This window comes from Cinclus cinclus, chromosome 21 (assembly GCF_963662255.1).
Source record: "Cinclus cinclus chromosome 21, bCinCin1.1, whole genome shotgun sequence".
Lineage (NCBI taxonomy): Eukaryota > Metazoa > Chordata > Aves > Passeriformes > Cinclidae > Cinclus > Cinclus cinclus.
This window is the reverse complement of record NC_085066.1, coordinates 1,314,247-1,458,425: the sequence shown is the minus strand read 5'-3', so window position 1 is coordinate 1,458,425 and position 144,179 is coordinate 1,314,247.

Below are 144,179 nucleotides of genomic sequence, written 5' to 3'. Positions count from 1 at the left end.
ACCTTGAAAGAGATGATGTTACTAACAGTGACATGCCAAGGGCTAAGGACTTGTATCTGGATTGCAGGCTGAGCGGCCACGTACTGGTTCTGCTGAGCTAGGCTTAAACTAGCTGGGGATATGGTAATGGAGCTGGCATTTGGGAGAGCTCCTGGGGTCCCAGCTGTGCAGGGAAGCATTAGTCAAACAAGGGAGAGGTCTAGAAGACATTTTTGTATCCCTTCAACAAATAATTGGAAGCAAGTCTGCCGCAAGAAAATCTCTGATGACAATGATATTATTTAACGAGGATAAAATTAGCGAAGGCGAAACTGAGAACGCACTTTGGAAGATTAACACTAGAAAGGGAAATAAAAAATGCTTTAGAAAGTCTCAGTTTTGCTTATAGTCTTTAGGCAAGGGCTTTTGCTGGCCTACAGCTTCAGAGGTCATGTGCTCATATTTTTTCCCACAAAATTATCAGTCATTTTACATTCCCTTGTGCCAACTTGTTATTTTCTGCAATTGTCTCCAGCCCATCAAAAAATCTTATTGTTAGAGCTGCATGAGAAGATCAAATTATATTCAAAAGGTGAGGAACAGCAACAGTCTTTGGCGAGATGCAATGATTTTTAAGCCAAAAGTGAGATCATGCCTGCATGAGTTCACAATGGGGAGATTAGTTTTACAACACTAAAAAGGGATTTCAAGAAATTTTTAACTGCCACAAAACCTGCATTTAAGACTTACTTTACATCTTCATTGCATCACCTGGGCATTAACGGAAGCCTGGGCAAAATTCTGAGAAACCAATTGCACTTCCAGCTAATAACGACAGGAACCAGCCCAAGGACAAACATCTAAATCACGCAGCAGCAAATGACACAGGGGAATTCTTTGGTGCCTGAGGTGTGCGCACACACCCTGCACGGAGAGCTCTGGCACGTCCCCCTGGTCCCTGTCCTGCTTGTGCCACTCCAAGGATGCACACACGGGCGCGGAGTCCCCTGCTGCTCCCCACCCCTGTGCTCCACGCCCGCTCGGGCTCCTTCTCCCTCCCTGCTCCTGAGCTTGGGAGGTACAAAGGGACACTCAGCCCTTGGACTGGTTATGTCAAGGCAGACTGGACCGACACCATCACCAGTCCTTTATTACAAACTTCTCATGCCTTCTTTCAGTGGGCTTTTTTCCTCAACTCTGACTCCCTTCCTCATAGACAGCTCCACACAGCTCTGGCTCCTTCCCTCTGCAAGTTTCCTTCTCTCCTCTGTCCACGGCAGGCTAACCCAACCTGTCCCTGCCCAGCCACCTACCCCTGGCTGTCCCTCACACAGCATCTTCTTACCTCGTCTGTCCCTTGCAGTACCACATGTCCCTTCCTCCTCACAGCACAGCCAGCAGCCCCCATCCCAAACTGCAGCAGGCTCTGGATCCCAAACTCCAGCTCACCCTGGAGCAGCTGTCCCACTCTTCTGTAACCCCATCCTCGCTGGGCAGGCAAGGCTGTCTGCAGTGCTCAGCAATCAGTGCAGCTCTGATTCACTGAGGGAAACTGCCTTCTGCACCGTCCTTACAAACTGTTCTCCTGCAAGCCCTGGGGAGACTCTCCCTCACATACATGTCTAATTCCAACCTACAACTGCTGCCTTTCTCCCCAAGCCCTCACACACCTCATAAAGTTGTACAGAGAACACCCACACAGCTCCAAAACCTGCCTAAAGCATTATATTTGCTGTTTCAGTACCTTCCTCGCTCTTTTAGAGAGCATAATCCACATGAGCAGCTTGGAGCCAGGACTGTGGAAAGCTCTCTCCACCATGAATAACGTTTTCCCTCTCCATGGCAGTTTTGTGAAGGCCAGGCCATAGCGAGATCTCTGCGTTTGTGTCAGGTGTCCCCATCACATCTCAAATCCTTGCGTCCCATGCCATTTTACACCATATGAAAAACATGGATTTAAAAACTCATGAACCCATCAAGATGACTTCACGTTGATCAGAGCTTCAAAGAGTCAGTGTCTGACACTGTCCCTTCCTGGAATGACAGTGACCATTTCTGAGAGGTGATTTCAGATCTGTGAATTAAGATTATGCACGTGAGGCTGACTCATCAATCTTAGAAGCAGTATGAGAGTGGCTGTAGCCAAGGCAAGAGTTTTCTTTGCCAAAAAAACAAGGTAAAGAGGAAAAAAAGAAAACCCTTTCTATGGATGCAGTTCCTGAAGCTTTCTAAAGACTGAACGCCACAAGTCTCCTGAAGAATGTTTCCATTTTCTTCTTAGTGAAATTACGAAAACAAAGCTTGAGTCTAATTTGTACGTATGTTTACACCTGAAGTATTTCAAAGAACCAAAAATAAGATGTCCCTGTGGATACTGGTGGGGCTGCCACGGGCAAGCCAGGCTGTGGAGCAATGACCTTGGCTTTCCACCCATGCCCAGTGTCAGGATGACCTGCAAGGGTCCCCAGACCTGGAGGAATGAATTTGCTTGGATACACCAATCTTGACTTGCGTGGAGGTGGGGGAGTTCACAAAACAAAACCTTTCTTCAGAGAAAAACAATTCAAGGTAATGCATCATGATACTTAATTTTTAATTTTTTTTTTTTTTTTTTGGAGACAAACATTCAGATTTGTTTATTTTCTCAAAATATTTCATTTGGATTTATTATGCTTATTCACACTTAGATTTAATAACACATATTCTCTTAAGTAGATGATAACCTTCAAGTTATGGAAATAAAAACATGCCTGCAAAGAACAGCTGAATAGTCATTATGTGGAATTTTACTTTAGGTCTGTCCAAAAAATCCCTAAATATACCTTTTACAACTATATGTTTCTTTTTTTATTTAAATTGTCAAAACCTAAAAGAGATGAAAAATCTCCTTATCCACTTCAATGGAAATATTATGAAAATCAAGTTGCTTCTGTCCTGGCATTCTTTCTAATAACAATGTAAGCTGATTCATCTTTAAGGCTAAAGTATTATTCCCAAAAAGTTTCATCTAGTATGTTCAGGAAGAAAAAAAGTAACAACTGAGGCCTGAGATTCAATATTTTTTGCATAAAAAGCAAGCAGTAATAGTGATGAAACCATGTTGGCTGAAAGATATGAAAAGAAATGAGAATATTTTTTGCTATAAAATGTTAATTTCAGCAGCGATGAAGCATTTTGAGAAATTGATATCCATAATCAGCCACAAAATATAAGCATTAAAGCTCCAGCTGACCTGATTCAGGGAACTCAACGCACAGCACAGGGAATTATCTAGACTGCTGCCCATTTTTCTCTTTTGCACTGATATATGAGGTGGTTCAGCTGAGTAATAGGCAAGGAAGGATGTCTTCTTCTAAAAATGGAAATTTCAAAATAATTATTTCCACTTAATAATGCAGGCAGGCAGAGCACTGCACGGAGCAGAAAGCTGGTGAGTACTTTGAGAAGATCTTGGGCTGCTGCTCACTACTGTTTTGAGAGGACAACATCTCCCTGTACAGCAACGACCTGCAGGGCTTCAGCAAATGTAAGGTGGATGGCAATTGCAGTAATGTCCTGAACTGTCTTTATTTTGTAGCTGTATGGCATAGCAAAGGCAAAGCTTGTAGGGACAGATAATATCCCTTACAGTATTAGTTTGTGTACCTGTAAAATAACAGGTGACTTTTCAGACAACACAGGGAAAAAAAAAACCAAAAAAACATTATTACAGAAAGGTAAATTAGGAGTAATCACTGACTGCCCAAAAATAAATTTTCAGACATAACCTTAAAAATAAACGGTAGGAATTAAAGTTTTTCAAGTTATTCTTCAGAAATGGAAGAAATTTTGCGTTGTTATTTATGACTGATATGCCCCAGAGAATTCCATATGTCATCTTTTACCAACTACCTAGAATGTGAACATTATTGATATAAGCCTCTGCTCTTCTCAGCCACATCTGTTGCAGTTTGCATATGAAGTAATATTTTTTTTAAATTAGACTTTAATGGTGATATTCAACATTATTCCATCAGAAATGAAAACAAAGGGATAAAATATATTTTAAATAATGTATTATATTTCATTAGATTTAAAACTATGTATTACTTCAAGCAATATGTGTTCTGCTCATAATAAATATAAAAAATTTATTTCATCTCTGTCAGTTAGTTGGATATTCAGACCGTGCAAGGAGCAGGAAAGGGACAGGGTTTTCTTTCTATGGTTTTTTTTTTTTTTCCATTATAAAAGAAAATTGCCAGATTTATTGCCCAAAAGAAATACTACAGCAAGATAATAAATACAGACTTGTGTTTCTGCTAAATACTAAAACTTGCATTTTATTCCTTTGGGAATTTAACAGATGAAATGGAAATAATATTGTGGTGTGCTACCAAAAAATTCCAGTGAAAAATAGCATTTCCAATGAAACCAAGAAGAGATTTTCCAGTGCATTGAATGTGGCAAAGTAACCCAGTCAGCTACAGGGAGATGCTGACAGATTCCTCAGAGCCACTTTTCTTTCTGGACCCCAAGTCCAGTGAAACCATTTTCTTATTCAGTACCTGCCTGCATGTGCTCAGCTCTTGCTCACTCCCCAGTCAGATTTCATTCCCAAGAGTTCAAAATGTTTTAAGGTAGGCAGTCAAAAGGCAAAGATCTGTGCTGTGAAATTAAGGCACTCGGAACTGGCTGTGGGCCTGGCCTTTTGAATACATCATGTATGTATTAAGAGCTTTCACTGCAATTCAGAGTAAATAACAGTGTCAGAAAGAATGAGATGGAATCAGCCACAGTGGGCATAAACTCTAGAAATAGCTTCAGCTTATTCATTACTCTTTCATATCACATCCCAATCCAGATATACTTCCATTTAGCTTTGGTCAGAGCAGCATTTTTTCACATTCTTGATGGAATCTGGTTTATTACAGCACTTGACCTCTCTTCCTTCTCAGGAGATGCTTAATTCTTGATATAAGGATGGAAATGCTTACCCACTTGGGGCACACAAAGCTGACATCTATTACAAAATGTGATTTATAAAATGAGAACCCTGGTTAAATGGGAGTTTTTAGGGGCAGGGGGGTAGGCAGGTGAAGTTTGGATGTGGCAGAGCTATTAAAGCAGTGTTATCAACAGCATGCCCCACAAAAAAACCCAACAGATTGAAAGATTGTACACCGAGTGTGATCTTTCATGAGCGTATTCAGATCTGTGCTTCTGCTGCAAATTCACTACAAAATACATTCAAGCAGTGTGTTTTATATGCAATTCTGAATGCTTTTCTAAATTAGGGCATTTTTTTCCCAGTTTCCAAAGATGGTATTTAATTATGTGAAATGTTTCCCATTTATTTACTAAAAGCTCATAGCTGCAGTGGGATGGTGGGATTTGCTACTGCTCCCAATCCAATTGTTCATTCAGCTCACTGAGAGCCAGATTCTCTGCCTGCCACTTACACAGCAGTGGGATGGAGGGTGGAGATGTCAGCAGAGAAAGGAGGGCTGCCCAGTCAGACTCACTTTGTAGGAAACAAGAAACTTAAACACAGGAAGAAAGCATTTAATTCTGCTCCCCAAACGCTGAGGTCAATGAAGTGGGTGGTAGCTGAGGAGAGGCCAGATAAATCAAAAGCTTGGAGGAGGCTGGGCAAGGTGATCACCACAGATCTCTTCCATCCTGAATAATCCTGCTCAACACTCCTCTCTCTTTTCCTGGGAGGGCTCAGTTACAAACTGCTTTTTTTTTGTTGGGTTTTTTTTTTTTTTTTTCATGAAAACACACCAAGTGCTGCAATGCACAGCAATGTGGGAATAACACCTGCTCCTCTCTCCAGCAGACGTGGCTGTAGACATAATTTGCCCTGTGTGTTTACCTCACTCTTTCAGTTCCAGGGATGTCCAAGGGATGTCAAGTATGTGAGCAACCTCCAACACCCACTACTGGCACCTGGGGCTGCTTGTGTCCTGCCACTGCTTTAGATTTGTAGCCACTGTAGACACTCTATTAAAATATTCCTTTCACTTGTTAGAAAGTAATACTTGGATCTGGGCAAAAAAAGGATGAAACCAGAAAATGTGGCATTTGAAAGAAAAGACATAAGACAATATGAAGGCACCTTCGTATCCAATGACCTATCTTGTTGCCAAGCTCAAAATTACATGAGGAAGAAAAGGCTGTGATCTTGAGGGTTGTTATTTTCAACACAATACAAAAGACAGCCAAAAGTAATACTTAGAGCAGTTAGAATTATTCTCAGCTTTGGAAACCAGAGTCTGAATCCATAAGATGAACTGTCTGAACTTTAAAAAAAAAAATCAAACATATAAGACAAACATAATTTCTTGTCTTATAAATGAAAAAAAAGTCATTGGAAATGTCCTCATTATGCTCAAAGAAAACTTTCCCGAAAATCTCTTATCCTAAATAAACAGAGTGTTATTACCTTTATCATTGAGGAATTACTAAAAACAAAAATAAAATCAAATCATGTGCTTAAATCTGTAAGATGTGTATATTGCACGCTCCTGGTCTCTTTATTTTTCATGAACATTATATATGCTGTTAGTTACTTCATTTCTTCAGGTTAATTAACTGACTACGTCTCTCGGTGCTTTGGTCAGACTACACAAAATACTAAAGAACTGGAGCTTCACAAAGGGAACTGGATGAATCCCCAATTCAGCCTTGCCTACTGCAAAACAGATGAGTTTTGGCCATACACATTAAAAAGTGGTTATTTCAGAGAGATAGAAAAACTTCAGTGATAGAAGCCTGCTATGAATATTTTTTTTCCTCTTAACTGTTTATTAGAGTATTCTGTATGAATATGATATTATTTTATTAATCTATAAAAAAACCACCAGTTACTATTTATCATTTAGCTTCTCAGTAAGTGTACCACAAAGGAAGAAAATGCTATAAACACATTGCACCTAAACCCAAGCTCCTCTGCAGTTTGAGGGTGGTGTATAGCAGGGAAGGACTCAAAACACAACACCTGTTAGACGATTTGCAGTAATTCAGTGAAGACAATGAATTTCCCAAAGTTTTAGAAGAACTTGTCACAAGCAAGAACTGTTAATAAAGAAGCACAATTGTTCCTTGTCCCACCTCCCTCACCTGAATAATGTCAGAGATTTCAAACCCCAGTGTTGTGGGTTGTTAGAATTGCTTCCTCGTTCCAGTGTAGGCACCAAGAAGAGAAAATCACAATATTACCATTCCAGCTAATACTTCAATTCGGGTCACAGTCAGAAACTTCAAAAAGCATTTGTGTGTCTCTGCACCATAAAACTCCATTCTAAGGGCTCCCAGGTCATCCACATGCTTTTAAAAATCCCTCGGGTGAAATCTTAGTAGCTCTGTTATTGACTGCAACGTGAACAGGATTCTACACCTTGTTTTATGGTGTCAGTTTTATCTTTTCTGTTTTCATCCATAGCTTGACTGAAAAATGTCAATATCCCCCAAATTCTGACAGCTTCTTACTGACACTTCGATTGAATCTAAAGCTTTTTGAGTCTGAATACCTAAACTGCCAAATGAAGGGGGGAAAAAAAACCAAAAACACCCAAAACAACCTAGAAAAACCCAAACCAGAAAAAAGGGTTTTTATTCAACTGGAGAAAACAGTTGGCTTTGTTCAATATCTGAAGACCACTACAGATCAGAGGACTCTTCTTTCTTCTGCTTTATCTCATTTTACAACAATATGGTTTCAGATAAAAGATATAGATTGTTTCGCCAGATGTGAAGAGGAAGAAAAGACATCTTTGGAAACAATGAGCTCATTGCATTACTTCAATAGAAGTTAGAAAAGCATATTTTACCTACAACAAAGAGCTGGAACTGATGCATTCCAATATATGAAAGATTTCAGGGCACATTAAGTTCTCAGATTTAAAAGACTGATGATATAGTATTGGAGATAAAACTGAATCAGGACAAATCCAGCATTTCTTCTAAGTTCACTCACACCTGTTTCTACTTGTGGGCCTCTTCTGGTTTCTCATAAATCTCTCAGAGCCAGGCATTGAGTGTGATGCTTTTAGAACACTTCCATCTGGAACATTCAACTGACACAGCATGGTCATGAGGAAAAATAAATAAATGACTGGTCAAAAGGAATGATTTAACTTGAACAACAGACAACCTTCCTCCCCAGGCAAGCTCTCGGTCAGAGTCGTAGGGGAAGACCTCCACTTCTCTTCAGTGTTAGAACAGGAGTGTATTTCTTCTCATTACATTTCAGAGAAAAAAAAAAAAAAAGGGAAATAAGGTTTTTGACCTTGGACTTTCCAATTATTTTTTAAGATCTCAAGAAATCTCAGAGACTTGGGGGTAACACCTTTTATTCTTTCTTCAGCAGAGACAGATAAAAGCATGAACACATTTATGGATAACTGGAGAAGAGAATTTGATTGTAACTTGGTTGCAGGTCTCTAAGAAGGCAAATTGTTGAATCCCTGCCTGTTCAAAACAGCTCAGAGGGCAGATAATTACCAACAGTGTAATTGCTTAGATGAAGTGGTCTTCCTGTGAAATAAATCAGGGGGAGATAGTCTGGTCCCCAACCAACTCAGCAGTAAGAGTTGCTCTTCCAGAGGATGTGCTGTGAAGAAGCCTTTCCTGGAAGGGGCAGGGTTTGGCAGCACTAGCAGTGGAGTTTGCAATCTCCCACACCTCAGAGTGAGATGCAGTTAACAGTTCCACTCATGGTTATGACAGTCTGTCTTACAAGACAGGTAAAATGTGGTCGGGTGCTCAAACAGATCAAATGTCAACCATTTGTTTTATTTTCCAACAGCCAAGAAAGAAAATTCATCTTTCTCAAAGTGAAGGTATAAAACATACTAGACATAAAACTGATTTAGATCCATTGTCTCAGAACCTGCATCAGCTTCATGCCACTGTCCTTGTATTTTTAACCAGGAAAATCAGATCATTACTTCTTAATCCTTCCAAGGAATTTGTGGGTTAATAATAGGCTTCCTCCCACTTTTTTTTTTTTTTTTACCAATTTACGGAGATACAGAAATTAAACGATGCTTCTTCCAGTGACTGTAATAAGAGATAAAATATTTCAATGCCATGTTTTCTCATGCACAGTACCCTCCATCTCCGACAGCCTGAAGTTTCTTTGAAACCCTATTTCATGAAATAGCTCTGAAAGCACACCCAGCCCCACATAGCTGTCATGCTCAGACAACCTTCTCAGAATCAGCAGCAGAGCATGTGTGAGGCACAGCTGATTTCAGAAGAGAGGAGAAATTCATTGTTGGAATCAGGAAAAAAGTATTGAAATAATGAAGTATTAGGAAAAGAATTACCAAAGAACTCCTGATGTGGAGACACTTTTTAAAAAGTCTCTTTCTCTTGCTTGCACATGTGCATTACCCACATGGCTGTTACCTCTGAATATCTCTTTCAAATGAATGAAAACTGAAAAAAAAACCTTGCTTTTGTTATGTTGACATTCCATTGTTATGTTTATAGAAGGAGGCAAGAATTCAGCTGGTTCACTCATTTAGAGCCCCAAAGCAGAAATGCTTAAAATTTTGTTGCTGTGTAGCACAGAGGCATTTCATTAAAATGTGTGGATTTTTTTCTCCTTTTAATTTGAGGAAGTACATGACGAAGGCTGCTGGCTTGACACCCTTTCTATGGTTTGCTGTGTGTCTGACAGCCACAAGCATGTTTGAGCTCATGAAAGTCCTCTGTCACTACAACCCCCAATTCCTGCTGAGGATCTGAAAAGATGGTACAAGGCTGCAACACGTAAGAGCAATTTCAAAGCCTGGCTGTAAAGCCAAATCCCATTTCCAGGAGCAGTTTGGACTGAATTCCCAATAAGCAGGGACGGATACAGGTGCTGACAATAACCATAGCTGCAGCAAGCTGCTCATTAAAGATCCTGACTCAAACAAACAGACCCCCTGGGCCCCATGGAAATCACTGGCTTCTGCCTCCATTTGCTCATGAGCTCATCCTCAGCTTGCCCAGGCTCCTTGTCCCTCTGCAGAACAGCTCTTCTCTCCGTGGTGCTGCAAAGGCTCCCATCCCCTTCTGTTCCAAGCACTGCTGCTTGTCTTGGAAGCAGGTCTGGGGACTCGGAAGCTCACACTGAGAAGGGTGTCTGTAAATTTTTCGTATTCCCCCAGCTGGTCCCAGTGCTATTGCAGAACAGGCACTTTGGAGTGCAAGGACAGGGATTTCCATTTACCTCTCCTCTGCTGATCCTTTTGGCAAGGTTCAGTGCAGCAGCAAAATGATAAAAATTCTGCTTCAAAGACAATCAACCACTTCTCGAAGCAAAATGTGAAGCGAGGCACTTTCCCTGTTTATTACTCAGGATATGAAACAACCAGGAGCAGTAACAAGTTACTTTGATTTGTACGGCAGGAATGCTGCGAAATTTGGACTGAAATTTCCTGTCTGTGTGAGGAAATGGATTTGCAAGTATGTTGGAATTTGATCTGAGCCCAATGCGCTGAGCTTGATCCAGAGCACTCTGAGATCAGCAGAAATGGAAACAGTCCTGTGGCACTCGCTGATCTTTGGACCAAGTTTTTATGACCCATATTCTCTCTCCTCTGCTATTCCTCCCACTGCAAAGTCAAAATGACCCCTGTTCCAGGACATGCTTCAAACCCCATTAAAACTGCAGATTTAATTTGACTGAACAATTCTGAGAGCATAAAAGCATCCACCTTTGCCTGAGCCACCCTGCTAATGTAGGTACCACACTTAGTACCTTGCAAAGCACTTTGTGAAGCCACAACAGCACATGATAATCCCGGGGCCCTGAACACCATCAAGATAAAACTGGTGAATAATGCATGAGTATTTTGGGTATTCATTTGTATGCTTGATGGATGTCTCAATTTAGCTGTCAGATATGATAATTTAAGCTACAGTTCTAGCCAAAAGACTATGTCCATTCTTTTTTATGATTATTATTATTATGAAACCAGAGATATAAACACATATAGGAGTAAATACTGTAGTAGAGAAAATCTACAGATACAGAGAAGTAACACTCTAGAAAATAAACTTTCCATACAACTTGTATGACAAGCATTTGCAACCTATACTCAATCTGAAATTCCAAATAACTCCTCTGAAGTGACTTCATGCACTCTCTAGTTATTGTACTTCAAAAGTACAATTCATATTGTAGTAATGTGTTTAATTCGAGAAACGTGTTTATGATCTGTTACTGAATGGAAAGCAAATAAAATATAAAATCAAAATATATATATAAAAAAAAATGAAATGGCTTTTCTTCCATCAGTTTTCTCAGATGCATTTCAAAATGCTTTTCTGGGGGTCTTTTATATGCTTAATGGGCTTCATTTATGCAATTTACACCTTTAAAATCAAATTTACCTTACATATTCACATTTTAAAAAGAAATAATGAAATAAAATGAGAATCACAGGTAACTTGTTCTGTTTTAATCTTTTTACTCCTGCAGTGTCATAACATCCCTACCTTAATAAGGGTTTTCATGGCTGTGCAACCACACTTACAGAGATTGGTAGGCAAGCAGACACAAGAATTCTAATCTCCTAGATTAGAAATACAGTTCATATAATTAAGCCCTAAACCTACCAGCATGCAGATTTCTCTGCAGTCTTTAGGTACAGCTACAGCAATCCAAAGTTCTGTTCTTCCTAATTCATGTTGACACCATTTTTGTCTTTGATCTTAGGGTAGAGTAATTCTAGGTTGGTCTAATCAGAATTATTATTTATTAAATACATAGGATTTTCTCACTGATATTTTATATTTACTACCCCACATGCATGTTTTGCCCATGAGGTTTGTTTGTTTTGTTTTTATTTTTTTTTTTTTTCCTGCTGGAGCTTTTTGCAGGTAAATGTTACAAATACACAGAGTACTTTGCATTTCAGGAAAAGGAGAGAGAATAAACACCCCCCTGTTTTGTTCTTGCAAGCCACCTTAACAGATTTACTGAGAAGGACAAGGCAGTCCATCTTGAAGGCTATAATGCTATTTCACTTTGACATCTGTTCTAAGGTAATGGTATCTATCATTAACAATGTCATTAGTGACCACTCTCAGTCCATTGTTCTCAGTGTCTCAGCTGGCTATAAAGATCTCATTTTAGACACTTAGCTCTGTGCATATGCCCTTTCATGACACGGTTCTCTGGGAAAAAAATGCTTTATGACTAGTCATACTGTAATAATTCATTTCCATTTAAAAATACACCGTGTGGTATTACAAATGAGGGAGAAGGATAAAAAAATTGCAAGTTTTCTGACCATTCATTGATATAATACTCAGCATTTTCTAATTGAGCTGTACTGGCCAAGTGTTAGATGTACAAAACAGAAAATTAAAGGGAATAGCTGAAAAAGTGTAAGCTGTTTTAAGTGAAGCTCTGTGTCTGTCCTTCTGTGTTAACTGTTTTTAAACATGCACAAGGTTTATTCACTAGAAATGAAACTTGGGTTAGGCACACCACAGCCCCCCAAATATGCATCATCAGATCTATACCATCACCCAGATTTTGCAGATGTTACCCTATTATGAGTCTTACATTACTTAACAACCAACTTCTGCTGCATTATCTGTGTGACTATATCCAAATAAACCTTTATCATCGTTAGCAAAGCTTCCTGTCCTCATAGAGATTTAAAGTAGATTCATCAAAGACAACGCTGCTCAGTGTTTCACCTCCACCTGGAAACTTTGAAACGAACCTAACTGAATATTCTGGAATTAAACCTATGCGCCTTGGTTCTTAGTGCTGGGGGTTTGATCTCTCCCTGCCACTGCAGAGGCAAATCCTGCCCCTCTCTGCAAGTCCCTGAAGGCAAAGGTGCCTTGTCTGCCATGCAGGTCTCAAATCACTCTCTCAGCAGCCCAAACTCGAGGTGCCAGAGGAACTCCCACCTGTCTCCTGCACGCTGCTGTATTGCAAGCATAGCACCTCACCTTCCTATTGATTACATCACAATAATGCTGGGGAATGGTTTCAAAACTGTTTGAAAGAAGTTCTTTTCTCCTGCTGAAAAGCCGTCAGCCAAATTTGAAAGAGAGGATGAACAACGTAGATGATGTGAGATGCCCACAAACAAATGAGGCATCAGCTGGAACACCTTACACTAAGAGCTGCTGATGACATACAGCCAACATGAGCATTTTGTGTATTTATGTTTTGACAGAGAAAATACAGAAGGGTAGCAAAGGGTAATGAAAAAAATAAGCTGACTTGGCATGCAAGTCAGCTTCTTTTCCACAGATTACTGGAAATTTTAGAGCATACTTAGTCAAAACAGGAACAGGACCATATATCTTCAAACTAATAAAAAATGACAGCAAGTGTGATGGCATTTGTATGCCAGCATACAATAATGTCCTTGATATTCTGAGCTCAAGGGATTTCCATAAAACAGAAAAGCCATGAGGATGAACTCCAGGCTACATCAGTATGTGTTTTGCTTGTAGGTTCAATGGGAGTTGATTTTAGCCTGACAATATGAATTTAAAATGATGGAGCTAGAAAATTACTGACACAAACCCATACACTTATCCTGGTAGTTACTTGGCCTGCCCGACACTGGTAGCCCAGTGAAGCTGTAATTTTGCTATGCCTCTGTGCCTGTAAGTATGTCCATTCTGCTATGGGTCTAAACTGGGGCTTATTAAACCTTAATAGGACTTCTGCACTGGCTCCATTGCACTTTGGACAAGGCACATTAAACAGGAAATCTGAGTCAGCAACAGAATTTGAACAAAGACCAAAAAACTGGTTGCTGTTTGGAGATAAAAAATTCTGCTTTGTACTGCCTGTGTGCAGTCAAAACAGCTGGGCTGATCTTCTCAGCACCTCTTATCTTCAATTTCTGATACTTGATTGCTGAAACCAGCTTGTGTGTTTATACACAAAGAAACATTTTGTTGTTTTCTTTCATTAATGTTGTTGACAATATTTTAAACAAGTAATTGATGTAAAAGGGAGCATTTGAGAAACTATTCGTGAAAAAATAATATCAATCATCCAGTATTCTTTTTGCTAATTTTGTTACTCTTCCTTCCAAAATTTACTCCATTCTGAAGCATCAGTTTAATATCAGTTGTTCCTATGGCAGCAGAGCACAATCCTGCAGATGGGATGTAAAGGAAGCAAAGAGAGGAAATTCATTATCTGCTGTGGTTTGCAGGTGCTCAGCTTAGAAACAGCACTGAGTTAATTTTGATGGATAAATGGGCCAGACAGCACTGACCAGATGGCTATTCAGAGAATTTGGGTGCATCTTGCTCTATTTTTTCTTTACAGTAAGCACAGCAAGAACACAATGGGGCTTTAAATTCTACATCAGTGTATTATCAGAGCACAAATTACAACACAGAAACAGAAAAAAATGGGGTGAGGTAAATTAGGATAAAAGCCCATGTTGAAAAAAAATTCTTTGCCCTGATGTGGTTTACATGGCACGTCCTTGATATTTTGTTTTTCATTCAGGAAAAGTTGTGTTTCAGCTGAATAGTTTCAAAGTTTGGATAGACTAGATAATATTGTTGACATGTTCAGTTGCTTATTCAAACTTTTTGTTGGTTACCCAAGTTTTCCCTCTGAACCAGGGCTGATTGTACACTTCAAAATGGTGTTTGCAAACATTCTTCAGCATTCTGAGCAGCTGTTCCATTCATTCATGTTTTTGCTGCTTTTTATTTACTATTCATGAACATCTGGACTATTAAGATTCTGTTTGCAAAAATGGCTGAAGAATTGCTGTTCCCTATATTAATACCTGTATAGCTCTCATGAAGAGTCAAGTGCTCACAGTAAAACAAAGTTTATAAGGATTTGGTATAGTGATAGGATTTTTTAAATTTTTTTTTCTGAATGTTTTACTTGTCCAAATGGGAAGCAAAAATCAAAGCACAAGGTTTGAGTGGCAAATAGGAAATAATGAATATTTCATGGATACCATGTAGGTTGAAGTTTATTAGCACAAGGTTTTCATCAAATACCAAGAACAAATTAATCATTCTAAGAAGCAGCAGAAAAAAGAGTCAAGTCTTGGGACTGTTCATTCATGGGAAATATATTTCATATTTCTATAATGATAAACTTTTGAGGTCTGCCTACTGCTAGCTAAGTGTGAACTTTGGTGTCTTTGAAGCATTGATATCTTCCCTCTGGGATTTATTTGTGTCTGTTCAAGGGTTTCTATCCCGATGGGTGCCAGATGACAGACTCCTCCACATTTTGGTAGGTACTTTGAGAATAAGATGTTTTTTTCTGCTTCCTTTTCTTTTCTCCCCAACTCATCACTTTCCAGCCTCTAAGCAGCTGTCATATGTTCCTCCCAGCTTTGTAAGCAATAAATAAAGTCGTGGGCGATTTTACAAGATTTGCACACTCATAACTTTCAGGTTTTTCTACCTAATGTCTTCTATTTTCCTGGGGTTTTAAAATTATCTTTCCGTGCTTTTGCTTCAACTTTCCCCCACTGCAGTGTGAAAGTGCACAAAACCTAGAGATTCTGTATTGCTTTTTGAAACTGGGAACATTTAAACTGTTCTTAACATACGGTGGACGCTCCTGGTGTAATTAGCTGTGTCTTACCTATGGTTCATGAAAAAAGGTGAGTAATAAAACAGCTTGAGAGGAGCATGCCCATAAATCTAAGGATTTAATCTCAGCTTTCTCCAGCTGAAGCAAATATCTGTATCTGATCTATAGTCAATGTCCTTTTTCTGAAAATAGTAACATTTTTAAAATTAGTATTTAAAAAAAGAACACCTCCAAAAGCCTTATCCAGAATACACAACTGAGGAAGAAAGAGACAGAGAACGGAGTCACAACCGTCTTCCTTCCATGCAGACAATTTAATGCCTAGAACTGCAATGAAAGCCCTCCCCAGAGAGGCGATGCTGAGGCTGAGGTCGGGGTCCCTGAGCTGAGTTAGTCCCTCAGCACAGCCATCCCAGCAGACAGGAGCACCCTGCAAAGCACGAGTCCCTCCCCGGAGAGGCACATTTCTCTCCTGGCTACACCTGGGTCTACGCACGGCGCACGGAAATCCCGGGAAAATGAGGCTTGTGTGGCCTCTGTGAAGTTTTTGTGAAGTTCAACCTACTGGCCATGTAATCAGGTTGCTGTGAGAGTCATTCGCAGCGCAGTGAGAGGTTTGTGGGGCTGCCCAGAGCCACGGCAGCCAGGTACTTTCATGTACAGCCAGAACCTGCGCATCAACACAAACATTCAAGCTCTCCTTGCATTACTGTGCGCAGTTCTCTTGGCATCAGACATTCCCATTGCCCTTGGGAGGGTAATATTTTCAGAAGAGACCCTCAAGCATAGTTCTGATTGGGAATCGGAGTTAGAATAACATAAAATTTGGAATTACTAAGTTTATACCTCTATTAAATGTGCTGTTGATTCAACTCCTGTTTGTTCAGCAATATGCAGCCTAATTTGAAATAATTATTTTCTAACACTTTGAAAAACATAACTGAGATAGAAGCAGCAAGCATCCAAGTCTTGCACATAATAATAACAGTAATAACTAAAATACTAAAGAAAAGCTTTATATATTAACATTTTTATATCTTAATCTCCGTCTGGCAATCTGTAGCTTTTTGTATTCATCAAACATTCAGACTTGCATGATCTTTTGAAACATTTCCTCTGATGGAAAATTTTAACACATTTTATGCTAGGTCATACTTATATCTAGTTATTGCATTTTAGAACCTATAGAGCCATAATGCATATAATTACAGCCTCTGTAGACAATTTGTATTTAGAAATCCAGATAAGCTTAGGTTCAAATTGTCTACACTTATTACTTGGTTTTGCAACAAAATGTAGCTTAAAAGGAGGTAGTTTCTATTAAAAAAAAAAAAAGTGGGACTGGTGGTAGACAAAAGCTCCCAGTGGTGCTTCACCTTGACAATATTAACCAGAGATATCCTTATGTCATGGCAGCTATATATATATATATATATATATATATCTTTCTTTGTGATTGAAAAAATCACCCAAAATCAAGTCATGCAAAACCAACACATCATGACATCACTTGCAATATTGATGGACACACTCCAATTAATGACGTGTGAAGATGTGATGAAGGCTACAAAAAATACGCATTTTCAAATGCCACTGGCAAAACACTCACTTAAGATGACATTCTTCTGTGGCTTTCTCATATTTTACTTTTATCTCCTTGAACCTAAATACAGCAATTTCAAAATCATACTGAATTTTCCAAATGCTTCCAGAAAGATATTTGGTCTTGTTATCCAATTAATATTAATTTGTTACCATGCAGTGTTAAATGGACCAAAGAGATGGAAACAACCAGTGCTTTTATTTTCTGTTAATAAGCATTAGGTTTTTCTTCTAATTAATTTTTTAATGTTACTTTTAACTATCATGCTGTGAGGGAAAAATGTTGACTGGTATTCTGCTGTCTACTGAAAGCTAGGGAAATTGTTAATGAAACCTGCAGCTAAAACATGCAATGTTTGTATTTGTGATCTTGGTAAGTTTAGGAAGGAACTTGTCCTTGGAGAAATCAGAATACCTCTGGAACACTATTACAGGCAAGACCAGTAGTTCAGTATAGTATATTTAATAGAGATATATAGTGTGTGTGTATATATATATATATATATATAGTATATTCAATATTTAGTATATTATTGTTTGCACTGAGCTTGCTTACTGTAGTGCCACCTCCAGTGAAAGGTGAAGTGTTCAGCAGGCAGCGTGGTGGGAAACACAGGAATTTTGGAGAGGAGGAGGTGCCAGAGCAGCCCCCAGGAGCAGGCTCAGGGGATGAGTGAAGAGGCTGAGCTGCTGAGCCTGAAGCCAAATTCCTACTGCCCTCAAGAGGAGCAGAGACTTCCCTTAATTTTGGCCACCACAGGACCAAAATTTGGCATTCCTGGCTCTGCTCTGGTGTTTTTTGGGATGGTGCCAATTACAGCCACGACGGGCAGATCTCTGCAGGTACCCCCAGCTCCTATTCAGTTTAATTTCTAGTTTTTAATTTTTTTAATTTTTCAGTGCTAAAAAGTGCTGAACTTCTACCAAATTTGCTCACTTGCATCTTTGCTTCATTTGCAATAAGGAAACTTTTTATTTTCTGAGAGAAATTCTCAGGGTTTTCTGTACAAAAGTGGGTTTTTTAGTCTCTAATTTTTTGTGTTGTCTCATCTAACACAAAGAGCTAAGCATTGACAATAAAACAATAACCAGCCTTATTTTAAGACTGTTTTCAATGTAACTAATTTTTTCTCTTAAGGCCACTTACTTCCTTGATAATTAGTTTCTGACAATTCATTGTTGCTTGCTTTCACACAAAGAAAGCACAAATTTATAGATAGCAGAGATAGTAGGAAATGCTAAGTTTATCTAATCCATTTCTTGAATGCAATTTTCAAGATAATATTTTTATTAGAAATATACAGATAAGAGATACAAATGCCCATTTTCCATTAAGGCTTTTGCAGTATTTTTCCATGATCGAATCACTCACTGCCAAAATTTTTTTCCCAGCATAAATGTAAATTTTTCTTTTCTTGATTTCATTCTCTCATCCCCCACTTTTCAGACCAGTATATCCCTATTTTTTTATTTTTCTGATATTCAAATGTCACTTTTCAAACATTACAAAAAATTACCTTCAGTGAAAATAAAACATACTGAAAACCACACTAATTCTGCACATATTTTTAAGAGAAAAACCATCAGGATCTCCATCACTCTTTCCAGGTAACATTGCCTTGCAAAATCAGAAGTGGTTTTGTTGCTTGCTGCTACCTACGGGCTTATTAGAGCTGACAGCTCACATATGGGTGACCTGGTGATTCACTTCTCTTCTTCTATTAGGTGCAGAAAAGGAAAGGAAGCAGTGCTGAACAGAGTACATGTGAATAATGATGCTGGGAAAATGTGGTATTTTACTTGAATGTCAAGTGTTGTATCCTCCAGCGTGTTCATATTTTTTAAGGAATGAAGAGTGCATCCTTTAGAGGAATGATGAATGTACATCATGAATTGGACAAAGGAAGGAGAATGTAAAGTTTGCAATTAATTACTCAAATGTGAAATTAAAAGTTTATCTTTTCAATGGGACTTTGTTATATAAATTTCAGCATAAAGGCAACATTCCTTTCTACCCTGCAACAAATGCTTTTCCTTAATAAAACTTGACTTTGGCAAGGATCAGTTGACTAATTTGTTCTCCAGCATCCCTGGCTTGAAATCAGAAGAAGACTAATGATGCAGTCAGTAGATACTCCTCAGTTTGTACAGGTTTACCCAAGGCATTGGACATCTGTTTATGAGAGATCACGCTGAGAAAATGCCTCCATAGTGTCATCTTTCATCTTAACAAGTACTGGAAATAACAATTAACATCCTTGATTTATGGATTTTTTTTCCCTCCAATTTCTGTGTAGTCTGTCAGCTATTATTTTCTTTATTATCCAGAAAGGATACTGTTCACTGTTCGCTGTTAATTATCTTTGCTTTTGTGCTTTGAATTTGTATCTTATTCTGACTTGTATGATAGTGTTGTAGTAGACCTAACAATGAGCACTTCTCAATGAAAAACTAAAATGTTTTCATACACAGCCGCTAAAATGGACTTGGACAAAAACCTGCACAATTTTATGGTCTAAAGTGTTTTCTGAAATTGCCTTACAGTGTCCTTAGGTCAAAGATTTTGTAGCTTTTTTTTTTTTTGTATATTTGACATTTCTTTGACAAATGAAGTTGGCAGAGAACTGAGAAAACAAAACACTGGAAAGCCATATGGCAGTTGTGAACTTTATCTTTGTTGATGCAAAGGTAGCTCAATAGGAAATGAGAAACTTGCATTTTGCTTTCCTTTTAGCTCCTAAGGGTTTCTAAACCACTCATTGATTGTCTGTAAAATGTAACAATGACCATGTCAGTACTCGTCATTATTCTGATAATGATGAAGAGTTCTGGGTGTATTTATGAGGTATTTTGGGAAGGCACGTGTGTTTCAGCCCATCAATAGTTATTGTGTGCTTTCTTCTTGGGGGGGAAAAAAATCCTATGTGTAGTCTGAATGTCTAAATCTTTGCCTCCTGCTTTCATTAATACAGATATTCTATATTTCCCACAAGATATTTTCTATTTCCCACAAGAAAGCACAGTTTGGGCCCTTTTGGCAGGTATCTAACAGACTCAGCACAGGGTGCCAGTGTTCCATTCTTTTGAAATGCATGATTTCAAAACATTTAACTCAGTCCATCTCAGCTACTCCTTGGTTTTCTGTTGCCAGATATTAAAACAGATATTAATTGCAGTCTGATTAATAAATAATTAAATTTTATTACACAGTAAGATTATTTCACTGAATATAACAGTATCTAACAGTATATTTGAAAATATTTTACTGACAATCTTGAGGAGGAAGAACAAATGGACTTTGTATAAATAAATGCTGATTTATGGGTGAAAAGAAACAGAGACCACATGAGTACAGGAAATACAGAGTAAGTGAAGGCTTTAATTCTTTGGGTGAACATGAGAACATAAAACCAGCCTGCAGCCTGTACCTGCTTTTAGTCCCTACTTTTATACCTTTATGTGAATATTTCAGCAACTATGTCAACATCTTAGTTTTCCTTCCCTCCTGAAAAAACGTTAAGCAAACTCTTCTGAATATGTTAAACCCAAGAATGACGGATTACAAGTCATACAAAACATGGCACAGCTCAAGTGTCTCATTTTTCATCAGTTTATTTTTTATCCTCATTGCACAGTTTACCTGTTCTCCCTACAGAACTGCACTGCAGCACTAACCTTGGGTGTTAGAGATACAGACCATTAAATAAGTTTCATTTTAAAAAAAATAACATTTCTAAACAATAGCTTTCACCATGAATAATACTGTCTGTGCTTTTTTCTCAACAAAAGTATCTCTTTTTTTGTTTCTTTTAAGTCTAAGAGATTCGATTTCTAAATACAGGTATCAATGCCAAAATTACTGCATATGACTCACTTAATGTACACAGATTTTACCAATGATCTTAGATTCGTACTTATATTTGCAGAAGCAACAGATGACATACGCCAAAGTAAATAAAACAGAGGACACATTAAATGTATGGATGAAGAAAAATGCATTACTATTTCAGCACGAAGCATAAAACAAAAAAGAAAAAATACATTAATTCACTGATTTTTTTTTTTTTTTTTTTTTTTTGGTGACTGCATTCCTAGACAGCTATGGCATGCAATGACAGGTATGGCAGAGGATTGTTTAGAGAAAAGGGGTAGAGAAAAAGCTGTAGATAAAAGGGAACCTTATGTCTGAGAAACCAGATGGTACAGAAATCTCACCAGTATCACAACAAACTTGCAGATCTAAGTAGTAGATAACCTAAACCAGTAAACCATTTCCAAAATATTAGTTTAGTGTGCCTTTCAAGGATAAACACTGCCCACAAGTCAGTGAAAGATCTTGTGTCCTGCAAGCAGGGCTTTGAAGGTCACCCAAAGCTACTCAGACAAGGTACCTGTAACTCAGAACTGTGAAATGCCTGAAGGGAACGAATTATCCCATATTTTAAGTTCTTGTTAAATTTTGGGATTTTTTTCAGCAAGTCTTCTAATTTCTTAGGAAATAGAGCCATCTCTGATTGCAACTAATTTCTTCATAACTTCTCTTTTGTTTCACCATCTTTTAATTTCTTAGAAAACAAATCAAGCCGTGATTGCAAATCACGTTATCAGCTAACATAAATTCTTAAATTCTTATGACTACATGGACTGTGTCAGCCACACAAAAACCTCTACCCCAGAAAACAGCAATAATCTCCACGCACACAGGTGAAACAGAAGTCAGTGTGACAGCTCCCACAAGGAACAGCTCAAACTCCTGCTGTTACTGGGGTTTCTAAGACCACTTTTCAGTGGCTAAAAATCTCTCTGTGCTTGTTTTGAAAGAGAAGGCTGGTTTTAAAGGGATGAAAATCTGAGATGTTCATGTGTGGAGCCAAGTGCCATGTGTAACTGGCAGCAGATATTTTTCCTCCTGCTCTGCAGGCAGGTCTGAGTGTGTTTGATCTGACCCGTCTGCAGAAGAACCCCCACAGATCTTTGGGCTTGCAGACCTAAAAGACTTTTATGGTGCCAAAAAGAACACGGACAGAGATTGAATAACTAAATTTTCTGGTTTATCAATGTTAGCTATTTCTTGCAAATTGTGAAGATTTTCTCTTCTCATTGAATCGCACTGGGTTTTGGGTTTTTTTTTCTTTTTTTTTTTTTTAATTTTGTTGTCTTTTTAGATTCACTAACCTTTTCCTCACAATATATCTCATATTCAGAGATGGGAATTTTATAGTCAAGTCCCAGTTTTAATTTAAAAATGTTGTTATTTACAGAAGCTGTTGAAATTATTTTTTCAGTTCCCTGTTCAATTTATCCAATTCCTCAAATCCCCCAAATTTTGGCTGCAGAGAAATGCCACGACCCAAGGAATTCATCTTTCCTTTCTTCCCTCATATCTCCTCAGACACAAGGACTGCATTTTCAGACACGACCACCACGTGTGTAATAAGTTCTCACCTCCTTTCCTACAACCCCAGAGATGTTTTTAGTCTGTTCCACATTTCTTCCCTTTGGCCAGTCTCTGGCAGTCTCTAAAAGTACCTGCTGGTGTTCAGTCTTGGATCTTGCTTACCTGCACTTGCATTCAGGTGCTGCGTCTCAGTCAGTAGCTGTTCCTACAAGTTCATCTCCCACTGCAGCCCTGCTCAGACTGGCGCTGTGCTGTAGGTCAGGGGAGCTCCCTGGCACTTAGGCCGGGACTTGGCTGCAGTTGAGCTGAGCTCTGCTGAAGCTCAGAGCAAACACGGCACCAGAGATGGTGCCACATGGGGGACGTGCCGGGGGGAAGCCACCCAGGTGGCTGTGCTCACCTTGGCACCAGGCACTGCTGGCAGAGGGCGTTTGGGGTGGACCCACGACAGGACTGAGGTTCAGCTCTCGCTCGCTCAGCGCTGCCTTGGAGCTCGCTGGCCCCAGTGACCCGTGCAGGGGACAGGTCCTGATGGCAGCCTGCACCAGGACAGCTTCTGACCCTCCTCTGCCCAGCACACAGGCAGCCCCTTCCTCCTGGGCCCAGAAAGCAGCTCAGCTCACACACCTGGGCTCACAGGTGAGTGAGGAACGTGGGCTTGTAGCACACAGCCTTGCTCCACACTACAGCACGTCAGGACCAAGGATAAAGGGTATTATTGGTATTGCTATTGCTATTACTGTTATTATTGCTATTGCTATTACTATTGCTATTGCTATTACTATTGCTATTGCTATTACTGTTATTATTGCTATTGCTATTACTATTACTATTGCTATTACTATTGCTATTGCTATTACTGTTATTATTGCTATTACTATTGCTATTACCATTACTATTACTATTACCATTACTACTACTATTACTATTACCATTACTATTACTGTTATTATTGCTATTGTTATTACTATTGCTATTACTATTACTATTGCTATTGCAATTACTATTACTGTTGCTATTGCTATTGCAATTACTGCTACTATTACTGTTACTATTACTATTATTACAGTAATGACTCTGCAGTTTTGGCAGTGCAGGAAGATTATCTCAATACACCCCTTTCTTTAGTTTATTTCTATCAATTTTCTGATAATGCTGTAACTCTAAGACAGTTATAATATTAGGATACGAAAAATAAATTAGATTTTTTTTTCCAGATATTATGCATGACTGAGATCCAGTAATACTTATACATTAGCCAGATGTATAATGATTTAGTTGGGCATTTTTTATCTCATTCCTTTTAGGGTTGCTGATATACCCAGTCCTTACTACTTAAAAAAAATCTGTTCTCTAGTTTTGCCCTCTCTTTTCCATTATTTTTTTCAATCTAAGGCAGGCACCGTTTCCCTCTTCTTGAGGTTTTTCCTCTCAGTTATTTTTGTTGTTCTGACCACTCTTACAATGTTGTCACATTTCTGGAACCAATGGAAGTATAAGTTGCAAATAACTAGTTTGGAAAAAACAGTTTTTCTTTCTATGTTTGCTTGTTTGCGGAGTATCTGGCCAAAATTCTTGGAATGCATTCATTACTTTGAAATGTTTAGAAAATAGATCAGCTCAGTGTATTTCTGGTTACAAGCTGCCTGGATTTCTGAAGACTTTACCAAAAGAAGAGATCATTGCCAAGAGAGGATTTTATAGAACTTATGAGGAAAGCTGGGGATGGAGCTTGCTGAGTTTGGACATGGAGAGGCAGCGGTTTGAGCTCTCCAAGGTGTCCATAAGAACCTGCAAAGCAAATGCATTCCATGGTGTGTCAACATGGGCACATTTTTGAGACATTTTTTTCCTCTTCCTTTTTTTTTGTTTCTTTTTTTTTTCTTTAATTTTTAATGGATGGATTAGCCACCAAAAAATTGGAGGAAGACAATCTGCCTTTCTCATTTTCTTCCCACACGCACTTGCTCCTTTAGATTCCAAAAGGAAACGAGCAATAACAAGATGTTTATCTACTGGCTTTATATAATTAATACAGGGGAAATCCCCTGACAATGTAATTGCTATAATGAGAAGTATCAGAACAAGATTACATGTTGACACTGGTTCTTGAATTCACCAGTTTGTGATACTCACCAATATATAGAAAGTTTGACAGAAATGGTTGGCCTATTAACTCACCCTTGGAGGGAAATATCTTACACTTCCCATCCCACTTGTCAAGAGGCATTTGCAAGTCTTAAAATGCATTTAATGAAATCTCTAGTGCCTGCACATTCAATTTCCATCCTTTCTTTTTAATCTTTAGTGATTTTAGCAGCAATGTCCTGGGAACCATTTTGGTACAAAAACTCTAATAAGGAAAAAAGCAGGGTGACATTTAATTAACAAAATTAATTAGTGCTAAATAGTGAAAGAGCATTCTCTAGCCATTTATGAGACAACAGCTGAGAATGGAGGAATGCTGGGGATGACAGCTGGAAATTGCACTCAATTAAAAATTAAAGCACATTCTGAGACTATGAGGGGAAAAATAATTTCTACACAAATTTTTCATGATTAAAAACTTCTGAGATCCTGATATCATAAAGGAGATTATCAAATCTTTTTGAGGTTCCACCCTGATAATTTCCCACTGCAGATATGATAGCCTATATATGGAATTTAAGGTAACCTTGCTCCTATTTTGTGACCCTGTAGAAAGCATCTGCAGGACCTCCCCTCCACCACGGATTTTTTGGAATTGAGCTTGATATTCTCATCATGTAATTGAATATGAAGTCCAATGAGAGGAAGAGCCAAAAAGAATTAGTTTCATTCTCCATTCCCACTAATTAGATATTGTATAGTTGTTGACCACTTCAGTTTTATGAACCAACCAACAAGATGTTCTTAAGTGGTAAAAAGCAGAAAATATATTTTATGGTAGAGTTTTATTATTATTATTATTATTATCATTATTATTATTTTTAACTCACTTCTGTTTATTGCTCTAAACTCTCTGTGACATAAAACCAAGGAATAAATCCTGCTATTTAATCTTAGCTTGTTCTTTTCCTTTTTTTTTTTTTTTTTTTTTTTTTTTAGCTCTGATGTTTAGTACTAAGCAATCCAATGTATTGTAAATTAAGATAAAACTGCAGTAAACAATATATTGCCTGTAGGAAGTGGTGATAAATGATCCTAACATATATACTGGGTTCTTCAGAGGCAAAGGGCTCCATGTTGGTGGAGTCTCTGCTCATGCCAAATTGTTCGTTCATGTTTCTGGAACCCAGGCAAGGCAGCTTACCCAGCTGCCCTTGAGCACCCATGCAGCCTTATCTCTTTCAAGACAGACTCTCATTTTCTCCAAAAGATTTCCTCTTCCACAGGAAGGAATGTCCTGCCTGGCTGCATCTTCGTCCCCGTGAAACAGAGCTCTCGGAGCCCTGGTCCTTGGAAGGCAAAGCAGCACACACAGCCTGGGCAGTCTGCTCCTAGGGACTGACATACTCTTCATGTGTCCCACTAATGAGTCCGTGGCTCAAACCCCAATTTTAGTCAGTTTGCTTTGCCTGTTTCTGTTCAGGAAAGTCCATGTCAACACGGAGCTTCTTCTTAAAACACCTGGATCCAAAATTGCCACGCAACTTCTTGAGTATGCCTTTTATTTTTTTTCTAGAATCAAGATGGATAATTATTTTAAAACCCATAATCTAATTATTTTGAATCTTTTTAAGCTTTGTTCTACCAAAAGTCTTTTTAAAACATATTGGTTTGAGTTGAAGCCTGAAGGAATTATGAAGATATTCTCAAGAGAGAGGGCATACAGAAGAATGTCTACAAAAATCCAGTGTATTAGTAGTTGGTAAAAGTATTTACAGAAGGATTACTGAATTTAAAAACCAAGGGTGAAACCCAGAGAGATGGGGAGCTGGGGATTTTAGACCACCACCTGAAATACCCATGCAATATTCCCTAGTCCCACATGTTGATGATGTGCTTTCCACAAGACAAACACAGAACTGGGGATGGGGTATGCTTAGCTTAATGGAGAGTAACATTCTAGAAGGAAAATGCATGTAGTTTATAATCCAGGTGACATGGGAAAATCATTGTCCAGACTAAAGAAAGGTAATCTGAAGACTCTGAGCCCAACAGTTTAAATCACATCACACTTGCTCCCTTAAAATTTATTCCTTTTCTTTTATTCTTCTTTAATGCAGGATTTAGAAATTCAGGATTTATTTATCTTATGACTAAAATGCTGTACTTTACCTTGCACAAATTTATAAACCTGCAAAATTACATTGTTTTTGGAGCAGCTGAATAATTCTACTTTCTTCAGGACAGGCTCTACATGTACACTTAGATACTTAGGTAAAGAGGTTCCTGTGACTTTCTTTTGTCTTCAGTGGGAAGTATTCCAAACTGAAAATACATGTCCAGCTTAAATAATTTCCAAAGACAATAAAATTATATTCTGCAAGTACATATGTTTTATGTCTATATTCTTTTGCAACTCTAAATTGTTCAAATCCTCTAAGAGGACATAAAGTCAAAACCAAATAATTACTGAAATCAGTGGGGGTCTTTCCACTGCTCTCAGGATTGGACACAAAATTAAGAATTCAGGAGCAGTTATTTTGATTTGTCTGCAGATCAATAGCCTTTACTAATGTTAAGAGTACACTACCTGGATTCCTACACAGATACTCTCACCTCTCAAATGTCTGCTGTTCTGACACTGAGAAATTATGTAAAAGCATTTTTCCAGCACAAAGAAAATAGTGTGAGTAGCTGTTAGTTCAGTTTTCTACTGAACACTGAATCTCAGTGTTGTTATGCATTCTCTTGAGAGCATTTCTTCAAAAAACAGAAGGGAGCTTTTCTTAGTAAATGCCCATTTGTTACTAAGTACAAACTGGAAGATTCATTAATGAATATTTGAGAAATGTTAGTAATGTATCTTCCATACCTCTTTTATCTGGAAAGAAATGTTTCCTAATTAGGCACATGAACCACCATATATTCTCCAAAGAGCTACCAAAATAATTTGGGATTTACTGCAATTTCAAAGACATAACAGTACTGCTTCTAAGGAAAAAAAAAAATGAAACCCAAAAGAGCAAGACCTGTGTTAAGGATATTCTCTTGAATGCCTTGAGCCCTGTGCTAAAGGAGGGATTTGTTCAACATCCAGGGGTAGTTTATGAGTGCAATCCATTAGCCAATTTCTTATGGCAATCTGAAAACCCTCATGGAATGGAACAATCCCACTGGGAAGGCAGCAGTAGGATAGTAAGAGAATATTCATTCCTTGAATGGTAGACCTTGATTCTACATATTTAAGGCTGATGAGGAAGACTGCCATCAAACAGCATATGAACATGTTTAGTTCATCAACATTCCTAGGAATGATATCACACTGCAACAATGGGTACAAAGGTTAAGCACTTGTGTTTAAATTTAAAAGTGGAAATCAATTTACCATACAATAAACTATTCCCATGAAAATGACAGAAATAAATAAGTCCTGTCCCAGACTTAGATCAAATATCTAAATTCATACAAATCTTAATGGAAATGTAGTTTGAGAAATACTGAAATTTAAAGTCACCAAAATCATATATGTAACCATCAGTCTTTCCTTGTGAGATGGCAAACCCCTGTCAGGGCAACTTGATTAAAAATTAGATATAATTCAGCTTGGCTTCCCCACCAGAGATGTGGGATGAAGAAATGTGACATAAAATAAGGTCTTGTGCTTACTTTCTTTTTTTTCAAACATAAGAAACAGTAAATATTGTGGGATACCCTCTGTAAGATCCTGATATGCATTTAGTCTGACATTTCATGATAGTAATGAATTGGTATTCATTGCTGAAAAGAAAATTGCAATGGGACTTACACCTCAACGGGCCTTTTCTTCCTCTCCACGTTAACCAAACTGCTCTCAAGTCTGATTCCAGCAGACTGTTTTGGGGTTTTTTTTAATGAATCCTAAGTCAGCCATCTCTAATTCAGTTATTAAAGCTGGAAGTATTAACGTGATTCTCCTGAATTACCAATCAGTAAGAGACTGAATACCCATTTAGCAGCTGTGTCTCTTGGCACCCATCAAAGGGTTCAAAGTTGCTTTGAAGGTGTCACCTCTGCAGCCCACACCTTTATCTCACAGGTCTGCAGTGGGCAGAGTCTGCCACCACACCGTATTAGCCCTGCTTTCTTAACCACTTAATTACACTGGCTGAAGGCTACCTCTCGATTCTTTTGTAAAATCTAAATTTAGCAAAATTTGGGATGTCAATATACTTCACTTTTGTTCTGTTTATCTGCGTAACTCTGACTGCTCCCTTAGAGACTTATCTGAGAAGCTTTCCATCCTTCTCTGCCTTTGATCAAAGGCTGCCAGAATTTGCTTCATTTACATTTCAGACCCCCTGATTAAACCGTGTCCTTTGGGTTAGGAAGTACTGCTGGATGACAGAAGTAAGACAAACTGTTCTAACTTCCTCACTGCATTGTCTTACTTCAAGATTTTTATCACCCTGTTATTATGCCTCTCCTGTACCTGCATGCCTGTCTGGCAAGGCAGCTTTCTTGCTGCAGAATCTCTGATAATCTCTGGATTTTAGGACCGTAAATGACTCTCAGTCCTTTGGATATCATTGCTGTTAAGAATATTAGTGTGAAGATAACCTCCTGACTAGTGGGAGCATAATTCTTTTCCCAGTGCTCTTTGTGCACGGTGTCCTATGGACAGCACACACCACCGATGACAGGTTTAACTGAGGAGGGATCAGCTCTTTGCAATTGATGGCTGCAAAAACATTCAGTCCAAATAAAATCAGCAAAAAGAAGACTTCTTTGGTTGGTCCTACAGCACGTTCTTTGTTTCACGCTGCTAACAATGAGCAAGGTTCATGACATGACATTTCATCAACTAAATCTGTGTCCCTTGATAGCCTCTTAAAATCCTGGGCTTTCAAGAGAATTCCCTTTCCCTGAGAAGGATTCAGTTAAGCTCTTATTAAACTCATACAGTGTCACAGACCACTGACAGAATTAACCTCCAAAGCCTAATTTGGCTTTGTTCTTTCCCTTCCTCTGTCATCTGCAGCAAGTGTCTTCCACTAAGAGCCTTACAGTTTTGCTGGCTTTGACAACCAATATCTTGGTACAAGATAAGCACAAAGGTGAGGAAAAACCACATAAATGCAGTGTTTTCTACAGCACTGGGCACACCAACTGGGCAGTCAAATGCTTGGCTAGTGCATCATGGAATTGCTACACAAAAAAAAAAAAAAATCTAGACATGAGATTTTGCTGCCATTACTTCTGGTGCCACGCACTGTAAAATTTGATTTCTAAGACTGGCTTTTTCAGAGGTCACTTTGGCACTTGGTCCATTTGTTTGCCTTCTGCCCCTGCATGAAGCTTAAGGTTATTGTAGCCAGAAACTGCCCTGTTTCCTTTTTGCCTATTGTCATAATCTGCTTGAGGATAAATATTTACTAAAATTAACGTGACTCAGATCTCTCTGAACTACTATGTTCTACATTTATCTGGCTGGATTTTTTTCTTTTGTGTGTGTGTGTGTATTATGTGATTTTTTTCCCTTCTAGATTTTTGTGTCTTCCTGCTAGTAATCACTCTTGATAGTCATTCATGATGAAATTCTAAAATGGTTTCCTTTATGTATGGAAAGTGAATACTGAAACTGTCTTTTAAGTTCATGGAAAATAATCCTTTCAATCACATGTCAAGAGACAGAGTGACTGTCAGATTTCTGTTGAGTTTTCAAGACTTTTTAATGCTTTCAGCTGTTAAATAATGCTTGTAAAAGTCATTAGGGCTCTTCATAATGCACACTTCAAGTACAGATATAAGCAACTGAATATTACCTGAATTTGCTTTTCTTGGTATTTACAGAAAGGAGAAAATGTGAAAATGCTTTTGCTACTTTTTTTGTTTCATTTGTTGATTTTGTGGGAGGAGTTCTGTACTTTGGAGCCATGGAAAGGCTACCTTCTTTCATTCCTTCTTTAGTTATAATTTGTGTTTCTACATTAGATATGGGCAAAAGAAGCACATAAATAAATATGTAATTATAATAACTATGGACAAACCATTCTGGGGGAATAAGTTCATAATGATTTAAGAATTCATAAGGAGAACAATGACAAATATTATACCACGAGGTGCTGTCTCTAACAAGAATTGTGCAATTATACACCTAACTAGTTATGTCATTAGCATCATCTGATGCTTACAAGGACAGGGGGGTTGTTAACAATGAACGCAAACGAGAAATGCAAATAATTATATCATTCTTGTACTGTAGGCTCTAGACAGGTGAGTTTGGCAGACATTGATTGAGCAGTAAAGTAGAATGTACTACTAAAGTTGCACTAAAGATGTAACCTAGCCACACCATATTAACAGTACGCATGTATTTGTCTCAGAACCCTACGGCAGAAATCACTGAGCAGCTTCCAGAAATGAGGAAAGGTTCAGCCTCCCCTGTTCAAGAGCAAACAGGCTATTCCAAACTGAGCTGGAATGGTGAAAGGATGTGTGTATATATATCTAAGGAGATTTTTTTATATATATATATGTATACATACACACCCTCTGATGTACAAACATAAATTATAAAAATAAGATTCTATCCTTAAGCATACATTAGAATAAAAAAAATTGCTTTAAAAATGAGTGAATAAAATATAATGTAGTGAATATAGATAAAAAAAATCAGAAATAATTACATTTACCTCTATTATGGATTACTTTTCTTCATGAGTTTCATGAGAAAAGTGCTCTCCACTAAAGCCCTCTATTACAGAATTTTCTCAAATTTTCACTTTGTTTGCAATGCGCCCTCTTGGACTGGATGTTTGGCTTTTCTTTTCCACATTAAAGCATCTGGAACATCGCCTCAGCTCTTACCAAATCTTTGCTTACATTCTTGCTCCAAAACCACCAAATATTGTTGACTTACAACATCTTTTTTGGTTTTTGTTTTTTTTTTTTTGTCTGTGAGGAGAGGTTTGAGTTGAATGAGAGGAAATTTGGCAAATTGGTTTGTTCAGTCTTGAAAAGAAGAATGAAGACACGTATATAATCACCCCCATCAAGGGTGACTCAGACAAAGCCAGTAATAAATTGCCTCCTTTATTCACAGGGGAATAATGTGAAAGTGATGTGTATAAAATACAGCAATGGAAGTTTAACCTAGATGTTATGAGAGACTTATCAGTGAGAGAATAAAGAAGGAATTAAGAAAGTGGAGAAATCCAGATTTTTAAGGCTAATATTTTCAGGCTAATATCAGCCAAAAATCATTCAGCTATATCTGCTCTTCTTGTAATGGAAATATAAAAGATAGGGTGCTTTTCAGCCTTATTCTCTCTTTTACCGTCTTCCTGAAATCAAAGTATTTTTGTTTGAACATTTCTTAGGTTCAATGTGTTAGAAAAAGATGAAATAAAGCATTTTATTTTTTTTTTAGACAGATTTTAAAATAATCAGTCAGACAGCCACATAAAAGAACCCTAATCAAGTTTTCAGCAAACATTTTTGGTGTGGATGAACCCTCATTTTTCACACAAACAATTTTGCTCAGCTAGATGTGAAACCAAGTTAACTGCTCATTAATCCTTTCCCAGACACTTTCTGAAGCCTGGATGACAAGTTTCCTTGGTAACAGCAGCCAGCATTTTCCACGCCACCCAGCCATTAAACCAGACAAAAGCAGGGATCCTGCACCTCCTGCCTCCATCCCAGAGAACCAGGAGAGGCTGGAGGGAACCTCAGTCCTACGAGAGCCTGGACCCGTGGGCAGCAGCTCTGGCATCACCCCACACTGCCAGTGCCTTTTCTCCTCGCTCTGAGCTTGCAGGAAACTGTGCTGGAACCCTGGGCAAACAGCTGTAACTTCCCAAGTAAAAAGTTTGTCCCGACTGCTTTTCACTCCTGCAAACTCTAATCCAGGCAATGTTTATAAGAGAAAAATGCTTTACTGTTTTTATTTTTAAACTTGATGATCCCGTTGTTATTTTTGATTTTGATAGCAACCCAAATAGTTCGGTCTTTAGCAACTGCACTGTGCTAAATGCTGTTTAATAGAGATCCAAAAACAACCTAACTGTATTTCCTTCAACCCCAGATCTGGTTCTCTGTTTGCTTTGTCCACTCACAGTGAGAACTGACTTACTTCTTACCCAACTAAAGCATTGCAACAGGTATTCACGACCTGACAGCAGAGACCACAGCTAGAAGATGGAAATCTTTCCTGAAAGTGCAGGGATTGAACAGCCACCGTGCTCAACGTTCTGAGAATGAGAGTGCTGAACCAGCAAAGCCTACAGGTGACCCTCAGGTGATGGGTGAGGGCAGTGCCCTCAGCAGCTTTAGGTAAGAACATCGGGGTGATGGAGCACAGGCAGAGCAGAGGAAGGTGAACTCTGCTCGACTAGGAAAGGGCAGTCTTTATTATGGCCAAAGAGCTACATCAGCTGAGAGAACCAAGTGGCTCTGTAACTGCTTGTGCCAGAGTTCGTCAAAGCAATGCAAATGTTCTCCTCCTGAGGTAGCTGGACCAGCACTGGCAAGGAGCTCAGCTCAGGGTAAGGCTATGAAAACTGAAAAAACGAACAAGTGTATTTTGTATTATACATTTAACCCTCCTCATGGAAAGCATCCAAAAGAACACGGTCAGAGGGCACTGCACTCAAGATGAGAGAAGGTGATGTTGCCATGAAAGCATGGTGACTGGAAAATGAAAGAAACTCATTGAGTTTGTTCTTCCTGCCCTGCTTATGGAGCTGTGGAAGTGTTCAGTGTCAGATATCGACTCCCCTACCACACTGCCAAAAAGCTCCTGTTAAATGTTGTTTAGGACTGAAATCTTGCTGGGTTTTCTACAGAAATGTTAATTCTTAGGCAAATCTGATCCTCTAAGACTTTTTTTTTTTTTATGAAGCAGAACATCCTGGGATATGAAGAATGGTGTCTCCTTAGGCTGATTCTTTCTGCCCTACTGATTTCAACAGCAATATGCATGTCATTTCAACACCATGCTTGGCAATGAAGTTAAGAGAGATTCAAAGGAATCTTCCTGATCTCCAATTACATATATTTAAATATACACTTGACACAGTGTATTAACAGGCAAAAACCTGGAATTGTCAACATCTGAAAAGCCTGATCATCAGAAAAATGCATTCCAAATTTCTTTTATGCATTTTCTGTGGGCAAAATCAGACTTCAAAGAGCAAATAGGAACTGATGCTGGATTTTATCTCTTTTTTCCCCTCAGATTCTTTTCCCAGATATGGCTTCTTTCATATTCAAGTTTGCACAATGAATAGCAATTTTGACTCATTACTGTCTCAGTTGCTGGGGCCCATATTATTCTTCAACTTCAAAATTATGTTACCTTCTTTTCAATGCCATTCCTAACCATGGAGACAGAATATGTCAAACTGATTTATGCCTGGACACTTACCTCAAGAGTAAGTTATTTTCCCAAGCAAATATGCAAGTATAACATGCAATGTTTTAAAATGTGGAAGCAAAAATAATTTAATCAAAATTTTTTAGGGTGTAAAGGACATAAGTTTCATATCCACATATATACCCCAATTACATAATCTTCACCAGTATCTGCAAAGATGAAAGAATATAAAAGAAATGCAAAATTCAGGGTTTTTTTTTTTTCCTTTTGTTATATGCAGATCACACCTCAGTAAACAGCATCAAACTAATAATAGAGACAAACATTACTCAAATTACACCAGTAATCCTGTACAAAAATGGTTTTACTCACTGTGCTTAATTCAAAAGAGATCCATTGTGAAAAATTACTGATGAGAAATCAAAGCAAAAATCTTGGGAGAGAAGAACTAAGGAAGACTGGAGACACAACGTGTTCCCAAGAAAGGGGAATCAGGAGCGGAGGCAGCGAAAGAAAGAGACCTTTGCCTTTCCTGTCACATCTGGTGACATTCCTGCCACGTTCTAGGACTGAAGGCAGGGAAGGATCCTTGTGCTCATGAGAAAACAGGGAAGAAAACCATCCCTCGGTCTCCTTGGGCAGCAGGAGGGAGTGGCTGGCTCCTGGAAGATACCAAACCTTGCTCTCTCTACTTGCCCTGGAGTAAAACAAGCCCCCAGTCACACAGATCAGCCCTCCTGCCCCGGCTTTGCACCTTCACCAGTAGCTGTCCAGAAACTAATGAAATACAGAGCTGCCACAGGATATTCCACGGTAATTCTTGGACCGGTCTTGTCGAGCTTAGAGTTAAGACCTGAGAGGAAGCTTAGCACAAAGGTTAAGCCTGGAGCAACCAACCCTTTGGGGTAATGCCTACCAGCTTTGTAACTAAGGTAGCTTTCTGTTTTATTGCCAAGTGTGTTTAAGGTACAACTCATAAATAATTCCTATTGAAAGGGATTTTAAACTGCTGGTGAGTATGGGAGACACCCAGGGAGGGCGATGGCAGCTGTCAGATGTGACAGGACAAGGAAGGTCTGCACTTCCATTTGCAGGCGTGGAAAAGAGGTACTTCTGTTTAAACAATCAATTATGGTGGCCTTTTCTGATGCCTTCAAAATTAATGTACTGCGGCTGGCAGGAGACAGCTCCACGCACTCTGAAAATGGCAGAAGTGAAGTTTTCAGAAGAAGCAATGTCCTTGACACTGAATTACTCTGAAGTTGTCCAAACTGTGAAAAGGCCTAGGAGGAATGAACAGAAAGCTCAGCTAGCTGACAAAACTGTCTAAAATTCTTTTCTCTTCATGAAGAACTAGGAGGTGGAAACATGGCAACTGTCTAACCAAGTATTTTATTTTTGCTTCAACAGCAAAATGGTACTAACTTCGTTAGACCTTAAGCAAAGATTAACCTCCTGTAGTGACAGGGAAAGTCTATGCAAGAAGTGGAATTTATTGTCTGCCTCTGTTCATCACATTGTGAGGGTCCTGAGGAAGTCTATGAGTGCTAGAAAATCACTGCCTTTGTGGCAGCATATCACGGTATTTTACAGATGCACTGGCTAACGTCTGGAATTGTTTCTGACATTTCAACAGTTAGGTAACTTGTTCAACAGGCAGATAAGACGCAGACTGCTTTATCCTGTGGTTATTATTTTATGAAAGCACCTTATTGCATGAGCTTCCTTACTTGCTGATGGGAAGTGTGCAATGAGTGGAGGAAGATGATGGGCCAAGCAAACCTGAGCGTGACTGTGAGACTCACAGGATACAGAGGCAGCCACTGGCACCGAAAAGCAGCAATGCTGTGAACTGAAACAGGGATGAAAGTCTATGAAACACAACTCCTGAACCACCTGGAAAGGAAGGGACTGAGGGGGTTGGGAAGTACAAGGCAGCACTGTTCACAATGGAAGAAAATTACTGTTTTCCCAGTGCACCCTGTCAGAGCTTTCCAGAAGAGATGAAGTGCTGTGGCCAGCGTAGAATGAGAGCACCACTTAAAGAATCATAAAGAAAGCACGGGTTAAGGAACCATAAAAAGTAAATTGGAGAGAAACCATGCAAACAACGGATGGGACTTGGTGGCCTTGTAAGCAAGCCAGTTTCAGCCATGTATCCAACACAGACAAAAACAGTAAAGAAGAATAAAGTTCTTGGATAAACTGATGGAGTTAAGGGGTCTGTACACATTAATAATTATACTGGGGGAGATTTGTGATTTCATTCATGTAACATTTCCTCTATTTAGTACTTAGGTGAAACACGTAGGTGTGAAATCCCATCATTCTGCATTTATAGAAGTACTAGTTACAGCATTTACTGCATTTTAATGTCTCTTACGTTTCTCTTTGTGTCCTGGAAAGCTCCAGCAGGAAGACTGGTAACATATGCACAGTTTGCTAATGAATCTGAATGTGTTGTATTTTATACTCTCTACCCTTTCACATTAGCAATTGTGCTTTCTGCAGCTAGGTGATGTTTTCCTCTATGCTGCAATGTTAATCATACAGCACACCTTTTCATACAATTCCATACCATCAAAGTTTTCATTTTCATTTGTTTCCATCTGCTAATCCATTTTCCCTGAAACTCCCTAGAATCCCAAGGCTCCAAAATATCGCTCAGGTGAATTCTTCCTGCCCTCCAGCTGGCAGTGCCACTATTACTATTTACATTAAAGTACATTGAGTAGATAGAGGTTCTGCCCAGATATTTTCTGCTTTTGTAACTCACATCTGCTGTCTCGCTTGCTTACTTGTGACAATAAAATTGCAATGCACTTCTTCACTCAGTTTACACTGTTTAAGCCATCTTCTCTTCCCCCAATGAAGAAGCTCCTAAATAAAAACCTCTCCTTTAAATTAAAGTTTATTAACCCTCATCCATCTTTGGGCACGAATATGCAATAATATCTGAAGTAAATGTTTTTATTTGGACCAGTTAAAAGTTCAGAGCCATCTCTTTTGTCTCTACAGTCTCTCCCCTACAGCAATCTCTCTCTGTCCTACAGCTTGTACCAAGTGAAAGGGCACCTAGACACAGATTTGAACCAAGTGACTAGAGGCACAGTGGTTAATGACTGATATTCCTCCTTGTTACACATACACCGGATGACTATTACCCTTCCCTTCACTCTGTTATTAATGGCCTTATTAGGAATGCAAATCAATGTCTACTATGTAAAATGGAAAACACAAAAATCAATTCATGTCCTGTTGCGTATGGTTTAGATGCAGACTTTTTCTTCATAGTGTCAAGGGTTCAAACCAAACCTTGAATACCAAATTTACTTTAGATGTTTAGTTTACTTTTATGTTTCTCCTGTAATTTTTTATATTCACTTATAATGTATTTCTGTTTAAAAAACACGGACCAGAATTAAAAGTATAGCTCTGTAAAAGAGGCTCATAACTTATATTTGTAAATACAGAGCAAATAATCCACAAGGAAATCAAGGGCTAGGTTGGAGAAAAAGCAATATGATCCTTATTATTATTATTTCAGTCAAAATTATAAAGCCCAGTGCAAAATTCTAAAGCTACTTTGTTTTTCCTGTTGATACACCAGGATCAGTCACTGCTTTTATTTCTCACAAATGTTCCTGAGATCTTTGCAGTTATAAGTGTCAGAGCACAGGTCCCTTTCATTTTCTTTGACACATTTTTTTTTAATCACTGGGAATCACCTGAGATTACAACCCCTTAGTAAATGACCCATAATCAAAAGGGGTGAAAACATTATTTCAGATCCTCAACTGAACTAATGGTCAAGACAGAGAGGTCATATCTTCCTTTTATCATTCTTTTAGAGAATGATACTCTTCATATTTTATCAGCTTTCCCTTTCTTTAATATTTTTTTTCCAAAAAAAGTCCTTGGATTTTTATATAACCATGAATTCCTTGCTGAAAATCAACTGCTATATAAATTGCATATAAATCTATAAATATATGTAAATATATATATATATATATACATACACACTCGTGGTTTTTGCTTCCGTTTATTTTGCCCCTAAATACTATAGTGAACTCTTAAGGCTAAATAATGCCTTATCCTTGAGTAAAATGTGTTGGCAGCTGAAATGTGGAAGTGCAAGCAACACAACATTGATCTTTTTATTTCACTTTCTTACTGATAGTGTAAAGGAGAAAAAGAGAGAAGAGACACAAGGAGTAGAGAAAGAGAGAAAAAGGGAAGAAATTACGAAGTCTGTGTGAATTACCCTGCTATGCTGTGCAATCATTTATGGCAATAAAATCACAGAGGAAGTCCGAGCCACAGCTATGGAACATATCCTATGAACCTAAGGCATCCATTTTTTATCCATAGCAATATCGTTTAACAACAAATAAAATAAGGGGCTTAAAGTATGAATTTCTGGATATAAGCAGTCAATTCTCTTTTGCCCTAATTTTAATAAAATCATCGGTTTTATTATTCAAAAGAGCCAAATCACTGGTACGTCTTGGTGGATATTTTATGAAGATCTGAATAAAGGATCAATCACCAAATCCAGCAGGAAAGAAGTTTCCTAACTGCTCTTTACTGAATAGTTAAACAAAAGTAAGCCTGATATTTAAACATGGCAAGGACAGAACGATAGCAGTCTCCACATGAACGTGAGAGATTTTTTTCTCACATTTGAGCACTGACAGGAGCTGCTCCTTTGGATCATTTTTTGGAGATGGCAGCTGAATCACATTTTTCTCCTTTTCTCATTCTTCCCTTCATGTACCATTTTTCATTTCCCTTTTGCTTACTTTCCTGATAGCTGAGTGTGTATTGATACAATCACTACTCCACATATTAGTTTTTCTGTTGTGGAAAAAGCGTTGTACATTACTGTTTATTTTGTTTGAATAGCCTGTGCCTGGCCCTCTCACAGTCAACAACAACAACAACAACAAAAAAGATAAACAGAATTCCTTCCTAACTACTTGGAGATCAGGGGAAATTCCACTGGGAGCCATACTGTATTTAGGAACAAACAGCATTTGCAAAGGTTTTTTACTAGCCTAGCTTCACTCAGTTGCTGAAACTAAAGTCAAGTCATTCCTGGCTTGAGGAAAATGATATCACTTGCCTAAATTCTTGGTTCCCAAAAATTAGCATTCAGGTTCTCTCTATAAGCTGTTGAATGTAATGCAACACAACCCCTTTATTTCATGGGCTATAAAGCTTAGGAAATACAGACATCCACAAGCTATGAAGCAAAGGCTCATAAAAATGCCACGAAATGTGCAATTATCCACTAGGATGAGTCTTCAAACTATGCCTGGAGTGAACTGAACTGGGGGATTTAGTCGAAAAGCCAAAGTCTCCACAGATCACATTGACAGTAGACAAAAATGAAAAGATACATGAAAATCAGAGTCAGCAGAGCTCTCCGAATTCCATAAAGTAACCATACACACTCAAATAATTCCACTCAACTGCCTTTGCACAAAGTAGTTATCCTGAAGCTTTCTGCTAGCTGAGTGCCAATGACTCCATAAACAATGGATTTAATTAACGAAAATTACCCCTACCAAACACGTGAAAATGGATGTTTGTCACTTCTAGCACTCCCCAATTTCCTCCCTAGAGCCAACCAAAAGTATTGCTTGGAGGACGTGAATGCAGTACACAACCAACCGTAAGATGATTTTCTTGTGTGTCAGAGAGTATTGTCACAGTGGCTTCAAAGAGTAGAAGTTGCTCACTAAACTTTAAATTTTTCACAGCACTAAGACATGTGGTTTTAGTATTTTTTTATTGCTATTCAACTACAGATTTGACAAAACTGTGAAACTTGCTTTTAAGGATTTCAATCCCCACCAGAATTTCTGTCTCTTCTACTCTACTCACCCAAATGTTCTCCCTTTGTACTGTTAACTAAGTAGATCCCAAAGACATGATTGTCTAGAAATTTATCTTCTGTTATCTACTCTGGATAGACCTGTCAGAATTTATCTCCACACTTTACCTACTTCCAAATTTCTTTTGAAAATAACAACTAGACAAACTTGTCTGACATCACATCATTCTGTCAATATGTCCCTTTATATCTCACACCTTGGAAATCTTCTGTTCAACTGGAAGTAGTATATTAATATCTCACAGAATTTCTTACACCAAGTTTTCATGTCCTCTTCATATTTTCAAGGCTTTTCCTGAAGGCTCATCTAATTAGAGGCTTGTAAAGCACGACTGATGAAAGCTCTATCATGCAACTCTGCACCCAACTGGTAACAATGAACAGACTTTTCAGCCTTTAACAAGTGATAATGTTTCTGGAGCTGAGCAGTGGGTAGTGGGTGCCTTGTTTTCTTTTATTGTTGCAGTTAGTAACTCAGAGTACCTACCTAAAGCACAAAGCTCAGATTTACTTTTGAATGTAACATTGTGAAATGTCTTAGGAAACACCAGCTGGCTAAAAACAGAGGCAAACTTTATTCCCTCACTGACCTACACGAGTTATCCCATCAGAAAATCTAATACTACAGAAGGTATAGTCCAGAACGTACAAAGTGGAAGTTTTTCTATGCACATATTTGCTTGAGTAGTACTGGTGCCTCATAAATAAATATGGAATTCTGTATCCATCCACATCTTTGTGCAGTTCGGTGTCCAACACAAGATTCTCCAGTTTTATATTAATTAATCTGTTCTGATAAATACTCCCACCTGCATATTGTACCAGAGACCTCCAAAGGACAGAAAAGGCATTCTGAAGCAGCTGATTAGGGCAGCCCCGTGCCAGTCTCACTGCCCTACCTCCACATCCTTACCTCACCACCAGCAAGCACTGACAGCTGTTCAAGAAATGTGGGTTCTATAGCACAGGAGGTAACAGTGAGAGAGAGCAGGGCCAATCCAAATTCACAGGAAACACAAAAGTACAGTTCTAGCTAACCGAAACCACATAGCACAGGAACTCCCAGTGTCTGACTGTGACTTGGACTCGAGGAGAGTGACAAAAGCTGAGCAGCTCTTTTTGTGGGAACGCACAGGAGCACATCCATGCACAGGGACTGCCACTTCCAGCCTAAGTGCCTTCCCCTCAAAAGAAAGTGGATGCATCTCCTGGATTAAAGGCAATCACAGATGCAAAATAAGATAACCCAGCACATCATGTCACTCCAATTCCTGTCCAATGGAGCATAATCTGATTTACAGTATTTTAAACTACATCCTGATTGGATTACTAATGAGGGCTGGCAATTCTGAGGAGTTTACCAATTGCTGACAGTTTCTGTGAAGCAGCTGGGCAACTACTTTTAAATTGAGCAAGACTGTAAAATATATTTACAGCCTTTCTACAAAGATGGGCCAGATGGTCCCATAGAAATTGGAAAAATGAAGGAAGCATTAATGAATCATCCAATAAACCAGAAATCTTTTAGTGGGTGGTACAGTCCATTATAAAGAAAAATCACCCCAAACCCAACACTACCCAACTCTTCATAAAGTGCTGTTTTGCTTACTGTAACTTAAATGCATATACAGGCATATTGCATTTCTAAATAATTGCAGTGAAGCATAAATTTTTAACAAATGGAGTCGGCTTTTGTCCTGTTAATAGCATATTCCATTACCAGATGAGATTTAAAGTTGAATATTTTTTTAAAGCCAGGGAAGTCTGAAAGGGAAAGAGATTCCCAAACAGAGAAATGTTTTTCTAGAAAGAGTTCTGGGCTTAGAAGAAACCCTTTCTGATAACAACAAAAACACTTCTTAGTTGCCACCGAGATAAGAGCAAACCAAGATTCAAATTTCTTTTAAATTTAATGGCAGAGAGAGAAGTCTCTTGTGATTTCCTAGTCCTTGGAGCTCAATAATACCTGTTTGCTTTCTTAAAGGATCTTATTTTCCAGGACATTTTTCAAGAACTGATCCTTCTAGTGCAAAGTGAAATCTCTGTAATACTTCACTATTGCACAACTAATTGCAGCTTGTTATTCATTTCTCTATTCTTAATTGTTTTCCATCCTTTTGTTTTTCCTTTCTCTCCAGGGAAAAGAATGAGATGCCTCTTTTAATTTATTAAGCTATCAATAAACTAGCTTGACAAAAGCAGTATCCTATTGAATAAGAATTGTACAAGTTTGAAAACAAGCTAATGAAATGAGCAGTTACCCTTGATAACACACCATCACTGAAGCTCTTGATGCCTCCTTAAATTAAGTGCTAATGATCAGGGCCTATGGTGATGCTGGATTTGGTAAAAATCAAACACAAACAACTCCTATACCTGCAGATTACAGGATTAAAGGATATCTCTTGTGGGGTCGTAACTGGGGTTCACAGGCTATTTCAATAATCCCATTTTCATGCCCATTTGAGACTTGATCTCAAACTGCTGACAGCAAGCTGATCCACTGCTTTATGTCTAAGGGAAAAGATGGAGGGGTTCTGTTTGTTCAGCCTTTCTATCTGTGCACTTTGATCACGTGTCAAATGAGCTTTTTGAGCTGAACCCATTTTAAATTTTAGCATCCGTATAAGATTATTTATCTTTGTAGTATTTACTATTTTTATTTATTATTTTTTCTTCAATAGTGCTTAAGAATCTGATATTCATTTCTAAACCAAGGAATATTGATATAGAAGTGGAAAAAAAGTAGTAGCTGATTTTTTTAAGGAACTGAGTTGATGAGAAACTGTTTTCAGGTTCTGTTAGTGAAAAAGGCAACCTTCCTAACAATGGAAAGATTTTTTTCAGAATTGATAGAACTGAATGACAGATCCTTCAGAAGATGATTGCAAAACTTGGTCTTTATTGATAAGGTGAGCTTAATCTGTAATCAATATTCTGCATGCATTGATTCCATCTGTATTATGGAAAACTAATGCTCACACTCCATATTTTGAACATATTTCTGAATCAACTTACCCTTGGAATATTTTCAAGGGAAGTTTTATTATACTCCTTTTTTTCCCTCCAAGTTGTTTATATTTTTCTTTCTCTCGAGTTGCCAGCCATCATCTCAAGAGTCTAGATTTTTCTACTTGAAATATGCAGCGTATGAAATGTGAAAACAGGACATGTCATATTGCATCCTAATTAGAAATGGTGAGTCCTGGAGAAAAACAACCTAAGCACGAGCCTTTATTTGAATTTTGAAATTAATTTCGACTGATTTTACCCCTTGTGCTCCCTTCCCATTAATATTCCAGCAAAGGAATTTTGTGGCAGGTATAAGTGCTTAAACAGCTAAGTTTAAGTGAACACTGGGGTTTACACAAAGAAAATGTGAAACTGATGATGACAGCCTCTGAATTTTTTTCCTGGTGATGGGTGTGGAGCATCATGGCAGAGCCTTTGTGTCTGCAGGTGACACCCAAGTTATTATGAAGTGAGATCTCACACCGGGGGCAGAGCAGGCAGCTGCCTTGGACAGCAGTGTGGAGTTTCTAGCCCTGTATATTCTCTTTTGCAGAAGTTTTAGGGTGAAAAAACTGCTACTGCCATGAACTGAAGAATGAACACAGGTCACATTTAAGTCAAGAGAAGCTTTACATCTGACACTTCAGGAAAATTGGGCCGGATGAAATTCTGACTAAACTTAATTTCCTTTAGTAGGAATGGAACAAACCTATAATTAGTTGATTTATATTATATTATATTATAGAATTCAAACGAGTATAGCATGCTTCTGAGACCTGGTGACAAGCACAGTCATTCAGATTTCAATAAAAATATATTACCTGTAATTAGGCTACTTCATCATTGTTGGATGCATTAAAAATGTCCCTCGTTTTAAAGGAAATTATTATTCATTGAATTTCAAAGGAAATTGAGCAGCAAACAGTATCTAGTGTGATTTGTCTCATAATTAATACACTTACTCACCATGAAATACAGCTATATTGCCCATTATTTTTAAATAAAGCATAACACACTGAATTTTAAAGGCATTGGGCTATTACCCAGAAAAAAAATACTTCTAGCAGATCAGAGTGACATTTAGCTTTAGCACTATAAGCACCTACCCTGGGTAAATAAAGAAAACAATTTTTGAACAAAATTGAACATTTATTTGGCAGCAGAAAATCATAAATACATTTCATACCCAACAAGCCTCAAACTATTCTTACTGCACTTAGGTAAAGGGTATGGATGCATAAAGAAAATTCATCTGAATAATATGCTTTCAGCCATAGAGCAATCTTGCCTCTTGTCTCAACCCAGTGCTTGCCCTCCTTTCCCAGTGGATTTTTTATTTCGTAATACCAGTGCAAAATAATTCTGAGTTGATGCCTTATGCTGTTACTGCTCTGCTTTTAGTTTGCTTGCCCTCCCTTTCCCCCCTTTCTTTCCAGAAAGAATTTTTTTTTTAAACTGTAGTATTTTCCTGTAGTGTCTGTAGCATTTTAAATGTCTCAAAGTCTACCAGCTTACACTCTATCACAACAAATTCCTGTTGCCCTCCATTTTTTTCCATGTACTAGTGTAATTTTTTGTGAAGAACTCCTCCAATAACTTCAGCACTTGAAAATGTGCGTTTAAAATGCATTTGGGATAAAGCAGGAATTGCCATTCTGTATCCCACTGACCAGGCTGAGAAAGGGGAAAACACAGAACTAGGATTCAAGGCTGCATTAGCAGTTGAATGCTGTGAGCTGCACTTACCAGACACATTTGGGCTTTCCTTTCCTTTGAATCACAGAGCACCCATGGCTTCTCTCTCTTGCATTGTCTATCAAAAAACCATGAAATACAGTTTTTTAAAAAAATTACTAAGAAAATAATAAATTAAGCTTATACATTGTCCAGCCAGTACAATATATACTGCTATCAGCAGCTCAAACATTTACAAATGCAATAGTCTTGCACCCAGCACTGTAATGTGCTTGTCACTTGTGGGATAAAGCAGAACAAACAACTGGAAGGAATTCCTGCCACAACATATCTCAGGCATTTTCCCATACTCTGAAATGGCAAGAACACACATTTTTGCAGTTCTAAGTAATTAGAGAAGAAAGACTTGTGATTGATTTGCCCATTTTCAAACAGATAAAACAAAATAAGGTGCTTCCCATGCATTCTCTGGTCACTACAACTTTATTTGAATAACTGCCCTTACCTGCTTTGAGCACAGGTAGAAAGACACCGGTCTCCAAGCAACTAAGTCCCTTACTAATTATAAATAAAAAGCATTAAAATATTAAAATCCTCAGAACCACAGAAAATAACAATACATTATATTCAGGTGTTTGCATTTGCACGAGGCTGTCATTCTTATTTGTCCCAGGTCAATGGGACTGGAATTTCTTGGTGACCTATTGACTGATGTCAGGGCAGTGCTCAGCAGAGGAATAACCCTAAAGAAGAGTCCTGCCACCCACCAGGGGAAGTCATGGCCACTGACTGTCCTGCAGCAGTGCTGCAAAGAGGACGGACTCTTCAGAGGTACAGGTTCAGCTCTGTGGAGGAGAACCAGCTACAAAACCCCTGTGAGCCCGGATGAATTTCTGACTGCAAAGAGCAGCCTCAGGCTCCTTTAATCCAGCAGGGCTGAGTGCACCCTCCCTCTCGATTAGCAGCAGCCAGCCATTCCACTTTGCTCTGCCCACTGCCAACACAGGTATTTTTAATCTGCAGTTTATTGCTGTCTGTCAAAGGTGAAAAGTATTAAGCAATTAATTATTTGAAGTGATTTAAGAGACAGCTGGAAGCCGGGGAGACTTCAAAAAGTAGCGATTGTTATTAATTCATGTGGTATTCATTAGTGTGTCATTAATGATGCTGCTTCCAATGGTATTTGATATAGAATGCAACACTCTTGGAATTTCTCTACAATTTAACAACTGCTTAAGAATATTTCCAGAAATCTGAGAGTAGCACAGATGACTTCAAGCTAACATTTAACACTTTATGCAATGCCAGGGGTATTCTGACAGAGTGCTCTTCATCACTAACCAAAGACTTTGCCTATAAAAGTTAGATCAGGAAACACCCTTCTGTTTCGGCCCATGAAACTTGTGGATGCTGACATCCAACATGTCAACAAATGCCCTGGGCTAGCAAATGGTGATCCCAAGAGCATCCTTCAGCTGCAGATGTCTACAATAAAGGTAGACATCACCTTCCTGCACTACACACTGTCAGCATTAACTTTGCATCTCAGGCTTTTGTAAAGATATTTATGAATCCACTACACGCTGGAGCCTTTTAACAATTCTCTCTTCACAGTCCACAGCCATATATTTACTGTATAATCTGCATTCCCCTTCCCACCAATATATTCTGTTCAACGAAGCTGAAGTTCATATACTCACTAATAGAAACCACATTTTTTTTAATGTAAAGACCGTGAATATACAGTGAAATTCCTGGCAGAATCTTAAAGCATTAAGGAAATACAGCTCTATTTTAAAATGAAAGCACTCCAGAGATACCCCCAGCTCTGGGGTCTGATGCTGTGAAAGGCACACAGCCACAGGAGTATCACCTGAGGGCTCTCAGTCCCTGCAGCACCTGGCTGGTACTGGTGTGCTCCAGCACAGAGCTCTGCAGGCAGCACCACTGGGCTTGGAGAGAAGCTGCTCTCCACAAAGCCTGCATCAGCACAGGGCCTCCCAGACCCCCTGATTCCCCAGCTGACCTTCCAGGCTCTTCCATCATTCCACAGACATCTGTGGCCAGCCTTGCCTGTTTTAGTCCTCGATTCTTCAGGTGAGCTCCAAAGGACAGTGCTAGGCACTGATAAACAAACACCTCCTGTGGCTCAGGTCACAGAGCCCCCGAACACACATTTTGGGTGAAACAATGGATAGAGAGCTCCTGCATGACAAGGGACACACTATTACACTTTGTGGTGGAGTTCACAGCTTCAAATGCACAGGAGCTTTCTTTGTCTTGGAAAGCTGAATAAAAAACACCCGTTTAAGAGACAAGTTCTGCATTATGGAAGAGCGAGATTTGAAAAGAAGTCTATTAATTTCAAAATAATAAGTCTCTTAATTTTCAAAGAGCCTAAATAAGCTCCAAAATGTAACTTGGACCTATCCTTGTCAAAGAAATTGCAAAGATGCCTACATACATCTCCCACACATCCTCACCACGTTTCCCAATTGATCATGGAGAGCAGAAGCATCCAAGTTCAGGGACTCCATTCCTGATGTATTTCTAGCTAATCAAAACCCCAGAGTTCCTGGGAATCACACAAGCACATTTCCTTCCACTTTAATATATTTAAACCGTTTGAAAAGTTCCCATTCCGTATCTGCCCTGCTGTCATCTGCAGACTGAAGGGGATCTGGTTTAAATACCTGGTAACACACACCTTTGTGAACAGCACCACCTTTCTAGAACACATCTAGAACACTTCACCAGTCCAACTGTGTGAAAGACTTTCAGGAATTTTTTTTCTTTTTTGGGGGTGAGGGAGAAGTAGCTGATTGATGACTAGTGAAATGACAGGTTCCACAAAATATTTAACAAAATGCACTCCAGGTCCAAAGTGGAGGTTTTGAGTTGGGAGTATTTCTAGAAGGAGACCTACCAAGCCCATATATAAGTCTCACAATAAAATGGGATGAGCAAAAATAATTAATGGAAGTAAAATAAGCAGTCTCTCTTTTGTATCTATTGTGTCTTTCAGGATTTAAGTATCTTCCATTTAAAAACCTGCTGGATGAACTTAGAAATCTTAAGATCAAACATGTTTTTCTTCTTCGTGTTCCAAATAGTTTTGCAAAGAAAATAATTTTTACACTTTAAATGAAGCATTAAACAAGAACAAAATTATCAGTATTACCATTCCTATTCAAATTTATTTTCCCTGGCTTTCTCACAGATCACAGAAGTGTATCAATGCAGGCCCTGATCCTTCTCCAAAAGGTCTTGCTATTAAATTTCAACTAGGACAAAACTAGGCAGTGGGGGGAAGAAAGCAGTGAAATGGGAGCAGAAAGAAGATAGGCAGCAACTGTAGTAGAGATAAGAATAGATGGTCACAGGCTAACATGGTGCATAATTTAATGGCTTTCTTGAAATGTTGAATTCCTTTTGGGGGCAGATCAAGTACCTGCATAATAACTTTCTGTGATGTTGGAAGTGACAAGCACCTTAAAATATGTATGGAATATAGGAAGAAGGAAGAAAAAGTAAAAAAAAAAAAAAAAAAAAGTGAGTCTGCTTATTATGCCCCAGTAGCTTTTCTTTTATTTCAAGCAGACTGTATCTGACTGAATTCTTACTGTCTGAAGGCAAAAGGAATAGTCCCACCCTGACCACATTTCACTTTTAGTACCACTAGATCTGGGTAGCCTAAATCTTAAGGCTTCACAAACATTTCAGATTGTACATATTACCTGTGGTACAGTTCATAAAGCACAAAAATCCCTGGCAGTGTGCTAAAGTACGCCAGATTCTTTTCCATGACACAAATATGGTGCACTACTTAACCAAGATTAAAGAGCCTGTAGTTAAATGTTCACTCATCAGGCCTGCTGTTCCAAATGCTTGCCTTACTTACACAAAGGGGTTTTTTGGGGTTTTTTTTTGCCCCTTTGAAATGGTTAATATTCGATTGTTTCCTCCCACGAGTAAATCACTCAGCTGTAGTTATAAATGGTATGCTACAAAATCTAACTCTGAAGGCAAATGAGAAGCTACAAAATTCTGCCCAGCAGATTATAAGGCTTTAAAATATAAGGCATCAATCAAATCTGGATCAGTCCTCCAGACCTAGTTTAAATCATGTCTGCTGCCCTCATATTCCTTCTTAAACTACCCTGAAAACCAAAAGGGCACACAGTTTGGCAAGTGTTCAGAAATGGGGTGGTAAGCACTCTAGGAACAGCCAAAAGGAATTTTTTAGTCCCTAGAGTACAGCCCAAATTGTGAAGCGTGCCTTCAGTCTGATGGAAGATCTGAGAGTATGTCTATGTGTGGGTTTGTATTTGTTCCTTTGGATAAGAGAGAGTCACATGCTTCAGAATAGTGCAACACATGCTTAAGTAATGCAGAATAGAAACCTCATAGTTCCATACTTGTACTGTCTGTGGCACTGCGTTTGAAAATCATCTCTCACTCCTCCCTACTGCACTGTCATGATTTGGTCTTGAATCCTCATTACTCTTCTGTTTTCTTTGGGATCTTTTTGAGATCCTCATATAGCCCCAAAGCATATAATGTGATTTAAAGTTGTCTATAATAACTGCAGACCACCCTACTTCAAAACAAAAGGAAGCCCAACTTGTATCACAGGTTAATAGATTGGAAATTTGGAGAAAATAAAATGCTTGCAGTTTTATCTCATGGAATTATCTTTCCAGGGACATTTTTTTTTTGGCAGCTTAAACCCTCTGAAGTTTACTATTATTTACTGTTGTATCACAAATTAGTGTGATAGGATGCTCCACAGATACCTGCACAGAGAGTTAGTTGGGACTAAATAAAGTGTATTAAGTTCAGAAGTAAAGCACAGGTATCCCCTGCTCCAGCGTGAGGTCCTCCACAGCTGCAGGTGGGGGCATGGCTGTCCCACCACAGGTGCCCCAAGGCTGCAGGGTGTGCTGCACCTGTGCAAACAGCACCTAAAGCACTGCTGCTTTCCACAGCTCTGAAAAGCTTATTAGCACAAACCCTTAATGGGGAGACAAATGTTTACTTTGCCCTCAGAAGTGGATTCCTCCTCTGTGACCCAGCAAGCCCTTCTTTAATGTGCAAAGCCCATGAGGGATTATTTTGTGAACTCCATGCACCGAGTGTTCTTTTCTCTTCAACCCCACCACGACCCACCTCACTTTCCCCTTACAGTGGAATATAATTATTTTTTCAAATTCAAGATTAAGAATTGGATTTCACACCAGTACAGTAACAAATAAGCTCAGAGTATCAATGGAGTTTTGCTGGAGTGCAGAGGTAAAAGCAAAATCTGTCCTATTTTCTGAACCCATATAGTATTGTCATTTATCTTGTCATTGTGTAGAGTAATCAGGTTGTCAGTGGGTACATTATTGTAAAGCAGATGGGTAATAAAACTGTCCACAGTGTCCCTCAGGAATTTCATATTTGCTTTTGGAAAAGGAAATTCTTTAACCTGCCACTTCAAGCCTGGGAGAAAAGCTCTCTCTCAGCTTCAAGTATGCAGGATCATATTTACCACCTGGGACTTTTCAGTTCCAATGTTGTCACAGAATTATGGGTGGGAGGAATGCTGGTGGTGGAGTTTCATCTAAAAAAAATGGACCTTACAGTGTTGATGGATGAATTTTAAACTTTTAACTTTCCGTTCTGGTTTTATATTACCTGTTTTGAAGATAATACAAATCTTCCTGCACTTAGTCCTTTAGGATCCCATCCCTCATACTCACAGCCATGCATGCTGCAGCATTTCAGTCTTAGGAGAGAAGTACTAATGGAAAATTTTCCCACCTCCCCATTTATTGTATTTTTAACAAGAAAAAATAACCAACATCAAGTAACAAGCGAAGGGATGAGAGGAAAAGGCCTCAAGCTGTGCCAGGGGAGGTCCACGTTGGGTTTTAGGAAAAATTGCTTTGCTGAAGGGGTTGTCACTGAAACAGGCTTCCCAGGGCAGTGGTGCAGTCACTGTGCCTGGAGGCGTTGGAAAGGTGTGGATGTGGCACCTAGGGACAGGTTCAGTGGTGGACTTGGCAGTGCTGGGTGAACAGCTGGACTCAATCCCCTTAAGGGTCTTTTCCAACCAAAATCATTCTATACTTCTATGATCAAGTTTTACCAAGATCTGCATTATTTTTATTTTTTTTTCTGAGATTACATTTCTCCCAAAAACCAAACACCTGCAGTAAGAAATGGCACTTGACGGAATCGTTCGTACTCTTAAGGAGAGAGAAGAAATATCTTTTTACCTTTGAGTTTGGCAGAAGGGAAGTAAGGGCAAATGGCCCTGGGGAGCTGCTCCCATAGCCTGGGAGGAAGATGATACTGGCATGGAGCTTAGGTTGTTTGCAATAGCATTTATAAAATCTTCTGGCAAATGTTAGTGGAGTGCTGACTTTGCTGTGATGCCCTTGGCTGCTTGGTCTCACAAACAGCCTGAATGGTCTGGGGTTTACTACAAGACACATATTTATCCAACAAACAGGAGGAAGACGTGCGCGTTTCCTCTCATTTGAATTAACCAGGAATTTCCATGAAAACATTTAATGTTCGTCTTCTGTTTAGCAGTTCTTAGTGGCACTATAAATGTGTGTTATAAATAGGTCTGTATAACGTGCTAGAAATTCCCATCATCCTTGGAGCACCCTTTCAACACTTTCTGCAGATATGTATTTTCCGAATACTTCCAGTGCAGTCTAAAAAAAACACCCCACCTACTTCTTACCTGTGTAGTATCCAAAATTTAATGTATTATGGACAAATTCTTAGCCATAAGGACTGACTACTCCCACCCATAAAAATGGAATAATGATAATTTACAACACCTTACGATGAGACAATGAATTTTGGATCTATGCCTGAATTTTCGGTGTAGATAATAGGAGTAGTTTCAGAATACCTTTTGAGTGTCATCTGTATGTAGGAATCACAAAATATACAGGAAGCTTTGGAATGGGACGAACACTTTAGAATAATTTTATTTGAGATCTACTGATTGAGAAACTGGCTGTTATTTGCCTGGCTATTTATACAGAGCTTGAAGGGGAAGTGAATTTACTTTTGGATAGCTGAAACATCTCTGCAAACACTGCCCCTGAAAAATACTGGTTTGATTTTGTAAGAAAAGTAATTTCACCTTTTTCATTACCCAAACCTGCATAGATGAGTTAGGGATACTCAAAGTCCCACCCCAATCTGCCTGGACAAGGCAAATTAGAACAGATCAGTGTCACCTACTGGAACAGATGTTTGCAGCAACTGAGCCTGAAGATGCACACAGCCCAGCTCTACTCCAAGATTCTGTAAGGCACTCAAAGGTACTGCTGCTGCTTTGAGACCCCTTTGGTTCTTTTATAATCTCTCTAAGATGCTTCAGCAGTCATACCTTATCAAATCAAATAATTCCTTGCTTTCAAAGCATTCCTGGCTACCTCGGAGGAAAATTCTTTATGATTTTAACCCTATTCTTTGGTGCCTTATGCAGTGTGTATTTCCAGGGAGCACGCTCCAGACAGCTGACAGACTTGCCAGGTAGGATTCTGGAGAATTTGATAATTTGCATTGACTTGTACCAAGAACCCTGAAGTTCAAAGAGGAAATATAATTTCCACTACTAATACTGCATCTGTGCATCCTAACAGGATATTTTCTAGGACACAAACAGATTAACAAGTCAGGCAGATTTAGGCTAATGAAAACCAAATTGTTCTAGTAAGTGTCCTGTCTTTGCCTAAAGGTTTATCTCTTGGACAAAAGATTCAGACCTTCAGTGGTTCTCACAATTCTGTGCGATTACTTTTTTCTGTAATTTGTGATAAATTGGATTGCTTTAGTTTCTTTATTTTTATTTTGATTACATCAAAAGTTAATCCCTTACTAACTACTGTCTAGAATAATTGAATGTTTCTTAGATAAATCTCTATTTCTCTTAATTCCATCAGTATGAAAACTATTTGTTTCCATTTGACCCTTCGCAAGGCAGAAAACCTCATAAACCCAGATAACCAATCACTGACAAACAGCAAATATTAAATAAATACTTACTCAGTTGCCTTATCACAGTCATTCCTTAATAGTGATGATATTTCTTATTGCTTTAGTGGATCATATAATGGTTTAATGACACGGGATTTATCCCTTGTTCATTATCCCTTATTTATTTACTGTGAGTTTTGTACTACATCTGAATGGCACTGGCACTGCCTGAAGGGAGGGATGCAGCAGAGGGAGATGGCTTGCAAAAAGAGAGAGAAAAACCTGGAGTGCAAATAAGAGAGGATAAAAGGTGTGTTTTAGAGCTATGATGGGGGGAAAATGGAAAAAAACACACCTGGCTGTGGGCCTGATCACAGACTGAGGCCATCAGGTGTGGAGAAATACCTGTGAGCCAGGGGCACAGTTGCTCTTGGGACAAATGATTAGGTCAAATGTAGCTAGGAACACTGACCATGACCTGCTTTCTTGTCTGGTCCTTCCTGACAGAAATTTAAATGGGCCAAGAGGCACTCAGTGCTGCTGAGAAATGGATGAAAACAGAAATGACTATTTTTCCAATCAGTTCTTTGCTTGTTTTGTGTAGATTTCCTAGTGTATTATTAATAATAAACGTCTCTGAGATAGAAGTTATTTAAAACTTAAGAAAAGCCCAGCAACCTGCAAGGCTCTAAATTTACACAAGGGAAATTCTTTTTTGTCAGATTGAGTAAAAATGTCTGTAAAAGATATTTCAGATCGTTTGAAAGATGATGAGGAATAGGTACAGAAATACAGGAGTCACATAATTCTTCAGAGCAATTTTGCTGCTTTCCTTGGCACTGGCAAGAGGAGGGTCTTCCCTCCTGACTGAAGCATTTTAAATGGATTTTTACCAAGGGGAGAGTGGGAAGAGTTCCCTGGCGTGCACTCAGCAGACAGCATTGGCTCACATGGCTCTGAGCCTTTGAGTCCTGCAAGCAATTCTCATCCTTTTGAGTTTTCACAGCCTTAAATTCCCAGTTCTAGCCTGCTGCCTGGGGGCTCCACACTAGGAAATCTTGGAAGCAACTGTGATCTAGTTGCACTATCCCATTTTGTCTTTTGTGATCAGATGTGACCATCCTTCAGGAGACAATACATCAGGATTTCCCCTCTATTCAACCACAGTAAATCCTATTCCTGATGTCAGGTAGAGCCTGCATAACAATAGCACAGAATTATCCACTATGGTTTCTATTGCCTGACTTCAAGTAAAAAAAAAAAACAAAAACAAAACAAACAAACAAACAAACAAAAAAAATACAACTTTTCCCAGATATTTTTTATGCTAGGCTAGACTGAATTATTTACCTTTTTCCAGGAGTTCCTTTTTTTGTTCTTTTTATTAGTCTCACCTGAAATAATTAGAAAATAGCATAGGAGCATTGTACAAACAGTATTTAAAATTAGATGAATTGAAATTATGCCTTGTTCTAAAATAGTGTGTATTATTGTAACGTGCAATTATATTGGTTAAAAAAGACCTCAACTCCCCCCAGGTTACAGATTGATTTCATGGCTGTTTTGTGAGCTATTGCTCTGCTTCCTGGGGTATCTCTCGGCCTCGTTCAGCACGGAATCCATTATAAACTACACATTCAGAGAGATGAAAGGTATTATAGCAAGCTTAACTTTGCTGCTATTGAGTGAATAACGATTTATAATTATTCCTTTTATGATGTTGAAGTTAGCTGGGCATGTTCCTACCAACTCATTTCCTTTTGTTCCTGGAGGTGTTGCTTTTTAGCAGCAGTGGTTCCAGACATCTCTCAGATGATAGATTTAAACGAGAGCTGCAAGCACACCCTTGCTGGTCACAGCACTCATCAAGAGATGTTTACATGGGATTTACAGCCTGTAATCAGACTATTTATTTATTTATTTATTTATTTATTTATTTGCCTGAGTTAAGGTGGAATCAACACCAAGAGACAGTCACAAGTTACTCTGTTCCTGGATGGAGCACTCAAATGAGAATGAAGAAAGAAGAAAAGGAAAGAAGTGTAAAGGTGAGGAATTTTAAAAATAAACTAAAAAGGTATAGCCATAATAGTTACTCATGATATTTTCCTTTTTTTTTTTTCCCAACATTTCTGAATCACTTCACTGTTTAAAAGACAGATCCCCAGCTTTGCCTTTTATCTCCAGACCAGCACCTGGTCGATTGCAAGTGATGGGAAGTAAAGGGTAAATGAGCACAAACAAAAATGCAGATACAGGCAGAACTTTGGTGAGCTTTAGCAAAGGCTTCTCCCCGATCTCTGGTTTTCCTTGTTTCACCTCTTCTGTGCATCACAGTCAGATTTCTCTCTGAAGTATTTTAATCTCTTGTCAGTAGTAATTTCTGCAACTGTCAGACTTGCTCCTCCTCTCTTCCTTCTCTTCTTAGTGTTCCTCAAAAATGTGTCTCACTTGTCTGCTTTTCTGCTGGATGTACATCAGTTTTGGGCCCTGCAGAAGAAAGGCTTTGCCACAGGACATGTGGTCCTGGCCTTACTAAAACGTCATCTATTTTTTCTTTTTTTCTTGCTTCCATTAACAATGACTAGAGAAAAATTAACAAGCAGCCATGGATGGGCAAGATTATATTTTCAGGAAAATGCTGATATAGTTTCACAGAGATTTGAGACTGAAAACACTGACTTTGTACAGTTTTCAACTGCTATTAATACAAAGGCAAACTGCTTTCTTTGGGAAACAAGGTCATAACTTCGTCAAGCAAAAGCAGAGTTTAATGGCAAATTGATGATTATTAGTTCTTGCTCTGGAATCCTGGCTCCATCTAGTCTGAGTTCAGTTGCTTCTTCCTGAAAGCCTTTTTAAAGATGAGAAGACACCTAAGAATAGATCCCCTCATGAGAGAAAACACCCTAAAATTATGCTGAGTTTTCAAGTTACACACCACACTGTGGAAATAATGAGGGGAAAAAAAAACAAAACAAAACAATATAGCGATGAAAAGATCGGAAGACTATTCCAAAAATCTTTCATTCAAGAAATTAGTACTATTCTACAGAGGAGGAGAGTATTGCAGGTTCTGAAGAAATGAGGCAGAGAGGTGAGCACCTCTCCTCGCACAAGGCAAGGCTGCAGAGCAGCTCTGGAGTGCGAGAGGCTGCTGGAGCCAGGGGCGCATTTCCATGCTGGGAGGGCGAACCCCTGTGCGAGGCCAGGGTGAGCTCGGGGAGCGTGGGGAGGAGAAGCGCGGTGCCTCGGAGCGGCTCTGAGCGCTCCTCCGCGCGGCCCTGCCCAAGCACCAGCTGCTTCTTTCCACTGCGCTGCCTTATTTCCAACACAGGGCATCAGCAGCTTCACATTCCGACAAAGAAACCGCGCTGCGCTAAGCACAGTGAAAATTCACAGAGCTTGTGAAGGCGCAGGCTTTGAGGCGTGCTTGCCGTTGCTGGCTGCGTGTTTGCACAAGTTCTCTGGACCTGGTTAGAGCCGGCTGCGCTCAGGTCAGCAGCAGCACGTACTAATGTTGAACTGTATTAACTGATAAATAGGAGATTTTAACAGTGGGCTCCATTTGAAGAAGGGTCAGCAGCGTTAAGCTAAGGGCAAAATTATTCTCAGACCTTCACAGTACATCTACATTTCTGTAATCCAGCTTCCTAATGTACTAAGGGAAATTCAGAAGCGCTGTGCTGATATGAGACAAGTAATGAACAAATCTACCTTGGAAATACATCTGATTCATTTTTTCCTTCCCAGAGAAAACATCTTTCCTTTTTGAGAAAAACTGGATCTCAACCCATGTTTTTTGTTCTAAATCCATTCTTTTGTGCTGATAATATTGTATGCATTATTAATTCTAAGAGATACTCCAGGCAGTCTAGAATGACATGAAATAACAGCTGTGAAGCTATAACTGAATTATAGCTGTTCTAAGACAAATGTCCAACTATTTTTATTCATCCTACCAAGAATGCTGATTTAGAAGTAAGGCCCTTTTAAGGCCCTTGAAAGGCCTTTAAGAACAACTCTTTCAAGCCATTTTTTTTCTGTACTGAGAAACCTTCTGACTTCAAAGTGGAACATGGCACATCTTCTTTATTCATTGCCTAGTGGTTTCAAGAAAGAAATAATAATTGATATTATTACTTCAAATATTGTGTACACAGCCTGAGAACTTCTATCCAAATAATTCATAATATAAGACACTATGGAGATGATGGGGAAACAAAGAAATGCTCCTAAAATCAGAACCCCTAAGATCAATGGCATGATTCTGACTAAGCTGAAATAAATTGACTCCACTGACTTCCCCTCAAAGCCTTCTTCAAAAGACAAGTAAAAATAAAAAGACAAAGACGAGAGAAAAAAAGAAAAGTGACACAACTAGAAATCTGATGAGATTGTTCAATTCAATACTGGCTCTGATTACAATCAGTCTTTTGATTGCAGAACTCAAGTGCTTACTCTGAGGTGATATACAAGAATAGCAAGCAACACTCTGTGGTCCATATCCTATTCATCCACAATTATTTTAACATTAAATTACAGTGCTTGGATATAAAATACAGGGCAAAACAGCCCCAGTTCTCTCTCTCATTCTTCTTTGTCAGTGTTTAGCCTCTCTGAAACCAAATCTAGTGTGTCAGTGAACTACACAGAATAGATCCTTCCCTTGATTTTGCTCTCTGGAGACAGAGCAACATGTCCCTTACATTTTTTGAAAATACTTCTTCAGCAGGGTGAGCGTGGTGTGAGGAATCACTCGATGGAGCGAGGCTGACTCACATGTCCCAGGAGACCCCTGAGAAGGAAAGAAAGAGCCAAGTGTTTTCCATCTTCAGTGAGGCTCAGCTTAACACCTTCCCATCCACAGGCTGCAAGCTGCAGCCCTTCCTTGCCTCCCCTGCTCCGTTCAGGAATTTTCCCAGGCGCATGCAGCAGCCTGCTGGTTTGCATTGCTGTGCAATGCACTGCTGTGAGCTCTGCCCACCCTGCTGTCCCTGCTCTGAGCTGAGCTCCTGCACACGATGGAGTCTGCAGGAGGGATGAGCATCACATGGGGGAGTGACAAACATGCCTGGCTTTGCCAAAGCCACGCATCAGCTGTGGCTGTGAGACAAGAGTGCATGCAAAGTTTCATTTATTAGTGCTGCAGGAACAGAAACAGCGAGATCTTTTACTCTTGTATGGAGGGATTGCATGGGGGAAAGTACACCGTATGCAAGTACTTCCCTTTCCTTAGGGGCTGGGAGGTCATTAACAGCTATTTCCAAGCCTGTAATAAAGCTGTTTATGTTCCCCCTCTGGCTAGCACTGTTCTGGAGCTGCCCTCAACCCCTCACCATTAGACTTTACCCAGGCCTTTAATGAATGATGCTCTCACACCTAGGAAAGTGAGGGATCATGGCCAAGGCACAGGTTGACACAGTTTGTACCAAACTGAGTTAAACGAGACTTGTGAAAACGTATTTTACCTTTGCAACTGAGCACAATCTGCTGAAGCAAGAGATAGCCTTTTAACAGGTAGCACATGTAATTAATGTGCTAATCTGCTGTTGAAGTTACATCCACAGTCTGCAGAAATTATGACCTCTTGTTTGTATTAGAATACATATCTGCTGACAGTATAAAACATATGTCTAGTGATGGGGTATAAAAACCTCTTGATTTTCAAACTGTATAAACAGCACTCAGATCATTTACACTTTAACAGGCATCATTTTGTACTGGACTTAATAGCAGGTTGAAATGGCATTAGTAAACCACCTACTTCTCTAATTTGCTCACACAGAAAAACACACAGTGAAATTTTATAAATATACAATGCCTAAAATTAAATTACAACCCTTTGAAAATTTCTGATCCAAACCCATGTTCTACTACTAGCAATTCATTAATTCACAAAGCTATACACTTTCAAACCACTAATTCGTTTTATAGATCAAGCATAAATAAGGTTCCTTGAGCAGGCCTTTAAATAAATATCAGTCTGGAGACACACTTTAAAAGGTCAGAAAACAACTCTCCTAACAGCACCAATCCTGTTTGGAAAGGCAGGTTATTTCCCCTGTCCAATGACCAAGAAGTAGTTCCATGGTAATTTACAGTGCTTCAGGAAGATAGGTACAAAGGGGAGCCCAAAGGAAAAATGGCATCCCTGTGCCCTGCTGGTCATCAGCTCCATGGAGGGGGGACACTGGCTAAAGAGAAGAGAGCTGCATGTGTGGCAGCTGCTTAGTGCAGAAGGATGAACTCGGCCATTTGCTCTTTCCATGGCATTCATCACCTGCCCTTGTGGGAATAGCATCCCTGGGATTGCTGAGGGTAACGACATTAGGCAAGGTTTGCTAATTAAAAAGGTACTTTTGGACTGAACTCTGAAAATACGTCCACATCCATGAATGGTTTTCTTACATTCTGAACAGTACCCTCAAATTCAGACCTTTTAGGTATCTTTGCAGAATTCAGAGGAATGTAACTGCTGAAGTAAATATTGAATGCACAACTTATTTCCTTTATAGTTTATTGAAAAGTATGGACGCCGTGAGTTTATTGAGGTGAAAGAAGTTTTTTGATAAAGCTGAACCTATCATGAAGCTTTTCTAGGTGCTGCTCTTGTATTATGGGCTTAGCTAATAACTACTAAAGTTCTCCAGACTGGGAGAAGAAGAGGAAAATCCAGGCTGAGACTTCTATGCACACACTCATAATTAGTGCTCACACCAACCAAAATCAGAGAAGTGGAGTGGGAAACAGTACAAAAAAATTCAGGCAGATTAATCGGTGGAATAACAGGAAAATTAGAGAGCAGGGAAATGTATGCATATATTTATTTGCATAGAAGAATGAAGAAATAGAATATTAATTTAAACTAATTTTAAATAACAAAGAGTGTTAAGTTACCTTTTAATATTTTTTGTGGAGATTATCCCTAAGATTATTCAAAAGCATGGGAGTTTTCAGATTTGCATATAGATTTAGACTTAGGCAGCCCAGACACAGAAAAGTCTTTGTAGAGGAAGTAAAAATGTATCTTCTCTGGAAGATGGAAAATGCTGAGTTTTGAGTACTGCTTTATTTTAATGCAGTCTCTGCTCCCTGCCAGCACCTCCTTGCCATGTCCTCATGCCCCCAAAATCCAGACAGCAAATAAAACACTGGGCCATGAGGATAACCCAGTCAAAGCTGTATCCCCAGAGCTGGACTCGTGCTGCCTGGGGCTGTCAGTGCCATGGAACAGTGATGATTTTGGTGGAACAGGGGTCCTGGGCCTCCACTTTTCCTGACAGACATCAGTTTCCCAAGCTCAGCAAACTCCGCGTCAAGGCGAGTTCCAACACAGAATTTTTAAAATTGCCTCTTAATTACTGTAGTTATGCTAAGAATAGGGAAGAGCAGCAAAACATCATTGCTAATGAAAAGTCATTGAAGTAGCAAGACAGATAGCTGCTTTTAATTCAATGACTTGAGATGCCAGAAGATTTTCCCATCTAGGCATCCGGGAATTAAAACCTTACCGAGCATAATTAAAGTGTTTGTCTGCCCTAACCTATAAAAGGTTTATCCACAATGCCAGTTACCATCTAATGAGAAAGGATATCTGCCAAAGAGAACAGTAGTCTATTTTTCTCCTGTATCTCTGCAAAGATGATCATCACAAGTAGTTGGAACAAATGCAAATAATCAGCCTCCTATTATTATAATTGTTTGTATAAAAGGCTTGCAGTTAAAGACTCGTGATATAAATCAGCAGTCTATTTATGCTGTTAGTTATCAGGTGTGCAATTGCACACATTTATTCCCTTGAGTAATTGACCTTAGCCTTAAGTGGATGCCCTCTCCATCATGTTTACTCTGCTGTTCTTTCCCATCCTCTAAACAAAATAACAGCTCTATAAATCAGAGACATTAAAATAGCTCCAGAAAGACGCCAGGCTGTTTTTCAGCCTTCCTGCTCTCCAGACTGCCCAGTTACAGACTACAGGGCTTAAACAGCCTCAAGGGCTATTTATTTTACTCCCTTTGGTCTTTGCTGTGCCACCTTTTTTAATTGTTGCGGGTGGGGGATTTTTAGGATTACCTGGCCAAGTCCCAAATGCAGTTTCTGCAACAGGAGATGTAATGGACCTGCTGTGATGACCTAAACAAGAGAACTCTGTGATATACAGGCAAGTCAGCTTTAATACAGCTAAAGTGTCAGCAGAGGCTTGCAGTCATTTTGCCAACCATTTAAATGTGAAGGACAGGGTTTGGGTAAGTAAGAAAGAATTCAGGCTGCTTCTTTAATACTAATTTCATGAGAAATTGAAACTAGAATCCCGTTATAATAGCTATATTTTCCTCATTTATGTAATATTTAAATAATATTTATATAAAAGTTTATTTATGATGCCAGCTCGGGAATCCTATTTTCTGGTATTCTCTACAAAGACAACTTATTTTACAAACTCCTGCTTCCTACTGGTGGTAAATCACTACCTTCTTGGTTTCTATTGCATCTGTTGAATTACTCTCTTGAGAAAAGCCACATAAGTAAGAATAAAGCAGAAGAATGAAGCATATTCAGCAGATGTGAGATGAGTCTATTCAGGTTGAAAGGATTCACTTCAAAGCCTTAAAAAATAAAATATCCCCCATAAGCTAGCGAAGCCTGACCTTAGAAAGCTGATCTTAGCTTAGGAAACATTAAAAAAGGAAAGGAAAAAAAAAAAAAAAAGAAGAAAAAAAGAAAATACCAGAACTTTTTAAGACCCCATTTCCCATCTTATGCCTAAGCTGCCAAATGAAACAGATTTATATATTTTCCAGTCTGACAAAAGCTTCCTAAATCAGAGGTTTCTTTCCTACTCAGAACTGTTCTTCCTGAGGAGCTAAACTACAAGAGCCACTGAATTTCTGCAATTTTCTTTCTTGGGCAAGGCTCTTTCTGTCTTTATGGCAATTAGGTACATCCCAAGCAGTCCCTTGATCCATCTTCTGCCGGGGCTCACGATCCCATCTATCACCACCAGCCACCCGCACTTGGAAAACAACAACCCTTGTTTCAGCAGGCCAGTCCCTGCTCTCCTCCAGTGCAAGCAGGAAAAGGGCAGTGTCAGCAGGGCTGCCAGAGACCTGTGGATAATAAAGGTATGTCCTTCCCACAGAGCCCACGCGCTCTGCATCTGCCTGAGCCGCACAGCCCTGGGCTTCTCTCGCGGTTATTTCACTGCTTTCAGGGCACTGTGATTGCAAGAACATCTGTCAAACACAGTCACGACACAGGACCTGTGATTGCAAGAACATCTGTCAAACACAGTCACGACACAGGACCTGTGATTGCAAGAACATCTGTCAAACACAGTCACGGCACAGGACCTGTGATTGCAAGAACATCTGTCAAACACAGTCACGACACAGGACTGTGTTTTGTAGCTAATGTCTCCAGGAACGAGCAAACAGACATGGCTGAAACTGAGGCAGACACCTAAATGTTCCAGTTGTTGCACGTTGAGACTCAAACATGTTAAAAACCCACCCAAAATCAAAGACAACACTCAGGAGCTACAAGCCAAAGCTGTAAACCCTGCAGGGCTGGCTGCGGAGGGAGCCACTGCTCACCCTCAGTGCTCAGGATTAACAGTGGCTGCACACACATCATCCTGCTCCCCAGTTCTGGCAGAACCTCCTCAGTCCTGAACGGTCACTGGAGCTCAGGTCCATCTTGGGCTTCACCCCATCCAATTGTAAGGTGCTTTCCTGTAAGGCTAGACCCTCCCAGGGGTCAGATCTCAGGGAATATTCCCGTGTAAAGTTCCCATATGAAATTCTCCCAAGCTGATTTTACAGAAAATACAAGCTTGTTTGGTTTTGTGTCACGAGGAGACATCTGGAAATTGCTGCTCTCGTTTTGTTCTTGCAGTGCATCTCATGGGCTGCCTGTGGGATGTACATGTAATGATTTTATGGCATCAAACCAGATAGACTGTCTCTCAGTTACCTTGCAACTCCCTCTGAATGTCTATTTTTATGTTATCTTATATATTTTACATTTGTTACTAGTTACAGCATACGTGTGATACTCCTGTTTTATTATTCCTTAGTTAAAGATCAGATAACAACTTCACCAACAGCTATAGTGACTACACCTACTCTCTGATTACTGTCTGATTTACTGGGTACTCCAGGGCTGCCATGTCCATCTTCCCATCATTTATTGAGGCGTAACTTCAGCTTTTAGAGAATTTTCCTAGGCTGAAGAACATTTCATTTACTCCTTCAAACTGTTCCTCTAAACCTGACCTCCTCAAGTCACTCCTTCTACTTTGCATCACTTCCCAATTTAATGCATTCCAATGCCTTGATTATTATAAAAGTTTTGTCCTTCAGAAAGTCAGATGGGTTTGGTAATGTTGTTTTACAAAGTGATGCCAAATCCCAAGGGTTCAAGCTTAACTTCTTCAAGGGACAAGGTAATGATGTTGAAAATGATTCCATTGTGCCATCTAAGTATTACCCTTATTAATCAATCCTCAAAGCATGTTAGGAATGCTAAAATCTGCTAATACTTATTCTTTAATTAACATTACTGAATTCATGCATTGCTTTCAAACTAAAATAAATCCAAACCTTCTCTAATATTGTGGGGGTTTTTTTCTGTTTTTAAAAAAGTCAGCTGAAAGTAACATTTGCAAATGCACATACTGCTTCATCAAAGATATTATTAATGTCTTTAAAAAGTAAGAGTGATACATGACCTCTGTGTATGCCCTGCTTGATGTAAACATTTCCACTGACATCTGTGGGCACTAGGTAAATCTCTGGCCATTCTGTAAATGTACATTAAGCAAAAAATTAGCACAACAAAAGAGGAGAGGCTGATGCTACCTAAACAATGCCAAAGTGCAGCTCACAGCACAGGCTGTGTGTCCTTCCCAAGCAAACAACCACCATATTTTTATCCCATCAGAAGTGAAGGCCTTTCCTATGTCATTGTCAAAAATTGATAGATCATTTCAACTGGAGGGGAAAATAAATACAGAAGAAATGTCCTCAGATAGAAATTAGGAATATAAAATTTCAGTACTAATGATTAATATTTCGCAAAATAATTAGCGAGTGAATCATCATCTTATCATCAGGTGTGTCAGGCAGGTTTAATAGTAACCTGTCAAAACAGCAGTAGAAAATAAGAGAAAAATGAGATCATAGTGAAGTTGTTCAGGGAGGGATACATTACAAAGTCATTATAGCCAGCCTAGAGCAGGTGCTTGCAACTCCAAGATTTCAATATTCAGGTAAAAGAAGACCACACGTGGAAAGAGTCATTCCCTGTGGCATTTGTTGTCCACAAAAGGACAAATATTTTAATCACACTCACAAGTAACAGCAGATTTATGCTGGTTAAAGCACACTTTAAGAGACCTTGAAATTTCTTTCCACGCTTTCAGCATCATACCAGATCTGACAGATGTACCCTGGAACTGAATTTTTGAAGGTGTTCCTCTCCATTTCTCCTCACTATCAAGGCTGAAAAAAGTCTCTCAGAGCCTTGCAACTTCAAGAAAACAACATTCCCATTACAACTGTGGAAAGTACCCCAGGACTCCTGTTTTTTTCTGAGAATCACAGACTGAAATGCATCATGCAAAATCCTTCAGCCCCACAAATGCAACAGTGCCCCTAAGTCTAAGTCAATCACAAGTCATTTTCTGTGGAATGCAGCTAGAGGTGAATTCAATATTGCAATGAAAGTGGAAGGTATTTCTATTAAAAGGTCAGTCTGGAGCAAACACTTTTCCTTCTGTACATGTGACCAGCTGTAATTAAGACTACATTATTATGTAGCTACCTAACTGCACCCACGTATGAGAGATCTCTCCATCCCAGAGACAATGACTGCATCCAGAGCTATATGCAGCTGCAGTGCCACACTCAAATCCAGCCCTGCTGAAAATGCAGCAGGCAGTCTCCCTTCCCTGCAGTGAAAATATTCCTCACCAAAAAGATTTTGTCAAAAATAAATTATTGTTGTGTACGAATTACTAAAGTCTTTGAGCAGCATCCTGGCGAGGCCACGGGACACGGTGCTGCATTGCAAGTAATTCCTACATAAATACATCATCTATTATAAACAATTAGAAACCTGTCATTAGTCACACCAGAGGTGTTCTCGCTTCCTGGATATTGGTTAATAACTTCAAAGTAGAGCACCTTCTGCAGCTCCAGGGAGATTATTCCATGTTAGATTGATGCACCTTAAAATAGACCATTTCCTGTAAAGATGGGTGCATGAAAAAGAACTTTGTGGGCTTTTATACTTCTAGAGGGCAGGAAAAACTTACATAAGTCTTCCACATGCTAATAAATAATAAAAAATGCAGCACATATTTGGACATATGAATATTTTTACCCAAAACATACAAGACTCAATGAGTTTCTGACTTTTTCTACCATTTCCACATTGCTTTAGGCTGATTTTCAAACTATACATATCCATGCACAAGGATGCTTGGTTTCATTTTCAGGTCGTCTACCTGTTGGACAGGTGAATTTTGCAGGGAACAGGCAAAGTTTGTTACATCTCTGCCACCACTCAGGGCTTAACAATATGAATGCAACAGCACTTCTGATTCTTCAGGACTAAGACTAATGTTCCTTTTTTTTTTTTTTTTTTTTTTCCTGGAATCTAAAATATACCTTTCTGCACAAAGAAAATCAGCCCACAGTGAAACGTGGTAAGCAATTGCTGATCTGGAAAACAGCCACTCCAAATGACTCTGCTGCTACCCACTGGCTGAGTCACTGAGGTGGGCGACTCAATGGAATTTTGAAAACATGGATTATGTTGTGGGCTCACCATGAACATTTATTTTCCTGCTTTTATGGAATTAGGACACATTTCAGGGACAAAATGTCTCATCAGGTGTAGGAGAGGGAAGAGAAACTGGGAGAAATCCACAAGTCTTGTAAGAAGGATTTGTGAAACAGTTGGAATCTGAGAAAGAAAGTATCCCTTTAGATAATAACATAATAATAATGTTTATGGCAAACCATTAGAGATGAAGCAATATTTCCTGAAACAACTGAATAAGAAGAAACAGCAAAAAGTGATTGTAAAAAGTATAAGGAAAAGAGAAACAGTAGCCACTTATTTACCTAATTCTGGTGTAATTTTTAAAAGGAATGTGAAGTGGAGAGAAGGAACATCTCTGTCTTTTATCCGAGTGCTCCTATGCATGTGCTCATGCACTTTTTACAGAGATATTCAGTACATTTCCAATTAAAAAAAAAAAAAGAATAAATCTGATTGAAAATATCTGCAGGAAAGAAGAAAAGAATGGGCTGGATTCCTGATTTAATTGAATACAAAAATGCATTTTTGTAGTTTTTCAGAAATTCTGAAGTTTTCCACCAACGGGATTTGGTTTCAAACCACTACAACAGAGCAAAGATCAACTACAGAAATAGTTAAGCAATGGTAATGTAAAATATTTTTTCTGATTTCCTTTCCAAGTCCCTGCTATCTTTGATCAGAATGTTGCCTTCAAGCAGCCTGTATTTGTTGACTATGTATCTGGTAGGTGATGATTTGCTCAAGCTTCTGAAGAATAAAATAAACAAACGCTGCTTCAAAATTCTTAGATAAACATATAATGATGGAACTGATTCCCTAAAGAATTCACTTTTGTCCTTGACATTATAATCCAGATTACCTCAGACCAGCCATGTTCAGGGCAAAGCAATTCTACGACCCTTTTGTGGGATGATGCAATAATTACTGATATGATTACTGCTATTTCTTCCTTCTGAGATTTAATTTGCACCTCTGTTTTTCTCAACAGTAGATACTACAAATTCAGGAAACACACACAAGATTTTTCTCAACAAATAATAGGATATATCACTTTCTTCTGTGGAAAAAAAAAAAAAAAGGAAAGAAAGAAAGACTGAAAATAAAAACGCTGTCAGCTACATGCTGGATAGTATCCAAGGAAACTATATCAAGCTCTTTGTGTGAGTAAGGAAAAAGTCATGTATTAAGGGTCTTTATTTCATCATTCTCCACTATTACCCATCCAGCAGCAGACCCACACACAAGCAGCTGGCTCACAATTAGGAGACAATTCAGCTGTGTTTGGAATGGGGCTGAGAATCAAACACAGCAGTCACGAGCAGAGGTCACAACTGTGTAAAAATTACCAAGATCTAGCTTATTTCTCAGGTTGTATGTCTCAAAGCTGACTTATCAAGCATTTCAGAGAGTAAAAATACAGAATTGGTCTTGTACATTCTTGGGAATTTAAGGCAAGAGATTACACAGATGATGGCTGTGTCTAAGCTGGGGTCTCTGAATTCACAGACATTGGATGATATCAAGGTGAAAGAGTTATTTATTTAATTTCGAGGTGTCGGTTTAGGTTTTCTCAACGTATTTTCACGCAACTACATAACACCTGAAAAAAATGTGAAGTTCCAAAGCCTGTCAGTTTTATATTAGTGCTGTATTTTGTCACATTGTCATTCTGCGAGTAAATTGTAATTGTCAAGATGACATTGTTGAACCTCTGTGTGACACAGTAACCTTGGGTTTTGCATATGCTGCTGTCGGTTCAGGAGCAAAGCAGCTGAGCTGATCTGCCTTTTATAAACTTCCTTAGCTCCTACAATTTGCTGTTAGCAGCCAGTCCTGTAGGAAGTAATAATCCAGCGACTGAACCCATTTTTCTATGAACCTTCCCGTGACAGACCTCATAATTTATATCCATAAGGTGTCCTTCAAAATGGATCGAGAGTGATGGCTGAACAAGAGCCACGCTTTAACAGCCATCGTATTCAAGGCTCTCTCTTTAGGCAAATCCAGCTCTGATCTCAATTAGGCAAACCTAAATCCCCTCAGCAGAAGCAGTGCACGGATCCAGGAGCTGGGACTGGATCACCACTGCCCAGGCTGGGTTAGACTCACGTGGAGGCTGGAGCAGCTCATGCACGGCGTGTCCTTGGGGACAGCCAGACTGCACAGCCTGCCACGTGCAAGGATTCCTTGTTTCCCTCAACTTCTGACTTCCACAGGATTTTAAACCTACCAACTTAATTTTGGTGAATGGGGAAATCTAGTCATTTCTCCCAGTGAAGCACCATTTAGGACAAAAATGCTCTTACTGTACCAATGGTTGCTCAGAGCTGATTGCTTTGGAGGAGTTTATTTTACATCATTGATTTGGAGCTAAGGCCATATCCTAGTAGTTAAAAACCAGTAAACATTAGCTCAATTTTTCATTTCTTTCCTGGGTTCCCAGCAATTTTTTGCTACACTTACAAGATGGCATATCCCCCAACACAGTTATTTCCAGGGCCTGAATCACTCAAATACTAAAAATAATCATCAATTTAGTCTGAAAATTCAGTATAGAGAGTGACTTGGGGTGAATTGTTTGTAAAAACATCTTTCCATTAAGTACACAGGACAACTATGGAGTTTTCTGTCTCATTTTAGACCCTTTCTCAAGTTAAGGATTGAGAATAATTTCAATTATTTTCAATTTGCCAATGGGACAATGAACCATGAAGACAAAGCAATTTGCTTGGGCTCATTTCTGACCCATTACCTGAAGTACCAGAAATTTAACTTTCAATTCTTGTTGAACTAGGCTGCAGCCTGTAAGACTTGATCATGACAGGAGACTGTTTCTTATTCTTGAGAGTATTTTCTTTTCTGTTTTGACAACATTTTTATATTCAATCTCTCACAACAACATTGGGAAGAAGGCTTTCTTTCCAAATCACAGGTGCCTGAGGATTAGCAACTCATCTCTCAGAATGTTATTCACAGTGTTTGGAATATCTTCAGACTGAGTACTGAACAACACTCCTTTTGGAGCTACTCTGAACATTCACCTGAGAGCCCAGAAGCTGTAAAACCACCTGAAGGCAATATCACCAAAAATACCCAAGATTATTTTTGCACTTACTTCACTGATGCCCTGTAAATTAAAAAAAAAAAAAAAAATCGATGCAGAAGGGCACACTTGCAGAGGTGCATGCCTTTCAGTCTTCTCTTCCTTGTCTTGATCCTCCTTTCTACCTTAAAAACCTTAGGTGTATGTGAGAACAGACAGGAATAAAACTGGGAGCCCTGGTAGAATTGCCAGGCCTTGCAGCATAAAGGATGATGCTCAGTTCTTAATTTCTCTGAGCAAATGCTTTGCTGCTCACACAAATCTTGAGCTCCTGAAGTTTCTGAGTGACTCAAGTCCCCCTTTCCTCCATAGGGTTTCATTAAGTGGGTAAAAATATGACTGAGAAAATGTAAGTGCCACTAAGCAGGATTCACTGGAGCTGTTCTTTATATGTGGACTCTGGTATTTGGGTACAGTGGCATTTCAGGTAAGCTATTAAAAGAGCCTACAAATGTAATTCTATGTGCACACCACAGTGGGCTCTGAAAAACATCAACAATGCAAAATGTCCTTTCCTCCTCTTTGCTGTGTCAGCTGACAGGTCTCCCAGGGAAGAGGAGGACTGATGGCTCCACTGGTTTCAGAAAGAGCTGTCCTACCTGAGCGCAGCTTCACTGAGATGCACTCACTTCCATGGTCATCTGCAGGGAAGTAAATTGAATGTTAATGCCACTGATTATAGTCCATGCTTCACTTAAAAAATGGGGCCAGGTCTCAGTTGGGAGAATTTAATTAAAGCAGCCTTCCAGCAAGATAATTATACACCTTTTTTTTTTTTTTTCCACTGGGTCTTTCTAGTCCTTAAACTTCAGTTAATAATAGCACAATAAACAAAGATTTCTACATTTTTTGTGAACTAGCAACATGGTGAACCTGAAGAGTATCTGGATGGCTTTTCTGACTACTGAAGCTCTCAAATCCTGAAATCAAGTTTACTGATAGATTCATTCCTCATATGGAAAATGAGGTCTGCTCCTAGCTGAACTATTATATGACCCCCAGTACAATAACTCCTTGCTCTTCTTAAGCTTTCACCCACAGCCCTGATTGATTATTTATTTATCTCTTTGACAAAGGATGTTAGGAGAATTACTGTAATTTGCCAAGAAAAAAACAACTGCATGAAAATCAAGGAAGAAGGAAGACTAGTCTTTAATAGGGATAAATGTATTTTGGGTCTTCCTTTTTCATTCAATATTCTAGGCTTCACATTACTTATCCATGAATTTTGGGTATGTAAACTGAAATGCTTTGACTTAATGGGGGGTCAAAGTTGGTGGGATATCTTTACATGTAAAATATTAGGGTTGCTTACTCTTTTACTTGGTAGAGGATTTCATTAGCCAGCTATTAAAAATCAGGTGTGTCGTCACTTCACTTAGACATTAAAATTTCACTACAGATTTTTTTTTTTCAATTAGGAAAAACAAACAGAAAATTATATCTGTATGTATAGTAATGGAGTAACAATTAGCATTTTTTTCTTTGTGCATCAGATACCTTATGGAATTGATTCCTAATTCATGAAGATGGTTTTGGAAAGGCATAACTAGTCCAGATGCCACAGAGAGACATATATCTAATCTAATTTCACAGACGTGAATTCCAAAATATGTCTTTAGAGAATAAATTTCATAATGCCCTTGAGCACAAGATGGTTATTGTCAGAATTATCTCCTATTCCAGAGGAAGAGCAATAATGACAGAGCAGTTTAAGACTTGCCTTTATCAGACATGAAGATATACAAATTAGGATTGGCTGGACCTCTAACAAATAAATTATTGCTTGGGGCAATCAACCTTCAATCATCCACACGATCATGAGCATTTCATTTAAACAAAAAAAATAAATAAATTAAAAAATAAAAAAATCGAAGCTCCTCAGGGAAAAGATTGCTTTTCTCTGTGGCTGGGCTGCAATCTGTAATGATACCACAGATAAAACTCACATTTTTCTTCAGTACAGTCATGACTTACATTTGAGGATAACTAAGGGCCACCACACAGTTGAGAGGAAAAAGTAAAAAATAAGACAAGTTAACACAGCTAACACAGAACTACTTGCAAAAGCACAGAAATTATAGCAGGGTCTGTTGTGCACATGCAGCTGGGGCTTGTAAAAACAATTTTGTTCTTGTAGATGAAACATGAGTATAGATATTCTTTCAACATGTTTACATAATTACCATCATTGTTTTTTTACTGGGGTCATTTTTCTTGTTCTTTGACAGATGTGAGACCTCAGTACTTTATAAACTCAAACGTATTTACTTTGCTGTGTCAGTGGTACTGTGGATCATTTTATCTGAGTAATGAGCTGTGCTCTCCATCTCCTGTGTGTCCACATTGCCTCGGAGTCAGCCATGCCGAGTCAGACAATTTCCCAGCATTTCCTTGGCTACCTGGGCCTCTTCCAGAGGGACACAGCAACCTTATCTTGTGATCCTGACAACTCCTCAGCACAACTCCTCTACCCCGTTCACAGCTCCCTCCTTCCAGTCAAAGCTGTTCCCTGTTGGACCAGCCTCTCCCAGCCCAGCCAGGAGTTCAATAACAGAGGGCTCCTTCTGCAGGTTCTGCAAGCTGAGTGACCACTGAATAATTTACGTGGGGACAAGCTCCTGAAGGAAATCTTGCTCAGGCCCTCACTTAAGGCAAGCCAGCATGTCAAGGGCAGCAAACGAGAACCCCTGCAGGACACAGCAGAGTTTGAACATACACAGAAAAGTCATGTACCTCCTGCAATGCTACAAGTCCAGGTAAATGTAAGAGTCCATGCACTGCTCTTTAGCACGAGAAATGTGCCAGGAGGTGAAGTGAGAGTACTTAGGAGCCACACATTTGTCTGCCCTTGCAATAAATATTCTCTCTTGACAGACATTACGAGTTTAGTTCGTTGCTATCTGCAGCCTCCATGGCTCCTGCTCATCAAGGGCCAGAGATACCCAAACCCTACTGCTTTTCCTTTTCTCTAAACACTGAGTTAAGGACAAAAAGATGGGAAAAAATACAGTCAAAGGTGTATAATGTATGGCACGTGTTGGCAAACCTGAAGGCAAAGGTTTATTTGCGTCTCCTAAGCTCTCTCTTACCACAGCCCTTTGGAAAAGCCTCCCAGAAGTGCTTCTGCACGACACCTTGCTGTTCCCATCCAAACCCCAGCCCCGTGGATCGTGGCTGGACGTCTCCCACGAGCACCACCTCCCCTTCCCCTTGGACACGTCTGCAGAGATGGCCCTCAGCCCTTGGAGCTCCCTTTCCAAAAACGACTCCCCTGGCGTTCACGTGTGCCATTAGAGCAGAAGCAGATCCCCATGCTACGAAAGTCTCAAGGCTTTGCTTAAAACCTTAATTCTTGCCTTATCCCTCCTTGCTGTTTAAGAAGAGACAGAACAGAAAATAGGATCCTTCAAATGGAAAATCATATGTTACTTTTGATTTCCTGAATTTACCAAAGGCTGTTTTTTTTAACTCCATCCTCCAACATTAAAACTCCTTTAAATTTCTTTCTTATTATTTCAATTATGTTAAGGTATTTCTTGGAGAAGTATAGGTTTTATTGCATTATTACCATAAAAGGAATAAAAAAAATAATCTATTACCTGTTCTGGACAATCACACTTGGTATAAAATTGGCTTTATTAGGTACATTATGAGGTAAATTGTTTCCTTTTCCTTATTTCCCCTTTTATGAATTACTTTTCCATCTACAGGTTCAAGAGGTTTAAGAATGATAAATTCCATGTATCTACCAATCCAATAATCTGCAATGCAATCTATTTCGATTAAAAAGATATGTCTGAAATCTAAACAATCTGCTCCAATCCAGACGAGCTAACATTACTCAGATCCTTTATTCAGATTCCTGTTATTCCAACAATTAGAAGAAAATCTCTATGAGAACAGAATGAGGTAGCCAGGCAGTTATGAGAGAGCATTTGCTTTCACTGCCAACTCCACTGCTTTATGCTAAAATTACCATTTTCTTTAAGATTGCGTTTGCTTGTGTGAAAAAAACATTTCTTTCTTGCTATAATTTTAAGAAACAGAACTATTATTTTGGGAAAACATAGCTATATCCATTAGACCTCAGCATTCCCTTTGAATGTCTGGCAATTTACTGGTAACCAGATCTATCTGTACATAGAGATTTGTATCCTACATGACCATAGTTATTTGCTAAATGATAAACATTGAAAATGTAATAAAAAATATGAATGGGCAACAATGTTAAGTAATGCAAAAGAAATAAATGCATAAATTTACTATAATTATACTTCTTTCTTTTTTATATGTATTTCTAAGCATATTTTTTCCAACTGGAATCAAAACAGTTATGCTCCAATTGAACAAACTTTTACATAGAAAAGGGGGGAAAAATAAAAACTCAGAAATCAAATATGCCACATGCAGTACCCTCCAATTAAATAAATATGAATAAATTATGAAATCCACATAACAATTCTTACTTGATTTTAGGATTGCTTTACTAAACGCAATAGTGAAAGTCAGAGATTAATTATAGTGTCGTCTATCATATCTGGAGTTTTCATAATTCTCAATATTCTTTCCTTCCTTTTTCCTCTTGCAGACTTTTGCTTACAATCATGCTGCACCCCAGATTCCCACTGAGCTCGCAAGGATTTTCATGGAGCACCTGCAGGATGTACCTGCAGGATGCACCTGCAGGATGCTGGAGGTATGCTTGCCATCTCCCACCCTGCTGCTGATGGCTGTAATTCCATGAAAGCCTGGATCAATACAGCTCTGCAAATGTCTCTGTACTGCTCTGAACTCTTGGTTTCCTAAACTGGACCCAGCAGGCAAATCCTCACCTGCTACCCTGCGGGAACAGCCCTACCTTCACTCTGTATAATGGAAAAGTCATGCAAATCAGTGAAACCAGTTTCGCTGTGTTTCACTGGGTAATTGTGTGATTTCCACATAAAACCACTCCAGTTTCTCTAGGAATCAACCTCTCTGGTGCTGCAATGTTTTTAACCCTTTCCAGTGCACTGGAGGGACAGGAAAGTTGGCCTGCACTCTTATTAAGGCCATACTACCACGGATGTCTATATTTAGCACTCATCAAAAACAAAGAGCTCATTAAAAGGTTTTTAATTAAGTTAGAGATCTATTAGAATTTCCAAGTAAATCCTTGATTAGATATTGTCTTCCTTTGTCTTTATTACTCTCAAGATGACCAATATTCTGTCTAAAGCACTTTATCCCAGGAGGAATGTTCCCACACCTCTTGTTTGTATCGGCACATGACACATATTGGAAAGGTACTGTTGAGGATAAAATTAAATGGTAGGGTTGTAAAAAGGTTTTTATCTCTTGCTAATGAATTCATTCTCTCTCTATTTCTCTATTTTTTTTTTTTCAAATGACAGCAGATTAAGACTAGTGTGTTTAAATAACATTAAAGCATCCACAACTTGTATAGGTTTTGAATAGAGAAGACATCAGCAGGTACAAAAAAGTGAACATTTCAGAGGATGATTTGCAGGCTGCTCTTTTTCAAGTCATCTGTCACAGGCTTATTTCAAGGCTGTGCTGTCAATCAAAACTTACAAGACTTGTTTGAATTAGTTATGGGGCTACAGGTAGGTATTGGAGGGTGTGCTATTCTGTCACAGGTAAACAAGAGTCTTTTGTTGGCTTGAGAGAACTGAGATTAAATTCTAATTAATGCCCCATTAACAGTTATTTCCAATATCCTTAATCCCTCGTGAAAATTTACTGAAAACTTGCATGCATGCTTACTTGCATCATCTGCACATAAACATTTATCTCCTTATTGCTTCTCTTTTCCACTCATTCTCACCAAATTTTTTTTCATTTTTGATGGAATGTAAGTACAGGAAATAACATTTTTTTATTTAAATCTCTGTAAGTAGATAAATTTATACTGAATATTTCATCTTGCTTTGTTGCAACCATCGCATGTACTTGTAGAAACAAAAGTGAGCTACTTGGAAAAAAACCCTGTTGTTTGGAATAATGAACAACTGAAACATCTTCAAAGTCTGTGTGAAACTCTGAGTCAAACAAAACTTTTCCCATTTGCTAACAGTCCCAATAAGAGCTCCAGTACGCCTGAAGATAATTATTAGACTACAGGCAGAGGGTAGATGTTGGGAGTACACGTACCTAAGATGTTGCTGCTAAAAAGACAAAAAGATTTTTACTGAATTCTTATCAAAAAAAAAGGACTGCTTGATACAACATTGTCAAAACATGGAAGCTCTGATTTTTCCCAGCTCCACCCTGAGGGAGGAAGAAAATTATTATCTCTTACAAGAATAATGAGAAAAGAAGATCAGTATCTCTGTTCTGAGAGTCCTCAAGGAAGATTTTTCCTTCACACAGGACATCTTCATAAACGAGCAGTGCTCACAGAGATGCAGCCAAAGACAGCACGACACCTCTTCCCCCACTCCCAGCAGTCAATAAACCTACTGGAGTTAGAAACTCCATTTCCAAGTGCCTTCCCCTCTCCTCGGTCCCTTCCCGTGCGGCTTTTCCCATGGATGGATCTGCAAGGGCTGCCCTTGCCTGAGAAAGGCCTGATGGTTTGGGCTACAGGCAAAGTGTGTGAGATGAAAATGCTTTCAGCATGTCAGAGTGGGAATGTGAGAGAACGTTTGGGGCCTCCTGATGAAACCATTGACTGGGGTTTAGCTTTTGAGCACTGAGCTACCAGGGTAAATCAAACTTTCGACTTTGAAAACACGTAAAGAAAATTCTCCTTGATATTTTTCTTTCCCACACAGCCTTGATACACAACATTTCCCCCAGAATATAAATTACTGATTTTAAGCACTTGCAGAGAACTAGTTTCTTCTTACAGGAAATAAACAGAAATGCAAGTTGAGTGGCTTCTTATTTTTTTAAACAGCATTGCCCTTGCTGGAAACCACAAAAATGCAATTGGTTTGCCACCTCCTGGAACAGCTGAACATCTGGAGGCTATCCAGTCACTTGGAAGCTCTGGAAATTACATGTCCAAACTGGACAGTCACTCACAAAGGCACAGGGGCACCACTTTAATGTGCAACACTATGGCTTGTGGCAGTTCTTGTGGTACCAGCAGACACACAGCCAGGGAAAGAGAAGCTGTAGAGAAAGATTTTACTTCCTAGTGCCATGCAAACACCTGGCATGCCAGGAGAGCCTCACGTTGCAATTTTTATTTGGCCAGCCATCATAAATAATGTGTAGGCATATATACCTTCCTCCCAGAGAGTCCAAGCAAGTGTCCAAATGGCATCTAATATTCTGTGCTGGCAAAATAAAAACTCTATACATCCATAGCACAAAGTTACTTATTCCCTCAGATGCAAATTCAAAGAAAGAAAATATCTGTTTCTTAAAAAAAAAAAAAATACAAGTGGAACTTCTCCAAAGATTCATAACTTAAAGGCAGTGTTATAGCAAGAGGGATGGCATTCAAATTTACAGCAGATGTTTCACCACTAATTAATGACATTAAAAATTACCCTAGAACAGCACAACATGATACTTATGTAACCTTTCCTCTAATAAAAAAAGAAAAACTAAAAATAATTTCCAAGTATTTGTAACATATGTGAAACTTAGATGGCTTAGGTTCTCTGATCAAAACAACCCCCAAACTCCCATTTATATAATGTTTATATAATTTATAAATTTTTATCAATCATATTTATTAAAAGTTTATATAGTTTATATAATTGCCTCCCCTCCAAAAGACTTCTGGTACCTTATTATGAAAACAACAGCTTGATAAAAAGACTTTCAAACCTTGTTTCCCTCAAAGGAAATGGACAGACACTTGGAGAAATGACGAGGAGTGATTCTCCTACCCTACACTGCAGGACCAGCTAAGCAGATCATGGCACACTGAAACATGAGTACTTGTCCAGGAACACTTCCCAGAGAGGCTGCTATAGCATTCCCAGCCAGCAAATAGCTAAGTGAAACTAATCCTTGCTCTTTAGGATACATACAACACTCAAAACATAGATAACTTTTATTTTTATAGGTATTTTTTCACCCTCTATAAGCCTCAAAATCACAAATCAGCCTTGCAAACTAAAGGAAAAGACTGTGATCTTGTTAAGAGCTAGAACAGAATGCCAGAACAATTAAACTGAAATTCTGAAAGCAAGTTTCTAAAGTTTTTGCTTGGCACTCCCTCCAGCCTAATGTTCAGTGACTGACACTACTACAGCACCTTAACATAGTCTCTGGCACCAGCAGCTCAACTTGCTAATTTTGAGAAACGTGTTGCTTTAAAAATTGCTGGGATTACAATGAAACGTGCAGTAAAATTACAAACTGCAAGGAAGTGAGTGGCTGGCTATCATAATTCATTACTGTATTTTCCCAGAGCACCTCTGAAAACACGTTTGTTGTCAAACATGTAAAGGGATGTGCTGCTGACAAGCGCCAGTCAAAAAATTTACATCATCGATCTTGGATTTCACTGGATCAATACAGTTTGTCTTTGTTGTGTGCCTCAAGCAATTCTATGTCAAGCTATGTTTTTGGAGCTCTTAAAATTGGCAGGGAATATGCCTTGTGAAGAAAAAGGGAAAGGGACAAATGGCAAAAATATACACACACGAATACATTTACACACATAAGAGTGATTCATACTGCCTACATTTGTCAGGATCAAATACATTTTTGAAAACATGTCTGATTGAAAGCAGAGCATCGATCCACAATTGTAAACTATACTCTGTGCTGCAGCGAAGTTGATCCCAGTTTACAACCCAAGGATAGGAAAATGTTACCTACTCCATTTAATATTTGCAGTTCTGGGCTTTGGATATTGAAACATTGCTCCATAAGCAGAGGGAAATGTGTACTGCAACCCACAGATATTTATAAAGTAGTTAACTCAAATCAGGAGATCCATGTGCCCATTATCTAAAATCCTAATCAAATCCAAACTACTAATGTTCAAAGGCTCAGACAGATTGACTGCCTTCCCTACAAAACAATATTTTTCACATGTCTGCCCTTAACCTCACAGTCTTCCCAACAAGCATCTGGGGAAGTCCTCACGTGGCAGGGTTCAGTACTTGTTCTCACAGCCTTGCTAACCTTGCAGAAAATACTGTGCACCATGCCGCAGCAAAGACAACTTCCAATTCTAATAAAGCAAAGGTTCAAACATTTGCAAATTTTATACAAATGAGCTGCAACCAGATTTACATCTTTGGCTGGGAGGGATTTAATTTGACAGAAGGTGACTCGGTATCAGGGCACCAGGACATATTGCACTGCACCCACTGCTGAACTTTTCTTATTCTCTTCTATTTACCTGGCTCCACCTGCAGGGAAGGAGACGGCAGGAGCCTGACCTGGACATGCAGGATGAGCAGGAAGGCACAGCCATGGCCTCTGCACCTTTTTTAGCTGCAGCAAGAGGTAACTCCCATGACAGCTGTGACTTCACCCGTGCCCTCTTCTCAAAGGCTCTTGGGTGCTACACTCTGCCAGAGATATGGCTCTCTCTTACACCCACCTATATTAAACCCTATTTTTCTGAGAAACTGCTAAACTGCAGCAGCACGGAACCCTAATACAGCTGGGTTTTGTCTTGTAGTTTCCTTCCACTTTGCAGATTCAAATCTTGCAAATGCAAGTAGATTGTGAATCTCACACGTTAACAACACGTCTTGGAAGCTAATTAAAACCACCTATGTTTTAAGAATACCTTTTTAATGTGTCAAATGCTCTGTCACTTCATGCAAAGATGTGCAAAGATGTTTTCCTAGTGGCAAATCTGACTCACTGTCTTGCTAAGTAAGCATCACTGTGAGTACATGTGATGGGCATGTGCTGCATAAACATGTCTCACAGAGATTCCAGCCCCCTTTAAATATGCTGAGAACGACAGCTCATCCATTATTTTCCCCACCTCCCTCCACATTAAATTGTAGTTCCCTCACAAAGCGAGAGAAAATTTATAAACTTCCAATTTAGGACAAAGACCAAGCTGCCATGTAACGTTTGAACTGAGTTCCAATTTAGGAATAAAAAGCCCTGAGGGGTGACATTCTCCTTCATGTACAGTTTTCTGTTGCACAAGACACTCACGATCTTATATTTATGCTTATAATTCATTCAAAACCAAACCAAAACTAAAATAGTGACCCATTTTTGGTCACTAGGCCGGCAATGCTTACAAGCAGAGCATAAAACTGTCTTTTTTGCTGCTTGCTTTCAACCTAATTTCATTCCAAAAATATTACATATCTCATATTGTTTAGCAGATTTATCCTTCCATTACCATGCTAAACCTGTTTTGTCTCTTGGCACTTTTATCCCAACTCATCTTTGATGCTTTCAATTAGTGATTTTTGATTTATAAAGATCTGTGTGAGGGTAGAATCCTGCCTCTGAAGAAAAAATGAGCAAGACATGAATTTTACTGCATATACCAATGATCAGCAAGAAGTCAGGTGCATATATCTGCCAAAACAAATGATTTCCTAAAGAAGATAGGCAAAAGTATGTATTTTTCTTCCTATTTCCTGTCTACCACACCTTACAAAAAAGTGATGACAGTCACTTTCTCTGATGCAACTGACATTTTGACATACATTTCTTTAGTCCTTATTTTATCTGAGACCATTACTTCTTGCTCTAGAAAACAATCTCTGATTTCAGGAAGGCCATTTTGATTACAAAGCACTCCTTAATAAAGAAAAAAAAAAAACAAACTTTAATGAAAATGTTGAAGCTGTTAAACAGCAACATCTGCACACAAGTTTGGAGAGTTATTTTCCTTTTCCACTTGAACCACCCTGATTATTTGACTGGCTGGTGATATTAATGCAGTGGTGACTCAGGACAATGAGAACATGACAAAGGTTGGAGTACAAGCTTGGCCTCCAGGGTCCTGCCATGAAGTCAAAAGATAATGACGGCCATGAAAAGTTACTACTATCCCTTTCTTATTTAATTAGACCAGAGATCTCAATCATCTTACTTGGGCTCAAAGATAAACCCGTAATTTTCTCCCCTATTGTCAGATTTGCAGGGCAGAGTTTTCTGGAGGCAGAAATCCTGCACTGGCTGCACGGTGCTTGTGAGGTCGACAGAGAAGGTCTCTGCTCCTGCAGGCAGACAGCACCAAGTGTAAGTAACACCTCCAGGAGACTTGGAGTTAATTCACTGCACTGATGGGAATCCCAAATGCAGGACGTGGAAAGGGCTCACAAGAATTTACAATTACAGAACACGGTCCACCTGTTGGGATAGTTTTAGGATTGCTGAGGTTTGGAGGTGTGTACTGGTTGAGCTGCTTAGCCCAGCTACAAGGAAAACTCGAAGGAAGGAGGAGCAGCAGCTGCATAAAATGTTTTTCTACTGAACAGAGCACTCAGATAAAACCATGTCTGAAAATGGGGGTCAGGCTGGACAGAGCTGCTTGCAGGGATCAGACAAATGTGCAACCCACTGCACGTGCCCCAGGCCCTGGAAGACTCCCCGTGCTGGTCTGTAGGTTTAGCATCTTACTTTGTTGTTGTTGTTGCTTTGTTTGTTATTGAACTGTATTTCTTTCCCTGCCATGCACACCCTGCCCCAGTACAGATGCCCTGATCAGCAGGATTAGCTCATAACCTCATTATCCAGTGGCTGCAAGTCCTGAAAGGCAAGACTCCACTGTCAAGACAGGTAGGACAGAGCGACCCAAAAATGACTGGGACATGTCCCTGACATTCCAGGGACAGGAATTCACCTGAGGAAAGATGGGGATGAAGAGGCAAAGGTGCCCTAAGAGAGGATGGCAGCCAGCCACCAAACAGGGATATCACCTCTGAAAAAACTTTAATGATTTAGAACACGTTCGTCGGAACAGATGTTAGGACTGAGATAGCTCTGAACGATACAATTGAATGAATAAGTGATAAAATGTTTCTCGTTTGTGGCAGTGATCTGAAATAATAACAAAGAGATAGCTATTTTAGTCTGAGTTTTGCTTATGTCATTAAAATTTAAACATGATTAAAATGAGCCAGTCTGGTTTTATAACCTGTCAGAATGACAAAGGGACTTTGACACATTTGTCTTCTGGCATATTACGGGGATTTACATTTTGCACCATACAATTATATCTGTATTAAAATGACTGAGCACACTGAACATGAAAAGAGTGATTCATAATAATGGTATTAAAAGCAATAAAGAGTTAAGGACACTGGGAAGGAAATTAAGCAGGAAGGTGAAAGAGGTTTTACATAAAGCAGAGTAGAAAGGAAAGACATATCTCCTCTCGCTTGCCTCTTTATTATTAGTCTAAATAAAACAGAATGTAAATGGAAAGAGTTTCTGCCTAAAGAATCAATACAGAAATAAAAAAGCCACCTATAAATAGTTTTCCAATCCCCTAACCTCATTTTGCACTAAACACAGTGCATCCTGGGGCAGACATACATTGAAGTTTGACTTCCACGTATGCCTATAATTTCTCCTGTGGGTTTGGCTTTCTGATAGGACTTTGATCTTGAAGTCAATAGAGAAAATAGGGGTGTATAAGAAATTATTTTCATCTTCTGTGAATGTTTTTGTCTTATTAGGGAACTTGGACTCCAAACAAGGTGAAAAAAAAAAAAGAAAACTTGGAAGAATTTAATACACTGAATATAAATAGAAATTAGAAGTTCAATCAAAACAACTACTCATTTCAGTCATTATGTTGTTGTTTTTTTGTTTTGCTACAGATAACCATTAGGCAAAATACTATTTTTAACATCAGAATATCACATCTTTAAAATCAATCTTTTTTTTTAAATGTCAAAGACTTGTTTTTTGTTATCTTTCTTTTTTTCCGACATTGGAAAATTATGGATTGAGTTTAATAATCTTCCAAAACAGAACATTTTTGTTTGTTTCCATAACAATAATAATTTCCTGCAAAAATGTGTTTGTTGTGTGGAGGTTTTTTGTTTTTCTTTCGTTAATACAAAATATTTACTTTTTAATGAAGAATAGCTTGGTTTGTGAAACAACAGAGTAGAGAAAAAGCTGTACCAGGAGCTGAGGCTCTCCCTACATAATGCTGTTATTCAGTCAAATACTATGAAAAACAGGGCTTTGGCTCCATTTTGGCAAACCAGTAGAGCTGTAACAACCAATAGCTGTTGTGAATCTCTCCACCTCATCTCCAACCTCAGCAAACAATTAATGCTATCAGATTTTGCCTATTAAAACCTGTAGTGCTATTAAATCTTTAGTTTTGTCATGTCTCTGTAAGATAACAACATAAGTGTTTGTATTTTTGTGTTGGCATTGAGCTTACTCCTAAAACAACTGTACAATAAGAAGTAAAACCAAAGCCAAGAGAGCTAGAAGTTAAATAAAACTATAATTATTTCTAATAATATTTGCATGGCATTTAAAATGTAAAGTTGGTGGTTTATGGTTCTTCTTTTTTAAACTCAGTGCTTGCAGATAACTAACTGGATGCAATCTGAAGATGAGTCCATTGGTCAGGAAATCACACAGCCAGCACACTCTCAGAGACACACGTTTCATAAAACACAATTAAGTGAAGGCAGCTATAAATAAGAAAATAAAGCTATAGTCTGCAGTTAAAATCCTTGCTGCTTGCAGTACATCATTCTGTTCCTAAGTGTCTGTTGCTGGGCTAGAGTTTCTAAAATTAACATTGCAATAGCCTACATAGGCCCCAAAACACACACAAGGAAACATTGCTGAACTGGTTATTATAAGTGCTAACATATGTTTGTTATTTTCCCAACGTCTTTCTGTCCCTTGAAAATATTTATCAGGATAAAATTTTGAATTGGCTCTTTGAACAGCCAATGTGCAAATGCAAAGACAGAAGGGTGTGTAGTTCTTAGTGAAAACTGAAGTACTGATGAATTTTAACAGTTTCAGAGTATTTATAGGCATCGTTTTTACACTTGCTAGGGTCAGCATCACTTAAAAATTAAAGGAGATTGAGGCACAGCATCTAATAAGAATATTGGGAAAGCTTAACTGGTTTACAACTCTATGAATTTAGAAGCGAAAAAATGAAATCCCATTTTTTACTTAATACAGAAATTTAAAAGGAATTTTTGATATAATATATACATATATATAAAGCCCCAGTGTTACTCATAAACACAAATCTACACATAAAGCTTCAGTATTATGTCTATATAAATGTAGAGATAAAGCTCCAGTGTTTGGCTGCTCACTAAATGCTACCTTTCTGTATTGCAAGTCTACATCCACGAAAACGTGTGAGGAGGGCAAGGGCTGATCCCTGGCTGATTAGGAAAGGACAAGCAGCTTCCATTAGAAACGAGAACAGAAATAAGGAATAGCAGAGAACAGGACCAAGAAGCAGGGCAGCTGGAACTGCTGGAACTGCTGGAACTGCTGGAACTGCTGGAACTGCTGGAACTGCTAGAATTGCTGGAATTGCTGGAACTGCTGGAACTGCTGGAACTGCTGGAACTGCTGGAATTGCTGGAACTGCTGGAACTGCTGGAATTGCTAGAATTGCTGGAATTGCTGGAACTGCTGGAACTGCTGGAACTGCTGGAACTGCTGGAAGCACAGACATGGAGCCCAGCTCTGAGCTGCACAGCAGCTCTGGGAAAGCCACGCTCAGCTGCTGCAGGGAGAAGATCCAAGTGGGGCTGAACTTTCACAGAGCAGGTGCTGGGACTGCTCTTCCCTGCAAGTCCCTGTGCACTCCTCCCAAACCACAGCTGAGCCAACAGACATGGAGATACTCAGCTGAGGTATTCCTACTACTTCCTTCAGCACTTTTTTGTACTGGCTTGTAAATAAGAGATTGTGCCACGATAGAGTGTTTGGGAATGTACACATCTGCTTCACAAACATAGCAAAAAGGTCACTTGAGCCAGGTTTCAGTCATTCTATTCTGCATAGATACACAGAATACTTTTCACCTGAGCATATTTGGACTCATCTACATACTGAAGAACATTTAAAAAATTAAAACAGCCAACACGCTCCGTTTAAACAAAACAAAACAAAACAAAAACTTGTGAGTAGGAATTGCTGAATTTGCAATGACAAACAGATTGCAATGAAGGGAGTCTGTGGCCCTGGGAAAATACAGTATGTGTAGGAATCAATAATTATTAGTGTACCTTAAAGAAACTTATCAACTTACCACAGAAATGCAATTCCATAGGACAAAGTAATCACCCACATTTCTTGTTTCTGGTAGAAATGGTAAAAATATATTTCTATCAAAAGTACTCAGTTAAGAGTATGTGATCCTTCCATCACTTTTTCTTCCATATGTTTATTATTATGTTGAAGCGCTGTACCTTAAACAGATTTTTAATTTATTTTTTTTTTTTTAATGGAGACGTTTGGGCTGACTATTGCTCCAATGTTACAAGAGAGATGTAACTTCAACTGCATAATAAACTCTTCTGGTTTGCATTTTGTAGAATCCAGCCATGGGGTGGGGACTCTGATGCAAAGACCAGACCAGACACACAGTTTGGCTCACTCACCACCCTCTGCACACCAGAAGATTTAAAAGAGTAAAAGCAGATGTAGGAGCACCTTAAGGAAACAGGAAAATGCAGTAGCTGTGTCTAAAGCAATTCTATACACTTTACCCTACATACAAAACAAGAGCAGCTGGCAATCCACAGTCTGGAATCAAAGGTATTTGCTTGTAGCTTGCTCAGGATTTATTGGGCAGTTCTCAGTGCCTGCATACTGGCATGTATGGAGGACATCTTATTTTAGCCAATAGCTAAGCCTCTGCTCTTTCAGAGATAACATCTGAATTACTGTGACCTCCCCAAAGCATTAGACCAATTTTTTTTCTAGTTTGAAGCATCAGATTGAATGCTAGATTGCAGTTGCACAACTCATGACACCCCAGTAACTACAAAAACACCCCTGTATTAGTTCTGTATAATGTCTTCTATCACAATCTCCTGCCTCTTCCTGGGCTACGACTGATCTTATTCTGCCTTTTAACAAGCTACTCTCTTCACATGACTTTGAGAATATTTAAGAAGCCTCTTCAAGCAGGAGATGTTATAGCCTCCAGGAAAAGAGTGTAGCTCTTTTAGCCCTGTCTCTGGGTGCACTCCAGAGCTCGGAGGCAGATATGCTCCCATCCCTGACACTTCAGGGCTGTGCTCAGCTCCATTCAGCCAGCAGATGTAAAATGTCCCCACGCCATTTCCAAACCCCTCACGCCCCCCGAGCCATACCTCAAACCCTGTTCACTGCTGAAAGAAATCAAACACTGACACCTCGTAATTTGCTCATTACTTTATGGACATATTTATGAGGAAGATGCAGCTAAGAAGCCACAGAGAACGTTAGCACTTGAGCACTTCTGAATTAATTTGGGTCTTCCCGTTTTTCCAGAACCCTTACAAATTCATGTAAAAAAGCATAAGCTGTTACCCAGCTATTAGGAAATGGTGCAGTTTCTGGGAGATGAATTTTCTGGAAGCCAGAAAAGGCATTATTATCATTAGGAAAATGGGCACTTATCCTCCCCACAGGAGTTCTAACTGTGGCTATGGTCCAGTTTATAAGAGTCATGCTGTGCATGATAAAAACGTGTAAATGAAAGGATGGAAAACAGCTCTCGGGTTTTATTGCTACAACACCAAGGATCATAAAGAGACTTCTCAAACTGGAAGGTACTGTTTTGTCTACAGAACTGCCTTATAACGCAATTACAAAAACATCCCTATTTTGCACAAGATTTTTTGTGTAACCTATTTAATATGGAGAAGCACAAGGCTGCAGATCACTTTTGACCTTGCTGAATACATAATAATTGAATAACTCTACGGTAACTTTGCTATTTCATAGTTTACAAATATTCACAAGTCTAGGAAGACTAAGCTTTTTGCTCTCTTTTATTTATTTTCATACATAATACAGAAACACCCAGAGGCTCTCTATAGAAATTGCATATATACATAATAAAGCCCTGATCCTGAAAAACTCACAGTCCAAAATGAACAGTCTAGATAAACACCATGAGAAGACAGAAAATGCCATGCTGCAGATGGGAGAAGTGATGGGTGGAAGCACAGAGGAAGCTGCACTGCTCGATAACTGAGTAATTTCCTTTGTGGTCCATCTGTGCCATCCCAGTTCTGGGGAAGCCATAACTGCAAAGAGCATCCCGGGACACCAGGGCATGCCAGAATATGGGACTGCTGGCATTTGAGATCAGCACTGCTGGCAGGGAGCTCCCTGTGGACAGAGAAACTGAAAGGCAGCACTTCCCCAGGCCAGACAGTGGCTAATGCCATGGCTGCTCCTGGGAGTCTGATGGACTTTCTGGGGAGAAACTAAAACCTACAACCACCTGGAGGAAGTGGTTATTCTCAGCTGCTGCTCTGCTCCTGTTTTCATGAAGGAGGTGATTGATTATGCTCCCCTCAGACAATGATGCCTGGGAGCCAAAACTCACCCCTCTTCTGCAAGTACAGGTTTTCTGCACAAGCAACTAACTGAACTCAGGGATCCTAGCCTGCAGCTGGGAAAAAGAGGGGACTGATTTCCATCAGCCCAGTGAAGGGACTTCGTTGTTGAGAAAACATTTTGACCAGTGAAAGAGGGCACAAGAGCAAATACAAATCTGTAATTCAAGGTTTAGTCTGATGTCTGGGAGGATCTTGGTTTCTTATTTCATGTCATTCTGTGAGTGTTTCTTGTGAAAAGCAAAGGCATAAACTGTGGCTCTGTGCTTTCAGCTTTGTCCCAGCTGTACAACACAGTGCTCAAACTGTGAGGCCATTCTATCATGGCTTTGAAAATCATCAGATCAAATCTCTCAGGACCTGGCAGGTTTATACAGAGTGTTTGCCAAGGTATCCAGACAGGGGAAGATATAGGCTCAGGCAGATATATGCAGTGCAAAATGTATTAAATTCCTAAACCTGAGAAGGTGTATCAACATCCACTACCTGTAAAAGCCCTGACACTTCCCTGTCAGGCAATGCCTTCAGTGCCTTCTCCCAAGTGACATGTCCAAGGTCTCCCAAGACATAACCTTCTGCCTAAGTCCTGCCTTTTCACTTCTTTCACTAATTCTCATTCCTTAAAAGGCTGGAATTCAGCTTACTGATTTAAAACAAACACCAGAAAGCCTCCATCAGGTGTGTAAACAGATGTGTTAATTTTCAAACAGCCCCAGTATCCACAGGGGCTCTGTGGGATCTGCTCAAACCCCTTTCTGGCTGGCTGTGCTTAGGAAGTGGTGGTGTGGCTGGAGCAGGATTTGGGGGTCGTGAAGCTCTGTGCACCCACACTGCTCCTTTCCCTAGAGGGAGATCTCAGGGATGCCCGAGGGGGCAGCAGAAAGTGCAGGAGGGACTGGCTGGAAGCCACTGGGGCCAGGGCTTGGGGTCCCCTGCCCCAGGAGCGTCCCTGGCCAGCAGCAGTGGGGACACGAAGGAGGCTCACAGGAGACACGAGGCCATGGCTCCAGAGAGGATCGGGGTGGCAGGCACAGGACAGGCTGCACACTGCCAGGGGACAGAGGACAGCACCACTCTGAACTCTGCCCTGGGAACAGAGATAAACCAAGCACCAAGTCTACTGTCTTGAGAATGTGGCAGAAAAAAATCATTTCTGATCTCTGCCACCCACATGACATGCTTAAAATAAAAATATAAAAAAAAAAAATTTAAAAAAGGCAGCTTTGATCAGATTACAGCTCTTCAAAACAATGAATTAAACTTGTCCAAGTAGGGACTCTGGATTCCACAGTCCCTGATTTTTCTAAATGGCATATGCTGTTCAAAGGAAAACCAAATGAGCAAGTGCAAAATGCCTGGTTTTATACGGTACATCGTAGATATTTTCTAGCACATGCTACTGTTGTGACACTGTGCCTTGTTGTGCCAGACATCACCCAGGTCACAGCATGGAAGGAGTGAATTTTGAGAAGAGCCTGTTCTCAGAGTCCTTCGGGGCCAACGAAACCCAAACTTTCCAAGCAGCAGGGAACACTCCTAATCTTTGGGCTAAACAAGGCTGCAAAGCAGATTTTTCCCCTCATTTTGTCACTACAGGCAGTGCTAAGTAGCATGTGACCCTGGGGCTGAGAGAGCAGGGCTTGGAGAAGCTCATATCACTTCAGAGTGACTATTTCCTTCAGAAATGAAAACAGGTTCTCCAGATGCTATTCTTACACATGAACAGCTCTTACCTTAACCTTAAAATTTCCTTCTCTGAAAAACAGCTGCAAACTTATACAGAAATCATCTTAATCATAGGGAAAGAAAATAATTTTTTACAAACCTTCAAGTGTATTGTGCTTACGCTCGATGGAAAATTGGGCTTTCTGTCATTTCTTCCCCTTTTTGACAACTGGAAGCTTATTTGTCTATCTTTAAAGACTGTTGTATGCTCTGATAAATATTTCACTATCAGACATCAAATGAAACCTAATTTTCTCCTCTATTAAATGTACTTAGTAGAAATGCAGATTCAATATTTTTGTGTGTGTGTGTAAAATTTTAATTGCTCTAATATTTATGCAAGGTCAAACTCAAGTGGCATATGTTGAAAAACGTTATGGATTAATATGACAGCCTGTAACAACAGAGATGGAACTGGTTTAACTTTTTTTTTTAATGCCACTGCTTCATCTAGAGCAGCTAATTATTCTTCAAGTATGTCAATTTAGCCTAATTCCCCACTACCACAGATCAGCACCAATGAGGAGTTGCCAGAGAACTGCTGGAGGGTTCGTGCCAATTTTCTTCTAGAACAGCCTCACACGGAGAGCAGCACCCAGCAGAGCTCGAGTGATGAGCTAGATGCAAGGAGATATCATATCCCTGCTCCTGGCATTGCTACAATAAATCAAATCGCTAGAATGGTTTACATTCTTATAGCCACACTCCTAAAAATAGTGCCAAACAGGGAAGAAACAGAGTTAAGGTAAGAAATTACTAAAGGCATCTGCAGGAACCACATCTTCAAATGTGCAGAAGAGGCATAAATTTCATACATTGTTAATTTTGGTAATATTTGATAATTGCCTTACAGCCTGCTTATATTACTGGCCATTTACAAATTACTTTATCATTTTTCTTACATGCAAAAGAGGGTCGTTGAAGGTTTTCCTAAACAAGAGAATAACAACCCCTTTAGGTTTTCAAGAAATGAAAACTGACACTCATAATCCTTCCTTGATATTTTTGGAAAATGCTTTTTGTTAGGCACCTTCTGATAGAAACCCCCGTCATACACTTGAGTAATCATATCTTATAAGAATGAGATAAACAGCTTTTTTGAAAGAGTTAGTTATTTGTGAACCAGTCTCCTAAACAATTCAGTCAAATAGATTTCTAAGAGGCAAATCAAATGAAGAGAAAGAAATTACTATGAAAATCTGAGATTTTGTTTATTCTTCCTAAAAGGACAGAAAAAAACCACACACGCACACAAAAAAAAACCCAACAACAAAAAAAACCCAAAATAACCAAACAAAAACCCTCAGCCCATGGACTCATTTATAAGTAGAAAGAGCTGCATTTTTAATGTCTGTACAGTTTGTGTGATGCATCTGTTTGTCAGGTTGCCTGCTTGCCACAAAGATATCTAGGTGTGCTCACATTGTCTCATTTCTTCCCCATAAATGATTACACCTTCCTCTGCCTCTCACTTTCTAGAGCTTTCCACATAGTCACATGAAGAATTTGAAACAAAGAACGGAGGTTTAGCTTGCTTTCCTTCACCCTTCTGTACAAGGCAAGAATAAAAGCAGGATATTTAAGCTATGAGGATTTGAAATGGGGAAGAAATCATTGCTTACATCCTAAGGTGCTAGCTGAGAAGATGAAGTTGACAGCAAACACCATATGAAATGTAAATGTGCCCACTGCAATAGTAGGGGGGGGGGGGGAAAGAAATTACAACAGTTTATTTCTGTTATAACATACAAGCTGTTAGCAAATTCAGACAATTCTTCCTGTTCAGCATCTCCAAGTCCAACCGTTTCCTCACCACCCCTAGTGCTAAACCCTGTCATCTCACACACCAAATGTGGTACCCTGCTGGTCCCTTGGCTTCTCACAGCTACACCTTCCTCTCCTTCTGCTTTGCTGACATATGAAATGTCTTGCTGTCAGAATAACTTTCCTCACTTGTTGTTGATTTTACTCCCTTTTCCAAACCCCTTCACTTCATACCCCAGTGCCTTCCACGTCAAAGGTTTTAATTTTAGCAACTTCATTGTTTCACAGGTTAGGCTGCACACACCTGAAATAGCAGCACTGCCACTGGCACCAGGAAAACCAGCAGCAGCTACTCATAATAAACAAGATCTGCACAGACTGTGGAGGCAGAGACACAGATTGCAGGAACAGAGAATTCTGAGGAGGCACCACAAAAACAACTGTATGCTAAAGGCTGCAAAAACATACACACGTGCAGAACAGCTCCCTGAAATAAAGAGATGTTCTATTTGCCAAAATAGGGACTCCTCTTGTGCTATTACTTTGCATGTGATCCATGAAGCAAATATTTAAAGAAGATAGTTTGAAATTACTCATTTGAGGGGAAGAGATGTTTTCTCTAAAATCAGACTGTGCTTGATTACAACATACTTATGAAGAACACAACAGATACTGTCTCAATTTTTGCAAATTCAGCTTGCTGAGAAACATGTACATTTTCACTGGACAAAGATAAAAATAATGACTTCAAATACAAGACAGTATCTCTCATCTTCTTTAATGAATGTCCTACACCCTTTGGTAAATATTGGTGACATTGGTAAAAGAAAACTGAGTAGCTTAAATCTTATTTCTAAAAGGTTAAAAGGTGGATCTATCAGAAATTTTCATACTCAGAATATATCTGTGCTAGAAAGTAGAAAGTGATGCTAGAATTTTTAGTGAATTTGTGCTGAAAAAGGTAACTCCTCCAAGAAATGCTATAAGCTTATTGGTATTTACTATTGTTACTGATGATCCTTTTAAACACACTTGTGGATTAGTCCAAAAACATGAAGGAATTATGCAAGTAGTTTTAGCCACTAGAAATGAGGCATATGGGACTCAGGGCATTGTGGGGAATAGGAAAAAGCAACACAAATCATGAGTTTTGCTGGCATCGAGGAGAGGAGAGGAGAGGAGAGGAGAGGAGAGGAGAGGAGAGGAGAGGAGAGGAGAGGAGAGGAGAGGAGAGGAGAGGAGAGGAGAGGAGAGGAGAGGAGAGGAGAGGAGAGGAGAGGAGAGGAGAGGAGAGGAGAGGAGAGGAGAGGAGAGGAGAGGAGAGGAGAGGAGAGGAGAGGGGAGAGGAGAGATCTTATACACACAGAGTGGGCTGTTGGTCTGGCCTAAACTGGATGTCAAGTATTTCCTCCAAAACACATCACATCTACTTTGAGTCACAAAAAGGAGGAATTTAGGGTAACATCACTCTAAGACCTTTCAACGTGTCTTTGAAATACTACTGCTGATTTCTAACAGTGAATGAAAAATACTTTTGCAGTGTATAAAGAACACTGGGACTGAAAATACATAGGCTCATAGCAGAAAGGCCTCATCAGCTTCCTTCCTTTTAGACTTCCAGGATTTGGTCACTTTTTTTTTTTTTTTTGGACATTTTGGAGACAGCACTGGCAACCTCCTTTCTGTTTTGTACAGCTGAGCACAGCTCTCATGACTGGAGCTCCCTCTTCCAGCTCACTCCCAAGCAGTGTGGGGGAAGGCCACACGTGATTCCCAAGCAGCTGAACACAGCCCCAGCACTCTGCACACTGCATCCTTGCAGTGGAGGGGATGCTCTCCTCCGTGGGGACTGGAGCACTCGAATTTTTCATTTATTGAGCATGAAGGAAAAAAGGAAGAAGCCAGAACATCTGATAAAGTGTGAGGCTGCAGTTTCAGACTTGGAACTCGCTCTGCTCTCCCTCACCACCACCATCTGCTCCTCCAGCCTCCCCACCTGCCTCCCCCACCACTGCTGAACACTTTCTTGGCTTTCTGCAAAGGCTCAGCATCCCTACTCTGCACTGCTCCCACCTCTCTGCTAGGCACAGTTTTCCGAGGCTCCTCCAATGTCTCTTGGTCATCGCTGTCGAACTGGACTTCTCCAAAGCACCACCACCCATCCAAACTCCTTCCACTGTTCCTGGGAATGTTGCAATTCCAGCTGTCCTGCCACAACCACTCAGCTCTTCCTTAAGCTAGAACCACGTTCCCATGTTCTGCAGAACCTCAGCATGCCTGCCATCATTACTCAGCCTGCACAATTTCCTAGACTGCTGTTGACTTACTTCATATATTTAGAGACATCCTGGTCCTTTGGTCTGTTTCTAATCCTCCCTTTAATTTTCAGCCTTGAGAAGGGTCACTCTCTGACCCTTAGCACCTGCTAAGAACAGGTTTGCCTACACAACATAGACAAGATTTCCTTTTTATTTGAGTTTTTCAATTTAAATTAGATCACAACTTTTCTTTCCAAAAACATTTCCTCCCCATTTTATAACCACGTTTGAATATTATTTTTAAACCAACAGGGATGCTGCAAATACCTTATGTATGCTTATCACTTGAAAAACGAATAGTCATAGAACAATTTTGGTTGGAAAAGACGTTTATGATGATCAAGTCCAACAGTGGAATAATCACTAACATCACCCTACTGGTAGTGTCTTCTGTGAGCTGCCAAACTATGAATGCTGCAGCATCGCAAATGTGAATGGGTCTCAATAATATCACAAGGATATATATTAAATTAAAATTTATGCCATATTTTAACTCTCCTCATATTAGTGCATTGTTCACAAGACTTTCACTGGGTAAGACACACACAGAGAAAGCTGCCACTATCAACCATTTATCTTGAAGCCTTTTAGTTTCCTCCCCAAAATGCCTTATTTTCCTAAGACTAAGCTGCTGATTTACATTTCTGTGAATAGCTTATTTCAAGGTCTCTTTAAGTGCTATTTGTATTACTGGGATGCACCAGCTTTGATTTTACTATTAAACTGCAGACAGAATATCTCAGCTATGGGGAAGAAGAAATACCTCAGTTATCTGAGAATATCTCGCTTACCTAAGAAGAAAGGGCACTTAGAGAATACAGCAAGTGAGAAATAGCAAGGGCTGGCTTCTCTTAGCATAATTCATGTTGGCCACTCTGTGCTGTGGGACAGAAATGGCCCAGGACCACAGGGCAGTTCCTCTGCAATTTCTCCTGGGTGTAAGTACAGTTGGGAAGGCAGCCCACGGTGCCTTCTGCTTTAATGCCAGAACCAAAACCTCTACAGCTCAGAGACAATGAGATGCTGTGATACTCATTGCAAGTTTTCCTTTGGGGTTTAAACTGTCCTGGAAACCCAGAACACAGACACTTAAAACTGTAAACAAGGATTGCAGCTAAGGGAGTCAGAGAGGTGATGAGATACTCAATAGCAGGGACATGATTTCACTATGAGCTCTGTAATTGATCTGAGGATTAATATTAATTTATAAAATTACTAAGTACAGACTATTTAAAGGCTACATCCTTTCACTTCCAAATTTCTTCTCACCACCATTAACTTTTGATCCCTAAGCCTAAAACTGATCTACTGGAGCAATTTCTCCCCAAGTTCCTAAAAGCTGAAATTTATCTCTGTGAGATGGGGCAGCAAGAGGCTCAGTCAGCTCTTGGATTTCAATAAGGGGTTGTCTCCACCACAGTAAACAGTGTGCTGCACTCAACAAGGTCTCAATCCTGCCTTAAAAGCGTTGGTTTGCAAACACCAAAATGGAGCCACGACAGTAAAACAGTGAAACAAGTGGGGCCCTTGGCATTTTGCAGCTTGTACCCTGCTGCAGCAGCAGAATCCTGAGTGACCAAGCAGCTGGTCAGTGCCCTGCAGGGACAGAGTGCTGCTCAGTGGCTCCCTGGAGCACTGTCCTGACGGATGGACTCACCTAGATCCTCTCCCTATACTGAGGTGACTTCTACCCAAGGAACACACCTGAACCACACTGATGGAAATGATGTTTTTGACATGTTTGGCTCTAACATGTTCAGGACAATACTTTCTTCCTGCAAAATGATAACTGAAGTAAAGCTTTGTAGCTATGTGTTGGCAGTAATAATTAGTGTTTTGACTGATGGATTTAGGAAAAGAAAAAAAAAGTATAAGAAACAATAAAACTATGAAAGAGACCTGATTTCTTATTCATGAATTTTAGATTATTTTTGCATGGAATACTTAAAGCTTCCTAGAAACCAGAGGAAGTGGTTTAAGAACTCTGAATATCAAAAAACTGTTTATTCCCTTGCAAGTCAGACTGCCGGAGAACGTATTTACCCACGTCATTCCCATAGTTATCCTTTGCATCAAAGAGATGATTATTTATGCAACAAGACATAACTGGGGAAACAGTTTTTCTGAGATAATCACACCCCTGGGACATTGCATGGGCTCAGGGTTCATTGCAGTTGAGAGGAAAAGCCTGTTTTGTTCTGGAGTTTTTAATTCCAGACTGCAGTTTCAGCCGAGCAGCCTCTTTCAGGTGGATTCATGCGTCCCTTTAGGAAGCCTGCCTCACCTGTCAGTCACAGCACCTCACCCAACCTAAATAAAATTCTTAACCTCTTCTTTTCCACACTGCCAAAAGGTACTAGCTTCTGAAAAGGAGTTTGTTGTTTTAATTTTAATGACGGGAGATGAGCAGAAGATACCCAAAAGGTATGCTGGTACTAGTACAGAGGAGATTCACCTACAGGAAGTGCAAAACCAATGCTGAATTGACAATATGACAACTTTGAATGTGTCACTCGATTGTTGAATAAAATGAACACTGATAAGTACCAGTACTGAAAGCCAACCACCTGAATTACAAAAAGAATTATGCATATTTTCTTTGGAACAAAGCACTTTATAACTCGAAGGTACCCCTCCAACACCCAGTGTGGAACAGCCACTCCCAGCACACAGCCTCCTCCAAGCTGCACGCTGAAGATGTCACTTAATTCTCAATGAAAGTGAAATGCAAAGAGAAGCTCACCAGGAAGACTTTTTTATGCCCTACTGTGTGGTCTTTGCAGTAAGATGACAGAGGCCTGTTTAAGTAACTCTCTTGAAAAAGAACTCCTCTGACTGATGGTTTTGATAAGCTGGATCTCAAACAGAAGCACTTGCAGCCTCCTGCAATATGAAGCATGCATCATAATCAACAAAGAAAACAAATGTTAAGAACCTAATGCAATACCTCAGACAGCAAGAAAATGTAACTTTCTCCCCTATTTGTTGAAATAGAAAGTGAAATAAATCTTATTAGCTGTCTACACGGATGCTTGTTCTACCCAGAGGTAACAGATGAGAATTCTCTATGGAACTGACATCTAATGACTATGCACACACTTATCTTTCTCCCACTGGGATAATTGTTTCTACTCCAGATTCTCCATACTTTCTCCTCTTTGTATTTTACAGACACAGCTTCCATTAGCTCCATAAGCCAAATCTCATTTTGAGCATACAGAATTATTAGGAATATCACTTTTCTCCTCTTCCTGAAGAAACCATTTGAAACCATCATCTCTCTGGTCTGCTTCTGCACGGTGCTTGGCCACTGGCCTAGGGCAGCATTTTGCTTTCATAAATATTCTCATGCTTTAGATATACAGAGCTTCTTTCAGTTTTTTCTTTTTAAGTTTAGCTACTCTTTCAAAAACTTTGTGCTTTTCATTTCCCTCTTCTCTTATCTGTTTCCAGCTCTTCCAATTTAGCTCCGGAAGAGGATTTCTTTTTCATTTTTTTTCCACCTGTGCCACAAGCAATTATCATGTCTCAAATATGAGATTTGAAGGCATCTTGTAACACCCACTATGATGAATTTTCTTTGAAAGTAAGTTATTACAGAGGAGATATAATTTCTGAATGTTACATCTCTGGGTTAGTCAATTTTAAGCCTCTATCTTCTTTTGCTACCATAATTAACATACTACTTCAAAGACACAAAAGGACAAATGATCCATGGAGGATCTGGGCATGAGAATTCCAGTAAGATATTTTATCTCTTGGAGTCCAAGTGTATTAAATCTAGTACTAAAGAAACTGTCTGTTCTTAAAATAATTGCCAAAGATAGAACAACAGAATGAATATCCTTAACAGCAACATGCTGTGCCCTCCATGCCTCTAGTACCAGATTCATTTATTGTATCAATTAATGTATTTGTTGCCTTTGAAATATGTTCAGGTCTATGAGATAAGCTATGCAACTTTGCTCTACTACACTATCAAAATAACTCCTCACATTACTAAAATACTTAATAATACCCTTTAACCACCAGTTCTTTAAAAATTGTTTTCCTGCAGCTTATCAAGGCAATAGGAATAGAAGTAACACCTGGTAGAAATAAGGAAAAATTCTGGTCTTCTAGAACAAAAAAAAGTCAGTTTTTCCACATTCTCTTTATGAATATTCAAACAAATGACTGGTCTATAGTCTTTCCTGGAGTCAAAACAAGAATACTCAGATTCTACATCCCAGCCCCTCAAATGGCAGGTAGCTGGACTTCACAACCAACCCAAATGCTTTCAAACTGTCTTACACAGCTGCAATTTTTCACAATACAAGGAAATATAAAGGCAATACAGAGGAATTGCTCCAAATAAATTATTCATCAACTTATTTCCAGTGGAGTTACAGACTTCAGGATAGCTGGCCCTTCTCACTGGAAAAAAAAAAAAAAACAAAAAACACATATGTCCAAATGAAAGACAATCTTACTGCTATTAGCATTAGACTTCAAGGTCTTATTGAACAGGAAGAGCCTATTTTATTTTGTGGGTTTATAAAGCAGAACACAGAGGGGGCCAGGGTGGTGATCTTGCCTCTGTCCCTCTTTCCCGTGAGTCGTGCATACATTGTGTGCCTTTTCACTGAGCATTAAAACCAAGTTGTTTATAATTAAGATACTAATGGCAGTTTATAAGAAGACATGAAAACGTGGAAAAACTCCATCAATAATTGATTTGGAGAATGCTTCCAGACAGAAATAAAATCAGGAGAATAAACATTGAGTGCATCTCTCTAGGCCTTTGAATGAGCGATATAAAAACACGTCTGGTTTAACAGCCTGTACTGCTTGCTGTCATCTGATTTTAAACATATTCTCCCTGTTGCCCTGCTGAGTAATCAATAAATTCATTTTCTTCATCAGTGGTTGGTTTTCTCTTTTTTCCCAGCTGTCATAACACAAGAACTCCTCTAAGCAGGACTACTTCGTCATTAGATTTCACCCAACTGAGCCACATAATGCTTCTTCACAGAAAAGCAACAAAGGAAATTCTCTTTATATGTAGATCATTTCAAACAGATAAAGTTGACAGAGATCAGGTATTTCTTGTGCTTCAATTTTTTTTTTTCTTACATCTTAAAAAGTAATAATATGTATTAAGTTAATCTATTACTTTAAGGGTTCTAAACTTTAGTCGATCTGATGGGTATAACAGCAGCAGAATTAAGTATTACAATTATTTTAATTCCTGCCTCCAAAGCAAAGCATAACAAAAGATTTTGGTGATCGATAACACTTTTAAAGGAAGTATCTTAAATCTGCAGAAGCCAAGCCACAGAAACGGGGGGTGTACTTCAAAGTTAATGGGAGGAAAAAAGCTCCTGTTGTAAAGTAGGAGAAAGTGCACCACTGACTTATGTCTCTCAACACTGTGGTCACCAAGGTAGCTGGGTCCTTAAAAACATGCAAACTATCTCCAAATCCACACATAAAAATTATATATATTCACATTTCTACCTTCCAGAAGGAAAAAAATCTTTGAATCTAACTCCTAATTCTTGGGGCAGAATTAATTGCAGCAAACCAAAATCTCTTTATCTGGCTCAGCAAACCTACTTCTAGCATTATGAAATTCTTAACATGAATTAGGGTTGTTGGGCTTTTCTATTTTTTTTTAATGATGTAATAAAAAGAAACCCATTACAGCTCATTTTCAAGGGAAAGTCAGAGACTAGAGCGAATGCATACTCTCCTGGGATTTGTGGTTTTAATTAGGCTTGTAAGTTCAGAAATGAAATTCTCAGTTACTTCTGTTTTGAGGAGTGTTTATCATATAGAAGCTGAGATGTCAGACACAGACATGCTTGAAAGGGATGTCATACAGAAGCCCTGCTGTTCCTGTAGGTTACAGGCTGCCACAGCCACACCATGGCCAAGCCCTGAAAACTTTCACTTCTTGTCTCTGCAGGAAAACTATTTCTGAAACAGATGAGAAATTATTTCTATGTGTTTATTAGAAAATACCACCTGCTCATATTTAACATTGCTTCCTGCTTTCATATTAAGAGGAATAAACAAAACTTTAAATTAATCTTTCCTGTACAACTCTTAGCTAGTAAATTGAAGTTACTGGTTCTGTTGATGTGTGCAGGAATAAACAGACTTTATAACAGTTCAACAGCATGTTTAAGTAATTAGCTGCAATTAATCCATTCAATAATACTCTAAACATACAAGCTCTAAGTAGTAGGAATATGTTGGATTAAACTGGGCTGTTTTCAGAGAACATGTATTTAACAGAAGAGAACATACTGATTTGATATGCTTCCCAAGTTACGGCAGATAACAAGAACAATTTGTTTAATTGCTAAATGAAGAATAAAGCCTGCAGTGTGTGGGACAAGTGCCTGATCATCTGGGAGTCATTGCTGTGTCTCATTTGGCTGGAGACTCACAGGGCCCTCCCTGCTTGCTTTACACACAGCAAGGGAGTGCCACATCCAAGGAAAGGCACTGAAGGAAGAGCTTCTTTGATATCGAAAATATCTCCAGTTTTCTTAAGGATGATATAAAAGCAAATCAAAAAAAGTAAAAAACCTCCTCCAGTAGGGTGGTTTATCTTGAAACAGACTGGGCATTCAAACAAGAACTACATAATTAAGGGCGTGCAGGGTTTTTTTTTCTTAGTTGAAAGCAGCAAGGTAAGGATCTGCATCTGATCTAACACCACAGGTCAATAAAAAGTTAAATATTTAAGATATTTTGAGCATTAGAAACAACATAACTGTCTTTGGAACTATCAGCAAAATGTCATCCTCCAATATCCCACTGATGGCTGGAGGAAATAAATATAATTGCTAAGATTTAAATGAAAGATTCCTGAAAATGGAGATAAAGATGTTCTCATGCTCAGTGGAAAAATAGTGTGGTAGATTTGGGTGGAATGAGCTATCTAGTATATTTTTTTAAAAAAATGTACAGTTAAAGGTGTGCAGAAGCTGAATATATGATATAGTCCATAACTTTAATTATCCTACCTTAATCAGTGGATATAGCTGTCAAATTACTGTTGAAAAAGAAAAAAAAGAATAAGGTGTGGCTCATCCATATCCTCAGGAACTGCTGGGCATTCTGTGGGCATATTTTCTAACTTTCAGTGTGGTTTTATTCTTGTTAGTCACAGCACAGTGAAAGTTTCTGGCAAGGCACACGGAGCAGGATCCAGTCATTTTCTTTCTGCTAAAGACTGCTTTGCTCAAGTAGCCAGGAAGAAGCAGGGTATAAAAAAAGTAATCTGTAGATTGTGAAAATGATTGATGACAAGTGTGCTGAGCACAGAAACACCTTTATTCAGCAGGGTGCCACACTCAGAAATCCCCTTGCTGTTGAATAACAGCTCATGGCTGCTACAAGAAAGCCTCTCCCTGCTGGGAAATTTGGAAGCAAGGCGGAAAAGTTCTGTGTCTCTCTACAGAGAAAATTTATATGTGAAATGACAGCTATGACTACACCTTTGAGATAGCTTTCAGGGAAGGAAATAGAGTGCACCTGGGTGTCAGTGCATGAAATAGCACGAGAAATGGAAAGTTATTAATACAAGGTCCTAAATACTTTAATGGGAAGAAAAAAATTACCATCCGTGGAGGCTTGTTTCACTTTATTAGAAGCTTTATTGCTCCAAGGACGGAGGGAAACTGGCATTACTGTGTGTTTCAGAGGTGGCTCTCACTGTTCAGCAAGCCCATACCCAAACAGAAAGGAAACTGCCCGCTGCTTAGTTAGGTACTTGCAATTTTAATCTTCTTCTAAATCGACAGATAAGTCCAGGGTAGGAAGTACAGGAGCAGCTCCTTGCCTACAGCACGGCCTTTTGATCATGTTTCACTCTAAAAAGACATTTCCTGCATGAGGTTCTAACTGACATGACAATAATTTTGGCTAAACTACACGTGAAACGTTAATTCAATAAGGAACTCTCATTTTAGCCCATCTCAGAACTTCCACAGAGAGAAAAAGAACACAGTGCTGGAGAAAAAAAGACCTTTATAAATGTGTGTGGATAATAAAATCCATGGCTAGCTTAAAGGAAAAGATGTAAGTAAAGGAAGACTGAGATGCTAAACTGGATCATATGGAACACTTCAAAAGGTACATTCTGAGGAATGTGTTCTGCCACATAAGTTTGAGAATGCACTAAATTCATCAAACAGCTATAAAAATCTTCACTGAATTATAAAAATCTACCAGATGGAAAAAGGCTAAACAAGAAAGGTCTGAGCTACTCAAGAGCATAAAGACTTCAAAGGAAGGAATGGCAGAATTTAAGTTACAATTTTAAAATAAAACACCTTCTGAAGACAAGACGGACTTTCACTCAGAATCTGACAAAAAAAAAAAAAAAATAAAGGAAGGCATTACCATGCTCATAACTTCAGAGACAGAACTAAAATAAGCCACCATCTATGCAGACATGAAGGAAGGAAATTATTCTCCCTGCCAGATGGCCAGTGAAAGGTCTGTGTCTCTTTACATCCTGGAGACCAGATAAAATGTGTGCAGGCCTTGGAGCACCCATCGTGGGCAGCATCACACAGCACAGACCTGCAGTGACTCAGAACCCTGCCCCACAGCCCTGAACACAAGTGGGCTTCGGGCCAGTCTCAATTCTCCTGGCAAGCAGCAGAGGGGTGGGAAGGGCCACGGGCGGGCAGGGCTCTGAACGCGCCCGACGCTGGGTTTATAGTCATGTCATTAGAGTTATAACCATGTCATTAGAGTTATACTCATGTCATTAGAGTTATACTCATGTCATTAGAGTTATAATCATGTCATTAGAGTTAGAGTCATGTCATTAGAGTCATGTCATTAGAGTTATAGTCATGTCATTAGAGTCATGTCATTTTCCACGGGGGGATTCTCACCCCCATCGCTTTCACTGCTGTTTTTGGGGCAGTGAAAGCTCCTGCTGGAGCAGTGCCGGGGCTCTGCGAGGCATTTGATCCAGCTGCAGCTGGCTGAGCACATCCCCAGAGAGCAGCACATCCAAAGCTGAGCCCCGGCACCGCCGGCTTCGCCGCACTTTGGTTGGGACTGCCAGTGACATCCACTGGAAAGCAGTGGGGGACGGATGGGGCTCAAGAGGAAACTCAAGCGTTTCCCTCTGTGCATCTCTCAGGATCCCTCGTCTACAGCAGCAGAGAGATGGCTTTTTCCCAAATGCACGCCAGATAAAATAGAAAGGTCACTCTTTGATGCGACTTCGCAACAGCAATAGGAAAGAGGATAATGCTGAGGACACGCACCTTCCTTCTAGTTATTTCCAACAGCAGACCTGTACTTAGCAGAAACAGCCCATTTTCCTTAACCATAGGAACACCTCCATTTGTCTTTTAGTTATACACTTTGCAAAGGAAACAAAAAAGCCCTGCAAGAATCTTGTGGATTTCAAACCACGCAACGTAGAGAAAGTACAAAGTAACATAAAGGTGTGCATCCAGGGCTTGAAAATTTTTGTCTGAAAGGAAAATCCTATACATCACTCTGCATGAGAAATATGGATTAATCAGACTGCTTACATTCAAACTACAGCCTATTTTGAATTCAGTATATTGGGTTTTTCAAATATTACAGGCAACACCAAAGCAGTTATTTACCTCTATTTGTCACGTGTGATGTTTTATATTGTAAACACTTTGAGATTGGAGCTTGTGGGTGGAAAATAGCTTTTAAGTCACTGCTCAGAAGATAATGGCAATCCCTTTCACCATTTCATTATCAACCTCTTACCCCCTGTGGCTGTGGAATGCAGCTGCTCTTACAGCCCCATACACGAGTGTGAAATCCTTCCAAGAGGGACCATCCAGCCTGTGCCTCACCCTGTGCTTTGCTTGCCTGTCTGCAGCCCTGAGCACCCTGCAGGGTCATTCTTCTGCTCCACTTTCTGGGGAAAGCTTTGCAGGACGGGTGAGCCTTGCACACCAACCTGATCGTGGCAGGGCTTTTGCATTTTTTATTTTTCTTTTTTCTTGGGAGGGGGGGATCCTGAATTTGAACATTAATGGTATCACCAAGTGGCTCTACCAGAGGTATTTTTTGTAACACAATTTCCTCCATGTCTGATAGCTCCATCAAGAACTGAAAAGCAATTTTTAATTTATATTTTATCTTACATTAAGCACCAGTTCTTTCACAAGTTACATACTCCAAGTCAACTAACATCTCACAGATCTCCTAAATGTCAACGAGAACATAATTTGGCTTCTTCATTTTAATATAATATATCTAACTACAGAAAGCTCAGCTTTCAGGCCACAAGCCTCAACATCACACCATGAATTAAATTTATGCACAGGCCAGTATGCATCAGTCAGAGAGAAATCACTGCATTGCATTGTGCTAGTGAAAAGGCAATGCCTAGGCAGAAATATATTTCAACTTTATGTATTTAGCAAAAAGTGAAACTCCAAACTCAATTATTTTCTTACAGATTTACTACAGAGTCCATTCTTTGAAGCATCAAGAGCAGAATCTTGCAGAAATGACAGTACATTAGGTCAAGGTAAATAAATTGTTTGAATGGAAGTGAAAAGAACCGAGACAAGCTTCAAGGCAAACAAGTTTGCATTAGAAACAATTTCTACTGGCTTAGAGATGGATTTGAACTATTAAAACCAATACAAAATTTAAAAGAGACAAAAACGAAAACAGTGAGTTTTCTCTGATTATTTTAAAACCGGAATCATAAATCATGTGCTACAGTCCTCAGCCACAGAAACCAACTGCAGAATTCTCAAGAAATTGAGAACAATCCTTAAGTTTGGATAATTCACTTAAAGTCAATTAAAAAGAATGAAAAGGGTATGTACTAAGAAACTCATAGGAAAAGTAATTTATGCAGTACTATTGAGTATTTCCATCTCTCTTCTTACATACAATGGGAGTTTATTGATGGCTTTTTATAGTGTCAGATTCCAGTACTTATAAATTTACTTTCTTCTTCTATTTTAAGCCTGTTAAGATCTTGAGTCCTTCATTCAGTTTTTCCACAAGATTTTGGTGTCTTTCAAATGCAAATATTCAAATTAATCACAAGTCAGCATCCTTTATTTTGTCAATTGATACCCACTACTCAGTGTGGTGCTGAAGAGAATGAAACAGCTGCAGGGATGAGAATCAAGACACTATCAACCCCTCAACTGTTGTCAAGTTAGGATTGTGCAGGCATTTTTTGTTACAGATCTTTCTCATCTGGTTTGGGGATATTACTTTTTTTTCCCCATTTAGATATTTAAGGAGTTACATTATACATTAACAATGGCTAATTACTGTCAGCCATCTTGTGTGGCACACTAGGGGAAATATCAGAAATCTTTTCTCAGTGCTCCAATAGCTTTTAATGTGCAATCAATAAGTCAGGATGTTTGACAGTGCACAAACCTGGCAACACCTTGTTGGTACCAACATAAACATTGTGGCACCTGAAGCTCTCCTTGCCCTGCATCTTACTTAGCACCAGTAGGTTCAGGGTACACGTTACCCATAATGCTGTGATATTTCCATTTAAGAAGACTAGTTTGGTACAACTACAAATTTGCAAATAAATAGCTGAGTGGAATTAGAGGGAAAAAAAAATGTTAGACTCAGTTTCAGCACACAGAAGCAAGAAAAAACCCGAAACACAACAACATCTCTGCAGCCTCATTCCCAGTGTTGTGAAGGACTGTGATCTCTGCAGGCTCACTGAATGAAGTCAAGCTTTGTCTGCTTGCCCCAAGCCCTCACCCAGCTGCCTTCCTGAGAAATCCCACCTGATCCCTCTGATCCCTTCCCAGGGAGGAGAGATGGCTTGGTGTCAGGAAGACCAGTTCACCTGCTTCCTTTTTTTATGTTTTCACAGGCATCAGCCAGGGCTCCCAAATGTACAATAGACTTCACTTGCACTTATTTCACTTTTCCCCGCTCCCTGCAAACACACTGTTCTCAGAGCTCTACACAAATGGCAGTAAAAGACATCTCTGTCTGCAGCCTGAGCAGCCAGACTGCTAAGCCAACGTAATCAGAGGCTGACGTGGTCTCCCACTCTGATGAGAATTCAAGATCCTGAAGGTGGATGGAGAAGCCCCAGCTTGTTCCCTGAGCTTCCCAAGACCCGCACGGATTGCCAAATGCAGGCGAGCACTGGGGGGGAACAACTGAGCACAGGCACACGAAGCAGCCAGTGTGTCAGATGAGACACTTTCCTTGCTGCAGAACGAAGCAGGGAGCGTGCTGCAGGCAGGGACCCTGCGAGACACGAATCCTTCTGTGTGCAGCAGCTGCTAGCACCGCTCCTGAGCAGAAGCCGTCCGTGCATGGCCCCGCAGGGAGGGGAGCAGTGCCCCACGGCAGGGAGCTGCACAGGAACACCAAGGAGTGCCCTTGCAATTCCAGCCTAGGGGCTGCTCACGTGAAAACATCACCAGCACTGCTACTCTCCATGGAGCTGGCTCATGGAAGACATCTGCTTGATATTCAGCTCCACGACCACTCACAGAGTAATAAGTAAAATCAAATTCCACTCTGATTCATTTGGCACTCGTTCCTGTCTGCGTTTGAATAGCTCAAGTGGTCTCTACACTGTTCTGTTATCTCCATCACTGCCATTTCAGACTGCTTTAACATGCTCTGAACTCCTGGTGCCATGGAGCTGTCTGCCTTAAGCCAAACTGCTGAAAGCCCTGAGCAGCTGGCAACCACTAGAAAGGCTTCAGAATGCCCAAGATATTATAAAATCACTATGGCCTCTCTTTGGAAATCTAGGCTTGCTTGGAACTGTCTCCAATTTAAATACCTCACCTGAATGATGCAGTGTTAGGAGGGATTACAATTTTAATTAATAGAAAGAACACCTACAGATCACAATGCCTGGATTTAGAGAGCACCAAGGTGTGCTCTGAATAAGAATGCATTAGAAAGTTTTACTGGATATAAACTGGTTTTGATTTTATTTTTTTTACTGTATTATCACAGATTTATGTCACACTGAATACTCTGGTTTCTGAGAACATTTCAATAAGTCTACAGTGAAAGATATAAATAGGTGAGTATGGTGAATTCCACATCAACGTATAACCAAATAGATAGGGACTAGCAGAAGTTCAATAAAGTAATTTTAAACCTTCCACACAAGTTCAATGGTTTTATTTTATAGCCATTTAGTATATGATGTTTAACTCTCAGCCTTGAATAAAACGGATGAAAGATGATTTAAGAAATTACACGGGCAAAATGCAGTTAAATATGTGAGGAAAATTATAATTGGTTAAAGACGAGTGCAGTTCCCACAAAAGTTGACTGCAGTGAATTGCTGGTGAGGCTGGAGCTGTGAGTGAGGCAAAGGCTGCCCCTGACCAAATGGGAGCTGCTCACAGTCATGTCATTGACCTGGAAATGTCATTGTGTCTAAGAGAGCTCCAGCCTGGCACCTCAGGACTGAGCAGCACAAAGCCCAGTGCCACAGCCATGTCCTAAAGGCCCAGAGGGTGACCCCTCCTGAAAATCCATATACATCAGCAAGCTGCAGGGAAAACAAGAGCCAGACAAGAGCTCTGTCATCCCTGGCCCTGCTACATGCCCAGAGACTCAAGCAGCTATGGGCTTGAGACACCTTCATGAACAGCAGTCAATATGGATTTAATGCTGAACTTCTGAGTTCAACTAAATATAGTCCAAACGTTTACAGTAAATACAGTCTTTATTTCTAAAGAAGGGCTTCAGAGCTGGTGTCTCTCTGGTCTACTGTTCATGCCCTCTTCTAACTGCTACGTGCTAAATCCTGGTATTAAGATCCTTAAACTACCTCAGGATGAAGACTCCTAATCCCAGACTTTATGTACCATGGATGCAGTTTCTTTATTTGTGGGATTGTTGGAGATGTGGGTTTCTGCAGAAAAGATGTCACCCAGTGGAGAAGAAAACTAAACTTCGAAGAATGCTTTTCAAAACCAAGGCTTTATAAAAATGTTGTACTGCATATAAACTAATCACCATCCTTTCACTTTTCTCCCTTCCCAAGTGCAAAGCCATCCTTCCATAAACTGTCTCCTGCTCACTGGTCACAGGATCAAAGCCTTGTCAGTGAGGCTGCAGGCTTATGCCTCTGGAAACAGAGACTCTACTGAAAACTCTGGGCATTCACCCATCCATAAAAAGCCACACACACACACAGAGTTTTGAGTTTAAAGCACAATATTCCAGACAGTGTAACGCTCCATAAAGTGACTTGAAGAGCACAACCCTACAAATGAGACTCACCAGCTCCTGAGCCATGGCCTGAACAGCTCCTGAGAAACCAGCAGTGTTTGCTCATGTGTTTGCACATGAGGCTTCTTTCTTCTTCATTTGTATTACAGCATCCTGAGGAGAAAGAGGAAAATCTTTGTTCATTCCTGCTCAGCACCTGTCATTTACATGAGTATCAACTTCAAACAATAAAATAACAAACAACAAAGGAGATTTTTTTTACAAATACATTAAGCAGTATTACATTTTTAATTACCATTAGCCTATTTAAGTTCTTAAACATTAAAGCAGAGGGATATCAACACTTTTATCAAGACACAGTCATTTGTGATGCATATGCAAACAACTGAAAAAAAAAAGGTCTTAAGCAAAAGTTGAACAATATAGTAACTAAAAGACAGCTTGTTGCATCTCATTTTCATTGAAGGTGGGGAAGCACGTTGAGGAGGCAAGGTGATATTTTAGATTAGAAATACCTTTTTTTGCAAAAGCCTTGATTTTAAACTTGCATAGTACCTGACATTGCAGGGAACTTGAAGTTCAATAAAAGAAAATGCATGCACATGGGAGCATTTTCTTAATTGGACTCTTGAGCTGAAAACTCGGATGTATTTCTAGTAGATGAAACGCTTCATATTAAATGTCAAGATGTATTGAAGAAGTGACACTTAAAATGAACTGAAGAAAGAAATAAAATGGAAGAAATTTAAGACAGCATTTATTAGCTGAAGATATTCTATGCGTAGAATTTTAAAACTAATTTCTGTCTCTCTGGGATAATGATTGCATGCCAGGAGTCAGGAATACAATGCAAAACCCTTATCAGAGAGGTGAAAGAAACTTCTATGGAAAACACATAACACAGCTCAGAGGAAGACTACTGTCTTCAACAGGTCTAATTAACACTGTACTCCATTTCTGGTCTAGAATTACACCCTGCAAAATTTTTTAGTTTTGTTTTTAAATAGATCTCTAGAGCCTTATTCAAGTTGCAGTCACTGCCTGGTCCAAGCAGACAATCTGCAGAGCCACAGTTGCCTTTCCCCTCCACGCTCCCAGCTCTCTGCCTCCTGCCACTGCAGGACATTGGGTCCAGCTTGGAGTCCAGCTTTAGGTCCCCTCAGTGCCCAGCCTTTCCTCTTGGTTCCCCCTCCCTTCTTCCATACCACTTGATGGCTTCTGACCCCTCTCCCCCTTTGTAGAGCTCTGCACTTTCAGTCTTACTAAGAACCTTCATTTCCTACAGTGACCCTGGCAGCTCAGGTATTCTGACCTCGCTTTTACATCCATTTTTAAAAATTTCTTCCAAAATTTCCATCCATTCAGGGTACCGTTACTCTTTTGCTCCAAATCTCCTTCACTCTTCAATTATTTCCTTTTGCTCATCACCTGTTTCAATTCAGCTTCACCAGCTTTCTCTTTACAGCCTGTCAGACACTTTTCTCATCCATCTTTCCCAGCCCTCCCTCCCTTTGTAAAATGATAGAGTTTGTCCTATCACCTCTGACAAGCTGTCCTTTCAGTTATTGGCATTATGGCACTGTCACAGCCCAAATCTCCTGCTCCTGCTCCCAGTGCTGCTGAAGCAGCCGTGAGAAAGGGCTCAGGTTTTCCTGCCTTCCTGGGCCTCACATTGATTCTCCTCTTTCTCATCTTTGCCCTTTATCTCCTGGAACACCCCAGATTGATCCTTCTGCTGTCAGCCCTCGTTACCACACACATGCTCTGCTGTTCAGACTCTTACTAACATTTCATCTGGAAAACTAGCAATCTTCTTAACATGCCTTTCTTCATCAGTGAGCTCCCTGGTGAATCCAGAAATGCCTTTTAAAGCCTTACCAAGGCTAATACAAAAAAAAAAAAAAATCCTCAAATTTATACTTAGCTTGCATAGCCTAAATTTCTTCATCTTTAATGTTCTTCTTATGTCTGGTCATCAGAACTGATGCAGCTAAATAGGTATAGGTCCTTTTTGCCAGTCCCTGATTTATTTATTTATTTATTTATATTCCAAATTTTGAATAATTTTAGCATCTGAGGAGCAAGATTTGTCTTTTTTCTTCTTCTCAACTAAGCAGTTCTCAGGAAAGTCAAGGAAAGTCAAAACTAGAACTCCTACTGTTATTTAATATAAGACTTCAATATTACTACAGATTTTCACTCCTATTGCTGGAAATGACAAAGTGCAGAAAAAAAGAGTAAGGATAAAGTAAGCAAGGAAATACAAGTCAAACTGTAGGCTGCAGCAAGATGAAGGGTGGCTTTGGAGATCAGGAACCTGTAATTCCCCAGCCTGCACTGACAGTCTTCCAGTCTTTTTCTGGAGACTGCAAAGTACCCTTATGGTTTTACCTATCCCTGTGTTCTGGGGACAGCATATCCCAGACATCCCTCTCCCATTTTCCTTCTCCATTCCAGTATATCACATTTTAATGAAGACTAGGAACAGGCACAATGGTGGAAACATCGCACCTGAACTTCCAAACAGAGCAGATTACTTTTATGTAGAAAAATGAAGCCAAAAATTATATTGATTTACTATAATAGTGTCCATCCCACGCAGAGGGAAGTAAAGCCATTTTCATGTGGGAGTTAGCAACGTGCAGCTCAACCTTCCATGAGGATATCTGGAACTATTGACACCTAACACAGGTGTACATCAATTCTGTATTTGCTTCAAGGAAGCCAACTATCAGATTTCCAGGGAAGGATTTATACAATGCTCTTCCATACAAAGACTCAGAAGAAATTACATTTTTTTTTCAGAGAGAGCCACTGTGAATGTTTGCACTTTTGCTTGCAGGACAATACAGGTAGGGAATGTCTCTGTGACCGGGGTGCCACTCTGTGGGTGCCACCTGAGGCAGCCAGGGAGCAGCGCTGAGCTTTGCTGCCTGGCTCAGGCTCAGAGGGGTGAGACAAACACTGCCTTCAGCCAACAAAACTCGGGCCATTTCAGAGGCTGAGGATTCCTCCTAAACCATCACAGGGATTTCTGAACTTTGATGTCCAGACCCTGTTTGGCCATTTCTTCAAAAGCAAAAGGTTCACAGTTCTTTTCCTCTTCCCTTGCACGCGGCTCAGAACCTTTTGTGAGAGAAAAACCTAATTAGCTCCTTCTGCAACACTTGATAATTGAGATCTTTTCTGAGATGATCCTTGAGACTGCCCCATCATATTTCATTCCTATTTATCAGTAACGTGTTTGCTAATGCATTACATGGCACCATTAGCATCTATATACTCTGAGATTAGTCAGTATTTCCATTAGGGAATTATAACTCATCCTTACAATTTGATTCCAGACAGAATTGTAGCTTTCAGCATCAGAGCCCAGAGTGATTTAAATAATGGAATTGAGCTTTGAAATCTGTTTATTTTCCAGTATATATTTTGTATTTGAAACGAAATGCAAAAAATATTGGAAGATTTAAAATTGGGCTATAGCAAAGCACATTTAGGATGTGCGGTTTTACTGATATCAAAGATTGCTGCTTTTGTGCATTTATCTTTTTTTAAATAATGGTATTCTTATGTTGAGCATTCTAAAAATACTTTTCTCAAAATGAAATTTCACAAGAACAGTTACAATGTGGGCTTGCACATACATCTATCACTATGCAGATAACTAATGCCATTATATGGGTGATTGATAAAAGAATATTTTGAACATTTAATGGCTGTAAAATTCTGAAGAATGTACAGGGAGCTCTGATATTTTTCAGTCAACAGAACTAAACCATCCCGTTATATCAAAGACAGTCTTTTAAATTCAGGAAACAGCTTTTTACAGAAGAAAGATGGGAGTGCCAGGAAACTCATTTAATAAATGAATAGCAATCTTTGACTGAGGTTTTCCAAATTGTACGCTTAAATACAGGTTTTAAGTGCCCAGATATACATCATTCTTTCTACACGTGATGGGAAAGACAAGACATGATTGGAGTCCCAGGGAGAATATCCCAGATGTTAGTGCTGCTCTTTTCAGTAAATGTTGGTATCCATGGATAAACTCTCCTTTGATTTATAATTAACTCTGATTCTATGACCTACTTAAAATAATGTCCATAACACACCCCTTCCCAGTTGGGTTTATTCCTTTTATTCTGGCTTCAGTCAAGTTTTCTAAAATCATTGTTTTATTGCATCATCAAACTCACCAAATGTCACATATGCATCACAGAAGCACAGTCTGGAAGGGCCTCCAGGAGTCATTTAGTCCAAGCTCATGTTCCAAGCAGGGCCACTTAGCTGAGGCTGCTCTGGGATCCTCCCAGATCCTGAACCCTCAGGAGTTCAACTCGCCACCCCCACCTCTGTGAAAAGCATTCCCAGTGCCTGCTCCCCCTCATACTGGCAATATTTCTATTTTTTAATCTAATCAGGATCTCCTATCTCCATTGCCTTTCCCCCACGCTGTGCACTTGTGGGCAGAGCCTGTCCCTGTGATCCCTCCACGGTCGTGTTGTGCTCGAGAGCAGCGGTGTGTCCTCCCTTGTGCTCCCAGAGCTCACCCAGGCTCTCCTCAGGCACGGCATTTTTCACATCCCTGACTGCACTGTAACCCTCAGCTGGGCTCACTCAGCTACACCAAGCCCTTCTTGTACTGGGCAGTCCAAACCTGACTCCCAACAGGAGTCATGGCCTGCATTTGAAAAAAACAGAACAGAGAATTCACTTTTCTTTTTACAGATCTACTGTGTTGTATTTATAATGTACTATTTTTAAATTTAAGCTTATATTTGCAGTATTTATAGTAAGCATTTTTAAAAATAGAGCTTGTATTATGATGTGCTGAATGCAACACTTGATCAAAACAGTTAAATACTTGCTACACACTCCCCAAGAACACTGGCAAGCAAAATGACTGAAGTTCTTCCAAGGGGAAGCAAACGTGGCATTCTTACTACAAAACAATTTCAATTTAGCATTAAAAATTCTTATGTTTTTACTTTATAAAGCAGCACTAAAGACCAAATGTCCACTGAACTAGTCAAGAGAAGAAACATAAATGAAATAGACAAAAAAAAAGTTGCTAATGTTACAGTTTGCAAAAGATGCAACATTTAATTTGTTTAGATTTCCAGAAATCCATTACACATTTGCCTTACAGAGCTAATCCTGTTATAAAATTTATGATGTTTTATAGGACGGTCAGCTTCCAGGAGCCATACACGGATAACAAAACTGCAGAGACAGAAATTATTACCAAAGTGCCACAATTATCACTGTCTGAACACAAAGATGACAATCACATTATGCTGCAGGGATTATTCTTCAGCACAGAACGAGAAAGTCCCCAAGACTATTACGACAAAGCAAAGGATGAGATGCAGACATGAAAGGATGTGTTATTTCCATTTGACAAAAGCAGGAGACGGGATGCCAAGCACTGAAATAAACTGCCTAAGGCGACACGTGAGGACACACGCGCTGGAACCGAATCCTCTGAAGGCCAGGTTACATTGCACAGTCATTCAGGAGCTCCGGTTTCAGCTTCTGTGCATTAATCCTCCCTCTGAACACCACGGCTCTTCCTCTGCTTAGTCAAACGAGAACTTGGACTGACCTTTTACCTTTTCCCTGTCTTTACCCTTTAGGGTAAGGGCTGCACTTGTGAACTGGCAGCTCTCTCCTGCGCCCCCAGAGCACGACAAGCCCCTGCAGCAGGGGCAGAAGGACAGGGCACAGCATTCATGGGTGCGGAACCTGGAAAGCTCCTCCCTGGCACTGCCCCACCAGGGACAGGAGAGCCACTCACCCCCAAAGAGCAGAGAGCTCCTCAGGCTCCCCTGAGCCCTGCAGCCACTGCTGCCTTCACTGTCGGCCCCCGAGCCACGAAACCACACCACCAGTCACCTTCTCCCCTGACCTTTACCAACCGACTGCCCTCTGCACCCACTCCCTTCTCCTGAGTTTCAAGAATGTGGTTTTCTTTCCTTCAAACATCTTTCTAAATCCCTCTGAATCTGCTGCTAACTATGCAATATCTGCACATTTATATAAGCCTACAGCATAAATAACAAGCTGTATGTTCGGTACAGGTAGAAAAGAAAGGCTATAAAAATATTAATTCTGGCCTGTGCTATTAAAAATACCCTTCAGATACTCTGGTATGGCACAGCATTGTAAAACAAAAACCCCATAGGTCTTCCTTTCAGTTCCAGACCTTTACTTGTTCCTCAGTATACCTTTCTATATCCTGAAAATAAGAACAGATAAAGTAAAATCTATTACTCAGAATTACTCATTTTTTAATATTTATGGTGAGAAAGATGGACAATTTTAAACAAACAAACAAACAAACAAACAAATCCCCAGAACAACCAAAGACACATGTTCCAAGCTGAGTATGTGCGTAAGCAGTTTCCATTTAGACTTCAGTGTCACATTACAGAAGTTAGGCAGTTATAGAAGCGAGCCCGGCAGACCACCTTTGTACCAAGGACAGGTAAAGGAGGTAAATGAAAGGAGAGGTAAAAAGAGGGTGCAATGGACAAAAGCAGCATTTTGATACCCACCAGTGCATCTGCTGCTCCACTGCTGCACGTGCCATGCAGCCAAACCCAGCCACAAAAACCTGCAAAGCATTGGGTGGGATTCAGCTGGCTACAGATTTTACCCCTAATCTGGCATGTCTTTAAAACTAAAGCTGTTATTACACTTAAATGGTCAGATATGATAATTTGGGTGTTGTAGTTAAGTCACAAAATCAGCCTTCATCTACTGTTCTTGTCATGGCCTTGGTACCACGCACACAATCACAAGCCTCACTCATTTCAGTAGCAGCAGTGGTTGTTAAATACTGAAAGACATCATGTAATTGATTTTAAGCTGATTAAAGGGAGAATGCAGCATGAGTTCATTCCTGGTTTTATCTTCTCGTGTTTGCATTTGAACACAAGGGGAGAAAATATTATATTTTTCTCTACCCACAGTAATGAAGTATTTCTACTCTGTGTAAAAAATGAGCACAGTGTCTGTTTATTAAATACAGTGCTATTTTGGCTCATAAATGGATTTAATTTTACCAAGTGATTTGTTAAATTTCTAAACCCGGAGGAGGCTGTTGCCATTCAAAAACTGCATTCCACAAGGCAGCAGCTCTTTTTTTGTGGTTCATTCAGTGACCCTGAACGCTGTCGCATTCCCAAAAGCTGCAGCACCTGGTGGGATTGCAAAGGTGCTGAGATGGGCAGCAGATCTCAGTCTTTTCAATTAACAATATGATAGGAGTTATCTAAAATGACTTTGGATACAAACAAAGTAAGAACTGGACAAGAACTATCAGCAATTAACAAAGTAAAATATCATATATGAAAGAAAAAATTAAACTGTGATTATATTAGTAAAGACAATTGCTTATCAGTGTCCGTGACAGATGTTTAAAGTAAATTTTACACAGTAAACCAGTAACAGATATTGCAACTATTGGGTACAAATTGCTTTATCCATTATATTGCCAGAAGTTTGAAGCATGTGCTTATGATGCATAGCAAGATATTCCTGATGCTGAAAGCAAAACAGATTCTACAAGGAGGTCCTAGGAGAGTGAAGAGTAGGCACTTCCAAAGATGTTTTCTTCACTCCACCTCCTAATGAAGTGGAGAGATGAGACCTTTCATATTTCCAGCTAAATAACAGATAAAATGACCCTGGGATATTCTGCTAGATGGTAGAGTCTGTGTTTCAGAGGTGAGGTGAGCAAACCTCCAAAGCTGTTAGCTCCAGCACCACACTGCTCACACTGAAGATGTTCATGGCACCAAACACAAACACATCACTCACAAGATCCATGGCAAGACCAATTTTAAGATGTTCAGGGTTCAAGTGCCTTTTGTATTCTAAGATGCAAAAATGTGCTGAATTCACTCACTCAGATGGTGTCCTGGAAAACAACCCCCCAAGAACTGAAAATGAAAAGCCCTCCCGTCCCTCGTGCTGACCTAGTGCCACATGCAGCACGTCACACCAACACCCTGGGGTTTTTGGTCACACCTTCTTGTTGGGGCTCTCCCTACTTTTTACCTCAGCTGCCCCTTCCTCGAGAGGCAGTGAGAATTAATTACCCAGTGAGAATTAATTACATACTAGCTGAAGACAGCCCAGAACATGGAAATAACCATTAGGTGAGATTACATTAAAAATATTAGTTATAAATCATGTAGTGGTCTCTGCAGAGCAGAGAGCAGGACTGAGACATGAGGCTGTTTAGAACCAGGGGAATAAAAGGTTTGCTAAGGAAAGTTTGTGTTACCTTCTTTCAGGCAAAACTCCTTAGTGGACTGAACACTCAGTACTTATCTGGATTTCTGGTCAAGAGGGACTGGTACAACAGGCATGTACAGGCCAGGACAGTGACTTTGTAATTCAGTATACTCACCAGAGAATTCAAAAGCCTAAGAACACCTGCAGTATTTTTAAATTACTTATGTTTGGCTTGACCGGTTTACAATGAAGACAAAAGCGACAGAAGTTATTAGTTTTGTTTGCATTCGAGTTGATAAACAAAAGTTCTATGTGTGTTTGAATAAATCATACATCATGAATTATGAAATTATACAACATTGAAATGATGAAAACCATTGATTTCTGTCTCTGCCTAAGGGCAGACAGAAAGAACAGAAAAAATGAGATTTATAATGTATTCACTAGGAATACTTCAAAAACGATGTACATTTTTCCTGTGAGAGCAGATCAATACAATAATTTTATTTTTAAGCTAAGACATGGGTATAGCTAGGACAGCCTTATCTCTTATCTGTCTAGTCTCACACATATGCAATGATATTCACATAATGTCTATACCAGCAAGATACAGTTTTTGAAAATATAACACTTCACTGAGCTCCTGGCAGCACAGATCACATTTCTGCACTACATCTTGCACTTAGCACAAGCATCCTGGGGCGATGTGACATTTGCCTTCTTCACTCTACAAAAGAAAATTTACCACTTTACTTCAAACAATTAATGGCATGTTGTGAAGGACTGATTGAAAAACATACATTTTCCATTTTATACGCAATATGGAATAAGATGGAAAAGTACTTCTGAAAGGGTCTAAGCTCTTGCCTAGGAGGAAAAGGTGCACCAAAGGCACTGTGTTGGGGATTTTTGGTATGGTTTTTTTAATGGCTAATAAACAGGCCTGCAGGAGAGCCTGCCAGTGGGTCTGTCTGTCAGTCTGTGCCAGTCCTGGGGAGCACACCCCCTTTAGCATCACGCTGATGGGGACACCACGCTGGGGCACACATAACCCCTGGGACCTGCAAGGCTGCAGGGGGGAAACTGGAGGCACTGGGGCTAACGTGGCATGAGTTTGAGCTGCACGTGGTCGGTGTCTCAGGAGAGGCAGCAGAAGAAGCAGGGGGCAGAAGGATGTGCCTGAAGTGATTGATAATGACTGCAGCCATCACAGCCTCGGGCAGGACTGAGCCACAGACTGCAGGGGAAGGGAATATCTTCCCTTACAGCAACAAATGCAGCTCAAGAGTGGACAAGCTGCCAGATACACAAGAGTTTTTCTGCTTCTGTTGGAAACCAAAGTCATGGACTCAGGAGCAACGTTATTCTTATGGACATTTATAATCTCACCTATCTCGGTCCTTTCCCTACAATCCCTTCAGTGTTCCTTAGGAGATAACTTCTCTGTTTTCTCTGCTGTACAAACAATTGCTTTCCCTGTAGCTTTGCTTTCCTTCCCATAATTATTCAGTTTCCAGCACCTTTTTTTCTCTCTAAAACATCCACTTAAACTCACATGCAATTTGTTCTCAACTTCCATCAGCTATGAAGCTTAATGCTGTTCTTTCACAACAGTAGGGTGTGCCTGAAAGCTCATCCACGTTTTTCCAGGCATCTCAGAGTCCAGGAGGGAAAACAGCTGCAGAGACTGGAGATGCTTTTGCTGCTCATCCTCCTCTCCTCAGAGAAGAAACTGTTTATGCAAGGCACAGATACAGTAATGTTGCAGAGAGTAAATGAAATTTTATGGTCAGGAAGTTGCTAGGGAAAGGCCATACATTGTTAATCATTAATTGGCTGTTAAGGTGCACTTACCAGTTGCTAGAATTTCCTCATTATAAATATCATGAGGGTCCTTAAATAGAATTTATAAATAGAACAAGCAGTTAAACATATACACAGAGACTGTACCTACATTGTCTTTCAAGTCAAGGCTGCTTGGTGCAGACAGAGACTTTAATTGCTCATATTTAGGAAAAAAGGCAGCGTTTCTGAGTAAGCATTGATTCACCATTATCTTTAGCATTTACAATCCCATATCAAATTTTAAAAATTGTGCCTAATTTACCATTGATGGACATAGAGATACAATCCCATTTTTCATGCCAGTTTGTAATCATCTGAACAAAACAGAAAACAAATATGCTTTCATAAAATACACTGAAAAAAGCGCACTTATTTCAGCAGGATAAATATGAGATCTTATTTGCATTTTGCATGGACCTAAATCTAATGAAAATAGGCCATTCTCTTTCGGAAGTTTTGAGGACAGCAGTTACAATCTTAAATGCATCACACTGTTCTCAGTCCCACAAAGTTAAACTTTGGTTCAATAAAAGAACAATCCTTACATAAGTTTCAATGCTTCCCATTTAAAATGAAAGAAAAGATTTTGAGGAGTATCACATTAATAATTCTAGTAGGTATTTCATAAGTTTTGAATTTCAGACTAGAATAGGATTCGAGTAATCACAGGACTTGCTCAGAATGATTAACACAATATGAAACTCTTTCTTTGAAGAACAAAGAATATTCTACATGTACCTTTCCTATCCCTACAGCATTGTATTTTCTACATGACTACATTATGACACTCTATACAACTAATCACACACAATGTTGTTGCACAGGAATGGTCAGAGAGCCAAGGAAGAAAGCAATTCAAAGAAATTTTAGACTCAGGTCAAAGAGCTCTAAAAGTGGATCTGTTCAGAGTCCTGCCCTGCCAGTTCCCAGGAAGGGGACAGGACGAGCCCTGCTGGCACCTCTCAGTGCCTGTGGGAGGGGAGCCTTTGCTGACACGCCAGGGAAGAGTAACTTTGCTTTCTGGAATGGAATCAACCATCAGCTCGCATTGAGCCCAAGTGGCCACCCAGTCTGAGCTTTCCAAACATTGCTAAGGGATGTGCTCAGGTGGCACAAAGGCACTGGGGGGACTCAGCTGGTGCCACTGCCCAACAGGGGCTTTCTAAATACAGTAAAAACAGCCAAAATAGCCACGGGGGGAAAAGGAAGCAACTCCACGTGTTTCCTACTATCTCTTTCCTGCTTTATTATCCCAGATTCCAGATAATCTTATCAAGTGCAGAAAGTGGAGTGAAAACCAAGTTGAATCTTTGTTATCACTACCGACGTGAGAGAAGTCACCAGGACTATTCCTAAAAGGAATGAAGGTCTGCCTATTCCAGTACAAGCATTTTGTAAATGGGGATGATAGATCATTATGTATTATAGCATCTCAAAGGTAATAAGAGCAGTAAGAAATAATTTACAGCTGGTGCCCCACTGATGGCTCATACCAGTAGGACTTAAATGCTGCACAGACCTTGGACTGGCCCTCCAAGAGTGCAGTTTTGTTCTTTATGAACCCTGCATGATGGCTATTGTACCTGAAGCAGCAAGCTAGCTAAAGGATGGGAGCAGGACGTTCTCCCTCGGTGTCTCTCTTGCTACATGACTGGTGTGCCCTCTGGATTTCCACGGTATGAAAATCCACGGGGAGGTTCAGGGTGGTTTTATTGCAGAAACCTATCAGATCTTATTGGCCTTCTAGGCTGATGAGTAGCTGGTTGTTTGTCACAGCTCTCTTCCCTCTCACTGCACCCCTCCTTGAGCTGCTCCAGTGAGGTTTACTACACTAAATCTTGTGTCACAGGAAGATGTAGGTTGGTTTCTATAGTCTGATGTCTGTGTCACAAAGAATTACATTAGATGTCCTTAAAAGTGACAGAACTGGTTGCATTAGATCTCTCTTTTCAGTTCATAAACTTTATTGATTTTTTTCAAATACAAATATGCCATTAAATTCAGAGTCAAAAGCATCTGGATATTATAAGCCTTCCATGGAAACAAATGTTCAGATTTTTGGATGTCTTCCAGCCACTTTCTTATGCTAGACTGGTAGAAAGCAGCCTTAAAACTGGTGATGCCTGCCAGGATCAATGCAGGATTTGTCTAAAACAGCTGTAAGGAGTGTGTGTGACAGCTGCAGGTTTAAGTGGTGTGTTCCTGTCCCACCCTTGGTTTCAGGGTGGCACTTTGGTAGCAAATACAATCCAGAGAAACCCTTGCCCTTCCACTTGCTAGCCAGAAGAGAGTTTAATATTTTACACCACTGTGACACAGCGTGGGACTGAAATTCTCCCCCAGTTGTTTGTTCTTAGGGAAAAAAGAACAGGGCAAAACCAAGGTCACCAACAGCTCGAGAGGGACTCAATAACCCACTCCAATCTAAATTTCAGTAAGCTTCAGAGCAGCCTGCTGCTGCAATGAACTTTTTTTGCTAATTCATATGCTCTGTCAAAAAAAAAAAAAAATCCTTATTCCTCTGGATTCAAGGGATGGGACACATGGGGGAGAGAATCTCACAAAACCCAAGGTCTAAATCTCCTTCGTTCACAGTCCAAAACTTAATCAGAAATGTAACTCCTAACCAAGAGAAGTTTGAATGCAAATGGTCTGTTCTGGTCATGTGTATTATTACCTGGATGAAAATCTTTAAGATAAATCATTTGCTTAAAAAATAAAAGAAGTCACACACTCCAGGAGTCTTGCTTAAGCTTGGCATGGCTTTTAGTGGGGAAATAAAAAATAAAAAAAATAAAATAAAAAAGAGAGAGAGAAGGAAAATCAAAATATTTAACTGTTTTTTTCAAATGGAAATTTTCTGTTTTCTTGTTCTGAAATAGTGTTTTGAGACTACATTTAGCCACAGTAATTTTAGAAAAAGATCTGAGCATAGAATATTTAATTTCAGATGAGGCCAATTTTTCACATTAATATTAAGCATTCAAACACCAATACAAATTACAGACTTTCCCCACATATCTCCAGTTATTATGACCTGGTTTTATGCAAATGCATTATTGTGTTGTGTGTTCATTTGCCATTCATCTCTCACAGCCTTTCCTTCTAACAAGCCCTTGTTCAATTTGTAAAGAGAACATAAACAATTAGCACAAGCAGTAAAGTTCAGTAACACCTGAAATGTCTTCCAGCACCCCATATTAATTTAAAAGTAATAACAACGAGAATGTCAACACATCTTAAAAAGAAGTTATTGCTGCTTGCTCTGTGCAGCAGTCTATGATTCATTGGTTGACACAAAGAAAATCTTTTGCTGAAACACTAAGCAGGTTATAAAACACCATTTGTGTGTTACTTTCACAGTGGCTTTCATCTGTCATTATAAAACCATCCAATTAGGACAACAAAAAGGAGGGCTATATTTTTTAAGTTCTGTTTCTTCCCAAATTAACTGCTTCATTTTGACATAGAACACTTTTGCCTTATAATTTTCCTGAAGCATTACATTTGATTTTTATGTCAAAGAATTGCACAACATATTTTATTTTTGTTTTAAATGGGAGCTATGGGAAATCTGCCCTGATTTACTTGGAACTCGTTCACTTGTGCTACAGTGATACAGAATTTTCAAGCAAAGGCAGCATTTCAACCTCTACCAGCTGCACCAGAAAATCACAGAACATGGCAGGTTCATTCCCCCTGCAATTCCAAGCAGTCGGAATTCAGGCTTTTTATGGGCTTCTGTTAGACCAGTCATGATTTTATTCGATTTTATAAAGTACCACAAGAAAGGAAATCTTGGTGTATAACTTTGAGGCAAACACTTGCTTTCACAGTAAAATGCCTTTTATTGTGCACTTGCATTAGGCAGAATCTTGCTTTAGCTCTAGAGCGACAGAAAGAGCAACAGCTCTCCAAATCTGCATCCAGCTTCTGGTTTCAATTACAAATGCATTCTCTCAGTGAGCAGGTCAAGGCTTTTCTCATCCCAGCGATGAACAGAGCACCACACAACCAGCCACACCTTCCCACTCAGGAGCTGCTTTGTGCATTTCTGAGGTGCTGATATGTTTGGGTATCATACTTGCTCCTTTGTTACAAATTAAATGAAAAAATATTTTTAGACTTTCGCATGTTTTCCTATCTCATGCTTTTGCCAATTCTGTTAGGTTTTTCACTTATACTGCTTCAGGACTAGCTATGAATAAACCAAGACCTCTCTCCAAGATTCCTTGGAGATGGTCTCCTGCTATAAAGTACTTCTTGGGGCACTGAAAAAAACCTGTACATATTTAAAATACATGGCATGTCTAATGAGGTAAGGCGGGGTTTTGGTGCAGCCACGTATTTTTGTCGGGATCCTGCTCCTCATGTTGCAACGCTGGAGTTTTTTCCAGTGCTCTCATCACTTCCCCTCCTTCTCACCTCAAATCTCTGCCTTAATTATCAGAAAGTAGAGAATGAAACTAAAAAAGGTTGGAAAATAAGGCCCAGGATGAGGAGCACACATTCTTTTTACGTGGGAAAATAACAGAGTCTATTTAAGCTAAGGTACACCATAGCAACAAAACATGCAAGAACCAAATCAGCCTAAAGTGGCACAGCACATCCTTGTACAGACCCCTGGCCTTGATGTACAAACATACAAAACATTCTTGGCTGTTTTCTCTGCCTGACATTCTGTTCTGCTCTTCCAAGTTTATAGCTGTCCTAACCCCAGGTACCTGCTCTGGGACTGCCTTCTCTGGGAGGACACAGCTTAATTAGCCCTGCATGGTATTTATCCTGCTTGTTTCTGTGCCACTGGGAGAGTAAACCACCTGACAGAAACGGCCCAAATGTGTTTCACTTTAAACTCCAGTTTGCCTCTCTCTTGCACACGCTTCAGAAAGAGTCACTTGCACAAAGCTCTTTTCCTGTCAATCTTACTCACAGCAGAAAAAGTGGTAAACTGGAGATTCATTGAGTTCTCTGAGATGAAGAATTACATGCACACGTTCCTTTGTTCTCTTTTTCTTTCTTTACTCCTCATTATTGTGGTTGGGTCTACTGATTGTCCTGCTTCAAAGGTAGAATTTGTTTTGGCCAGCTGGTCCACAAGAGATTTTTTTAGGTAACACAGCAATGCTCTAATCCTCAGCAAGTTATAACAAGCTATATTTAAAGGATTTATGTGCCTGACTGATAAAGTATTAATTAAAATCAAACTAGCAGCAATATTCTTTGTGCCTTCACATAATGTCTGGCACACTATTAATAGCAGAAAAAAATTCTTAGAGAATAAAAGTTAAGTGTCAATACTGAATCCTCTGGGATTCAGGAAAAGAAAGGTGAATTCTTTCACTTATATCAGTGGGTTTCTTTCAGGGAATGAATCTGCAGTGTCTCTGGAACCAAATGTTGCTCTCCTGTCAGGATATAAGATAGATAAAATGGTAGAAGCTATCCTTCTTTCTTGCTCTGAAACTCTTTGAGGTTTTGGGTTTTTTGTGGTTTTTTTGTTTGTTTGTTTGTTTTAAATATATTAGCTTTTCGTATGATTTTCATTACTATTTCAAAATTAAAACTACCTAAAGAATTTATAATGTCACAGAAGAAGCCTTATGGAAATCTGTATGTTACAGTCCAGTGCTTGATCTAAGAAGGTTCAGAATAAAGTGCACATAAAAGCTTTGAGGCAGTGGAATAATTTCCAAACACTTTTCAGAGTCAAAAGCAATTTCAAATGTTTATAGCACATTTATATTTTTGCTGTGAGTGCTCCAATTTGGATATCAGTCAAGCTGAATGCTCACAGCACAGTGTAGGTCAAACTTAACTTATTTGCACACATAACCATCAAAAAGGATAAGAAAAAGATAGGTCAGGAAGGCCAGCTGGGGGAGAATAACACCCCAAAAATAAAAACAGTTTTGCTTGCATAAAAAGCAGCAGAATACCTACAGTCAGCTATGGGTGTAGAGCTGAGAAAAGAAAAATAAAAGTGAGAGTCTCTTGCCATGAGAACAGGAAGGAATGAAGTTGTAAAATCTCAGCTATAGCTGAGTAATGTTTTCTTTCTGGAATGATTTCTCATGTGCATGTCTGCATTTACTTTTTTCTTGTTTGTTTTCATATGGCAACATGGCTTTGGCAAAACTTTTTGAGGGAAGCTCCTATTTTTGTACAGATGCTAAGGAGAAAGGAGGTGGTGACATCCAGCACAGGAATTAGAGTATATCCCAAGCCAGGCAGGAAGAGGAGGGCAAACCAAGGCTTTAATGTATTCACCCTCTCTGCCCATTTCCCACCCACATCCATCACAAGTTCTTCTCTTAGCCACGTTTGCTCTGCAGGCACACAACGTCACCCTCTACAGCCCCAAACATCAATTTTACTGAATCCCCTGGTAATGACCACCCAGCCCCTTTCCCTGGCAGGTCTGCACAGCCAAAACTGCTCCTGTCCATGGGGACAGCTGCTAACGTGCCTCAGCAGTCATTGATTTGTGTTCATGCCTTCAGGCCAATAACTAAGTGGTTTGATACATAGATTTACCTGCTTGGCTGCAATTTAGCAAAACCAGCAGTCTCACTTGTGGCCACAACAGTAACTTGGCAAACAACCTCTTTTTCAGTGGTTCTTCCTCTTCTTGTTTGTTTGTCGGGCTTTTTTTGTTTGTTTGTTTGTTTGATTTTTTTTTTGTTTGTTTGGTTGGTTTTTGTTTGGTTGGTTTTGTTTGGTGTGTGGGAGGTTCTGTTGTGGTTTTCTTGTGGTTTTGTTTCTTTGTGGGTTTTTCTTTCGTTTTTTGTAGGCAATATGCAACCCCTAAGCAATACTAGAAAAGTATATCAAAAACCTCAAATGATAAAAGACACAATCGACTTCATAAAGCCAGTTAGAAAAGAATTAGACAACTTTAACTAACTGCAGCAATGAAGATGACACTGATGACATTTCCACTCATGCTGACTTCAGCATGAAGATAACAATTCATCTTCCAGCCTCACCACGAGCTGACCTCTAGCTCTTTTCCCCGAGGAAAGTTCGTTACATCAGCAACAACTTCGCACAAACAAAACAAAAAATAAAAAAAGGAAGGCACATTACAGAATGTGAGTACAGAGTAACAAAACCAGCTTCAGGAGGGGTGTTTTCCTTCTGGCTGTAGCTCCTCAGCAGCCAAACCAGCTCTAGTACAAAGCCTGGGCACACAGCTCACACATCACCCACACGCAGATGATGGAGCCCTGGTTTTGGACTGTTTTTCCCACCTCAGGCTTTCTGCTGGTGCCAGGCTGGATCTCACTCCCACGAGAAGCTGTACACTCAGAGAGAGCACAGCAGACGTGCTTCACCTCTGCGCTGCGCCACCACAACGTTCCCAGACTTGGCTGGAGAACAATGGAAATGCCACACACGGTAAGAGTGGGGCTCTATTTCTGTATTCTACTATTCTTTTTGCCACCCTGTTTGGTTACCTAAGAAACAGTCCCCGGGTAAAGTTTGACTGATTATGTTGTCAGGTTGATTGTCACTACCGTGGGTGGAGTTTCATGGGGTGCGTGCACATGTGGGATGCACAAAAAATTTTAAATAAACACATGACAATTTTAGTTCCTCTTTGGTAGTACTGCGGAGAATAAAAAAATAAAAGGAAACCGTGAGAAATTACACTTTTAAGAAGTTTATAAGGATCTGTATTATATTTTGAGGTTAACTTAGCCAAAGGAAAAAAAAAATAGACCTTCACACAGAAAAGAAGGGTATTTTTAGAAAAGCAATCTGTACTGGAAGGTTAATAACACAGTAACTTTACAAACTCTGCAAGACTGTAATAAGTACTGAACTTATTTCCAAATAACAGCAGTGCTCATTGCTTTCATTTATCATTGCCTTACACAAAATACTGAAGCATAACAGCCTTATTTAGTGAATTTCCAGTATTAAAATCTCTAAATGACTGATTATTTGGGAGCTGGAAATATGTGCAATTTTACTTGCAGCCCACATTATTTAGACCCAAAGAACTTGCTAAACAGAAAACAAATAGCTGGTTGAGAGATGAAAACCTTGTTGTTAACCACATATAGTACAAATTTTCTATGACCACTCTCTTCTCTCTCGTGTAAACAAAGAAGCAGTCACATGAAATAGAGCTAATTTTGAAAATATTGTGGTGAGGAAAATAAAGAAGAGGGAGAAAAGAAAGAACATCACTTTAGTTACCAGAAACCTGATAAAACAGAATGTAATCAGGGTTCTGATTGCTGAGAAGCCTCCTTTCTGAAAAGTTCCTAAGTTGGGATAAACGTGGGCACCAGAGAATAGGTTTTTGTCTCCAATCTCAACACATTTTCCCTCATTATGGTCTCCCAGCATTTCTTAGCAGCGCTGTTTCACCCTTTGTTATGGTTCTAACCACAGTGGGGATTTGCTGAGCCCAGTTATGACATACAACCCCTGTTCCTCCCCTTGTGTAAGGCTGCTACCACTGCATCTGACATCCCAGAAAGGATGCTGACAGCAGCACCCTCCTGTGATAGGTAACAGAGATAAAACATGGCTTTGGGTGGAAAAGGAGGGTTGCTTCCAGGCACTTCAGCATCAGTATTCCTAGCATAGGTGCAGAATGTTTCTACCAAGGACAGAGGTGCACACAGGAAAACCAGAAATCTCTGGGGAACCAGTCACTGATGACTCTGGAACAGTGGGAAGAACAATCAGTCGTGTTCACTTGTCCTAAACACGGGCACACTTGTTCCTAAAATGCTCTTCTGGCTGGCAATTAGCCAGAGGCTCCTGGTGCAAGTCCCTACAAGGTCAGCTATTTTTTTCCTCTCATTAAAAAATAATGTCAGAAGCACTGTAGCATGGTGGCTCGACAGCCCGATGGATCCTGCTGGGAGCTCTGGCCTTCTGCTCTCCAGCACCAGCTGGGGACCAAAGCACACAGCAGAACTCACTGCATTTCCAGGTCTGCTGCACTGGAACACAAAAGGGTCTGTGGGTTTTGATATTATGAAGACATTTTGCTTTTGGGAAGGTAAACAGACCATATGGTTGGAGAGATGACTGACTTCTGCAGGGACTTGAAAGAGCACAGATCTATTTTGTTGATTATTTCTATAATGAGGATAGAGTGAATAAACACATTACCAAAAATCCAGTGTACTGCAAGAGTGCTCCAAATGAGAGCACAACTCTGTGGTGTACAGCATTTATTGCTTGACATGATGTATTAATGGACAAGCTACCTGAAAAGAATCTTATTTTCCAAAATAGGTTAACATTTCACCATTATTTCCTTCTACTCTGCAATACAATTTTTTTCTGTTTTTTTTTTTTTTCCTCCAATTTATCTCAGGGCAGATGGAGCTTGGGGAAGAAGAGTTTAAAAAATGAGCTAAAGCCAAACCCTTCTAGTTGTTCACTGAGCCCAGTGACTTGTGCAGTCACCTGCAAGACATGAGATAAACTTAAGCTCACCCTCTATAAAGAAGGAGAATGAGCCTGGTTTCACATCTCCATCTTGCAGAAGGCTTCAGAATTGGGCTTGGGGTTTTCCTGTGCAGGGCCAGGAGCTCAACTCAAAGTTCCTTGTGGGTCCCTTCCCACTCAGGATATTCTGTGAGTCTATTAAATTTTCCTTGGTCCATTTAATCAAGACTGAATAAATTCTATTAAGCAGAACAGAAATTTTTCAACTCTGTCTGGAAAAAAAAATAGGGTTTAAATCTGCTTTCTTGGTTCAGACTAGAGAAAGAAAGTTGCTGAAATGATCAAACTTGAGAAAAGCACTGGGACAAAAGGGAAATATGAGGAGATGGAACCCAGCATTTATGGCTGATGAAGCCTGCAAGACACAAAAGATGACAGGTTATATTTTGATATCCTCTCGTATCATAAAGCATCCAGAAGATTCTTGCACTTATGAAAAGGTGATTTTCTGGCTGTAAGAAGGCACTAGCTGCTCCTTGGCTGCTGAGTGGACTGGCAGATAGGAAAAGGCTGCCATAAATGAAAGAGGTGTTGGGGTGCATTAAGCCATTTACTTCTGGGACTGTCACAATTAAACCCTGCATTTCTCCAAGCCACCTCACATAAGAACATGGATTTCACTGTCTAAGACACAACACTTGATGTATATATTTCTCTACCACTGCAGGACAGGCCATGACCTTGGTTTATACTGACTGCAAATTATATTTACAGTACACTGAACAAACAACAATTCACAGTGCTCTTTTAGCACAATTAGTTGCATCAGTATGTTATTCAAAATAACTTTAGAGCTACAGTGAATGGCTTCAAACAGAGCAGGGCTGCATCCTTAGAGGTGTCAGCACTCTCCTCTCTGTGCTATATGAAGGGGTGCTCTCAATGTTCAGAGTTCCCAGGCAGGTGTTTCCCAAAAGGTTTGGCCCTCAAGAAGAGGATCTTACAACCCCTCCAGCAAAGACTGAAGGGAAAGCTTGGTTAAAAACCTTTCTCTGCAATGCTGGGGATAGGACTATTTTCTACTGCTGTTTTATTTTTACAGCTGATGATTAAATAACCCACCATGCAGTTGCCTTATGGCAGTCAGTGCAAAATTAAATATTTCCCCATGCAGAGTTCATTAGACATCAGAGTTTCCTAGTTAATTCGTTAGGCCTCTATGAATTCCCAGGGAATATGATAAAATTATAATTTTGGTCTATTCTCCTCCAACCTATTAGAGAATACATTTCATTTTCCCATATCTAAAGCATAGTGAATGAAACTGTTAGAGGAGAAAACACATCTGGATCTCATTTACATTTCTTTTCATGCAGATCAACATAACAGGATCAATTCAGTCCTTCAATATTCTTTATTCAGGGAAGGAAAAAATCAAAATGAAAGAACTACTAGATTTCTCCTCCTACTACATGGCTTTAATGATTTTTTTTTCCCCCGCTTCGCTCTTTGCAGCTTTTAAGGCAAGAGTCCTATTTCAAATTACACAGCACCTCCTGGAGAAGGGAAAGAGCATCTGGAGGAATGAAGAAGCTGCCAAGCCAAATTCACGCCTCGAAGCCCCAGACATGCTCTTCAACACTGCCTGTGTTCAGCTGGCTGAATTCAGCCTTGCACCTGCTGTCCACATGGGAAGTGCTATTTTCACCTACACCTTGTGAAAAGGTCCCAGTTTAGACGTGGCAAGTTGGCTCACGGGGACAACATCAAGCCCAGGCAAATAAGAGAAGCGTGACCCTTCTGAACCCTAAGGCACACAGTCAAGTCTGGAAAAAAATTAAATTCTACGCACGGGAGAACGCTCGATTTTTAGGTTATTTCCCATCTTCCAACAAACTTCAAACCATTTAGCAGAGGTAGAGGTGGGAGAATGGGCTGAAGGAAAGCCCCATAAAGATTCCCCCATCATGGTCCAGGAGCCTGTGGGGAAGCAGCAGTTGAGAAAGGCCAGGACTTGATGAACCCCTATCAGCTCTCAGGTTGCAAGGGGAGAATAAGGAGGATAAATGGTCTTTCTTTCCTGAGCAGTTAACTGTCTCCAGTAACTCTGTTTTATTGGACCCTGTACACCCTCCTCACCACCTCAGGGAAAAATATAAAGGAGATAATTTGGACAAAACTGGTGCTTTAAAAAAAAACAATGAGTTCAAATAGAATCTCTAAACTGCCATGGCAATAAAATGCTCTCCAGCAGATCTGGCAAGGTGGGAAAAGGCTCCACTTGGCTTTAATGGATATAAGAGCTCAAAGGAGATTTACTTGGGGGTAGCACACATCCTGCCTTGATGCAGACATTGCAGACATCTGAACAGCTTCCTAGCATGTGTTGTGCAAAGTGCTGAGCCTCCATAAATAGCAGCCTTTTCCCATTCAGACACCAGGTCCCAAAGCACTGGATATGCTTCTCATCTCACCACTTGTCCCTCCTGAACTGCTCTACCACCAACAATGAACTTGAACCTCTAACCAGTTCTGATTTCCCAAAAACACCCAGTATCTTTTCATGAACACAGATATATTTACTGAAGCCAAAATATTTTTTTCTGCCAATACTAAAGATGGGCTTAAAACTTTTCACTAATGCTACTCTGAGGTAAGTGGCTTCTGTCATAACTATTAGTTTGACTAAATCTTGAGTGTTGATTGGACATTTTACCCTGAATGTTCAAGTATTTAAGTGAAACTACACACCCAGAAGCAAACGTACAAAAACACGTACATGTCTTTGGTTCTGTGTGTATTTATCTGTCATGCTTACTCATTTAGGTGTGTGGGGTGACTGATATAAAACAAAAGCCAATTCCAAAGAAGGAAATCAAAAAAAGTCCAAGTTTTCCATAGCACTGGATAAAAGAATGAATCTTTAAGTTTTCCTGAGCTGTCAGGAATCAGATTTAGATTAATTCAGGCAATACAGTTGCTGGTGTTTCATTCAACTTCAGCAGTCTTCATTATAAATAAAAGTGACGTACCACACACTGGATAAACCCAGCCTGAATCCCAGCTCAAGCCTGAGGTACTCCTGCACCTTCTGTCTTTGTGCTGAGCTCTCTGTAGCACTGATCAGCACAGTTTGCAGCAGGATAAAACCTGCAGCTCTACAGTTTCCAGATGGCCAAAGGCAAGGCTACTCAGTGGAGCAGTATCCTGGCCATGAGTGTTGGGCTTTGGTTTCCTAATTCCATTGTCCTGTTCACACTCCAGGTACCACTGGCTGATGAAAACATTAGCACAGCTGACCTTATATGATGGCAGAGTGAAACACGGAGGTGGGGAGGAAAAAGTAATTTCTTTCAAATATAAGGTACCAAATATGTTCTGACCCCAGCATGGATGTGTGGGACACATGAAAAACATTGTGCAAATTCCTGTTTTTCCCCCACAGAAAAGGGCTTGTACTAAAGCTCTGTCCTAAAATACATATCAAGCATGAAGAGGCACACCAGGCATACTTCATAATGCACAATAGAACTGTGGGCTCATTCCTCATAACCTTGACAACTGACCCACTGCTGTTAAGTGAGACAGAAAGATGTTTTACAGAGCACTCCTGTGGGAAAGAGCAACTGCACCACCACATAGAAATGCAGGTTCTGGCATGCACAGATGTGACAGCCCCAGTTCCTCACTGCATGGAGAGCCCTGGCTCTGCGCAGCAGATTCAGAATCCTCTGCAGCACCTCTGAAGGGAACAAAGTGCTGTGCTGATGTTCTCTGCTCTTCCTCCCAAAATCCTGTTTTGCACACACCTGAGATACCGACAAAAAATATGCACTGTTTTGTCTTCAGTATCTGATCTTGATATATTTCTAAAAATCTCAATTAGAGAATTTTGATGGCTCTGTTATGAAACTGTCTCTTTGTAGCATCCCTCAAATTTATGCACTTCATCACTCCTGACTTCTATGCCTTTTGTTCTTCTTTTGCTGTGAAGAGAACAATACCAGTGGAGTATACCGACAGCAATTAGAACAGCTTATTCTCATGAACTTCTCCAAGACAGAGAGCAGAGACTGAACGGTGTCCACAGCAGCTCTCTCCAGTGCTGATTTATGGCACAGAATTGCAGCTCATGGTATTTGTGTGGGATTGCTCACGTGGAAGCAAACATAAACGACTGGCTGGCTGAGACCTGCTCACTTGCTCTTGCACTAGGAGCCTAAAAACACTCAAAATTCTTGCTGCCATACCTTGTGCCCCTCTAAACTCTACCTCCTCCTTTTCCTCTTGCTGCAGGGACACCTCTGGTCAGCGCTTCTGTGCTTGGTGTGCTGCACCAGCAGTGCCAGCACAGGGCTGGGGCAGGCTTAGCAGTGGAAAAGGCTGGGTTTACAGGCACCTGCTGTCCCTCAAAGTGGTTCATGGGGCACAATTAAATCTCTTTTTTTGGTCTGCATTTGCAGCTGCCACACCACACGGTGGGACCCTGAAGCCTGCCCAGGTCACAAACATTTCCAACGCTCGCAGCCAAACAAAGCCATTAATTCACAAGGATTTGTTTCCAGGTTTCCTTGCCTTTCCCATAAACAACTGTTGACAGGTCTCTAAAATCCATTCACACTGAATTGCTTCGCTAATTTGCATATGCAAATAGAAGCAATTCAAAGTTAAGTGTCAATTTCCATAAGCATTACAATATCTGGCTTGTAAATATACACGTACACGTGAAATACTAAGCCTAATTAGACCTCGAGAGTATACATAAATAACTTTTATTGTTTTTATTTTTTTTTTCATTTTGAACCTAAGCTTTCAGGCACTTGAACTCCAAAAACAAGGGTTTATTGGTTGCATTGCCAGATATATTCTGCATCTGATCCTTTAACTTCAGCAGTTACAGAATGATGCTAATTTAAACTAATTTACAGAATGAAATAATTTCTCAAGAGCTCCTCTTTCCACAGGTCATTTTTGTTACTTGGGACTGGATAAGAATAATATATCAATGCTAAATAAGTCTTCTGCTAACAATTTCAGGTCTACATGGTGATATCAAATGGATAGGGCTCATATTTTACTTCAGGCAAGCATATGCCAGATTTCTAAGCAGCAAGATACCTCTGGCTTTAATAATGAGAACTTTTTGTGAATCGCACACCAGCTTTTGTTACAGGTAGATAAAAATATGAAAAGAAAGCAAAGCAGCATAGATCTGGTTCCACAGTATACATAATATTTCTGTGCTTATTAGCTATCACTGCAGACATTATGGTTTGTACCTCAAAGTTCATATCACATTCAACTCTAATGAAATCAAAGCTAAAAGTCATGTAAAGCTTATTCCCATTTTTCTTCTCTCGAGGTTTTTAGTGAAAACACCAAAACCTGAACACACAAATCCCCATTCTTACCATTTGAAGGAATATGCATTTTCTTTAATTCAAGAGGAAAAAGGCACATGTAGACATGTGTAGAAACAAAAGGTAGTCAGTGACATGTGTGCAGGATTTGTCACCTACCAACATTTATTTAATGTTTGCATCTCTTTTGTTTCCACTGACACATTTAAGGGTGGTTTGGAGAAAGTGAATAAATAACATAATACAAAAGTCATATCCAGTCATACACGAAGAACTAAGCATGAAATTGAATCCAAAATTTACACATACCATCAGCTCCTGTATTAAAAAACAACATACCTGTCTTTGTAAAACCTTCAGGCCAGGACTACCCCTCTGCTTTCCAAACTAACTTGTGCAATGGGATGTGGACAAAGGCCACACACCCTAAGGTTTTACTGCTTTTGACAGGCCAATTTCTAGTTGCAGCCAAACAAGAAAACCTTAAGTACTGTGTATATAAACACCAGTGTTAAATAAATCAATCAACACCTAATATTCTAAAATATTTACAGTACCCATGGGCATTATTTTTTTTTCATAAGGCCTCCTTGTACATATTTATGAAAAAAAAAAAATCAGCTTTTATGACGAAAAGAAAAATATTTAAAGTCAAATTCTGGAACAATAAAAGGGGAGATGGCACAAAGGTAAAATACAGTATGAGTGTTAGAGATGCTTTGAGGTGTAATGCTAGTAAAAAGAAGTTGGTGAAGACACACATGGTGTGGGGACTCACTGAGAGAAAGAAAGAAGGCACAGGAAGGGGGGGAAAAACAAAATCAGTGTCTCTAGAAAGCCAACGTGGTCCTTGTGGTATTTGTGACAGAACTGCAGGGGTAGTATTGTTGTCATTATTTTAAAGAAAGATGAAGAGAACGCTGCTTCCTGTCTATGGAACTTCTCCTATGAAAGTACCATGGATACATTTGCAAAATCCTTGGATTTTTCATTTTAATCAGGACTCAGTAGGAAATGAGGCTAAGACATTTCTTCTGTGGCATTCTGCTGCCACATCCATCCACAGCTGCATGCATGTTTCACAACACATCACAGTGCAGCTCACCTGACAGAAGGCAAATATGACAAGTTTCAAAAATAGCAGCACAGCTAAACTGCCATTTTCCCCTCTAACCAGCATGTCCTAATCTCTCAGCTTTGATCTCCTCTTCAGCTGGGAGACCTGACATTAAACACCGCAGGCAAATTTGTTTCACCCAGCTGTAAGCACTTCCTTTGGGACAAAGCATGAGTGAAACTGGGGTTTGTCCTTCTGCCATGCCCGAGTTTAAACTTGTACTGCAGAAGAGCAGCCATTCCACAGTCTGGGAGATTTTAAAAGAGAAATCCCGGTGGAGATGACACCAAAAGCAACTAAACATTCCCAGTTCCAGCCAGCTTACGCTCAGGAACGGCTACACCTGTGTCCTGTACCTTCCTCTGGCTCACAGCTCACCGGGGACAGTCTGGCCATGCAGCCCTGGATGGGTGCTGGGGCACCCTGTGGTCACTGGGCACAGCTTCTGAGAGCTCCTTGGGCACGTTCAGTGTGGGACACGGCAGCTTCCTAAGCAGACACGGGCTGATAAAATAGGGACAAGCACCCCACGAGCCCAGAGCCCCAAAGTCACTCGTTACTCCAGGCAATAACTGCGGCCAGGTTCCTGGGCATGCCCCTCCTTCCAGAATGCAGCAGCACAGATAAAGAACAGCTTCTCAAAGAGATGGGATCTCAGGAGTATAATTATACTGCATACAACTGAAATCAAGCACTAGGCACTCCACATGGGTCTGCCTGTCAGACGCACAGACCCACTCTCCACTCAAGCACCTGTGTGGTCTGCATGTTCAAAGGCCTTGAAAAATATTCTTTTCCCCCCAGAGAACTCACATAAATTTCTTCCTTTTCTATGAATTGGGAATGGTGGATCCCCAGAAGCCAGCAGCACCTAGACATTTTCCAAATGCTCCCTGAAATCCTTGACTGTTTTACAATCATCTCCTCGGAGGGCAAGCTAGAAGTCTATTCATAAAGTATGAAATTTGGTTAGTCCCAATGGAATCTCCACTTGGAGACAGAGACAAATATTTGACTAGCTAAGGGCTACTTAAGGACTAATGTGCTAATTAGCGTTATAATGGATTTTTTAAACACTTGCAGAAATAATTAGACCAGGTATCAAGATACAGCAAGCGCAGACATGACTTATATATTGAGGATAAAATCTGAATCAACCCTTTCTTGAAGTTACCTACATTTAACACCTTGGCATGGCTGCTATCAGTGGCTGTGCTTTTTCACAAGTTACTTTGGAGTCGTCTCTGAAAGTGAAGCAGGTACTCTTTGGGCTCTAAGTAATGCCCTACTGGTACATTTTAAATCCACCAGGCACTGCATTTCAGCCAAGGAGAGAGGAGCTTACCTACAGAAGTACTCTGCTACATCAAAAGCAGAATTAATCAAACATAAAGGCAGAAAGACATTTCCTATAAACTGCTTTTGGACAATGCATTCCAAATTATGGAATCACATAACCTAGGCAATTAAAAACCTTGAATGCATGAAATTAAGGAGAGCATGAAGCTTGTGAGAGGATTCTCAAGGATATACCATCTTTTAGTTCAAAAAGTTGGGGGTCCTCTCTTCCTGGCATCCCTCTCCACCACTCTGTGTTCAGGTCTGAAATCTCTGTACCTGCATGGCCATGCTGGGTTACATTTTGTTTACTTATGGCCAGGTTATCAAGAGCTCTAAATCCAACTGCTCCCTTCATTATTTTTCTCTCCAATCATCTGCACAATTACAGTATTAATCCTTTGATATTTCCAGGTCACTGAGCAAAGCTGTAAAAATTCATTCTTGAAATCACATTATAAGGACCTTCCTGGAAACATCATCTTTTGTAATGAACACTAATGAATTAATCAAGTTTTATTTCTTTTGGTGATTAGGTGGTCATTTTCTGACTTTTTCAAGTCTAATAAAACTAAGACCAAAGCTAAACTGCACTTCAGAAATTCAATTCAGTGCCCTCTATTTATTTTTGAATCTTACTCAAAGTATTTGTTGCAGGAGAAGGAATGATACAGTATTTTGCTTGTTTGGCATCCAACAAAAAAATCTTTTATCCCTATGTTTCCAGTTCCATATTTGCAATCCCACCCTTTCCCTCGAGGAGCAGTGCAGGGCTGGCTACCATAAAATCACCAGGGTCCTTCTGCTTCCACAATCTGGAAAAATTGCCTTGGCTGATGCCTCCAGGCTTACTAAAAACCATCACTAGTGGCCTGGAGAGATCCTAATTCAGCTCCTCCAGAACTCTTCAATACATCTCAGTGAAAACTGCTGCTCCCAACACTTAATGTGCACGTTTGTTTAACATTTTCTTTAAGTACTACATGAATGAAAAGTATGTTATATTCATAGAAGTACTCCCAAGATGCAAAATGGAAATAATTAGAGGAACAGCAATTGTTCCTCGCCTAATAGTAAAAACACACTGCCAGGGTTTTTCTTCAAAGTAATCCCAGGCTTTTACTGCACTGTGACAACCACAGATTTCTCCCTGTACTGCTTGGTTTCTGCTGTCAAATTGTTATAATCACCCACTTCTGGTTTACATTCCTTCTTTTTACCTCGTGTGCTATTTTATAACAGATCCAATAAACCCAAATGTGAATTGTGTTTCTTAGAATTCTTATCGCTTCCTCCACATTTATTTTACATCTGTGTGTGTAGATATTTATTGATCGTACCCATCTACCCAAACCCAGGGTATAATGAGTAAAATGTTACACTCCTGGGGTCCTTTACTGCTAAGCTTGGTTTTTCAGATGTGCATGAGCCAGCTTGTTGACTTGTCTCCATGGAATTAACATGGAATTTCGAACAGAACCATGGAACAGCTTGAGAAGATGATGGGGGAAAATGTGTTTTTCTAGGTACTGCTAAATTTCATGCTTTAAAATTAAATTATAACACAAATTCACAGCTTTCAGCTTCCAATGTATTTAGATGTACTTTCAAATATTAAGTCCAATTATGAGTAATTTGAGACTAGATGGTCTCCTTGTTATTACTCTGAAAGCTTTCTTTGTCTTTCATAACCTGTGGTGACGACGCAGAAAAAAGCAATTTTTATGAGCCAGTAGCAGACACTTTTTCTGTTCTAATTAAAAGCCATAATTACATTTTTGATTAACCCAGAATGAACAATACAACAGATTACTTATCAGCTTGCTACCTTTTGTGAAACAATATCGAAGCTTCAAAAAGTTTAAGTTCTGTGACATTCTTAGCATAACTAGATAAAGCAAAAACATAAATGGAATTTATGTTTAACAATGTCCAATTTTGACATCTTATTTGAAAAATGAGCAGAATTACCAATTCAGACGAACCTCTTTTGCTGCAGATTTTTGTGTTGGCACATAAACCATGTGTTTTGCTTGCATTTTTTAAAATAACTTAATTGCACGGTAAATTGTGGGGATTTTTTTTTCAATAACAAAAGTCATTGAGTTTTTGAATGTCAAAAATGAAATATCTTAGAAGTGTGATTAGGTGCTTTTAAAGAGAGCCAATATTCAGTACCTTTTTTTTTTCTTGTAATTGGCAGGAGGTGTCACACAAAGAAGCAATGACCTGACATGATCAAGGCTATGCAGGACAAGTCAGAAGGGCAGACTCCACCTCAGTATTCTGCAGAGCCATAACAAAACCCACAGAGTGCTGCCCCCTCCCCAAAATACAGATTTCCTGGCTCCCCTCATGTCTGCAACACTTTTCATAGAGAGAAACTGGAGCATTTGGACTACCTGGGCATGTAGAAGTCTATTCTTCTGCAGAAATAATGGTTAGCAATCACTTCTGGCAGACACACAGCTCCTACCGTGGCACAGAGTAACAGCCAGGTTCTCTTCTAAGAATGCCCGTGCTCCTCTTGGGGTGAACCTGCAATTCTACAGCAAATGGTAGAGCTGGTATTCCACAGCTATGCACAGGTGGAAACTTCCTCCAAACAGCAAGATGGGGTTTTAGCCACACAAGCTATTTTAGAGCTAAAGGAGATATAATAAACAATAGGAAAGAAGGAAATATAATAAGGCTCAGAATGTGAAGATGAGGAGGAGGTGTCTAGGGCAGCACTGCTGCAAGTTCCTGCAATATTCCCTAGGTCAGCCCCTGCCAGAAAACTCAGCACAGATCCACCTGCAGCAGAAAACTTACCTGTGGAAAGGTGTTCAGAGCATTTTAACACCTAAAATCATGCCACACACCTAGAACCAAATACACAAACAAACCAACAATTACACTTCATGCAAACTAAGATGGCCTTAACACATCAATTAAACTTCAGCAGCTGAATCAAGGCTGAAATCTAATTCAAACTCCTGGATCAGGCTGACATCTGAAATGAGCATCTCCAATTGCTGCCACACTCTGAGAATATCAGAATTCTATATCAAGAGAGACTTGGGGGTGGGGAGGTTCATTTTTACAGCCTTGTGAAGTGTCAGGAGCTACTGAAAAGCAATGATCTCCTGGGCAAAACTTATTTTAGGGTTGGGGAAACTTTAAGTCTCAATTCACAAGGTAAATCACTTTTGTGTAGAGGATGTGAAAGACTCAGGGTTCTTGAGGTTTGACTTTGACAAAACTGAGCTCAACAGAGAGACCTGTCATACACAATGGACACTCTCACTCTCTTTCCACTTCTAACACCTGACTAAAATTTGCCTACAGCATGTTCTGAGTATTGTTACAAGAAGCAATGAAAAATAAAACTTTATTTCATTTTTAAAAGTTAGAAAATGTACCAGACAAATGTACATTTGTCTCTATGTGCTGAGAGATTAATACATTAATTTTTGAACAAATGTTTAGATATTCATAAACACTGACATGAACAAGCAATTTTGCACATTGATTTAATTTGAAACTTGATTCTACTTGTGCAATGGGATTAAAAAAAGATTAATATTAATCTATCATGAGTCTGCTAGCAGAACTCTTAGTGTATTTGGGAGTTTAAAATAATAGCTTTAAATTTGATCAAGTAAAGGCCAGATGCACCTCTAATTACTTTAGACATCTTTGAAAATTCTATTAATGTTGCAATAAAATATAAAGTATCTATATCTGGAATTCCTAGAGGACAATTAGCAGAAAATCTACATAAGGTTTAACAGGTTATAGAGAAAGTATAAACTGTTGAGATCACATGTGCTCTCTGTGACCATAATTAGGAAATCAATCTTTTTTCCCCCATCCTGGAAGTTTCTTTAACAGTTTGTATCTGACACAGTTTGTTAGCATATGTAAAAAAAAAAAAAAAAAAAAAGTGAATCTGAACTAAAAATGCACACCACTTTAAATGTGGGACAGGTACCAGGCTTGTCAATTCTCTGAACATAAAACCTTAAGTGAAAAATCACTCTGAAGAATTTTTGAAGAATTCTCCTTAAAATCCATTGCTCTTACTTGGTAATTGAAATTTGTTAATAAAACACACTCTTCATCATTCTATTCCATACATTAGGTAACACAGCAAAACAACGTGGTTACAAAATAGTTACTGCAATTAACTAATAACCTCCATTTCCACTGCAAAATGTGAAGATGCACCACTCCTGCTTTGAACTAACTGAAAGGAAAATGAGCATCAGCAGCAGCTGTGTAGCATGAGAGATGTGAAAAAAGTTCTGTCTATTAAAAATCAACAATACTTTCCAAAGTATTCATCTCACATGGCGACTCACCCTGAAAACAGCACTACAGCTCTTCCTACAATAGTAATTCTGAGCATTTATGCCTCTAGGAAAAAATCTTTTTCTCCTAATTTTTAACTCAGATTTTTATCTTTTTACAGCAGCTCGACAGTTGCTAGAGTTCCTTCTATAAGTAGCAAGTTGAGCTAGTACAAAGAGTTTCAAAACCTGCAATATCTGGTGACAGAACCTATTCCAGTGCCCAGCCCTCACAAATACTTGTGGGTATCAGAAAAGTAACACTTAGCTGCACTCCATCCAGGGCTGTGCTCTCACACTAGCACACAAAACATTCATTTCAGCACTCTATCACAAATCTCCAATTGCTCGTTAGCTCACAAAAGAACCCCAGAGTCAGTAATGGGATCTCGCACTAAACAGAGGGAGGGAAATTTCACCCTGTAAAAGCACACACAATATTGACCAAGAAGAAATCACTTTAGCTCCAAACTGATTCTTTCAGAGTTAAGGAGAAAGCAGGGGATCGCTCAGAATGAGACATCAGAAATTATTCAAGGTATTTGAACTGTTCCCTCTCGACAAGTACACTGGCATTGCAAACTGCAGTCTAATCTCAGTTATCCATGGACTCCAAAAAACCCAACTCCTTAGAGCAAGCAACCACTGCTTTTCATGGCAGATTTCCACAGGGCCAGAGACAAGAGAGTCGTGTTGGAGTCCATCTGCACCACAGGATTTCCAGCCAAGGTCAGCAATAGCCATGGGATTTTTTCATTCCATGCTGAATAATGCAACTCTCTCCCTCTCCATCCCTTCACTGTTTCAACCTTCATTCTATATCTGCCAAGGTTTTTGTTCATCTGGCTTTTTCTGTGCTTTGTAATACTTTGTGAGCCACCTAAAAAGGCATCAGGCTTTCCAGCTTGATTAACTAATTATCTTACAATACACCTTTGCTGTGGAATGAAGAAAGCTCTTACTGCATCAGCCAAGTCTTTTCAAGTAGGAGCTGTTCATACTGTCTCCAGTTCATTAGGGAAATTAGGAATAGTTTGTACAGTTGGCAAATAAATGAGGATATTGTTACTTGCAACTATGCAGGAAGAGAGTGAACATTTAGAAACATGTTGTTCAAATGGAAGAAAGCTGAAAAGTTTTGAAATTTTGTCTTTGCAAACATGGAGTATAAAGCTGAGGAACCAATATTCACAGTCACTTAAGTTTTACAATATGTAGAAAGCACAAGTATTGCTTCAATAAAATAAACAAAGGAATTTATCACCCAGAAAGTATGGCTTTGACACCTTTGAATTCTAGCAATATAATGAATGACAAAACTCTCAGAAAACAATTTTGAAAATTAAGGGTTCCTCACCTACCATTTCCTCAGCTCCCAATTACCTCCTTGTTCAATGCATTCATTTAAAGAAAATAGCAGTAGGTGGACCAAAATAAAATCATAAAGTGAATTAATTTCCCCTAAAGTGCTGCTTAGTTCAGGTTGAACTCCTTTAGGTACAGTGGGTTATGAACTTAGAGGGTAAGTTTACATTCTGCTTCCTTTCTGAAATGCTGTTTTATTACAGTACTCTATTCAGTGCTGTGCTCTCCTTATACTCAGGGGGAATATGGATCTATCTCTTTGTATTTAAAAGTGACTTGAAAAGTACTCCAGTTTTATACCCTTCTTACACGAGACGTTCAGAAATGCGTTCTCTCTTACAAGACTAGAAGTTTCTGGTTGAACTGTGCTCTGGAGTGGCCCCGATGGTTAAATTACTTGCTAATTCCTGCTTTGCAGAGTTTCTCAGGTTCAGTTAATTTTCCCTGCTCTTCTTTTCTGTTGTCCTTCTGCTCAACTCCTTCAAGTGAGCCAGAAGTTTTTTAAGCCATGGTTGGGGGTGAATTGGAAAAAAAAAAAAAAAAACAAAAAAAAAAACCAAACAACTTCCAACATGAAGCAGTAACCTATGAAATGGAGATTTTACAATTAGAATTATAACGCAAGGCTATGGACCAAAGCAATATGAAAAACTCTGGTTAAAGGGAATGCTTTTAGTATTTTTCCATTTCATTTAAACAATGATTTTGGAAAAATTAATGGGGTAAATTTAAGGCAAATTTCAAGTCCGCTTATGTAGTTATTGACAACAATGCTGTCATTCATAGACACCAAAATAATTGCAGATTAAAAGCTTAATTAAATAGAAAACATTTTCTACCTCTCACTGCGGCTTCATACATTTGCTTTTCACAGCTTCATTTCCAACCTGAGACAAGACAAAATCAGCCTGCCATCCTTGCTTCCATCATATCCCTCAAACCTTCTTGCAAGTGGTGTTAGAGGAGCTGCCATGTTTGCCACTGAGCATTTTCTGCTCGAGCACAAGAGCAGTGCCCAAAACAAAACAGCAAATAAAAAACTAAACAGCAGAGTCCAGCAGATCATCATTAACTGCTGAATCCAAGGCTGCACTGAGTCAGTACATGGGATAAGAAAGTGCTGGGAAGACCAGAAGACCAAAGTATAAAAACACAGAATCATTTAGGTTGGAAAGGACCTTTAAGATCATCAAGTCCAACCAATAACTTAACACTGCCAAGGCCACCACTAAGCACTAAATTTTTAAATATCAGCAGGAAAGAACTTCAAATACATGGAGAACAGTAATTATTCAGTTTAAAACTCTTTTCTTTATTTAGTCATCTTTTTCATTTATGTTCACGGCACGGTGGCTGCAAAATGGAAAAGCCAGTGGAGCTCACTGCCATCACCTTGGGAACTTGGCTGTGCCACGTTGAAAGCCACCAAATAGGGCTGGAAAGGCTATTCTAACATAAACACCAGAAAGTGGAGATCTTCTAGGACCGAGCATTTCTGAAAACCTCCTGAAGATGGAAGAACGATATTTCAGCCCCTTCCACTTTGTTCCAAACAAGAAGGAAGTGCTACAACAAGCAGCAGAGTCAGATCGCAGACCCATGGGATCTCGGAGATGATCCAGTCCCAATGCCCCTGCCATGGGCAGGGCTGCCTCAATGAGAACAGGCTGCTCCGAGCTCCAAGAGCCTGCACAAACACCTCTGGGGATGGGGCAGCCACAGCCCGTGGCAGTGTTTCATAATAAAAACATGTCTTCCTTATTGAAAATGAAGCATCTTCTAGTTTAAAGCCGTTGATGATTGGATCAGACATTAAAAGATTAAAAATAACCTTTAAAAGCCAAACATTCTGTCTGACAGGAGCTTAAAAAGTAAGAATAGTGTGTCACACCAGGACAAATAAGACTCAGTGTTTTTCAAGGAAGAATTCTAAATGAGAATCACACACTCGTTTATCTCTGCTCAACACTTTCCAGTGTGCTAGAAGGCTTCTCGTGGGAGATATTTGCTGATATCATAGAAGGCTTTTCTGAAGATTTCCAGCATTCTTATGAGGATTCTAAAGTTCAGCAGTGCTTTAGCAAAGTCGGTCTGTAAATTCCAAGGTTTCTGGGATAAATAAGGGCTTCTGAGGTCTGGAGAGCAGTGCAACTCATGGGAGAAACCAATAAAACTGACAGAACGCCTTATGATCTTTTTATTCCTTGCACAAATGTCTTGCCTTATTTTAGATAAGTCAGTATGGTAGCTGGCAGAACACGGGCTTAGGATAACTGCAAATCACATGTGAAGAAAGTGAGGGCTGGGAGGGATGCAATGCATGACAGCATAGCTTCTCAAAAACAGAACCTCTTTAGCTTTGTAACAGTTGCTGACTCAACTTCAATCCAGAAATATTAACAGAAGCTTTTGTCAAATGGACACAGTGAAAGGTACCACATCAGAGAAAAGAAGGGAAAAATCCATCTCCCTCCAGCAGTCCCTCAACTTCTGGGCTTCTAAGAGAATGCTCATTCCACTGGACAAATTACAAACGTCCTTCAATGTGTTCCTCTGAAGAACTTGTCAATAAAAAAAAAAAAATAAAAGAAGTTCTTTAACATATATATATATATGGGTTTTTTAAGCATACAAATAAGCAATCTAACAACTCATTATCCTAACGCTACATAAGACTTACTAAAACCCAGTGTGCTCTGTACCCTGGTGGCCAGCACTGCCCATGTAAGCAGCTCATATTTTATATGACATCATTTAAATGAGAAGTTGGATGTAGGGTCTCCACTAAGAGCTGAGATCTTGATCCAGTTGTTGAATATAAAATTTTGGTGATCTCCAAGGAGGCATTAACAGTACAACAGACACCACTGACACCTTTCTGTTGTATTCCAAAAAACAAATGGAATATTCAGCAACTGTAGCTCATATAGCTCCCAGTTCCACAAGTCTAACATGGGCCCTGTGAACTCAAAACACTGCATCTATCCTCAAAATAGGAAATATTGCTGGAAACCAAAACACAACAAACATCAACAAAGCAAAATACAGCCCTAGTTTTTACATATCTATGCTGGGTAAGGATTAGGCAAGCTCATGTATTTGTTTGGCTTATGTAGGATTTCTTATTTGGTAATGTCACAACACCTTTTTCAAAATTAACTATGCTAGAATTGCAGAAAAAAAATCTGAAAAAATATTTTGGATTCTAGCTGACGTTTGCATAGTCTGAAGTGTGAATTCACGAGAGTTAATCTGTCAAGGAACAGCGTTCTCCAGACAAAGGCCATGACACATGAGAAACAACTTCATGGAGTCTACTCAAATGCAACACCAGACTCCAGAATGAGTTTGATCTTTCCATACCAAGATCAAATTAAAATCAGGTCTATATCATACAGTTCTGTTGGTGCAGTGATATTAACAGATTTTCAAAATCCCTAAAAAATTACAGTCTAGAGGACATACCAGTACATTTTCCTCTGCATTTCCAAAGCACATAAAGAAACAGTTTTCACAGACTGCAAAGAACTCTTGAAAGCAAATAAGAGAAGCAGTATAGGGCTATAGCTGGTGCACATGTTACTTCTCTAAAACTGCTCAGAGGGGTAGCAGGATGGTAGCTAGCCAGTAAATATTTCATTCAGTGTCATAATTCAAGCTAAATAAAGTGAAAGTCATCGACTACTGTTAAATACAGGCACTGCTGCAATTTCTTGGCAGTAAGAAAAACAGATGCCCTTTTGTCATACCCAGATTAGTGTTTGCTGTGGATTTATGAAACTTCCAGCTTACTTGCCTATCAAAATAGTGACAGCATTATTCTGGACATGGGGAAAATTTGAATTTGATCTGGCCATGGGCCAAATCATAGGGGTTCATACTGAAACACAGTTAATGAGTAGCCAGAAGAAGTGGCCAGTAATTGGCAGCTCAGCTTCTGTTGTAACGAAGGCTCATTAGGAAGACAGACTGACTACTCAGCTTCTTCATTTATTCAGTTTTTGACCCATAATTTAAATATTGCAAACTGTTCCATTTTAAAATACAGGACAAAAAGACTGTGTGATCTCACATATGGAGGTGGCAGTTCCCAAAATATTTACATGTGAAGCAGCCAGTTAATACACTTTGCCATGCTTTCAATCATGGGAATTATATCTGACACTAAATAAACAACAATGATAAACAGTGACAGGGAGGTACCTGCTCCATACAATGTAGGAGCTCAAGCAAGTTTTTTCCATTCCCTAAAATGTGCCTGGGAACTATTTTTTTTTTTTTGTTCAAAAAGGGTGTTGGGAGCAGCGTGCTCCTTAGGGTACAACTGTTGGGCATTGTTTGTGCCCAGAGATCAAGGAAATGCAACTCAAGGCAGATGTGTGCTGCTGTGTTCACAAGCAGCCAGATGCAGTCACACCCTTCACCAGCCAAGAAAATTGCTGAATCTAATGGGCAGTTTGACAGGAACCTGTATCAGCTGGCATTTGGAAAATAAAATGCAGTCAAAAAGCAAGCAAATAATGAAGCAAGATGTCATCCATTCAACAGATAACAAAATCAGACCATTTGAAAAGTGGGAGACAAGCCTCTTCTTGCTTTTAAACAAAACAGAAAATCTAACCCCACAGTTGATGGTGGTGCTGAAAAGAATGACAGCAATTTCTGCAACACAGTTCTGTGCCAGGACCGATTAAGTGCTGAAAATGGATTTGGAATCAGCTAGTAGGAAAGCAAAGTATGCAAGTTCCATGATCCAAAATTAAATAGCTGAAACAGAGTAATTCAATTAAATTCTCTAAAACTTTCAGTGATAAATCACACGCACAGATTACTTGCCTGTGTGGGCCCATCAATAAAAGTTCTGTTGAGGAATCCTTCCCACAGCTTTTATCCCAAAATGTCCCCAGAAGCAACCCTGAAACTTCTTTGGACAAGCTGCTCTCCTAAAAGTTGTTTACACATGAGCTGAAATCCAGAAGTGACCCCTGTCAGTAAACACACAGCGAGTTTAGAGCCCAAACGTATGCCAGGCTGCTCCATCAGCCCCAAACATGCTGCGTTTCATTGCTCACAGCCCAAACTTCAGCACGGTGTGAAATGTAGCTCGAAGAGCTGCAGATGGACTGTACTCAAGTGTCTGAATTTCTGATGCTTTCCAT